This window comes from Vanacampus margaritifer, chromosome 2 (assembly GCF_051991255.1).
Source record: "Vanacampus margaritifer isolate UIUO_Vmar chromosome 2, RoL_Vmar_1.0, whole genome shotgun sequence".
NCBI classification, from domain to species: Eukaryota; Metazoa; Chordata; class Actinopteri; order Syngnathiformes; family Syngnathidae; genus Vanacampus; species Vanacampus margaritifer.
The window spans coordinates 13,522,496-13,659,889 of NC_135433.1; the positions used below are offsets into that span (position 1 = coordinate 13,522,496).

The 137,394-nt window shown below is 40.5% G+C and overlaps 9 protein-coding genes across 22 annotated transcripts; 5 read left to right on the forward strand and 4 right to left on the reverse strand.

Moving 5' to 3' along the window:
* Nucleotides 1-682: 682 nt before the first annotated feature.
* Nucleotides 683-1,631, reverse strand: rln3a (relaxin 3a). The gene is made up of 2 exons (XM_077558593.1): nt 1,385-1,631; nt 683-1,238 (listed from the first exon to the last, which is right to left on the reverse strand). Exons 1-2 carry the CDS (start codon nt 1,542-1,544, stop codon nt 976-978), a joined length of 423 nt encoding a protein of 140 aa, XP_077414719.1. The 5' UTR covers nt 1,545-1,631; the 3' UTR covers nt 683-975.
* An 8,358-nt stretch (nt 1,632-9,989) lies between these two features.
* rfx1a (regulatory factor X, 1a (influences HLA class II expression)) lies at nt 9,990-23,349 on the forward strand. Of its 8 annotated transcripts, none has more exons than XM_077559230.1 (18): nt 9,990-10,121; nt 12,653-13,028; nt 14,026-14,138; nt 14,222-14,317; nt 15,653-15,750; nt 15,836-16,274; nt 17,055-17,236; nt 17,818-17,937; nt 18,057-18,190; nt 18,315-18,433; nt 18,548-18,654; nt 19,925-20,076; nt 20,291-20,388; nt 20,500-20,649; nt 20,745-20,953; nt 21,023-21,176; nt 21,250-21,295; nt 21,384-23,349. In XM_077559230.1, exons 2-18 carry the CDS (start codon nt 12,674-12,676, stop codon nt 21,542-21,544), a joined length of 2,733 nt encoding a protein of 910 aa, XP_077415356.1. In that variant the 5' UTR covers nt 9,990-10,121; nt 12,653-12,673; the 3' UTR covers nt 21,545-23,349. The 8 variants fall into 8 exon arrangements, with proteins under 8 accessions (XP_077415356.1, XP_077415360.1, XP_077415361.1 ...); XM_077559234.1 differs by having other exon boundaries at nt 17,061-17,236; XM_077559235.1 differs by having other exon boundaries at nt 15,836-16,223; nt 17,025-17,236.
* A 1,328-nt stretch (nt 23,350-24,677) lies between these two features.
* Nucleotides 24,678-34,805, forward strand: atad5a (ATPase family AAA domain containing 5a). 2 transcript variants are annotated; one of them, XM_077559670.1, is made up of 22 exons: nt 24,678-25,009; nt 25,492-25,555; nt 25,657-27,308; nt 27,418-27,484; nt 27,588-27,746; nt 28,027-28,153; nt 28,239-28,502; nt 28,586-28,734; nt 28,909-29,050; nt 29,239-29,505; nt 29,677-29,773; nt 29,851-29,933; nt 30,010-30,146; nt 30,224-30,395; nt 30,858-31,013; nt 31,107-31,340; nt 31,664-31,728; nt 31,802-31,991; nt 32,077-32,231; nt 32,947-33,782; nt 33,866-34,024; nt 34,148-34,805. In XM_077559670.1, the coding sequence occupies exons 2-22, from the start codon at nt 25,505-25,507 to the stop codon at nt 34,224-34,226; spliced, it is 5,241 nt and encodes a 1,746-aa protein (XP_077415796.1). In that variant the 5' UTR covers nt 24,678-25,009; nt 25,492-25,504; the 3' UTR covers nt 34,227-34,805. The 2 variants fall into 2 exon arrangements, with proteins under 2 accessions (XP_077415796.1, XP_077415797.1); XM_077559671.1 differs by having other exon boundaries at nt 25,666-27,308.
* A 127-nt stretch (nt 34,806-34,932) lies between these two features.
* Nucleotides 34,933-37,952, forward strand: adap2 (ArfGAP with dual PH domains 2). Of its 2 annotated transcripts, none has more exons than XM_077557991.1 (11): nt 34,933-35,153; nt 35,250-35,374; nt 35,511-35,602; nt 36,114-36,202; nt 36,280-36,392; nt 36,459-36,608; nt 36,685-36,768; nt 36,915-36,977; nt 37,232-37,309; nt 37,405-37,633; nt 37,709-37,952. In XM_077557991.1, the coding sequence occupies exons 1-11, from the start codon at nt 35,066-35,068 to the stop codon at nt 37,747-37,749; spliced, it is 1,152 nt and encodes a 383-aa protein (XP_077414117.1). In that variant the 5' UTR covers nt 34,933-35,065; the 3' UTR covers nt 37,750-37,952. The 2 variants fall into 2 exon arrangements, with proteins under 2 accessions (XP_077414117.1, XP_077414118.1); XM_077557992.1 differs by having other exon boundaries at nt 35,132-35,153; nt 35,250-35,399.
* Nucleotides 37,953-38,993: 1,041 nt separating this feature from the next.
* On the forward strand, nt 38,994-52,093 carry rhot1a (ras homolog family member T1a). 2 transcript variants are annotated; one of them, XM_077557199.1, is made up of 20 exons: nt 38,994-39,378; nt 39,720-39,778; nt 39,859-39,940; nt 40,023-40,066; nt 40,166-40,219; nt 40,484-40,536; nt 41,238-41,346; nt 44,438-44,539; nt 44,623-44,721; nt 44,848-44,956; nt 45,033-45,153; nt 45,238-45,322; nt 46,424-46,569; nt 46,650-46,750; nt 47,483-47,613; nt 47,738-47,821; nt 49,163-49,285; nt 49,562-49,764; nt 50,738-50,860; nt 51,265-52,093. In XM_077557199.1, the coding sequence occupies exons 1-20, from the start codon at nt 39,342-39,344 to the stop codon at nt 51,380-51,382; spliced, it is 1,983 nt and encodes a 660-aa protein (XP_077413325.1). In that variant the 5' UTR covers nt 38,994-39,341; the 3' UTR covers nt 51,383-52,093. The 2 variants fall into 2 exon arrangements, with proteins under 2 accessions (XP_077413325.1, XP_077413326.1); XM_077557200.1 differs by lacking the exon at nt 50,738-50,860.
* A 38-nt stretch (nt 52,094-52,131) lies between these two features.
* c2h17orf75 (chromosome 2 C17orf75 homolog) lies at nt 52,132-58,844 on the reverse strand. 2 transcript variants are annotated; one of them, XM_077557201.1, is made up of 10 exons: nt 58,500-58,844; nt 58,268-58,342; nt 57,603-57,728; nt 55,914-56,042; nt 55,789-55,849; nt 55,602-55,721; nt 55,466-55,530; nt 55,266-55,405; nt 53,297-53,400; nt 52,132-53,205 (listed from the first exon to the last, which is right to left on the reverse strand). In XM_077557201.1, exons 1-10 carry the CDS (start codon nt 58,640-58,642, stop codon nt 52,996-52,998), a joined length of 1,173 nt encoding a protein of 390 aa, XP_077413327.1. In that variant the 5' UTR covers nt 58,643-58,844; the 3' UTR covers nt 52,132-52,995. The 2 variants fall into 2 exon arrangements, with proteins under 2 accessions (XP_077413327.1, XP_077413328.1); XM_077557202.1 differs by lacking the exon at nt 58,268-58,342.
* Nucleotides 58,845-60,084: 1,240 nt separating this feature from the next.
* Nucleotides 60,085-70,208, reverse strand: zp3e (zona pellucida glycoprotein 3e). The gene is made up of 18 exons (XM_077555600.1): nt 69,803-70,208; nt 68,598-68,713; nt 68,432-68,535; nt 68,191-68,365; nt 67,846-67,963; nt 67,686-67,768; nt 67,160-67,308; nt 66,923-67,078; nt 66,759-66,851; nt 66,533-66,693; nt 62,826-63,236; nt 61,470-61,585; nt 61,126-61,217; nt 60,856-61,033; nt 60,668-60,785; nt 60,503-60,588; nt 60,251-60,339; nt 60,085-60,178 (listed from the first exon to the last, which is right to left on the reverse strand). Exons 1-18 carry the CDS (start codon nt 70,145-70,147, stop codon nt 60,120-60,122), a joined length of 2,649 nt encoding a protein of 882 aa, XP_077411726.1. The 5' UTR covers nt 70,148-70,208; the 3' UTR covers nt 60,085-60,119.
* A 1,348-nt stretch (nt 70,209-71,556) lies between these two features.
* Nucleotides 71,557-73,858, forward strand: LOC144044319 (uncharacterized). The gene is made up of 4 exons (XM_077558650.1): nt 71,557-71,649; nt 71,721-72,068; nt 72,998-73,104; nt 73,196-73,858. The coding sequence occupies exons 1-4, from the start codon at nt 71,601-71,603 to the stop codon at nt 73,403-73,405; spliced, it is 714 nt and encodes a 237-aa protein (XP_077414776.1). The 5' UTR covers nt 71,557-71,600; the 3' UTR covers nt 73,406-73,858.
* A 3,103-nt stretch (nt 73,859-76,961) lies between these two features.
* tnrc6c1 (trinucleotide repeat containing adaptor 6C1) lies at nt 76,962-114,764 on the reverse strand. Of its 3 annotated transcripts, XM_077557146.1 has the most exons (21): nt 114,622-114,693; nt 108,772-108,876; nt 108,305-108,326; nt 100,142-100,471; nt 88,113-90,623; nt 86,774-86,968; nt 86,352-86,518; nt 86,189-86,266; nt 85,526-85,741; nt 85,072-85,212; nt 84,815-84,934; nt 84,580-84,663; nt 84,210-84,453; nt 83,974-84,135; nt 83,683-83,859; nt 83,418-83,567; nt 83,020-83,130; nt 82,253-82,471; nt 81,130-81,203; nt 80,899-81,038; nt 76,962-80,814 (listed from the first exon to the last, which is right to left on the reverse strand). In XM_077557146.1, the coding sequence occupies exons 2-21, from the start codon at nt 108,829-108,831 to the stop codon at nt 80,439-80,441; spliced, it is 5,577 nt and encodes a 1,858-aa protein (XP_077413272.1). In that variant the 5' UTR covers nt 108,832-108,876; nt 114,622-114,693; the 3' UTR covers nt 76,962-80,438. The 3 variants fall into 3 exon arrangements, with proteins under 3 accessions (XP_077413272.1, XP_077413270.1, XP_077413271.1); XM_077557144.1 differs by lacking the exon at nt 83,020-83,130 and having other exon boundaries at nt 114,622-114,764; XM_077557145.1 differs by lacking the exons at nt 100,142-100,471; nt 108,305-108,326; nt 108,772-108,876; nt 114,622-114,693 and adding an exon at nt 92,154-92,299.
* Between the last annotated feature and the right edge of the window lie 22,630 nt (nt 114,765-137,394).

Consider the following 137,394-nt stretch of genomic DNA (forward strand, 5'->3'; position numbering starts at 1 on the left):
AACCAGAAAACGGTGTACCCCGCCAACTCAAATGAAAACAAACTATAGAAAAGGGTGGATTGATACTTTGTTCAAATAATATTGCTTGACATTAAAACAACCGTCCATTCATTTTCTTTACCGCTTGGCCAAATTAGGATTGTGGGTGATCTTATCCCAGCTGACTTTTGTGCGAAAGGTAGCCTACTCTGTGGACTAGTTGACATTATATTGCAGCGTGTGGATAGTGTATATAAAAATAAAGAACTATTAACACTCACATTCACACATAGAATAGTTTCAATGTTTCAATATTATGCACTAAATATCTGCAACATTGCAAATACCAACCGCAAAAAATAATCCATCCATCCATTTTCTGTACTGCTTTTTCTCACCAGTCAAATTCATGCTATTGACTTTGTGTGTGATTTTTAACTTTGTAAAGGCTTGATATAAATACCAGTATTCAATTTCATTAGATTGTGTATAAAGGTACCCATTTTGCCATACTAGAGTTTATGTCAGTGCTTTGGCAATGCACATACTTGTTATAGTTTTACAAAAGAATGACACAAAGTTAAGTTAAAGTTGATCAGATTTGATTGAAATTAAAACGACTACAGTAAATCAATGATGACAATGCTTTGTGCTGCCACGCACAAATGATCTTTGGCTTCATTAAACATCTTGGACCAGCTGGTAACACAAACAAGGTATTTATTACTTGTTTTGGAACACAATAGTGAGAAAATGTGCTAACCAAAGCATTGAATGCCACGTGAAACAAACATGTAACATGACATACATAATTCTGACACATATCATGCATCCATCTGACAAACAAAAATAGCCGTTTTAATGCTTTTACATTGTTATAAAGTGACCAAAGGTTGATAACCAAAACTGAGTGCATACATTCACTTGTGTGTTTAATTTTAATATACAATAACATACAGTTAGTATGCCTGTGTATGCAATTGTTGTCTTCAGTTCTCAGCAAAGGGAACTGATCTCACTTTTGCTGCAGCCCCACTTGCAGCATGCATTGGAAAGACCCAACACCACTTCCCGGCCTTTGCGATCCGCCTTCCTCAGAGCTTCAAGAATCTCTTCGGTGATGAAAGAACGAGTGGGCCGGCTGAAGATTCTGTCTTTGTTTTCACTTGATATGAAATCCAGATCTCTGTTTCTCTGGAGTATATTCTCGTGAATCAATTCCTCCGAGGACTCTTGTTGGGAGCTGAATAGGTCTTCTGCTGCAGTAAAATGAGTAAAACTTGAGTTTCAGAAATTCTACAATTGTCATGTCACTAAAATTAAAAATAAGAAGTAATCTCATACATACAAAACAGATGTAAAACTCCAACAATTCCTTTACATATAGACAAGGTTAGTGTCTCACCTGAAGTTCTGAGGGATCGCCTCCATCGTGAGCCGCCACAAGTGAAGATGACAGCTCGAATGAACTCACGACCACAGAGCTTGACACCATAAATTGGGTTGTCCATAGGCTGAACTTCATTTGCCAGCAGACAAAGAGCCAGAAGCATCACTTTCCACATACTGTAGTACCCCAAGGAAATAAAAGCAGAGCTACTAGGGCAAACTTTTTGTGTTGTGCAGCAATTAGGTTTCTGTTTACCTGTCTGCTCTGCAATAGCTTTGACTATGTGAGTGACCCAAGCGAGGTTTATAAAGCATTCTGAAGCCCTGAAAGGGGGACAATGGGACATGAATATTGCGTGCGCAGGATCCTCTGAGAGAATAGAAGATGTGAACGGGAGATACAGTCCGAGACCTTTATGAAGAATAAAAAGCGGACCAAAGGTGCGAAGCACCTGAAGTGCTTTAGTCACCTGTATTGTCCTCCAGTTTCATATGTAAAACATGCCATAATCGTGAATTGTGAGTATGTTGAAAAGATCATGATGACACTAATCATTTGAACAAGTGAAATGATTTAAGCAGCATAATACACAAATGTGAACATGTTTTGCAATAATATAATTTTTGTTGTACTTTTTGACAAATCTCTCACACATACACTACACTCAGAAGGTTCTTTTGTGTTGAATTTTATTATATTGTGACTTAATGTTCTGGCAACTGAGTTTATGCTGTATCTTATACCCATCTCAATGCGTTGGATTGTTTTTTGAATTGAGTAAATATGACAAATCAACACAAATTTCTGTAATAAATATCAATATAAATATGTTCCTGAAAATCTAAATACACTCACCAACATCACTGCTGTTCATTAAAGCAATTTTACCTGAAATCACAATAAACAATGTATTGTATTTTTCATTTTAAAGCACTAATTAGAATTTACATGACTTCCACATTACAACCCTGATAATGACTTTTGCTGTCATTTCTTTAACGGAACGGTGAACAAAGAGAACGGAGCTATTACTGGTGACATTTTCAAAGTCCGATAACATAGAACACTAGTTATGAGTCACACAAAAATAAAACACCTTTTATCTGTGGAGCCACTAGTCAAAGGTCATTTATTTGGAAAACTACAATAGCATGATGAATATGTAATTAATATGACAATGGCAAGGAAACAAAATGGCATTTAAATATGACATTCATTACAATATAGTCATTAAAGTCACACACAGTCAACTCAGTTGTATTGCTGTGCATTACAGTTTTTCTACAAAGGCTAAAACACAAAAGCCAATCCTCTAAACCAAATGACCAGTTCTCTAAACACGTTTAATAAATGTAGCCCTCTTTTTCCAATATCAAAAACACATTCCACATCAAGACAGACACAAGCCACAAAACACAACGACAGAGGCACGTGGGGGATATTCAACAATATTGTCAATGTCTACTAAATAATTGATATCTTAGCTCCTGAAGCAGATAGAAGCATAATTCCAAAAACATTTCAGAGCTTACACTTGTGGTGTTCGCACAAACCTAAATGTTTTATTATAAACGTTCAATATAAAAAAATATTTTTAAAAATCGACAAAAAACTGGGCAGCACGGTGGCTGACTGGTTAGCACGTCCGCCTCCCAGTGCAGAGGACGTGAGATCGAGTCCAGGCTTCGGCCTTCCTGGGTGGAGTTTGCATGTTCTCCCCGTGCTTGCGTGGGTTTTCACCGGGTACTCCGGTTTCCTCCCACATTCCAAAAACATGCATGGCAGGTTAATTGAACACTCCAAATTGTCCCTAGGTGTGAATGTGAGTGTGGTTGTTCGTCTCTGTGTGCCCTGCGATTGGCTGGCAACCAGTTCAGGGTGTACCCCGCCTACTGCCCGAAGCCAGCTGGGATAGGCTCCAGCACCCCCGCGACCCTTGTGAGGAAAAAGTGGCCAAGAAAATGGATGGATGGATGGACAAAAAACTGTGTCACATTTGAAGGTGTGTTTTTAAGACACGGTTGTCATGTTGCCGATGTGAATGTGAGCCGATGTTAGTACTTTGTTAGTCCATGAAAAGGTATACTGGTAATTTACTAGTTTTTGTTTTTTATTTGTATGTTTAATGTTAAGCGTTTTGAGCAAATAAATGTGTGCAAAATTAGACACAAAAAGAAGAAATTTGGTGTATCAATCTTGTACAGTAGGAACAAGCTGATCTTTTTAAAGGATACAATAAAACAATTAATAAATAAGAACTACAGAAAACAATATAATAAAAACAAACCAAGGGTTCTTTTTATTCTGTATTTCTTGTACAAAATAGTCCATTCAGAGATTAGGATTGTATTCAATTATGAACTAAAAACACGTATAAAAAGCTGATACAATATCAAAAAATATGAAACAATGTGATCATCAAAAAGACATTTATTAATGTGTAAACTTTGACATCCAACAAGATGCCAAATTAAGTTCAGTCCTGTTTACTAACACAAAAATTACTACAGGTAATAGATTTTACCACAGGAAAAAAGTCATCTTTTGGTGAGGTAAGGCATCAACATCGTTATTTGTTTTTTTTTTAATACTTAGTTGTGAATTTTGTTGTTTGGTTTCCTTTTCTACTTATTGTATACAGGTCAGTAACTGACATTTGCCTTAATGCCGCCAAGTGGCAAAAAGCTCTATTGTAACTGAGCAACTCATTGACAACTGTAACAGCTCCAATGCATTAAATTCACAACATAATTTATGCAGCCCACTTGTCTGCGCTCGCAGCCCAAGGTCGGCATGCGAACGGTATGGCTGCATGGTTAAGAACCACTTATTTAGACATTTCAGCTATGAACTTATGGCTACCACTATATGAGTCATTGTTTCACCCTGGCTACCCCAATGAAAAATTTCTGGCTAAGCCCCTGACAAAACACAATTCTCCATTCTCATAAATCTAAAGAAGTTCAGTTTGCTGGACGTTACAAACAAACACTATGGAAGAAGGCAGAGTCGTGGGAAGGGGAGTTCGAATCAGAGGAGGAAGAGGAGCAGATCAATGAAGAAGAGGAGAAGGTCCAGGCGGGAGAGGAAGACAACCTTACATCATCATTACGGACCAGTCTATGGGCATGCTGTCCTTTGGTCTTACAACACCCTCTCGCCTCCTCACCTTCCTAGAGGAGCTAAGAGACATCCTCCTGGAGCACCAACAACATCATCCTGGGCCTGAGCATCCCGTTTATGTGATCATTTGGGACATTGTCCGCTTCCACAAACCAAACCAAATCAGAGAGTGGTTGACCACCAACAGTAGCCAGTTTCTAAACGTCTGTCTGCCACCACACCCCCCTTTCCTGAACCCTATAGAGGAGTTCTTCTCATCCTGGCGATGGAAGGCTTACAACCATACACCCGAGAGAGCCTCCCAAGGGCAATGGAGTTGGCCTGTGTTGATATCCCAGTTGAGGCCTTCCAAGGATGGAGTCACCATTCAAGGGCGTTCTTCCCGCAGTGGCTGGCAAGAGATAATTTAGTCTGTGTGATGTGGCCCAATGCAGCTCAGCGACATGATGCCGCACAGTGATCGTAGTGCGTGTGTGATGTGAATAAAGTAATAATAATAATAATCATCATAATAATAACAATAATAATAAAACACCCTCAACGTGTTTTCAATGAGGACTGTTGTGTGCAATAGAGTCTCAGTTTTTGCAGTGAGTTATGTAACTTGTTACAGTACAGTTATGTACATACAGTATTATTTATAGATTAAACTTACAAAATCTAAATGCCCAATCCTCTACACAAGGATCTATTCTAAGAATATCCATTAAATATTCTAAAAATATGCATTGGCAGTTATGAAACAAAGAAACTTCTCACAAATTGAACATTGTATTTTCAATTGTTTAGCTGTAGTGTGTAATGTGTATAGTCACAGTGTTTACGTTTTTGAAAGGTTTGAGCTGCTCTTTTGGTGTGAAAGTTTGAGTTTTGAAGTGAGAAGGTGTTACGTATACGCAGCGGGTCGCAAAAATGCAGACACCAAGTAGGAACACAAACATTTATTCTACACAAAGAGCACACAATAAACAAAGTACTACTGAAATCGCTCCCTCTGTACCGCTGCGTTTTGGCCCACTTAAAACACTAGACAAATGTTCAAAACCAGTGTCTGTGCCTGTTGGATTTAGTGATCACAATATTATTACAATAACAATCAAAACAAAAGTTCCCAAATCTGAATTTAAATTAATATTTAAAAGAATTTATTAAACAGACTTCATGAATGATGTACAAAAAGTGAATTGGCAAAATGTTATGGATTCCATGCATGCAGAACCTGCCTTAGTTGCTTTTATGACATTATTTATTGAGATCTGTGATAAACATGCTCCAATTAAAAAGTTGTCCATTCGATCAGTTAGAGCCCCCTGGATAGATAATGAGCTGAGATGCATTATGAAATGGAAAGATTTTCTGGGGGTGGGGGAGGGGGACTGCTATTGTATCAAGTAATGCAGGGGATTGGCAAGCTTAAAGGTTATGGAGGAACAAAGTCACTAAAATGAATAGACAAAAGAAAAAATGTACTATCAATCCAAAATCATAGATTGCAAAAATTATAGTAAAAAATTATGGAAAACACTGAAAGAAGTTATAGGTATGGGTAAATTAAATAAAACACCTGGGTTTCTGGAAATTGATAGTGAATATATTACTAAACCGTTTGAAATTGCAAACTATTTTAATAATTATTTCTTCAACAAAGTAAATAACATAAGAATGCATATGACGACTGGGCCCAGTAATCTTTCAGATTATATCATTAAAAAACACATTTTTGGTGGATAAGGATTGTTGCTTTGAATTCAACGTGATTGCCGGTAATATGGATGACCTTGAAAAACTGATTTTATCATTGAAATGTCATAAACCCTGTGGTATTGATAACTTAAATGAAAGATTATTACAACTTGCTGGTGGAGCCAGTTTTCCATATATTTACATTATGTTTTCATGAACGTGTGTTTCTGCACTTACGGAAGACAGCAAAGGTAATTCCTCTACTTAAAAACAATAGAGAGCAGTTTTCAGGACCTAACAGTGGACCAATAAGTACTCGACCCGTTTTGAGTAAAATCTTCGAGGGAATATTATTTAAGCAGATTCAGCAATATTTCAAAAACAACAGAATTAATTCAGATTTCCAACATGCTTATTAAGACGGATCTTCGACATGTACTGCTCTGACATCTCTCACTGATGACTGGTTAAGATATATTGTGAATAAATTAATAGTAGGCACTGCACTGTTAGATTTTAGTGCAGCTTTTGATATTATTGATCATGAATTATTATTGATCATGAATTATTATTGATCATGAATTATTATTGATGACGCTTCGAGCTTACAGGTTTAATTATACAGTGGTAAACCTTATCGAACGTTATTTGGCAAACAGAAAACAATGTGTATTGTTTAATGGCACACTATCAAACATTGTCACACTTGAAACTGGTATTCCACTGGTAGTTGCCTTGGGCCTCTCCTTTATTCCATCTTTGTCAATGATATGCCATTCATACAAAAAAAATGCAGGTGTAATGATGTATACAGATAATACCACCATGTATGTCGCTGCAGAAAATATTGGTACTGTAAATGGCTTGCTTCAAGATGAAGCGGTGCAAGTTTCTAATTGGGTCAATGAAAATAAGTTAAAAGTTAATGTTTTGAAGACAAAGTGTATTGTTTTTGGTACCAAACATGCCATAAGACTGAATCCTAAACTATGACTGTCTATGAATGGGGCTGTCACAGAACAGATGAGAAAATCCAAACTGTTGGGAGTAACTGTTGATGAAACTTTATCTTGGTCTTCTCACATCAATGACATTGTGCCTAAAATGAGCAGAAATATTTCAAATATTAGGAGGAGTACCAATTTATTAAATGAAACTATAGTTAAATTGTTAATTAAATCTTTAGTCCTGCCTCATTTGGACTACTGCCCAACAGTTTGGCCTAGTGCATCAAAACAAGATCTTACAAAGCTTCAAATAATTTAGAATAGAGCGGCTCGTTTAGCCCTCCATTGTTCAATTCAATGCAGTGTTAACAGCATGCATTTTCAGACTGTCTTAGATGATAGACTGGCATGTCGACTTATTTTGTTTTTAAGAAATATCTACATTTTGGGTAAACCTTGCTTCTTGTTTTCACAACTGCTATTAGTCATTGAAAGGCATAGCCATGACAGACCCTGGGTTATAACTTAACCTCGCCTATTCCCAGAACTAACGCACTTAAAAGAACAGTTATAGAGCAATTTCATACTGGAACCATCTTCCCCCATACCTGCTTGTTACGGTTAAAACGCTAATATTTAAAAGCAAATTTAAAAGGGCAATACTTGGGAAATAAATTATGAATGATGTTATATAACTTTGTATATAAATGAATTATGTGATAAAATGTGAAAATTAGTATAGTGTGATTCTAGGACGTTAGCTGCAGGCTCCTTTCCGTTTCTGTTTATTTTATTTTATGTTTGCACTTGTGAATGTTTAGGTAAATTATGTTATGTTGATTCTGATTTTGTAAAGAATTATGGTTTTTTTGTGGTTTCTGTAAGGGACCCCAGGAAGAATAGTTTTCACTAGGGGTGTTAAAAATATATTTTCGGCGATATTACCGTGCACAATTCTCGAATTGATTAAATATGCAGCCAAATCGATTTTTAAACATAAATTTTTGATGAAAATATTCAACAAAACATCTTACTTGAGGTTAGCTTTTAGACCAAGAGTGCCATTTAGAGGAGTCAAAAAATATCACAGATGCTTCATAAAGCTTCATTTGTCTATCACTTTTTATTAGTATTTTCAAAATTTGGAATAAAAAAAATTCGCAATAATCCACTTATAGAATTTTAGTTCCACACTGTCTATAACATGATAAATTTAACATTTTAAAATGATAATTTTCACGTTTTAATGTGAAAGTTTCCACGTTACAATGTAATGTTATTACGCTAAAGGGGAAGTCAACCCAAACAATGTCTTTACAATAACATGTTCTATGCAGCCCTACCAGTCTAAACACAGCATTCGGATCAATATTACATTTGTGGAATATTAATTACACAGCAAAATCCACCCCTTTTAACCAAAACAAGTGGCAGCTGTTTAATTCATCTTCCACAAACGCAATATCAATCAGATGGCCGTGTTTAGACTAGTCGGGGTACATACAATATTGCCCCAAAAAAAAAAGAATTAAAAAAAAAAATCATATCATGATTAATTGGTATCTAATTGAATCGTGACCTATGAATCGTGATACGGATCGAATCGCCAGGTACGAGGCAATTCACACCCCTAGTTTTCACCATGGTGAAAACTAATGGGGATCCCATTTAAAAAAATAAACAAAAAGCTAGGTTAGGCTATATATATATATATATATATATATATATATATATATATATATATATATATATGTATATCTACATGTGTTGCCGCAGGCTGCAAAACCAAATTAATTGAAAGAGATAATGAACAAAACTGACACGATGATCATAAAGACAAACTGTAAGTCATTTTTGATAAATTTAACGTTATAATGTGATAAATATAAAGTTTTAACGTGATAAGTCATCAAGTTACAATGTGATAAGTTTAACGTCTACATTTGGCAAAACAAACAAAGCAATTCCTTCCGGTTCAGGTGACTGGCGTGGGTATGTGTGTCTTCTTTTTGTGTTTTATTAATCACGGTTACAATCCCTGTCACCATGCTGCTCTTAAAAAAATTAAAAAGTGCTTAAAAACAGAATCAATACCCTGTGCCAGTGACATGAACCAGAAGGAATTGCTTCATTTTGTTTGGTTGAATGCAGAAGTCCAATTTATCACGTTATTTTTTCTTAAAAATTCTTTGCAATATTGTATGTACCCCGACTAGTCTAAACATGGCCATCTGATTGATATTGCGTTTGTAGAAGATGAATTAAACAGCTGCCACCTGTTTTGGTTAAAAGGGGTGGATTTTGCTGTGTAATTTATTATTCCACAAATGTAATATTGATCAGAATGCTGTATTTAGACTGGTAGGGCTGCATAGAACATGTTATTGTAAAGACATTGTTTGGGTTGACTTCCCCTTTAGCGTAATAACATTACATTGTAACGTGGAAACTTTCACATTAAAACGTGAAAATTATCATTTTAAAATGTTAAATGTATCATGTTATAGACAGTGTGAAACCAAACTTCTGCTTTTTTGGTGTGACAGTTCCCTTCCAGAAAATCAAATGTGCTTCCTAAGTCAAAGTTTTGTTTTTTTCTTTATGTATGTGTTAAGTCTCAGTCATTCAGATCATGGTAATCCGCAAAGGCAACCAATCTTTTAATGTTTAGAAAAATGGAGAAATGGGCGTGTAGGGCTTTGTCGTTTAAAAATAATAAGAATTATAATAATAAAAATGTTTTTAAAAAAGTGCCTGTACTGTCACTTTAAGAAAATTTGGTTGTAGCCAGCCAATCAGACGCACGCATGGAGGGGGGGGGGGGGGGGGTGGATCGGGGTGGGTAGCAACAGTTGCCCTGGTGAGGACGAAGCGCCATAGCCACGGTAGCCCTGGCGACAAGAACCCGGCAACGAGAATCAACAACAACAACGACTGAATCGGCCATAAATTTAAAAGAAGAGCTTTTAACGCCGGGAAATACACACGTGGAATCACAGGTGAAGCCCGTGCCGTATATGGAATATTTTACGTCCGTTAGCTACAGGATCAAATGTAGGGCTTTTTTTTTTTTTAACCCTTATTTATGTCAGGCATCTGGATTCTAATATTACACTGCAAACTAGCTTTAGTGGCGATAATGTGTCGTGTGGCTTTCCGGAGTGTGGCCATTTGCGCACACACGTCTTTGGCTTGTCAGTCTGCCTGCCGTGACAACGCAGCCACGGATGCTGCGGGCCGTTGTTATGGCGATGTCAAAAGCGAAAGGTAACATTTACAAAATGGCGGTTGTTGAGGCGCTCGGGAACACAGTTGGGGGGGATATTTGGCGTCAGTCGAGTCACGCCACATCTGGCTCTTGTTTTATCCCCTCTACAGCGTAGTTCGATTTCCTAGTTAGCCGTGCAGTGTGTCGCTGTTATATTCCTTTTCGTACAACGCGGATTCAACAGCGTCTCAACACAAAAGTCAATCGTCATGTAGCGTTAGGTACACAAAGAGATGCAGATTTAGGATGACCAAGAATCGAAGAACGTGTGAACAATTAATACGATAGTGTTGAAATTGGGTAACGACCGCGTTGTCTTTCGTACAGATACTCAAATAGCCAAGAAGCAGCCAGCTAGGGCATGTGGCGGACATTGACGATTGAAGAGGCGTGGCAAAAGAAAGCGGCAATGTGGGTGTATTGTATGCTTAATTATAAGATATAGGCTCGCAGTGTGGGATCGTTTTTGCTTCATAACATTTGACGTAAGAGGCAATGCAATCGTTTGCTTGAAATTCTAAGGTTGTGATTCTCTATTAATCTTGTTAAATTAAACGGTGGCCTGTTAAGGAGTTTCAAATCCACTTTTGGGCCCAGTCATCTCTTTACTAAGTCGATGTTTTCTATCCCTTACTGAGCCAAGGAAGATTTTTTTTTAAAGATTGATTAGAAAAATCTCATGACACACCACCAAACAAAAATGTATCAAAAAGTAGGCTACATTTGCACATAAATGATGATCTTTTCATATGTATTTTGTTTGGAGTGAACATAGACAGGCAAAAATATTAACCCATATTTATCAACAATGCTGACAATTGTGTCATTATTTAAAAACAACATAGCCAACTTTCATCTTTGTCTTCAGTACTGTGCATACATAGATTTTCCTCCCTGTTCCATTTGAATGCGCACAAACCTTTCTAGAGCGAGGAATAGCTCAAACAGGTCTGGATTGGTTGGAGGACAAACTATAACTTGCATTATGGCGACCTGCTGGTTATATTTCACAGAGCATTCCATTTTTCAAACACCAAATGACGCTGGAATGTTTCTCAAGTTCTAAGTGAAGCTCTTGCAGACTGAAAAGCTGATATTTGACACAGACACAGAGAACAGAAATTAGTTGATCATTTTTGTAGTCCATACATCCATTTTCTATCATGCTTATCCTCAAGCAGGTGCATAAGCTAAAACCTATTTGTAAGATATATTTTCCCCATGTTTCACATGAATGAGTCACTTTGAAAACTTTGCTTCTATGTGAACCAGTGGAGGCTGTGTATGGTCATGTGCCTGTGATGAAATGATCAGTATTGTTTTCGTTGGATTGGTGAAATAAATAGTCATGTGACCAAAGTGTGTTTCTTCTAAACAAAAATACTCAAGTAACAGTAAAAGTATGTTGCATTAAACGTACTCTGACAATGAAAACCTATTCAAAAATTAACCTAAGTAAATGTAACAGAATAAATGTAACTTCTGTTTTCAAACCAATCAAGTAGAAATGGATACTTTCCCGTGGCACACCTGATTAGCTCTCCATCATAGTGACATAAAGCAGACATGGTACCTGTTTAAAGCAATAGGTTGACCCACACAAACTAATGAGATCCAATGCCAGAGATATATTTAAGTTTCTGCCTTTACAAAGATAATCATGCTTAAAGTGCACTCACATTAATTAATGTAAAATCCACACCTCAGGCTCATAGTGTCAATTAAAACTAAGCTTTATGGTTTAGTTTTTCGATTAGTTTTTTTTTCTTACAAAATAGCACAGTATTTAGCATCATATTTCTTTGCTACCTTGTAACACAGTTAAGAGGCAATGTGATCCCATTACAGGTAATAAGACACTACTGACTCTCTACCTCGCTGGTAGCTTCCACATTAGCTGTATCAGTAAATGGCAGGCAGTATTTCACAACCATAATTGCATCCAGGGAACAAATGGTGAAACTACTCCGACTGCCTCCAACTTTTATTTTGAATGGCTGATTTCAAGGGACTTGATGTGGAAAGGTAATAACATGACATCATATTCATAATAGCTTGACATTGCCTATGTGTTCCCTATTGTATTTGAGAACTTGCACTCTAGCCTAAATTATTGATTGCTTTATGCCACTAAAAGGAAAAGAGGCTTCAAGTTGTCTGTGTTCAGCATACAACAACATACTGTCTTGTTCTTGCAAAACATAACTTCCACACAGACCGTACACAACCCTAAGATATTATTCACTTGTTTCCTGCTTCCAGGGTGATTACCCAGCCAGTGTAATGGCCACCTCGGGCTATGTTGGCGAGATCCCGCCAGCAGCCCCATCTCAAGGGACTGTTGTCACATCTGGACAGCCTGATGCCAACTCCACACCTTCAACTGCCACTCAGTTCCTGGCTGAGATTCAGACCACTGTGGTCACCCCTACCGTTGTCATCCCAACAGCCCAGGCTGCACCCACTGACCAAGTCACTTCCATCAGCACACAGAAGCCTAGTACTGGCAGTCAAACCCAGCCCGCAGCTCAGACACAGCCGGCACAGACACATTACGTAACAGCAGAAATTCAAGGCTCCCCCACACAGTCTGGAAATGGCCAAAGTGCCCCTCAGTACATTGTTGTTACCGTTACAGGTAATGCGCCACACCTTTTAGCTCTGTACCTCAACATCAATAGATGTCTGTGTTCACAAGTTAACATAATGTATACTTTTATTTAACTCATTCACTGCCATTCATGGCTATAGACGTCAAAAATTCATTTGAACTATTTCTATTAGTTTAAATTGTTTCCCCACTTTTGTTAACAAGAGTATGAAAACCTAGAATTTTTTTATTGTACATTTAGAACAGATATAAAATTTGTGATTACTGTAATCGTGAGTGAACTAGTGAAGTCATGCAATTATTACAATAAGAAAATGTAATCGTTTGACTCCCCTCATTTTTTATAATCTTTTTTTTTTAGTCGTGTCAGGCGATTAAATGTTTTAAATTGTAATTAATCGCATGACTTCAATAGTTAACTCACGATTAATTGCAAATTTTATATCTGTTCTAAATGTACAAAAAATAATAATTCTAGGTTTTGATACTTTTGTTAACAAAAGTGGGAAAAATGTTAAATAGAAATAGTTCAAATACATTTTTGACGTCTATAGCCGTCAATGGCAGCGAATGAGTTAATAATAAGTATAAGTATAACCTTTCATCATTCTGAGACAAGACGCAAATGGCAACAAAAAAAAACACACAGAAAATCATCATCAAAATGATCTAAATACGTCATAGCTTAAAGCAGGCTTTCCCAAGCTATTTCAGTCCAAAAGCAACATTTTAAATCCAGGTCATCCAGACCTACTGAAGTACATCATCTAAACATCCACGTGCAGTATATGGAAAGTAATGATAAAAAAACACAACATACATTAATGTAGTTAACAAACATGAATCAAATTGTGTACTTGCTTGATTATTAAAAATAGCTTACAGTATTGAGAATCAGGCACTGCCCCCCCAAAAAAACAGAACAAGGAATGCAGGAATGGTGAAGAGCTCTTGTGGTTCAAAGGCACTTGCAACTGCATTTGAACACCGTCTCATTGCCAACTTATCCGTGTTATTTGTCTAGCAGAGGGCTCCCTTCACTCAAGCGACAGTGTATCCGACTCCAGTTCCCCTCCAGCTGTCGTGCAGACTGGAGTTCCCACGCAGGTCGTTCAGCAGGTCCAAACAGCCCAGCAGGTAAACAGCCCATTTGTGCAAAACACTTTTGTGTGTTGTCCCTTGCACCCCCCCTAAAGTTCCTCACATCTTTGTTTGCACAGAGGTCGGTGGTCCAAGCTACCTCGCAGATAGCCAAGACTGAGCCCGGCACACAACTCAATGTCACCAGTCTGCAGCCAGTTCATATAAGCCCAGAGGTAAGGCCAACATAATGACTTCTGAAACGTGATATACAATTGAAAGCTATCATCAGCTGTGACTGTGAGTGGTTTGTTTGTATTGTCACTTATCAGCACATCACCCACGTGGTGACATTTAGCTCCTTTTTAGCAGTGGAGTGACAGCATTAGTCAGAGAGCAGAATCTATGGAAGAAATGCATCGCGCAGTTTAGGACAGCGCTTAGGCCCCAGAGCAGACTGCAAACTCATCTAGATACCAGTGGACAACATTCATTATAAGCAGCCATTCGACTGGTTCTCTATGCACATGGAGAAAGACTCAACAGCTGCCTGCTGCTACCAGCTACAATCAAGTAGGTCAGAGACACAAGGGAGATAGCAGCTATGGATGTGAAGGTGTTAATAAGTTAGTGGCTATTTTAAATTACAGTGGTGCCTTGAGATATTAGTTGAATTTGTTCTATGATCGTACTCATAACTTAAAACACTCATATGTCAATTCTTCTTTCCCTATTGAAATAAATCGAAATGCACAGACTTATATGATCGGGGTGGTAGGCTTTCTCCAAATCAGTCGTCTCCCTGATCACCTTTACCTCATCTACCCATGGAGGTCTCCTTGCAGTTCCTTATAAACGCACACTTCTGCATAGACTCCAGCAAATCCCTTCCCTCTTTCGACATGTCAAGTACGGTGCGCCTCTCTCGTACCGATTTAAAGGGATGAGGAGCCACTTCAATTGACGGCAAATCACAAGTCCATGCCCACAACGGTGCAAAATGCATGTTTTTAAATGTGCCCAGCTGTGTGTATCTGTGAAAATACCAAAATGAAATCCAGCCCACGCTTGTGAAGATTTAGACCGCGCCTCTCTCTAGACTTGTACTGACCATGAAAACAGAGCCCTAAACTTCAACTGGGAGGAGCATTCAACAGCTTGAACCCTCTTTTATGATAAATTGTTCACTATTTGCCAAACAGCTGCTTACTGTATTGTGAAGTGTGCTCAATTGAATTCACTGTTATCATACAGCGCTTGCGTCTCAGTTTTCCACTCGCAATCAATTTGCTGAATGGCAGCTCATATCTAAAAAAAAAACTTGTAAGTCAAGTTACCTGCATCTCAAGGCATTACTGTATATAAAATATAAAAACTAGGGCCTGAAAGATGTGATTTATTTTTTTAGGCTGATGCGGATTCTTATATTTGGCAGCATCAAATTTTGATAGCTGATTAGCCGGTCAATCAATTAAAAAATATATAGCGAATAAAAATTGGCCAGCTGTTTGATTGGTCGGGCCCCCTATAAAACATCTCGAGATGTAATAAGCATTGTTGTGTTCCCATAGGTCCAACAGCAGCTCACACCAGTGCAGGTGCAACATGTGTACACCAATCAGGTGCAGTATGTGGAAGGAGGAGATGCCAACTACGCCACCAGCACTATGTTAGAATCATTTCCTCAAACCAAATCTATACGTTATCAATTTCACTTCTCGACCATCTAACATTTGTTTTTATCTCCCATCCAGTCGTTCCGGCGCCTTCCCTTATACTGACACAGCCCTGTACACCCAGACCACTGCTGGCCAGTATTATGAAGGCCAGCCGACCTCAGGCACTCAGGCCTCCGCCCCTGGTACACCTTTAACTGTCTCTGTGACCACTGGCACAACAGGAGCCGTGTCCATGTTTGTGGCTCAGCCTAGCAATGCGACAGGGGGAGGGACCACGGTGGTATCCGCAGGTGGTACCACAAATGGGTCAGGGGATGGGACAGGCACTAACGGTGGTGCCACCGGAAGTTATGTGATCCAGGGGGGTTACATGTTGGGCAGCAGCAGCAGCAGCAGTAGCAGCGGCGGGTCAGCCGGCAACAGTCAGAGCTACTCCCACACCGCCCGCGCCTCCCCAGCCACTGTGAGTATAACAGAGGGCGAGGAGAGTAGCGTGCCGTCGGCAGACAAGAAGGTATGCAGAGGCTCCAAGTGAAGGAATTTCTTTTCATTCTGTGTTCATTTGCACAACCCTTTGGTGCTGTGCACTGACGTCGACAAGTGGAAAGCACAATTAAAAATGCGGCGATTACGAACGCAACAGAATTGTAATACAACCCTGTACAATGCAATTGAACCTATTTTCAGGCTATTGAAGCATATCATATTTTTAACTGTGATTTCCAGCTCAAAGAAAACCAAATCATGACCTCATTGCTTTCATACCATTGCAGTGCATGTAAGGGGCACCTTTGACTTGCCTGTAATACTCCAAAGCTCTATTTGCATTCCCAACCATATACAGTAGAATCCCATATGATAATGGTGACTGACTTGTCAGGCAGACATCCCATCAGTATTCCAGGTCATTAATTCATTGCATACCAATGTTGTAAGCCACGGCACGCACACAAAGGTATTTGTGTTTTCATTTCAAAATGATTTGCAAGCTTAAGATGTTTTGTGTCTGTGTATTCAATAGAAAATACATGAGCATGCCGTGTATATTGGAAATCATGCATATGTACGCTACTCACCAAAGGCGAAGAGATATTGTGCTTTTGGGTGATTTCAGGATGTACCTTGAACCTTCGAAGGGGAACGTAATTTGTCCTTCACCCAAAAGCCCAAACTAAGTTGTATTTTTTTTTTTTAAATAGTGTATAGCATGATTGCATGCATGATTTTGAATGTTTGAATGCTTCATCTTTGCTAATTGCACCAGTCTCCTGCATTTCCCTTGCCTGCCGGTCAGGTACAGTGGTTGCTGGACAACTACGAAACTGCCGAAGGAGTCAGTCTGCCACGCTCGACCCTCTACTGCCATTATCTGCTGCATTGCCAGGAGCAGAAACTCGAGCCTGTTAATGCTGCCTCTTTCGGGAAACTCATTCGATCTGTTTTCATGGGACTACGTACACGACGCCTTGGCACGCGGTAAGATGTGTCATTGAATTTACAAAGCACATTTCGAGTCATTCCTAACCTTTTCACACGCAGCAGACGACTCGCAACAGGCTGCCTTATTTTATATGCAAAAACACTATCTGAGACATTGGCAGAGACTCCCTCTCTCGATAACACTGATGAACATCAGTGAAGAGCCGTGTGACACGCAATTCATCACGCTAGACTGCTTGTTTGCATTAAATGTATATGCAGAAAGATCCTAAATTGTTTTTTTTTAATACTGTGGCATCCATCTCGAGGAGGTATATGTGTGCAATATCTTAAAGCCCTGGAAAATGTTCTTAGTGTGGGCGGGAACGTAGGCTGTGATGAAAACACAGCATGTGTGAGGATTTGTGAGTTTGGCAGCAGAGGAGAGACTGAATGTTCATTTTGTTGAGCCACTATGAAATTTACATTTGAAATTAAACAAGGTTCTGTGTAGTCATTTTAATCTGGGTGACTTGTGATTATTGTTTCTTTTGTTTTGACAGTTAATTTCTCCTGGTCAACTTTTTCCCATTACAGATTCAATTTGTGAAATAAATGACTTTTTCTGTACCTGGCAGGGGCAATTCAAAATACCACTACTATGGTCTAAGAATCAAGGCAGGCTCTTCTCTTCTCCGTCTAATGGAAGATCAGCAACATCTGGCTATGAGGCAGCAGCCATTCTCTCAAAAACAGAGGTACACACGTCACATTGCTGTAGGCATTTCGGTGACATTTATTTCCAGTGTTTCGAGATGGAGTGTTTTGTTTTAGACAGTCAACATGTGTCTCATATACATTCTTCTTGTCCAATCAGGTTGAAGCCTGTGCATAAAGTGGAAGGAATGACCAATGGGACAGTTTCGGGAGCAGGACAGCAACAACTTCAGCAGCAGGGTTCTGGACAGGTGGACATCAGCACCCAGGTTCAGCAGTACCAGCAGTTCCTTGGTGAGTTATTTTCTTTGGGTGTAAATTAAACAGAAGCTTATCATAAAATCGTGATGGCTAATCACCCTTCCTTTCTTTAATGACTTTCCTAATTGAGTTTTGGTGTCACGTGTCCTTTGGTCAGATGCAACCAGAACACTTCCCGAGTTCCCAGATATTGACCTCCAGGGAAAGTCCCTGCCCGAGGGTATTGAACTGGATCACATAAAGAACTTTCAGCTGCTCTACAGAGAACACTGTGAGGTAATGCAGTGATCTGCAATTGGACAAATACATTTCAGCACTAAGGTAATGTCAAAAGATCGATTACTTAGTATACTACTAAGCTGTGCTATGATTCCTTTTTTTCTCTGTCAGGCCATACTGGACGTGATGGTCAATCTTCAATTTACCCTCGTGGAGACCCTTTGGAAAAGCTTCTGGAGGTTCAGTCAGAGTCAGGCTGGAGATGCCACACTGGCTGTGTGAGTTCTCCAGATTTCTCCCAAACCAATCCCCATTTTATGTGAGGCCATCAGCGTTTGACAGTGCAGGTTTAGCAAGCTTTTATAAGCATATCAGTGCAGCCCTCCAGATAGACTTTCCCTGGCTTTGCGTGTACGCCTCCTCTAAGAGCTTGGTGTTTTCATCATCGGTGGTAGCAGCAGGATTTCCGCTGTGTGGTTTGTCAAGAACAGGTGCTGTTCTGAGAAACTTATGTATAAATTATGCTACGTGAAAAATCAGTGTAAAAGCCATAAAACTTCTCAAACTGGTGCCTAATGTCAGTGGGGAACGGAGAATTTCCTTGTCAATTGGCTATCGTGGGCAAAGGAATGATATGCTTGTAAAACTGCAATACCTAAGATGGCAATTGCTGATGGGCTCACATCGGTCTGAATCATTTTACAGAATAGAGAAAAAAAAGAAGTGTATAGTGACTTCAGTGGCTCAGGGTGTAGAGAACAACAGTTCAGTAACCAGAAGATCGGCTGTTCGATCCCCGCTCTCCCCAAGTCATGTGTCGTAGTGTCCTTGGGCAAGGCACTTCACACACATTGCCTCCAGTGCTACTCACACTGGTGTATGGAAGGTGCGAATGTTTGGTGGTGGTCGGAGGGGCCGTAGGCGCACGCTGGCAGTCACGCTTCCGTCATCCAGCCCCAGGGCAGCTGTGGCTACTTAAATAGCTTACCGCCACCACAGTGTGAATGTGTCAGTGCATGAATAATGTATCCGTTCCATTGTAAAGCGTCTTTATAAGTATCTGATTAGATAGAAAAGCGCTATATAAATCTGATGCATTATTATTAGTTATTATTAATAATAATTATGCAAATCAACCACTGTTTGTAACTCAGAATAAGGTGTATGTAGGGCTGCTCGATTATGAAGAAAATATTAATCACAACTATTTTGGTAATGATTGAAATCACGATTAGGACGAGAATTTATTTGTTTGGTACATAACAAGAAAATGTTCAAACGTAAAAAAAAATCTTTGAAACACTATAATTATGCAAGTTCCTTTTTGGATGAAACAAAATGTATTACATTAATTATTTTAAAATATGTATACATTTAAACAACTCAAAGAACTCAAAAAATTGTATTAATAATCTTTTTTTTTTTAATTATTATGCTGATTTTGTAATTGTGGAGTGTGATAATTGCACAGCCCTAGGTGTATGTACAAACATTTTGAAATGCTTTTTGCTCCAGAAATAAATGAATGAGAGCTCTGTATGTTACCAGTCACGATGAATCAGAAAAGCGTCTCCCAAAGTCCTGCCTGGTGCTGCTGTGCAAATACGACCCGGTGCTGCGCTGGAGCCGAGACTGTGACAACAGCTTGTATCAGGCTCTGGTGGAGATCCTCATCCCTGACGTCCTCAGGCCAATCCCCAGTAAGACATCGAAAGAGTGGCTGTGTAGTCTATTATGTCTGTTAAAATAAGGTGTGGAAAGGTTTAATTGAATTTTTCCCACATTTATAAGACATTGAAATGCATAAAAACGTAATTTCTGACTAAGACATTTGTTTAATCTTTAAATTAAACAGTCCACTTCACTGATTACTTTATGGCTTTTACATGAATGCCATTTTCCTTCTGTCCTCAGGTGCCTTAACTCAAGCCATCCGGAACTTCGCCAAAAGCCTGGAAAGCTGGCTGACCAGCGCAATGATGAACATTCCTGAGGAAATGGTCCGCATCAAGGTACACCACTGCTCTATTTGTTCTGACAGTGAGCCCAAATTGAAAATGATTAGTCGCGTTTTATCCAGTAGTGTACATACTTTTTCCTCTCTATTTTTCTTGTTGTGTCAGGTAACTTCAGCCAACGCATTTGCCCAGACCCTGCGACGCTACACCAGTCTGAACCACCTGGCCCAGGCGGCTCGAGCTGTCCTCCAAAACACAGCACAGATCAACCAAATGCTCTCTGACCTCAACCGTGTTGACTTTGCGAATGTTCAGGTGAACGCACTTTCTTAATGCTGTGAGTGTCGCACTGGGTCAGACCATCTAATATCGTACTGACAGATTGCCCTCACCCTGTTTACCCCGTGCAGGAGCAGGCCTCGTGGGTGTGCCGTTGTGAAGACCGTGTCGTGCAACGACTGGAGCAGGACTTTAAGCTGACCCTCCAGCAGCAGAATTCTTTGGAGCAGTGGGCTGCCTGGCTGGATGGTGTGGTTTCCCAGGTGTTAAAACCCCACCAACACAGCCCTACCTTCCCTAAGGCTGCCAAATTGTTCCTGCTCAAGTGGTCCTTTTACAGGTCTGGCACAGTAGCATCGACACGTTTTAAAGTTGAATAGTAGCTGAATTAGTCTCATCTGTTCTCCAGTTCCATGGTGATTCGGGACCTTACCCTGCGGAGTGCTGCCAGTTTTGGCTCCTTTCACCTCATTCGCCTTCTGTATGACGAGTACATGTACTACCTGATAGAGCATAGAGTAGCCCAGGCTAAAGGAGAGACCCCTATTGCCGTCATGGGAGAGGTAACGTCACACACGACAAATAATGATCATCATGTTTACAATCACAATAACGAATCCTTCATCTTGCGCTCAGTTTGCCAGTTTAGGACGAGGTATAAACATGCTGGATGGTGACAAAGGTAATCGCGCTCAAATACTGCAGCATCTCATTCCAGCGGCGTTTCAAACATGTCCTAAAAAAAAACATTTTAATTGCGTGTGGTACAGAAGAAGAAGAGGAAGAGGAGGAAGAAAGCGATGAGGAAAGTCAGGAGCTGTCCCTGCCGTCAGATGCTGTGGTGTTAGGAGACGAATCTCTGGAGCCTCCCGCCAAGCTGGCCAGAACAGACCAGAGGATCCTCTTCACTACAGGACCAGCTGACAACTAATCAGCGTTAGACCACTGAAAGGAAGAACTGACCATGCAAAAAGAAGACACGTGTATATACAGCAGCTATTGTAAATGTTGTGCACAGTTTTGCTGCGGTCTGTCCTGCTTACTGTTTGTCGTATGCCTGTTAATGCACACACACACTTGTTTGATGGATTCAATTAACACATAAGTGGATTGGAAAAAAAAGATCCCCAATACAAAAACATACAATGTGCGTTTTGACCTTCACTTCACTGTAGATCTGTAAGAAAAAAATGTGCTCAGTCGCTGCAATGGCACTTAGGGCGTGGCTGTCTCCTGCCTGTAAAACTAGATAGACATTTTTGTCAAAATGTCACTGCTTTATCAATGATGAATCAGTGAACCACTGTGCTTTGTATATCTGCAAAGTTAGCTTGAGGAGAAGCAACGTGTATAACTGGACCTTGAGCCCTTAATGTCTGCCATTTTTTCCCCTTTTCTTTTCTTTTTTACAGGAAATTCACATTTGTGATTAATAGTGTGTTTCTCATGTGTGTGAGTGAGCCCACTGTGTATTCTTAGCGTGCTTGAATGAACATGGAGATAACGTCAAATTGTGTAGGTCTGATTGTGTGCATGAGTCATGGCACATTTTTCACCCACAGGCGATTTCTAAGACTTCAGTTTTACATGGGACATGCCTGTACTTTACTGCCTGTAAAGAGACATTGGTGTTTTCTAGGAGTCACAGCTGTTACACACCTGTACAGGTAAAGCCACAGCTGTGAAATAAGGACTCTCATGTGTTGCTGCAAAGAATCTAGAGTGTGTGTCACATGTTTATGTTTTAAATGTTTCATCCCTGTTTTAATTTAAAACATTATTGTGTCCTCATTTTCTTATGGAAAATAATTTTGTCCTGTCATTTGACGATATTTTTTCTGTCTGTGCCAAGCCTGTTTTCTTTTGACCTTGTTTGAAATTATTTCTGTGCCTGAGTAAGAACAGTGAAATATCCCTGTTTAATTTTCCATTCTTTTGAGTTTTATTGTCACTAAGTGAACCTGTTGTGCAGTGTAAGGTGCTGTGATGTCACACATTGTAGACAACTCTTGATTGTTTTTTTGTTTTTTGTGGTTGTATTTTCTGTTATCAATCCTCCTGTCTTATCTGAAGACTTACCCACACAGGCTATGACCCAACCTCTTTGCACATATTGTCTTAACCATGCATCAAGTCTGACACAATATTGATATCTTTCTCATCTTTTTTGAAGTATGGTGTGTTAAATTGTGTGGTGCAAGTGTCACATTTTAAATGACCATCACAACCCTGCGGTTTTGATGTGCTTGGTGACGCTTCGTCTGCTCTGTATTCCACCGCATCAATGAATTACTGCCAATGGCTTTGTTTTGCTCATAAACCCATCTTCGGAAACACTGTCAGTAACCATTGGTTAATACTGACATACCAGTGTTGGATTTACTTTGACTTTTTAGTCGCCACAACGTAGGCCTACTTGTTTTTAAGGGCCATTTGAAGCCTCAAACCAGCACATCAATTATTTTAGGGAGTCCAAATCTATACCACAGCTGATTACATATTACGTCAGTCTTTAACTGCTTAAAAATAAAAACAAGTAATTGTTGAGTAAAATTTTTAGCCTTTTTTTTTTAAGTACATTGGTTGTTATGAACAATACAAGGTAAACTAAAGCTGTTCTGTGGCATAGTTTTATGGATTTGGTCTACTCTAAGTATGACTGTGCCTTTGGAGGTGGTAGAATACAACTCAGATGTTTAATTTTGAATATATTAATTAAAAACTTTTAAAAAATTGCATTCATTCTCCAATTTTCTCAAAAGTTCACCTTTGTGAACATATTCTGAATTTGCAGTAAGATCAATAGAATTCAGCAGGAGCCTACAGTATATACTCAGTATTCTTGAAAATCTGTGCGTGTCAGACTTGCAGATGGGACTTCCTGAGTTACTTTTTTCTGCAGCATAGAGTATATATATATATATATATTGACATTTAGTGCAACAGAAACCACAGATTAAAAAAAATCTGTTATTACAACTTTAAAGTTTATGTAATTTGAGAAACTGTTATTATTGTGCGAAGGAGAAAAGATAAATGCAAGAAAATTTAAATGTTACTGTACAGTACCCGCTTACTCAAAACATCTCATTACTAGAATTTCCCCACTAAGGATCAATAAATAACACTTTGTCAATACTTAAAAAAATTTTTTTTAAATCTGAAATAGTGAATAAATAGATGAATATTCAGTACATTATTTGATCTGAAAGAATGATATAATGGTCCACAATGTAGGTAAGGTTATTGTTAGGTCTCATACTATACACATGTATACTGTATTGTACCACGTCAGTGATTCTCCAAGTGTAGTACTAGTGCCACTAGTAGTAAGATGGCTCCCTCTAGTAGTAAATAAACACATAGTACAATTCAGTTGTATTTAACTTTTAGTACCACATATTTTTGCACTTAAGCTTAAAGAATTGTTTGTTTATAAACATTTTACACATTTTATTGAACTTGTATGTGAAATGCATTTAAATTGATTTACTATTCAAGTGTTTAAAATGTGTATATATATATATATATATATATATATATATATATATATATATGCAGTGTTAATATTCAAACTGTGCATAATGTTACATTGGCTTACAACAATGTTGAGACCTGAGCCTGGATAAGGTAAAGAAAATGGATGAACAATATTTAATATATGTTTGAGACATAAAACCTCTGTCTCTCTTTTATGAGTACTTGGGTTTAGTACGGTACTTAATTATTTTACTTACTGTATTGTTTACTGATGACCTATAGTATTTTTTAGTCGGTGTATTTATTATTATTATTATTATTATTAATATTATTATTATTATTATTATTAAAAAGTATTGAGCACACAGTACCGTCAACTTGGAATATGATGTACCTGTGCCTTTGCAGACAGTAGAAGTCGCTGTCATTTTACTAATATACAAGTAAGTCACTGGTCGGGCGCCATCTTTAGTTTGGTCAAGAGACGGCGAGAAGTGACGACGGTGTTCACTCTCCTCTGATTGGTGGAATTTGTCGACGCAAAAGGTCACGTATATTTGGCGCTCTTCCTTCTACAACTACTCTGGCGCGTTTTTGAAACGCTCTTCCCGAGTAATGTTTTTTTCGACTTAAAATGTCGACGTTTTAGAAAACATACATTTGGCACTTACACCTTACGTTCCTACTTCAAGAGGCGACGCTAGCAGGATGTGTGGACCCATTTTTGTAACTGTTGAGCGGCAAAGTTTCTTGGAGCGACTTAAAGCCGCCTTATTTTGCTAGCTTGTTGTTTTCTATCATAGATTATGTTCATGCCAGAAACAAATAGATGTCCACCCTTGACTGTGGACGTTAAATTTGCTGTCGACACGGAAACGTAAACGGGAAACGAGGTCTGAAGTGTTAACTGTTTTTGGTAAGTGTTTTTGCAATACCAATACTTCAGCTTGGGCAAGAGCCGCAAGTGTTACCCTCCATATCGGCAATAATAATGTGTTGTTACTAGGTGTTTATTTACCTGTAGTGTTTCACACTGACGTCACGTTAGTACTTTCCTTTGTTGATACGATGTGAAGCTTTATTATTTCACATACCTGTTGTCTTTCAGGTGTCTCTGATATGACACTAATATGCAATATTTACAATGGCCACGAACGAGTAACCTTGCATTTTATGTCAATTTGGCATTGTTTATTCTGAATATTGATTGAGTGAACTTGAGCTGTATGTCTCATTTGACAGCGTCCACTGTCCAGAGACACCGAATGCTGTCAAATTGATTCTCTAGCTAATTGCTTGCTCACATGCCATTTGTACAGGGTGCAAACTGACAGATAATATGTACTTTTAGTTGAAGGAATTTTGTCATCTTATCATGATTGTTACTTTTTGCCTCAGGTCCCTATAAAGTATGGCTGGTGTTGTGGCAATGGCGTCTGTCATAGAGGATTTTGACACACAGGTATTTTCACATTTAAGCACATTTTAATAGCCATTACATTGTAAGTGTGTCATATACAGTACTTTATATGAATTAATTTTCTTACTCCATTGTGTTTACAGCCTTGCAAGAAATCGAGCAAAGATGGTGGCAGTGCTGTTGTCAAGACAATCACCAGCTACTTCTCTCCTGTGGCCAAAGCTGTGGAGAAACCGTTCTCACCTCCTCGCTCCAATAACATCATGGACTATTTTAGCCGTGGTCCTCTGACCTCCAAAGTAAAGTCCAGCCCATCAGAACACCTTAAAGGGATTGGTCAGAGGTCTTCAGAAGAGCACACCAACCCAGAGGTTACTGTGAAGCAGCCGTCACTTAAACGGAGGAGAAAGACAACTAAAGCTAAAACTGAACTTGTGGATTTTGAAGCTGCTATTTCAGATGATGAGGACTCAAACTTGCCGGCAAGTTCCCAAAGTGTCTGTGCTGTCGTTGGCAGTGATACAGCTGCTCTGCTGGCCCAGATTAGCGCCGATGCTTCGAACTCTAATCGTTCAATAGAGAGCAACACTTGTCAGTCTGATAAGAAGGCTCAGAAAAATGAATATGACAAAAATGCCTCTAAATATGGAAAAGATGGCCAACCTGAACAAGATGTGTCAATCAATAGCACTTCATCTCCAGTTGGTAATGTAAAGGAAAAGGGGAAACCAGTTAAAACAAATGCTACACACAGTTCCAAGAAGAATAAACAAAAGGAGGAAAATCATTCTAAATCCGAGCAGAAAGGTGCAGAAAGTTCTTGTGCTGTCCACACGGAGGTTGAGGTCAACGAGGGCTCTGAGTTGAAGAGGAACACGGTCATGATCTCTTTTGAGGATTTTGTCCGCAGTCAGTCCGAGGTCAAGGGTGAAGAAAAGAGTACTGATGTGCAGTGTGAAGGAAATAAGATATCTCAAGAGGGTGATAAAATGGATACTCACCAGTTGGACACCTCTAAATCTAAAGAAAATGTAGCATCTACAGAGGTCTCTGTCCAAGTCTCACCTCGAACCATCACCATTCAGGCTCAAATGCACACCATCTCACCAAAGCAGGAAACAGGAAAGCCTGAGATAAGGGGAGCATTGCTAACGAACAGGAGAAAGGGTGCGAGAAATCTTGCAACGGAAGCACCACCTCTTCACACGGCGCTTGTGACAGCCAAACGGAAATCCAATGTTGTTCTTGAAGAAGAGGATCTTGACCTGATTGTGCTTGAGAGTGAATCTAGCCCCAAGTGCTCTGATGCAGAGAGAAGACAGTTCATGGCGGCCTTCAAACAACCTAGCCTGGATGGGTCCAAGGCAAAGCTGTGCCAGAACCAGGCCAAGCAAAATCAACCTGCAGAGAAAGATGTTGAGGAAAATGACTTTCAGGAAGAGAAAATGGTTACAAAAACAGAACCACAAAGAAAATGTAGAAAAGCAGCAGAAAAAGTCACAGCTTCATCAAAGGTTGCAGATGAAACCTTGCCTGCTAAATCTGATGACATCCAAGAGGAGCCAGAGGCTTCCATAAATCTCTCTATTCCAGTTGTGAGGAGGTCTCGAAGAGAGGCTGTTCTTAGGCAAGCCCCTGAAACTCCAGAAACATTTCCTGTTAGGAAACGGAATAGATTGAAGGATTTTGCAGAGACCCCTGTTAAATTCTCATCCCGTAAAACACGAAAGTTCAAGCATGGAGTCTACATAGCAGAGATGGTCTCCCCACCTGATGCCAAAGAGACTCCAATCAGGTAACATAATAATAATAATGGTTTTAGTATTTATGAACATCTGATAATCTGCATGATGACTCCTTGAATCCTTATGATGGTCCATTGATTCATAAATATGTTCCATCAGGATACAATTCAGGAGAGTTCATCCGAATGCATCTGGAAATGGCAAAAATCCTCTTTTGGACTGTAATGTGAGTAAGATATTTGCCATATATTCGGTGATATTTCAGTTATGTTAAATAAACTAAATGGTGCTCAAAAGATGTGTGGTCATGCTCTTTTGTTTGTTTCAAGGTATCTGATAACTCCAAAAAACAGAAGAAGGCAAAAAAAATGGTTGCGAAAGCTAAAGCCATTCAACAGATTAAGAAAGATGCTGTTGAGAATAAGAGGACCGTAAGACGTTCAACAAGGACGGAGGCTTCCATCGCAAAGAGTTATTGTGAAGATGAGGTACGATTTATCATTCATGAGATGAAATACACACCTAGCCATTCATGATTTGTTTGCAAAAGCCAAATAACTAATTCAATGTATTAAGAAACAAGGTGAAGTCATGAGCCATGCGTCATATGGTTGTGTTGGTTTTCTCCACTTTTGTTACCAATTCCCACATTACAAAAATATGCATGTTAGATTAATTGAGGACTCTAAATTGTTCAATGGTGTCACACAAAGGATGAAGTTTACATTGTAAATCTCTATTATACTGAAACTTGGATCTTGATTTCAGAATGTTGTCATCTCCCTGGAGGATGACCAGCCTGCTTCACCTCAGAAGGGACCACAAAAAAGTCAAACTAAGACCTCTCTACGCAATCTAAATGACGTGCTGGGTAAAGCCACCAAAGCTGCCCCAGGTAGTGTTTCACTCTTTCAGTAGCATTTTATTTCCAGCATTGTGCTTATAAGTCCCTGAATGGTTCTGTATTGTGTTTCCAAAAGCCTCCAAGGGCGCCTTGACGGAGGGCCAGGACAAGAACGCTCGCAAGGTATCTTCTGTGATTTCCATCTTTGATGAGAGCAGCCGCGAGGGCTCTGAAAACTCCCAAGATGACGAGCAGTTCAGGGCTCGCCGAGAGTTTCTCAAGAGCGGCTTGCCTGAGTCCTTCAAGAAGCAGATGGCCAAGGCTTCTGTCACCAAAGAGACATACACACTTTCCTGTGCCTCTTTCCAACCAGTTGTACACATGATGCAAATACCAAATGGTAAAATCAACATCTTCATTTTTTTCTCTAATACTCTTGTGGATGTGTTCTGTCAAATTGATCTGTACTTTGTACAATGACAGATTGTCCTCTATGGCGTCTACCCTGGCCAGAGTCTCCTCAACTGTGCTGTCTCAATGAGCTTTCCATAGACGTGTCTGAGCCCAGTCCACCTCTAAATGGCTCCTTGGGTATGAAGACAAAACCGGAGCGTGGAGTGTTTTGTGAACGAGTAAGTTAAACATAAAACAATCTATTTTTCATTCTATATCTTTGTAATGATTGCTGCTCAATTGCTGCCATTACAAAATTCTAACAGATTTAAAGATAAAGAGACCTGCCCATTGTGGCTGTTTAGTGTTCAACTCCAATTTTTTGTAAATTGTGCTTTTCCCCACCACTCCAGGGTTCAGGTTGGAGGCTTGAGATGTCTGAAAAAGTTCGTCAGCTTCTGATTGAGGAGGTCAGCGCCTCAAACCCTCTCTTCCCCGCTAAGACATTTCTGCCTCGCTTCTTGGCCAGTCGTGCTGATCACCAACAACACTCAGGTAAGTCGGGCATGTAGACAGTTTATGCACATGACACCAAAGCAATAATAGAGGGGAAGTTATTTAAGAATCTAGAACTAACTATGAATTAATTGCTTGCTAATAGAAATTGTATAATGGCCAAAATAAATAAATACAGATCATATTTGAATACAATAAAACCTTGGTGTTTTACTGACCTCACACAGAGGCTGCAAGCACTCGGTCTTCACCTGAGGCATTAGGAGGAAAGAGGAAGAGGATGGATGACAAGTTGGCCAAAGTAGCTAAGAAACAGCGAGCTGCCGATCATGAAGAAAACATTTGCACCCTGGAGCCAGAACCGTCAAAGAGGGTAGGCCGCACAAGACGAGTCCAGAGAGCCAGACTGGATAAGGCGAAGGACAAGCCTTTGTCTGGAACAGATGATGCTGTCATCGTGCTTGATGACGTGTGTGAGGACACTGAGAAGAAAGGCGAGTTATTATGATTGTCCTTCAATCAGCACATAATTCCATCTGTCAATCTTATCCTCAGTTGGCCCCCTTTCGTTTTGTTGATTATTCTTCCCACAGCTTGTCTGAATGTCATTGGCTATTGTAAACCAGAACAAAATAAAAGGGCAACTGTCTGTTGTTTTCCCACAGTTGAGGCAAAGGAGGATGTGTTATGGACAGAAAAATATCAGCCGCAGCACTCCAGTGACATCATTGGCAACACAGCCTCAGTGCAGAGGCTGCACTGGTGAGCACCAAAATGCCTTGTTTGTTTTTCCTGTTGAAAAATCCATCTTACTTATTCAATTATTTTCTTTTGTGCAGTTGGCTGAAGGAATGGAAGCATCGTGCAGACAGGGAAGAGAGGAATAAGCAGAAAGAAAAGAAACAAGAGGAAGACCGCAACAGTGTGTCATTTAAAACAATGTTCTTTTTTTTTCATTTCACTGGAGTGTCTGTCTGAATGTTTGTCTTTTGTTAAAGACTCTGATTGGGACTGTGGAGATGAGGAACCCCTGTTTGCAGAGGACTCGTTGTGCAATACAGTCCTAATTACAGGACCCACGGGAATAGGAAAGACTGCCTCAGTCTATGCTTGTGCTCAGGAGTTGGGTTTTAAGGTGAAGTTCGAACATGATTACACACCAGTTAGCATGTCCGGTTAAATGTTTGTCTATGTCCCTCCTGGTCTTCCAAGGTGTTTGAGGTGAACGCTTCATCTCAACGGAGTGGCCGTCTGATTCTTTCCCAGCTGAAGGAGGCCACTCAGTCGCATCAGGTTGACATTCAAGGAGTCAATGCAAACAAGCCCGCATTCTTTAACAGCTACAACACGAGCAGTGGCACTGGCAAGCTTGGATCCTCTCCAAGTATGTACAAACGTGGCAGACCCTGCTAGGAAAGTCTGTTTTATACAGGGGTATCTGCGCATCCTTAAGTCTTGAATTAGCCATTCTCGATAGTTAAACATTAATTATCCTGAAAAATGACTTTTGACAAAACTCTTAAAAACTGCCACATAGTCATCCATTTGTGTGGAACCCGCTGACAAGAAAAATAATAAATTTAAGTCCATTGTCATTGTTTTGTTAAATGCTGCAAGCTGCAATAAATGTGTAATAGGTTATTTGCTATCTTTAAATATGTAAATTCTACATTTAACTACTTAATATAATATTGAACCTTGTGGGGGTTATTGGTCACATTAATTGAATGAGAGGTCTTAAATTTGGCCTGAAAAAGGTGCACAACGTTTACATTTCACTTCCTTTAACTTGTAGATAAAGATACTGGAAAGCCAGCTCAACTCAATTCATTGTTTTATCATCCAGGGAAGCCGAACTCTCCTCGCAGGATTGTTTCATCTCCCAGGAAACCTCCCAACTCTCCAAGAGGCACTAAACGAGGAGGCCTCGCTCCAACCTCTTTAGCAAATTTCTTCAAAATGGGCCGACCCAACAACAAGGAACCATCGAGCACTAAGCAGGGTAACCAAAAGGATGAATACTTCAACTGTGTCCTGATTTAAAAAACAAACAAAAAAAAACATTTATGAGTAGCGTTTGTTTTTCACCTTACAGCCCCTTCCAAGAAGATGACACCACAGGAGGACACGAGAAAACAAAAGGACTCCACAGTCAAATCAGCCGTGGCTTCCACGCCTAAGGACAATGAGGAGCCGAGTAAGAGGACGGCCACCTCGCTCATCCTGTTTGAAGAGGTGGATGTTATTTTTGACGAAGATGCTGGCTTTCTTGCTGCCATCAAGACCTTCATGAGCACTACAAAGAGACCAGTCATCCTCACCACCAGTGGTTAGTAGAAGCATGGAGGCCACAACATTAAGTATATCTGGACATTCTAATGAGAGACGAGATGTATTTTGTCCCTTTAGTATCATGACTTGGGGTAAACACAAATTAGAAACACCTCCCACTATGATGTTGCAGTTTTACTTTGTGCTAACTAAGCATATTATTAAATTAATTTCACAAGTTTCAGTCAAAAGAGCAATAATTTTGGCTGAATTTACAAAAGCTCTTGTACTTGCTGTCACTAGATTGTGTTGGTGAGCAAACTTGTGCAAATATGAGCATTCCATCCTGTTTGATTTGTATTCACATTTGGTGATTTGCAGATCCTGCATTCAGCACCATGTTTGACGGCAACTTTGAAGAGATCCATTTCAAAACGCCCTCTTTGGTGAGTGGCGGCCCCGTTCAGGGTTCATTTACCACATCCTTAAGTTGGTCCTTACAATCGATTCCCGTCCTAGTTGGACGTGAGCAGCTACCTGCGCCTGTTGTGTCTGGCTGAGGACACGAGGACAGATCAGCGTGATATCAGCACACTGCTCAAAATCAACGGCTGTGACATCCGGCAGAGCCTGTTGCAGCTGCAATGCTGGACTCGAAGTGCAGGGGGGCGCCACGTTCCATCACCTTCAGATGACACAAATCCAAATGGTAAGTGAAGTATTGATCTTATTCATAATTCCAGTCAAGTTATGGACTTAGTTGAGCAATTACACTTATGTGTTTTTGAAATTAGGAAATGAACTGAAGCGACAGACTAGTGGTGGAGCAGCAGGCGAATGTGCACTGACTGTAACGTCACCTCAACCTCCATGTGAAAGCGGCTGTGCGCAGAGTCGGCTGGGCCTACTGAATATCGAACCTGAGAGAGATGTTTGGGAGCTGCTACAGGTAAACTACAGACGCATGACATGCACTGCTAGCTACAGACTTGAAGCAGGAAATTTGCCTTTGCAGCTTTTGACCCAAATAGCAATTTCCTTCAAATCATATTTGTTAGATACTCTTATATTGGAATTATGATATGATAATTGTTTGTTTTAAAATTACTGCAAGACTGTACACAAACCAAATGCATGCTGATGAAGACAATGTCTGTGCTGGATCCTTTTACATGACAGCTTAAACATTTCCGTTCATTGAACGGGGCAATATGTCCTTAAAATATATATTTTTTTCTTCACAAAAATAAGATTTTCGCTTTTAATCTTTTTTTCCCCACTCTGCTGAGGCAATATTCAAAACAAGTTTCGCTTTTTGTGTGTGCGTGTGTGAGTTCTTTCCAGGATTTACTGTTCCTCCTGATACCAAACAAGTTTTGAAATAAATTTTCCCTCTGACCATTAACATGTATCAACTTCCACAGAATTAATGTTAATTAAAAAAAACATTTATTTATGGATAATGTGAAAATAAGTGCTCCCATTTGTCAAAATATATATGTGAACACTAAATTTAGTTATTTATACATTTACATAGTTCAAACAATGAATAGTACATTTTGTACCTATTAATGGTTAAAAATAATAATAATTTGTAGCAATACACATTTTACATATTACATGCATTGAGTAAGCTGAGTATTGAGTATATTTTGCATCAACAGATTCACACACATGAACTGGCTTGCTGGGAGCTACTCATGGAAAGCACTCGACAAGGAGTTAACTTGCTCTACTCCAATATGGAGAGCCTCTTACCTTTACCACGCTTGCAGTTGATCTCCACCTACAAACCAGAGCCCACCTCTGAGTTTGTACCTGCCTGCCGTCAGTCTGACGAGCCGCCTTCCCATGCGAGGCTGCTACACTCATCTGAGGCAGCAGATTGCTCAGATGATGGGAGTCCAATTAAAGTGTCACATAGAATGAAGAAGAACAAGAGGCGACATTACCTCCCTGACCAGGATGGACTGCACTCAGACTCTGACTCAGAGGAGAGTTTCCTCTCTCTCTGCAAGCAGCAAGAAGGACCTCAGGCCAAAGAGGAACCCACCGAAAGACTAGTTCCACAAATGGAAGAAAGGAAACCACTGACTCCTGCAGAGCGTCTGAAAAGCGTTCCTGTCTCCAAGTGTCTAGAATCACTAAGTGACTTTTTCAACAATATGTCTGACATAGACTCCCTACTTGTTCATCAGGGGGGTGATGCTCACAGGGGACCCCTTCAAGTCAGTGCAGCTCTGAAGGACGGAATGACTGATGAGTCCAGATATGAGCTGGACACCTTGAGCTGGGTGTTGGGTGAGCGTACACTGGAGATCCAGACTGCGGTGGAGGCGCTGAGCTTCCACAAGTGTCGGCTCTCTGTAGCAGAGGCCTGGGACCGAGCCCGGCAGCTGGAGGGGCAGTTGGCAGAGGACACTGCGGCAGAACTCACCCTCCCTGTGGCCTCTCATTGCAATTGTTACAGCTTCACTCAGAGCAGCCTCTGTCCGCCCCAGTGAGTCCAACATCCAGATATTATTTTGTTTGTCTTTGTGTAAACTTCCTCCATTAAGAAAATGAGCGCATTGTTTTTTCCAGGGTTGTGGAGCAAAGGAGAGACGTTATGGAGGGGCTGGTGTGCAGCGGAACACTTGGTACTCTGGCCAACAGATCTGCAGTTGCTGTGGACTACTTGCCAGCCCTGCGCACCATCTGCAGGTCGGAGCAGATTAAGGAGCAAGGCAAGGTGAAACGACGGTGAGCAGGCACTAGGCCCGGATGCGGTTAAGCACTTGTTTCTTCACTTAATTAGGGCTATAAATAAAAGTGTGAAACTGTTTGTTTCGTGCACGCAGTAAGGGCGTCCTCTTCTTCCACCAGGTTTCTACACTACCTGGACTCCATCCATCTGGGTCTCCACAAGAATACTCTCCAGTACCTTTCCAAAGACTTCCCATAATCTTAGAGAAGACCCTACACATACTTGTGATGACAGACTTAATTTTCACAATTGAAATAGTGCACGGGTGCAGTATGTGATGTCTGCTGGGGTTTAGAACACCAACTACATTGGTAACTCACTTGTATTGACTCACTTAAATGCTTGAGCATTTAACCACCACAACACTCACATGCATTATTGCACTCAGCACATCTTCGGGTACTTTGAAAGATAGCACTAAATTGATCACATTCATCTGTATTTTTGTACATTTGTGTTTTATACTCAGTAGCGATTATATATTCTTTGCTTTGCTTTTTGAAGTGTTGATAAACATATAAGAATTGCTTCTTAGAGCAAGTGTGAACCTTTAATCACATGTAAAAGTTGAATGTGAAAAATAGTGAGAAATTTGTGTGTAAAGGCTGCGTATAAATGATAACTGTCTGGTCTTAATTGCTCTCTTTTAAGCCCTAAATGTCACATTCACGTAATCCCTTTTTTTTAACACATATTTTTTCCTACCTTATATTTGTACACTTTCACTTTGGAGTTTTGTTTTGAGTAAACAAAGTTTTATTAAAGGTGTACAAAGTGTCCTGACTTGATTCAAACTGTGAAATTGGGAGGCGTATTCGTATGTGTGAAAAGAAAAGCCCTTGGCGCTTGAAACTTGTCACTGCAGTAGAAATGAGGTTAAGAGGAAGGACTGACTTGTGTTGTGACATAAACCAAACATTGCAAGTTCCACTTTTCATCTTAAACCTTGCATTTATTGCATTTTGCCACATATGAAACTATGTAGGCACCATGGTTCTTTTCGAGGGTCTCGCGCGTAAGCCTTACTGTGGAGCGTCATGGCAAACTGGGAACGAAACAAAAGGATCTTACTGGAGCTGATGAAGCTGCCAGAGAACAGATTGTGTGCAGACTGCGGCGCGCCCGGTGAGGCCTGTGTGTCTTGTTCTTCACATGTTCTCTTTGTGATTGTCCTGACTATGATTACCAACTAACTTCCTAATCTTGTCTTGTTCCCATCAGATCCGGACTGGGCTTCGTACAAGTTGGGTTTGTTTGTGTGTCTGAATTGTTCTGGTATCCACCGTAACCTGTCCAGCCGAGTAAAGTCCATAAAACTTGACCACTGGGAAGATGAGCTTGTGGAGGTATGGACACATACATAATAAATAGGTATAATATGATAGTTTTTTTTTTAACAATGTTATTATTTAAACAAACAAAAAAAATGAGTTGCTGTAATTAACATTTTTCTTAATGTTTTGTGGCGCCTGGGGGGGGAAGTGGATGAAATCCAGCGGCAATGAAAGAGCCAGTGCTTTGTATGAAAAAGCACTTCCTCCTTACTACTACCGACCACAGCAAACTGACTGTGCGTAAGTATTTTTTTTCAGTGCGGTATCTTAAAACCAATCAGAAAACGGAATCATCAGGGGCACATTAAGAGATGTGCAACTATCAGCAAGCAGAAGCAAAAATTTATTTTGAGACGTAATAGGTGTTAGAGATAGATTACAGAACTGATTTAGATTGAAAATGTTGAAATCAAAATGTACACAGTATCTACTGATCCTGGACTAAAATAAAATAAAAAGACTGAATTAACCTTATATTATCCTTAACAAATTACACTTACAGTATCCTTAAATCTGCTGTTCAAAAGTTTTAACAAATTGCCCTTTATTGTTGTCATTACATTTTTAACACCAAAAATCTACCGCAAATAAGTTATAATAGAATAATGATGGTACTGTACTAGCAAACCACAATCTCTGGGCAAAAGTAATATATCAAAAATATTAAGTTTCTTAAAATTTTGTAATTTAATACTGAGCCCGCATCATCCATTCAGAGTGGTCACTATAGTGTTTTTGTTTGAACCCCCAGAGTGTTAAGAGAGCAGTGGATTCGAGCCAAATATGAAAGGTTGGAATTCACAGGAGAGACCAAGTATCCACCTCCGCCTTATACCACAGGTGATGTTTTGCCCTCTCACCCGTCCCGCCGTTAACTATCCTTGTTAGGAGTAGTCTCCATTTTGATTTCATTCCAGGCTTCTATGAAGGGATGCTGTGGAAGAAAGGCAAGGAGAACGCACAGTTCCTGAAGAGGAAGTTTGTTTTGTCTGAGAGGGAATTCACTCTGGCTTACTACAACAAGGAAAATGTGAGTTAGCTTACAAATAGCATTCAAATATCAAAACTGATGTGTACATGTGTTGCTTTTATTTAGGAGTCCAAAGGTCCAAAAGCCCTCATCCCTATCAAGCATTTAAATGTAACATTTCAGCCAGAGAAGATTGGTCATCCCCATGGGATGCAGATCACCTACCTGGATAAAGACCGCACCAGGAGCCTTTACGTGTATCATGAAAGTCCTGAGGTGGGAGTGCGCGATCATTCGAATAACTAATTGACTTTTCCCTGTTCGGAGTTGATGGGTTTCTTTTGTATTCTAGGAAATAGTCACATGGTACAATGCCCTACGTGCTGCTCGCTATGCATACCTCAAAACTGTGTACCCAACCGGAACAGCCGCTGATGTAAGCACCCAAAATATTATTTTCAAACATGAATGAATATGTAAACATTTTCATATAAACTGAGAAGTGCCATAGAAATAACTTGAGTGATAAGAACCTGTATTTTATTTGGATATGATTTAAGTGAACTTATAACTCTTTGTCAGCTGATCCCGAATATAACACCAAACTACCTTAAAGAGGGATACATGGAAAAAACAGGGCCATCGGTAAGTTCTTCCACGCCAAACGACAGTAACTCATTTACATGTTCGCATGTGTCAGTGCTGACTACTTCCTGTATGCTGTTGAAATGATGTCCTTTTCACGCAGTGTGCAGATTCTCTATATCTATTGGATGTATAGAAAGCTGTGTTGAATTATTGGTGTGAATATGTGGGGGGGAAAGTTGCTGTATTTGTCATTTTATATTATTTACTTTTATAGTTTTAATACATGTGTATTATCATACTATATTTACCAGCAAAGGGAACCATTCAAAAAGAGGTGGTTCATTTTGGACTCCCAAAATAGGAAGTTGCTGTACTTCAAAGGCTGTTTGGTGAGAACAAACCCTTGTATTTCAAGTATTTTACTGTCAAGTACCTCACTGTGCACAAGTGTGTGGCAATAACGCTACTGTTGGTCCGAATGTAGGATGCTGAGGAGTTGGGGGTCATCTTCCTTGGCACAGAAAGCAACAATTATTCTGTTAGGGACTGTGTCCCAAAGCACACCCGTGGAAACAAGTGGAAGTTCGGAATCATGATGGAAACACCTGAGCGGCAATTTGTCTTTATGTGTGAGCACGAGCGCGAGCAAAGAGAGTGGCTGGACTCCCTCAGACAGGTCATGTCCAGGCCTATGACACCACAGGATTATATCAGTAAGCATGGCAAAGAGAACTTGGGAATTATGCTCAGAAAATGCACTTACTTATTTATTTATGTTGTCTTTGCAGCTGAGCCAACATCAGGAACAAGTGATGAAAACAGGATTTGAATTATACAGCAGCAACATCTGAATGGTAACCTGCACTGTGCCATGACACATGTCCATAAAATTACTGTTACTGTAAATTACTGTTGAAAAGACCATTTTAATAGTCTTCATTAAAAATACACTGTATTGAATTGAACTTTTTTTGTATCATATGCATAGTTCTGACAACCATGTTTTCCATTAAACTGTTTCCTTATGCTGTAGCAATCTACTTCGAGTCCTTTTGTTATCAACAATTGGTTAACTGTTATTTCCTACGTTATTATTTTTCTTACAAATCTAATTAACATCTTACTCATTTCCCATTCTAACAAAGATAGATTCCTTATAAACCCTAAAGAGACAAATAAGGCCCATTGGAGAACCCATGGGGGAGACATCACCAAATTCAACAAGACTTCAGCTCAGGGAGAATCTAAAGCAGGGGTGGGCAAAGTATGGCTCAAGGGGCACATACGGCTGCTTCCATTCTTTAATCCAGTACACCAAACATTTACATACATGATCAGGAGTTAAATTGCTATCTCTATCGCGAGTGGTTAGCATATCCACCACAGTTCTGAAGTTGTGGGGTTAAATCCAGGCTGTGGCCACCCTGTGCTGAGTTTGCATGTGTGGGATATGTCCTAGCTTCTTTGCACATTGCCCTTAGATGTGAATGGTTTTGTCTTTGTGCCCTGTGACGACTGGCGACCAGCTGTCTCCAAGATCAGCTGCAGTACACCCAAGACCCTGATGAGTATAAGCGGTATAGAAAATGGATGGATAATTGACTGATTGGTCAACTATTGGTAAAATTAAAAAGAAATACATTAATTCATTAATTAATATTTGACTCAACTGTTTTGTTTTTGGTTAAATAAATAATTGTCTAATTACAATTAAGTTTTAGAGTACAGCATAAAAAAACGAGATTATTATTCATTAGCAAAGAAACTATTTTGTTTTAAATGTATTCCATTTATTTTGTTTTCATAATCAAATAATGATTGTAAATCAAATGCAATATGCTAAAATAATTTTACATAATCGAATGGCCTGACGCATCTGTCCGTTTTGAAAGTCTGTGGCTTTTAAATATCTTTTCCATTTTGTGAAATACTGTACCTGTACAATGCAGTACTGTACAGCACTGTACTGTTGACCATTTGCTTTGTGAGGGAGCTGCAGTTCCCCCTTTTGACACATGAGGGCGGCATTCGTTCTTTTATAATACCACAAATGAAGTTTGTCCACTCACTACTCGCCGTAGTTGCCGGGTAGTGGAGGTCAGGCGTGCTCATGAAACAACTGCGAAATGCTCTGGAACCGCCGAAAACGTGAATTCCATTCAAAAGTCGTGGCGTATAACAGTCGGCTATTTTTAAAATGCAGTAGCACTGAGCTAGGAAAGTGCTCGCTGTGAGTTAACGCGCGAAGAACGTGAAGAGCGACACCAAAAAGAGACCGTCCGTTTTGTCCTACAAAGCGCCGTCCTAGTTTGACAGTAGCTGGGCCTGACGTAAGAGAAACTGCCGAAGGAGTGACAGCCAACGAGGAGGCTTCATGAAGCAATAGACTGTCCCTAATTCTGGAGAAAATCTTGTTTAAACATGAGGAAGGACGTGAGGATACTGCTTGTTGGGGAACGTAAGTTGCGAGTGTGTTCAATGTGGCTCGGCTGCAAAGCGCCTTATCCGCTTATACTTTGTGTGTGCTAGCGAGGAGGCTAATAGCTAGCACTTCAGTCGCTCAGTATGTGGTGCCCCTATAAAAATCTCTAAAAATGTGTATTCCGCATCATTCCACTATTAAACTCTAGAAGATCACTGTTATTGCAGTAAAGTGTGGGATAGGCTTGGCTCCTACAACATTCCGTTTGTAAACAAATTAGGAAGCTCAGACTAAAGTGCTGAGATCAAGTGTTTGTTCTAAATAACATGTAAAAGACCTGTGATACATACATTTGGATGTTTTTCTCATCTGTACAGCAAAGGTGGGCAAGACGTCATTGATTATGTCTCTGGTCAGTGAGGAGTTCCCCGATGAGGTGATGGTTATACATGCAAACGTTGGCTATAAAAAAAAAAATTGTTGCTTATTGATGCCAATGGTGGTTTTCAATGTCAGGTTCCTCTGCGAGCTGAGGAGATCACAATCCCAGCAGACGTCACCCCAGAGAGGGTCCCCACACACATCGTGGATTACTCAGGTACTATGATGTTTATAGTGACAGGTGAAAGAGTGCACATGTACCTCACAGCCCCATTTGTTTGTTTGTCTACATCTTGCAGAGGCAGAGCAGTCAGACGAGCAACTGTTTCAAGAAATATCTAAAGTTGGTTGAATTTATTTTCTCCCATTTTGATGTGTCAATGAATTGTAATATTTTCCCTCTATAAATGAGAAGCTGATTTGGACTATTTCCCCCTTACAGGCAAATGTTATCTGCATAGTGTACTCGGTCAACAACAAGAAGTCAATTGAAAAGGTGAGCAAGGATCCTGCTTCGGCTACTGTTGATTTTGCTTGGGTGTGTCTCGAACAATGGAATTGCATTATATAAGGTACACCTGCACAATCCAATGAGCGTCAAAACAAGAACATTTATTAATGTTAAATCTGACATCCTAAAAGTAAGCATTATCTGTGTTAATGTGTAATTTGTGATACATATTGGATTCCGTTATGCAGGGGATACAAGTGAGTGTATTTGTTTTTAGTGAGTGTTCAATGTTATGCGCTCTCCTCCCAGGTGACAAGTCATTGGATTCCTCTCATCAATGACAGAATAGACAAAGACAGCAGGTGTGTGTTGCATTTAACCTGACGGTTGCCTAATTTAGGCTGCTTATGTTGTGTTTAAGTTTATGGTGCAAAAGTCATTCTCACTTTGAAGTCGGTATTCTGATTTTATTCACAGAATTCAGAATGTGTGACCTATACATTTTCTTCTTATTTTTTCAAACATTCCTTTTTTTTTCTTTTTTGCTGACAAACTTCTGCTCCACACTTCCGCCCATTTAACAGTAATATAGTGAAAATGAGGTGAAATGTAATATTTACTTTCCAATTCATTTTGCTGTTCATGTGTGTCCCTAAATATTCTACTTACACCCCTCATGAAATATTCAACTTAAAACTAAAAGAAATGTTAGTCTGAAGTCCTGGTCATGTTTTCTGGATACTTTTGAGCTCCTGAAAATTCAGGTTTTTGTTCAACTTCTTTAAACTAAAAGGCCACACTTCAATCACACAAATTTTTTTTTTAAACTTCTGTGATAGTATATAATTGTAAACTCTAATATACTTTCATTGTTTTAGCATTCATATACTATCATTGTCCTGTAACTATTGAAAAATTGCTGATAATTTTCACTTGCGTCTTATGCTCTATCCTAATTTTCATCAGTATGGTGTATGATATGTCAATTAGTTAAATAGAGCTGCTATTATTGTAATAGTGGCCACTGCTGTACAATGCATATGATTTTTTTTTTCTTCCGTAGGGTGCCATTGATCCTTGTGGGCAACAAGTCTGACCTGGTGGAGCACAGCAGTATGGAGACCATCCTGCCTATCATGAATCAATACCAGGACATTGAGACGTGTGTGGAGGTAAGATAGCATTACCATCTGCTGATGTAGCTGAAGACCTACGCACTTAAATTTGATGTACAGGAGGCTCCTCAGTTTACGACGGAGGTCCATTTGTAATTTGTAAATCGGAACATACTGGTCGATGGCTAACCTGTGTAGTAGTCAAGTCATAATTACAATACAAATTTGAATGGAAAAACACTACTAGGCTACAAATATTAACTTGTGTAAGTTCAGTGGCGATTGAGCATGCCTTCTTATGCCGCATGACGACTAGTTTGTTGCGTGACGTAACATTGATAATGTGTATTTCGAGACTCTTATAAACTAAGAGCCACCCGTGCTTGAGAAAGCTACGAATATGCGAGTTAGATCCCATCAGCTGCCCGCAGGCTGCTGACCTCTTTTGCACCCCAGCAGTTAATGGATTTATATCAGTGAGTGACCAGTAATATTGTCAGACTTGGGAATGAGTTGTTGTCATGGAGGAATTTGTTTTTTGTCAGGCGGTGTTGACATTTATGAGATCATGAGACTGTCATGCTGGCCTGCTGTTAGATTTAGCTGCAAATCCAAAGTAGAGCGGAGTGTGGACACATAGAAGTGGAAACAGTTTGGGCACTCCATCATGTGGCATTTAGTTACACAGGCATGCCAATGAGCAGCATTGGTTGGCCATGTTCTGCCCCTTTTCATCATCAATTGCAGTATAGTTAGCTGGATGTCAAAATTATCACGATCATTTCTTGATATATTTTAACTCATTCATTGCCATTGACGGCTAATGACGTAAAAAATTCATTTGAACTATTTCTATTAGTTTAACATATTTTCCACTTTTGTTAACAAGAGAATGAAAGTATATACTTTTTTTTATTTTATTGTGCAATTAGAACAGATTTAAAATTTATGATTAATCGTGAGTTAATTAATTACATTTAAACATTTTAATCACCCGACGCGACTTCAAAAAAAAAAGAAGAAAAGATGATTTAAGAATTAGGAGAGTCAGGCGATTAAATTTTTTAATCGTAATTAATTGCATGACTTCACGAGTTAACTCACAATTAATCACAAGTTGTATATCTAAATGTACAATAAAAAAATTCTAGGTTTCCATACTCTTGTGAACAAAAGTGGGAAAAAATGTTAAACTAATAGAAATAGCTAAAATGAACATTTGACGTCTATAACCGTCAATGGCAGTAAATGAGTTAAAACGGAAAGGAAAAAAAACTAGATTATAGAATTGTTATTGATATAATATTTATTGATCACCTATCCTGTTGCTTTTAAATACAGTGTGGGTGAAGTGAGTGTGAAACTTCAATCCCTAGTCTTGGCATTGTGGATAATAAGCTTGCACACGGACAGCCCTAACACAGCCGTGGTATTCTCTCACAAGGTCATTAACTCTTTGACTGCCAGACGTTTTCAGAAACGGGTTGTCCCCACTGCCAGCCGATTTAAGCATTTTGAGTGATCTTTCAAGGTCCACAGAAAATGTTGTGTTTGGACTATGGAAACACACATACTACCAAATGAAAGATTGGACTCTCAGCTTTCATCAGAAAAAAAAGTTTGTTTCTACCTTATTCCGTTCTTCAGTAATCAACAATAGAAAATGGTTACTTTCACCGAAATTCTCTGTTTTGAAACAAAAAATGGAGAAAAAGAGCTTTTTGTGAAACGATGTTATTTCATGCACTCTAGTGAATTGTACACTTCTTTTTGTCCATGAATGATGCCACAAACACCTAAATAGTGCTTTACTTCTGTAAAACGCTTTCACCAACAATGAAAAAGTGTTTTTTGATTGCAAAATACGTTTATTTCCATTCAACAGTGTAACAATTTGACAAAACAATTTCGCAAACTATTTACAAATGTGTGCAACTGTGGTACTACTTACAATTATGTGGATGTTTCAAATACAGTTTTTCCTTTTGTAACGCTCTCCTGCGTGCAAGGAGACGCCAGGACTCGCACAACAGTTTACTTTCACTTTCACTTTGTCCGTTTAGCGTGCAAACGTTACACTTTCTTGACGGCCTTTTTTTCCGGGGAATAAAAAGCAAGTAGCAGACTGTACACACTTCCTCCGATGAATATGCATTGGACTCGGGGCACTCTCCGTCGTCCGATCGAACGTCCGCCTGTGCGTGCTCGGTTGCGCTCCGCGTTACGACACCGTCATAGCCGCCGCATCAGCGGTTCCAATTTCGCCGTCAAGCTCGGATTCACCTTCATCATCATCGATGATGATCATCGTCGTCATCAATGTACTATTTTAGCGTTGGTCGATGCCTTTCGTCTTGTAAGTGTAGAGCTGCTTGCAAACGCTCGCCATTGCCCGTTCCCTCCTCCATCTAGCTCCATCTAACGTCTTCTACTGCCGCGTCAATGCTTCCCAACCACGGAGTCACCACCCTCCTCTTCATCATCGATGATGATCATCGTCGTCAACAATGTGCTCTTTCAGCGATGCTTTTGGTCTTTGAAAAAAACGGCTCGGGCGTGAGCTCCTCGCGACCGGCCGCCATTTTTCCTTTGTCTTCCATTCTCATCTCCTGCTCGACGCTCTAGCTCCGCCTCTACTGACGCCCACCCGATCTTGTCAAAAGAGAGTCATCGCTGCCCTCTAGGGGCCAAAAATAGTCATTAGGCACAACAGACAGGCTGGAAACTTTCACTAGACATGCGGAAGGGTTTCCTCTACCCGTTTCAAAAAAAAAAAATCATTGGATGACGTCTTTTGACGTCATTGGCAGTGCTCCGTAGGTTTTTACTTGACGTCTTTAAACGTCAGTGGCAGTGAAAGAGATAATCGACTTCAACCCTCTGGAGGAAAAAAGACAAACTATTTTGCTTTTACCGGAAGATAAGTAGAGTTATCATTCACAGCAAACAACCTTGCATTCCAATCAGAATCTTCTTGTGATGCTGCCAAAGATTCTACTGTATTTCTCAGTAAATAATACTTATCGTAATAACAACAATCTAGAATATTGAGATCAATCTACCGAGCGTCATAATGGTGTGGTTTGGTTTGAAGGTCCCAATTTAAAATGGCCGTGTAAGCCACATGTATGATTTTACATCCTCATAGTGCTCTGCCAAAAATCTGAAGAACATCTCAGAGCTGTTCTACTACGCTCAGAAGGCAGTTCTCCACCCGACAGGACCTCTCTACTGTCCAGAAGAAAAAGAGGTGAGACTGTTGAAATTGGCTGATGGGGATATTTTGCTCCCTACATGTATATAGACTAAGATGCAATTTCATCTGTCTTGCAGCTGAAGCCTTCTTGCATTAAGGCTTTAACTAGAATCTTTAAAGTGTCCGACCTGGACAACGACGGCATCCTGAATGACAACGAGCTCAACTTCTTTCAGGTAATACTTTTATCATCATATTATATTTGTGGTCTAATAATACAATTCTGTGCATCATCAATGGGCATTTTATGGCGAGTTCCAAATTGCTACATCATTTAGTGTTTTGTTTTTCATGTACTGTAGAAAACTTGTTTCAACACACCACTGGCGTCCCAGGCCTTAGAGGATGTTAAAAACGTAGTCAGAAGAAACATGGCCGATGGCGTCAAGGATAACGGGCTCACACTAAAAGGTTCAAGATCATCTCAGTCTATTGTGAGAATACAATTTGATATTTGTTTGCTGTCCTCATCTTCTCCTCAATTTAGGCTTCTTGTTCCTGCACACCCTCTTCATACAACGAGGTCGACACGAGACCACCTGGACTGTGCTCAGGAGGTTTGGGTACGACGACGACTTGGAGCTCACGCAGGAATATCTTTTCCCTGTGTAAGTGCCGGGAAATGTTCAACTTGTAATTCCTTTGACGCAACGCTTTTGGTGATTTGGTTAGTGTTTTTTTCTCTCTTCCAGAGTCAAGATTCCTCCCGACTGCACCACAGAGCTAAACCACAACGCTTACCTCTTCCTTCAGAGCGTTTTTGACAAGCACGACAAAGTGAGTTGTGCAATTGACCGAACTTCATCACGAAGATGTCATTTTAAATACTGGCGCATGATAGATGAGGCTTGTAGCTTTCTTCACCAAAAATAATGAAACTAAAATGTAATACACAATATCATATGATAAATAACACAGAAAATACAATAATATTATATTTTATATTACAATGTTAACATTTAGTGTTAACATTAAACTCATTCACTGCGGTTAATGTCAAAAATTCAATATTAATACTACTTCTATTAGTTTCAGATTTTTTTCCACTTTTGTTAACAAGAGTATGAAAACCTAGAATTTTTTTACTGTGCATTTAGAACAGATATAAAATTTGATTTAATCACATGACTTAACTAGTTAACTCACGATTAATCACAAATTTTATATCTGTTCTAAATGTACAATAAAAAATTCTAGGTTTTCATGCTCTTATTAACAAAAGTGAAACTAATAGAAATCTTTAGCCGTCAAGGGCAGTGAATGAGTTACATTAATGATTCGAAACTCAATCACTGTGGATTTTTTTTTATAGCAGGGTTCATAGAGCCAGAACAATGCCATTAAGTATTGACATTTAAAATAAATTTGAGCATTGTTGAAAAGGTACATTGCCACTAAAAAGAAAATACATTAAAAACCTAAAATACAAAAATAAAGAGAGAGAAAATTGAATGTGAAAACCAGGAATTAAAAATTTAAAAACACTGATGGACTTGGAAGAGAAAACTGAAGGTTGAAATTGGGAAGAAAAAACAAACACTTTTTTTCCCCGTAATGTCTTTTTTCAGCCCAATGGAATAAAACAATTTTTTTAGATTTGAAACCTCAAGTGAGTCACTCACTGTGGCAAGCCCTGGCTGATGTCATACAACCACAACAATAACTACACAAGATCAAAAACTATGTTAAATATTGCAGTAGTATATATCATATTTCCAACAATGTCTTAACATGTTATTCTCAGATTACTCATAATAATGCTCAATCGTTTGTGCCAATTATTTTTTTTCAATACCTCAATGACAATCTCGGCTTTGCATGAGGCTGCCATGTTCGATAAACCCTGAAGTAGAGCCACGTATGTGTGTGCGTGTTCAGGACCGAGACTGTGCGCTGTCGCCAGAAGAGGTGAAGGACCTGTTCAAAGTGTTTCCGTACATGCCGTGGGGTCCAGACGTCAACCACACAGTGTGCACGAATGAACAGGGATGGATCACATACCAGGGATACCTCTCCCAGTGGACGTGAGTTTTTCTCTTCACTTGTATTTAAAAAAGAAAAGAAAAGAAACAAGAAAGAAAACTCTCGTCCAATTGCCACGCAGGTTAACGACGTACCTGGATGTCCAGCGGAGTTTGGAGTATTTGGGTTACTTGGGATACTCCATCATCAGTGAGCAGGAGTCGCAAGCAGCCGCTATCACAGGTAGCCTATGCAGAAAGTTATGCGTGCTTGCACGCTACCTTGTTATAACAACTTTCTTTTTTTAAATTCACTGCCATTGACGGCTATAGACGTCAAAAATTGTTGTACATTTAGACCAGATATACAATTTGTTATTAATCATGAGTTAACTGGTGAAGTCATGTGATTAATTACAATTAAAAAAAATGTAATCGCCTGATGCTCCTAATTAAAAAAAAAAGAAGAAAAGATTCTTAAAAATTAGGGGCGTCAGACGATTAAAATTTTTAATTGTAATTAATCGCATGACTTCAATAGTTAACTCACGATTGATTAATCACAAATTGTATATCTGTTCTAAATGTACAATAAAAAAATTATAGGTTTTCATGTAGTACTGCGATTAATTACAATTTAAAAAAAAATAATCGCCTGATGCCCTCATTTTTAATGATCTTTTCTTTAAAAAATAAAAACCATTATTAAAAATTAGGTCGTCAGGCGATTAAAATTTTTAATTGTAATTAATCACTTGACTTCAATAGTTAACTCGCGATTAATCACAAATTTTATATCTGTTCTAAATGTACAATAAAAACTTTTTTTTTTTTAGGTTTTCATACTCTTGTTAACAAAAGTGGAAAAAATGTTAAACTAATAGAAATAGTTCAAATGAATTTTTGACGTCTAAAGCTGTCAATGGCAGTAAATGAGTTAAGTGAATATCAACAAATACAAAATCTTGGTTTTCAGTGACACGAAACAAACGCATCGATCTGCAGAAGAAACAAACCCAGCGCAGCGTCTTCCGCTGCAACGTCATCGGGGCCCGAGCCAGCGGGAAGAGTGGCTTCTTGCAGGCATTCCTAGGAAAGAACCTTCAGGTCCGTTGATGAATGGGGGACAAGATGACGCAGAACAAATGGATTAAGCCGTCTTAAATGCCAGCAGCTGGCTATCAGGTTTTCTGTCATTTGATTCTCATGGGCTTTGTTTTTGTCACCATAGCGGCAGACGCGCATTAGGGAAGACCACAAGTCCCTGTACGCCATCAGCACAACTTATGTGTATGGTCAAGAGAAATACCTGCTGGTAGGTGCTTCTAACTTCTGATTTAACCCCTTCAGACCTGCATTTTTTCTGCTGGGCAATTTTTTTTATTTTTTATTTTTATTTTTTACTGATTTTGACTTAGTAACATTTTTAACATGAACATCATGCAAATCAACTTGCGATTGTGATTGGTTAGCTAGGATCCAATCATGAACCAGAAGGGTTGACTTCATCCAAATAATGCGTTTTTATGGGTTCAGATATGCAAATATGTCATGTCCACTGCACGGGTTAAATAGCAAAAAAGGGAGAATTTCACGAGAAGGCCTCCTGTAGGAAAATTGCTGAATCTGCAAGAAAATTGAAAAAAAAAAAAAAAAGAAGTCAAATATCACTACTATTCTTGTAAATAAAAATGTCATGATAGAATAGAATGGCTGAGATTACAAACTGGTTTTAATGGCAGTCAACGAGGCCTTTTTCAATTGTATTGCTTTGTTACTTTCATTTTGTTTACATTTTTTCATTTATTTCATGCAGCGGTCAGCATAAACAAAACAACCAAAACACCATTTTCCAATAAGTACTTGATTTAAGATGGCCTAAATAGGAGTGGGAGGAAGAAAACTTTTGTCACACTCTAATTCTCATTAATATTAAGATCAGAAAAAAATAGCTACTATCTGCAAGCTCTGCTGCAAAAAAAACCCATCAATTTTCATTATACATAACAGAATAATATATTTTTAACTCATTCACTGACATTGACGGCTATAGACGTCAAAAAATCATTTTAACTATTTCTATTAGTTTAAAAAAAAAATCCACTTCTGCTAAGAGTGTGAAAACCTGGAAAAAAAATATTGTAAATTTAGAACAGAAATAAAATTTGTGATTAATTGTTAGTTAACAAATGAAGTCATGTGATTAATTACAATAAAAATTTTGAATCGCCTGACGGGCCTAATTAAAAAAAATAATACATTAAAAATAAGGGGCGTTAGACGATTTAATTGTAATTAATCGCATGATAATTTTATATCTGTTGTAAATGTGTAATAAAATAATTATAAGTTTTCATAAAAAATGTTAAACTAATAGAAATGGTTCACATAAATTTTTGACGTCTATAGTCGTCAATGGCAGTGAATGAATTAAATGGGGGGAGCACTTTGTTTAACAACTGTAACAAAATACCATACAAGCAGTGGTAATAATAAAAAAAATTGTGTCCACAATTCATGTATTACAGGGTTTATGTTGGGTTTTACCTCGCTATTTTGCAGGTTTTTCAGAGATTATAGGTGTCCTGCATATATTTAAGAAGAGCTGAAGATTGAAGTTGACCACATTTATTGTTTCACAAAATCTTCCTTCCAGCTCCATGAGATGATGCCAGATTTGGACTTCATGTCAGAGGCGGACCTCGCTTGTGATGTGGTCTGCCTGGTCTATGACGTCAACAATCCGCATTCTTTTGAATACTGCGCCAAAATGTTCAAGGTATGTACGCTTGTTTTTTTGTTTTGTTTTTTGCAACACCTAGAAAGTGTACCTGTTGTTACTGAGGCTTTGCGAACGTACCTTTCTGTTCATCATGGAGAATATGTTTCAAAATGGCTGAAAATCTGCCATACCGAAAAAGACCTTATAATTGTTTATTTTTTAATGTCATAGTCACATTCCGCCCAAAAACAATCTGTGATGTAGCATAGCCACGATTTAGCAGGGGGAACATTATACAATTGAGTGAATCTATTTTGTGTTCGTTTGCGGCAGCAATACTTGATGGACAGCAAGACTCCGTGCGTGGTGATCGCCGCCAAATCGGACCTGCACGAAGTGCGGCAGCAGTACAGCCTCTCGCCGCACGACTTTTGCCGCAAACACAAGCTCCACCCGCCCCAGCCGTTCACGTGCAACGCGCCCGACGCCCCCAGCAAAGACCTCTACACGAGGATCACCACCATGGCCATGTACCCGTGAGTATCGAACCTCAGGTTGTCTCTTTGGCCCCTCATTTTCATCCACAACTCTTCCCCTCTCCCAATTGTCCGTACAACACTATACAAGTTTAGACCAGGCTAAAATAAGTTGTAATTTCGCAAAAGGATTAAAGGAACGTACATTGACAACATTGAAATCATTAAATAGTAAAGAAATAAAAGCAGGTTTCTAAAATAACTTAAAAAATTGAAATTAAATTAAAAAAAATTTTTTTTAAATGATAATAGGTATTGAAGTTTTTATTTTATTTTTTATTTTTTTTGTTATCATTTACACCTGAGGCTGATTTCACATCTGTTGGCAGCTCACCCATTTGCATGCAGCATAACAGCTAAATGCTCCTTCACCATGTTTGCTTTGACCTGTGGGCTCCACTTTTTAGCACATGAAAAATGGTCAAATCAGCGATTAGTTGCGTCGACCTCACTGGAAATGCATGAAAGTTATCATTTAACACCACCAGCCACGAGTTCAACTTGAAGTCCATGTGCTGTTTTTCTTGATGTCGATTTAAACGCCAGATGTGGAGTTGCGAACCTCAAGTTTTCAATAGACTTTGCAGATCTTACAGGGTGTCTTAACTCCTTCAAAGTGCTCTGATCCGATTGGCTTCTCGAGTAGATTAGCCGGCCAAGCCCTCCAAATCTCATTTGGCCTCTGCAAATGGTGTCGTCTGAACTCTGGCGCAATTAAAACCACTTTGCTCAGCAGAGCTTGAAAAGCAGTGCAGTGGACTAAAGGGCTTACACACCTACAGGCAATCTGATTGACTCAATGTTATTTAGGAGGCAATTATTTAAAAAAAAAAAAAAGAAGACAAAACTATGGTCTCATCCATCCCGCCTCCACGTGCCTCCAGGTTTTGTGTGTGTTGTGTGTTTTTTTGCATGCGCATCCACACATTGTGGTGTGTGTTCTCCCCCCCCCCCCGCCCCTTCCCCTCCACAGCCACGTCCGTCTCCGCTGCATGTGCGCCTGCAACAAGTGCACCTATTGCCTGTGTCAGAACCTCCTCAAGATGGAGTTGCTGCGCAGCATTAAGGCCCAACTGCGCAGGGTGGTTCACAACAGGTTGATATGTGGCGCGCTATCCTGTGTTTCATCCTAGTCGTAGTGCGTGCTTGTGCTCAAGTCTACGCTGGTTTCCCATAGAATGGAATGAGTCTTTATTAGTCGTGCAAGTGGGGAAATTCCCTTTTAAACTGCAAATGATGGGTTTGATAGGTTTGGATTTGAATGTAAAGGTCCAGATCAATAAATTACAGTATCGTCCATAAGTTCATTTTTTCCCCAGTAGTTTACTCCTGTTATAGAAATTCATATAGGAAAATACTTAAGGCCAATTCAAAACCAGTTTTGATTGATTCTTATGTAAAATTCCAAACATGTTATCCATTTCTGCCAAAGTTTCAGTATGAATTAAAAGCTTTCCTCTATCGCCATATCTCACCTGGCCTGTTGTTGCGTTCCGCCAGGCACATGGCGCAAGCGGACCTGAAGAACTCGACGTTCTGGCTGCGGGCCAGCGTGGGCGCCACCGTGTTCGCCGTGCTGGGCTTCGCCATGTACAGAGCGCTTCTCAAACAACGGTGATGGTACGGCGGGAGACGCCGGCATCCTCGTCCCTTCCCGTGCTCCTTTTCCCGTCTTGTCGCCTGAAAGACTGGCCGACCGATCGGGTTACCGCCTGCTGCGCCTCATTCAGCCCCTTACAGCAAGACAACATTTTATATGCATTGAATCATGAAGTGTCAATCCTCTTTTTGTTTGGGGGGTGAAGTAAATTGCAACTTGTGAATGCCTACCTGTTTTTCTCCAATGCTGACATTGTGTCAGTGTTTGTGTTTAGTTTCTTCTCAGGTCTAGTAAAGGCAGCCACAAAGGGACTTTTGTGTTCATAGATGTGTATATGCAGTATATTCTGGATGTCGTCCTGAAGGGTTTTAACAATGACCACCAGGTGGCCTCTTTGCCCCACCTAGTGACGTCCAAGCAAACTTTATTTTAACACTCACTGGATGTCATGCAGCCGTTTATTTTCATTTAATTTATTAACGCGTCAACTTATTTGAGTGGTTCACATGCTACAAATATATTTTTCATGTATTTTTGTATTTAGCGCGGTCAAAGCTATTTCTTTGCTGTTTTTAACTTAGTATAGCTTTACTTTACTCATTTGTTCGATTAATTATTACACCGTTACATATTTTTGCCACAAATTTGTGTGTTATTGGGTCAATTGGCGGCTAATTTCACAAGTCAAAGGAATGATTTTAAATATCTAATAAATCACATTTACACCCATTGATGTTTGTGTTGTCTTGGAAGGAACAGTACAAAAATGGATCACATGACATGTTTATTACATTTACATACATAAATGTACATTTCATAGTTTACATTCACAGTACACATTTTTCACAATTAAATTGGTGCTACAAGCTTTTGCTTACTGGTTTAGTTTGTATTCAATATGCATAATTACGAGTTGTATTTTTCAAACATGACATTGAAATCACAGCATTTCTAACTTAAACAGATATTGCATGCAAGTTTTTAAAATAGCAGGGTGACTCCAAAGCATAAGCATTTATGTAATGTAATTAATTATTGAACTGTGGCTCATTTGCATGAGACGCCCCCCACAAAACCCACCAGGTTTCCTCAGCTAAAAATCTTGATCCTTGATGAATCTTGACAAAATCATGTCACAGAAACTGGGAACTGTTTTAAATGAAAACAAATAAATTTAATTAAATGCACAAATTGAGTCCTTTAGTCACATTTGGTTAAAATTCAAGATGATTTGAGCCAAACTTGATGTTGTCATTCAACTATGAGATGCCAATTTTTTTGAGACACCCTGCATATTAGTAGTGTGTTTAATAATCTGCACAATTAAATCCACACAAAAAATATATATATAAATACAATTATGTAAAATTATATATTAAAAAAACTTCATGATTTGAATATTTATCAGTTATCTCATAGTGTTTTGCCATACAGTATATACAATCCTAAAGAAAAAAAATATTATGCACATCCTACTTTACAACCATATTTAGAGATTCCCTTTTTTTTTTTTTTTTTACTTCACATTCACAATTGGATTAAAGGATCATGTATACAATAAAAACATTTTTTTCCCTGTTGCCAAAATGTACGTAAAACGTCAGGAAACAACTCAAGTGTCAGAATGCTATTCAGGCCTGCGACTGCTCCCTGAGGAACTCCTCCAGGACGGCGATGATGCGGCAGGCCTCGGGCAGGTCGCTGTGCTCGGCCCGGGCGTTCTGCAGGAGCACGTCGCCGTTGCCGCAGCCCTGCAGGAACTGGCAGCAGCGGAACAGAGCGTAGTGGCTCATCTCGGCCTGGCGAACGAAGCGCTTCAGGCTGTTCATGTCCTGGATGGCCTGCCAAGATACCGACATGCATGTGATGTGAATGGGCATGACTTGCATCCATCCGGTGTGTGTGTGAGTGTGTGTGTGTGTGTTCGCCCACCTTCAGTTTGAAGTTCTCCAGGATCTGTCTGAGGAGGAAGGGGTTGGCCCGTTCCGCGGCGTTCAAAAAGGCCTGACTCCAGTCCTCACAGAAGCGGTTGCCGACTGCGGCACAAAAACATACACGTGGTTTTAACTCCTGGGCGTTATTTGTCCATTTTCTGGCTTTTTTCTGTTTTTCATCAAAGAAAAAGCATTTGAAAAAAATACACTAGGGACCTGACATTTTACCAGGATTGTTTAAAAATGTAGAAGTTCAAATTGGCGCCATGCTGTAATTTATAATTATTACCAAACAGGAGGGAGAGATTCACACGAAGTTGTTGTAATAGTGCCCGATTTTGGCTCATTGGCTCCCATTATAAATCACAGTTTTTGATATGCTGTAAACCTGATGTTTTATAATGTATTTTCCGTGATTACTGATGCAATCGCTTCTTTGACGAGTCATAAACATGAAAATAGAGGAATTTGTGTGTTTAGAGTGTTAACACAAAAATCCACTAGGTGGCGCCAAAGGCTAATAAATGAATACAAAATGCATGCATAAAAAAATTCTATTGTTATGACTTATGGACTTGTTTGAGCCTCTAACTATGTCATATGAAATATATAAATTATTATTTTATTTTATATATATATATATATATACACCATAGTTAGTCTTGCTATTAGCATAATACAGTACTGCTATTGTTGTCCATAGGGGGCATTAAAAAAAAAAAAACTATATATGTGTAGATAGGGCTGATGCCACTGAACATTTTGAGTGGTTGAAAGTGAAAAAAATATTCATAAATGACTAAGTTATCTCACTTCAAAGGATATGCCTGATTTTGGCAAAATTACAAGAGTTTTGTGCTATTCAGAAAAATGCCATTGTGAAAAACTGGGCATGCATAAAAAAATTATATTGTTATGACTTATGGACTTGTTTGAGCCTCTAACTATGTCATATGAAATATATGAATTATTATTTTATTTTATATATATATATATACACCATAGTTAGTCTTGCTATTAGCATAATACTGCTATTGTTGTCCATAGGGGGCATTAAAAAAATAAATAAAAATAAAAACTATATATGTGTAGATAGGTCTGATGCCACTGAACATTCTGAGTGGTTGAAAGTGAAAAAAATATTCATAAATGACTAAGTTATCTCACTTCAAAGGAAATGCCTGATTTTGGCAAAATTACAAGAGTTTTGTGCTATTCAGAAAAATGCCATTGTGAAAAACTGGGCATGCATAAAAAAATTATATTGTTATGACTTATGACCTTGTTTGAGCCTCTAACTATGCCATATGAAATATTCAAATTAGTCTTTTATTTTATATATATATACAGCATAGTTAGTCTTGCTATTAGCATAATACTGCTATTATTGTCCATAGGGGGCATTAAAAAAAATAATTAAATAAAAACTATATATGTATAGATAGGTCTGATGCCAGTGAACATTTTGAGTGGTTGAAAGTGAAAAAAATATTCATAAATGACTAAGTTATCTCACTTCAAAGGAAATGCCTGATTTTGGCAAAATTACAAGAGTTTTGTGCTATTCAGAAAAATGCCATTGTGAAAAACTGGGCATGCATAAAAAAATTATATTGTTATGACTTATGACCTTGTTTGAGCCTCTAACTATGCCATATGAAATATTCAAATTAGTCTTTTATTTTATATATATATACAGCATAGTTAGTCTTGCTATTAGCATAATACTGCTATTATTGTCCATAGGGGGCATTAAAAAAATTAATTAAATAAAAACTATATATGTATAGATAGGTCTGATGCCAGTGAACATTTTGAGTGGGTGAAAGTGAAAAAAATATTCATAAATGACTAAGTTATCACACTTCAAAGGAAATGCCAGATTTTGGCAAAAATTACAAGAATTTAATCAAACTATAATAACGCCCAGGGGTTAAAGCCTCCAATGACGCGTCGGGACGACTTACTGCTGTTGGTGAGTGAGGGCGGCGTGTCGGAGCAGTCGACGGTCAGGTGGGAGGACGCGTCCTCCGACATGGCCTTGCACAGGGAGGCTGTCGTGGTGTCTTGCTGCGACAGGCCCTGCAAGCTGGCCGCTTTGATGAACCTGTGCGGTAACAAAGCAGTCAATAACAACGCAGAAACCCCAAAAAGAGACTCCTCTCACCGAGACACGTCCGTCTTCGTCCTGTCGTCCGCGTTGGTGACCTCCACGTGATTGTGACTCAAAGCCTGGATCAATGCGAGTGCGTTTAGGGACAGCAATTCATGAAATGTATGAATTGGCGTGGAATGTCTCTTACGGCGTGCAGCAGGAAGCTGACGTTGCTCTGGACCAGTTGCACCACTCGGTAAATGTGCATGACGGACTCTTCGTACCAGCGGCTCAGGTAGGGACGCAGCTCCGTCTCCAGGTTTTGCACCTGGCATACAAAGTAACTAATAAGTCATTTATGACACTGGATGAAATGACTGAGCTGGTTTCTGTACCTCGGCCGTTTGCAGGCTGCTGCGCAAGCCTTGAACGTACTTATCAAGTTCCAGCCTATACGTGCGAGCGGTCAAGGAAGACGGCAGCATGAGTCCCGATGTGACATTTGCACATGAAAGGATATAAGTTGAGGCCTTTTTCGGAGCCCCCCAAGAAGCAGATGACGTGTCCGTTGCCGTCGGCGTCGGGTTGCTCGGGAGATCGTTCCTGCTCCAGGAGGCAGCAGTAGCAGCCCACTGCCTGCTCGGGAAGGCTGCGCACGAGACACACGCCATCAACTAACTCAACCGCAGGAATCAACGGTGGCAAAAGGGAAAAAGTGTTTGAAAAAGTACTAGGCAGAATCATAATTGGGAAGAATTGAGTAGAAATTGATTGATTCACTGCCATTGACGACTACAGATGTCAAAAATTCATTCATTTCGATTAGTTTAACATTTTTTTCATTTCATTTCCTAGAATTTTTTTATTGCGCATTTATAACAGATATAAAATTCTCATGCGATTAATTACGATTAAACGCCCCTTATTTTTTTATTAGGCCCATCAGGCGATTCAAAATTTTAATTGTAATTAATCACATGACTAGTTAACTAACGATTAATCACAATTTTTATATCTGTTCTAAATTTACAATAATTTTTTTCCCTAAGTTTTCATACTCTTGTTAGCAAAAGTGGATTTTTTTTTAGAAATAGTTCAAATGAATTTTTGACGTCTATAGCCGTCAATGGCAGTGAATGAGTTAATCATGTCTTGAAGCAATTGAGATGAAACCGAGTACACGACTTGCTTGACTCTTGATTCCTTGTTTGCTACCTAGAGAAGAAAGAAAGAAATCTATGCTATGCCGAAAACACTTATATCCATTTAAAATATGCTAGCTTCTGATTGGTTAGTGTTAGTCAGCTGATCGGGGATCAGGAAGTGTTGTCGCTCTGGCTGCCGTGTATGACGAGTAAATTTTAAATTAAAAATGAATCCATCCTGCCTTTTCATTTTATAAACAGTGTCCAATTAACCACCAACAAATCATCACGTTTCGACTATAGCTACGCATATTTCTCGTGAATTTCTGGGATTTTTCTTACAAACAACATGTGGCCCTAATACACCGTCGTACATTAGAAATATTGAATTCTTAACTCTTTGACTGCCAGACGTTTTCAGAAAAGGGATGCCATGGGTGCCAGCCGATTTAAGCATTTTTGACTGATCTTTCAAGGTCCACAGAAAATTATGTGTTTGGACTATGGAAACACACATACTACCAAATGAAAGATTGGACTCTCATCTTTCATCAGAAAAAAAAGTTTGTTTCTACCTTATTCCGTTTTTCAGTAATCAACAATAGAAAATGGTTAGTTTCACCTGTTTTGAAAAAAACGTATTTTAACGTCTTTGGCACTCCTCCATAGGATTTTACTAAACGTTATTTAACGTTTTTGGCAGTCAAAGAGTTAAAACATAAAAAAAAACAAGCAAATGTTTTTGCCATTTATAATTAATTTTAAAATATTCGGATTCGGATAATCTGCCACTGTTTGTGACGATCTTTTGAAACCTTTCACGAACCCTGACAAAACCCCAAATTTGCAACCTTTGTAAGCATTCGTTAGTGATGGCGAGATGAAGCTTGTGTCTCCAGGCTTCAAGAAGTGCTGTGGTACATTTCCTTGAGTGACTATATGGAAATTAATGAATTGATAATCACATGTATTATTTATACAGATAATATAGAATTAAAATGTATGACTTTTTGCTTTCGTTGTTTCCTCCCACAAATCAATACAAATAAATCGATGCAGACAACCTGAGCTCCACGGTGGCGATGTTGCCCATGCCTCCCAGCAGGGCACCTTTGCTCAGCCTCCTGGAGATGTACGTACGCAGCTCGGGTTCCGCCTCCACCGGCAGGCTGCTGTCAATCAGAGTCAAGCTGGAAGGCGGAAGGCACAGTAGTCAGTATGGATAGTACGCAGCCGTGCGCCGTCAACACGTGGGGAGCCACTCAACAGGAAGCGGATGGACAAAGCTACACAAACACACACAGCGTAATATAGCAGAAAGTATGAACGTATTCCAAGGGGCATATTATTGAAAAATATGATGAAATGATCCCACAAGTGTTTATTATTATCCGTGTGATAACTCATTCGCTGCCTTTGTTTGAGTAATAGTTAAACATCAGGCAGTGAATCTCAACTAGAAAAAAAAATACTCTTTGTTTTGAGAAGTTTGGACTGCATATAACTCATATACAGTATTTCCTAAATTGCCCACCCCTGGTCGTTTCCCATGGAACATCACATCTAGCAGGCGACACCGGAAAACGATGATGGTCGCTGAGGAAGTGACAATGAAATGAAAATAGAAGCAATGTTGCTCCCCATGGCAGCCTGCGAATGTGCACAAAAAGTGAGAGAAGAAAGCGAGAAGGCGGCGGCCGGCGCGGTTGCACACAGCTCCTGGTGTTACCTAAAGTCCTCCTGACTGGTTGTGGAGTCTGCGCGTCTCTGGTTCCAAGCCACATTTTCCTCGGTAGCCTCCGATCTACGACAACATGCACTTTCATCATCAGCTGCTTAGTGTACCAATGCACACGTGGTGCTTGCAGACGAGGGAGGAAAACATTAGATTGGTGCTTGCAGACGAGGGAGGAAAATATTAGATAGATAGATAGATAGATAGATAGATAGACAGTAGTTACCTAGTGCCTTCGTACAGATAAATGGCATAATAGCAGTTGAACTGAGTCTTCTGGCCGTACGCAGCAATTTCCTCACTGTCGAAGTCATCTTTCTCCTCCACGTCAATGGAATCTTGAAATGACGACGTCTGCGATGTAAACATGGTCCTAAATTTGCAGCTAGCAGGCGGCTACAGTGGCGCTAGCCAATGGTTTACGGTATTTTGTAGCCAAGTATCGTTGATGCCTGGCTTTGCAGTTGCACTCTTGAAGCAAAAATGAGATTGGATAGCCCTTATGCAATTTAAAATGTTAGGAGCAGATGAACACTTGCTATTGAGTATGCGCATGCGTGACCAACGTAGGTTCTCAAATAAGTCCGACGGCAACAAATTGTAACAATTTTCAAACGTTCCTACGAGGAAGGGAGCGTGTTTACAAATAAGATAACTATTCATGTTACTTAAATTTGTTTAGCGTTGGTATACAGTGATTTAGCTTCATAATTCATCAAAAAATGATCAGATTGTAGATCAGTACAATATGTAGAAACAAAAGTCAGAACAGGTGTGGCACAGGAAATTAAGTTTTATTTAATTGGTTCAAAAATGTACTAAAAATGTTTAAGTAATAAGTATAATTTATCTGTCTGTCTATTCATACAACAGACGAGAAAATAGAATTAGTTATACTGTACTTTTATTTTTGTACAGTGCAGTGTGATTTTTTTCTTCAACACACACCGGAAATCTGCGTAATGCAAGACCGGTGACTCCAGTCACTGAAGCTCAACCTGCTGGATTTGTTTGGTCATTGCACTATTTGGCCCCAATGCAAGTGGACTGAAACAATCCAAACTGAGTCAGAACCACAGGCTCACATATGGACTGTCAATACCGCTTAGCGCGCCGCTTACTGTTGGGAGAAGTGTAGCCACCGGCAGCCATCTTACATTGCCATTCACGAAGGCTACCTAACTTGAATACATTGATTTGTCTGCGGCATTTTCTGCCTCTACGGCAAAAATGCCATGTATGACATACAGCTGTACCAATTACAGTAGTCTGGGAGAAGCGCTACATATACCTTTTATTGCAAAAAAGACACTTAATTTGCTCTTATAAGTTAGATTTGTCTGCATCATGTTGTCATAGCCATCAAGTAAAGTCCATCATTTAAAAAAAAAAAAAAAAAAAAAAAAAATGTGTGAATCACAATTGCCGATATAATCTTGAATGGTTTATAACAATTAAGTTTGCCCCCTTGTGAGGCTCCCATTATTCCATATAGGAATCCTAGCATAAAACACAGATATTGTAGTGTCTTCAAAGAAAAAAAAAAAAGAAAAAAAGTCAGTAAAAGTGTACGCAAGATGGTTGCCCTCTGGCTTCATATATGCAATAAGTCCATGGTCAGAATCTATCCAACCGGTTAAAGACACTTGCAGGTAACAGACAACCATTCACACCAAATTGGAGTCTTCAATGAACCCAACTTGTGTTTTTGGAATGCAGACGACGCTTCAAACCACCAAAAATTCGAACCTCAGAAATGTAGCGCTCCACCATGCGTCCATAGATTATGACAAAAATAAAATAAAACCAAATAGAATGTTGCAAAATGATTTATTGGCCACCTTGTCTACATTTTGGACAGAATCACAAGAGGGCCTAGAACAACAACGTCGCACGTCTTGGTACCTGAAACGGAGTGAAATCGTGTAAATGCATTATTTGTAGCACTCGACTACACCAACTCTGTTTGCAGTTTACCATCAGGCATCAGCTGTTTGTAGGAATATTGCTTGCAGGTTCCATCACAGCAACGGCACACCTCAGGGCTCCCGTCTACATTTTCCCATCTGATGGAGAAAGGGTGGAGTTCAAAACTAAAATCATGGAGGAATGCGATTAAAACGCATTTACAGCATTCAGCAAGTTCACTTCCATTCATTTGAGAGGATGACAACAAAACAGGGTACGTCATCCATTATAGAGAAAATAAAGTCATATTTAAATTGTTACCTTGAATTCACATAAGTGCAGGCCTTGTTGAAAGGGCTGCTCCTCCACATGTCAGAGGTGGCTTTTAGCCGGCACGTTAGAAAGAGCTGAAGGAAAAAAGAAAAAGAAAAAAAACAACTGTTGGAAGCATCTATGGTGAAACTGCAATCAGTAAACAACTCTCACAGTGTTCCTTTCATCCCGGTTAAACAGGAAAGCGTCCAGCTGCAGCAGGAGAACATCCGCCCGCGTTCTGGCCAGGAAGCGTGTTCTTGAGCCACGCTGTCTTGAATCTGTGAGACACCTGAGTGGAAAGACAAGCACGACTTCAGTGGCCCTTCGTGGGACGCTAAGGGACACTCTTTGCGTCGCACCCATGGTTTTCAATGAGGAAGTATCGGGGCACGGATGCTGCATCTGGGCTCAGAGTTGCTACACAGCTGTCAAGGAAGAGCCGTCTTGGTTCTGGACCGGGATTGGTGTAGGACGCCTCCACGTTCAACACGTCTTCCAGGTAGAAGACATTGGACAGCCTCGGCCTTGTCCAGTCATCTACAATACATACAAACTTAATATAAACACCGAAACTAAATAGTGGACACGTCGACAAACTAAAACACAAAACTGCCGATGTTCTCACTCACCGGACATGAGCCTCAGGGAGAAGGCCGAGGTCTCGGCAGACGTGGCGGGAATCGGAGGTGGCACCAGAGGCTGACTGCTCACAACTTGTGTCCTGTACAAACAGTACTTCAACTAATAAAGTACGCAATTGTTTTTGTTCTACAAATGACAACATTACGTTGTGGAACTTTTGGAGAGACTCTTGAGTGGGGAGGTGAAAATTTGCCCGATTTTACTTGCCAAGCAAAAATGTGACTTTGGTTAACAATTCCTCCTATGGCATCGTATTAGTGTTAATCCATTTAAGGATAGAAAAAGACTACAGGCACTACACTTTAGGTGACGGTGTTGTCCGTATTGTTACTTTTGGTAGTGACAGGACACAGGAACAGTACTGTGGGTCTTCCTTGCGATGCCATGACGATGGGGAGCGGGCGAGAAGGCCAGCTGGTTCGAGTAGATCATAGAGTCGTCAGATACCTGCAGATGGAAAACGTTTGCATTACAAAAATACAGGACCAGTCACAGGTTTTGTTGAAAGGAGCTCTGATTATAGCACAGTGTCAAGATTTAATTGACATTTTTTGTGGCTATATTTAGGCTACATGTAGCTAAAGAAACCTTAAACATTTCTTGGCAATATTATGTTATGTGCGACTAGCTGGATTCTGAAGTATTCGGTTTAGGCGAACGGTATGGGATTTTTAAATAGGTTTTAGGTGAATTAATGAGTAAGTCAACATGAAAAAAAAAAGCAATCATGATGACATGTCAAATCGGTAAGATTACCAAATGAACAATACAGAGCTCTCTCTCTATAATGATTTTTTTTTCAGGGGGGGGGGACTTCCCTTTTAAGGATCTCTGTTACAAGTACGCCAAAAGGGTTAGCTTTTATGGTGTATTATACCAAAAACAGGAGGAGGACGTTTTCACCTCAGGGGTTACTGTAAAAATAAACTGCAGGAACAATTACGGTCCTGCAAATATAAATAGACCCTCAAGTCACAGAGGAAACACATTACTAGCCATATTTAGGTGAAGTGAGTAGTTACATTAAACCAGAAAAAGGCACCAAATTGTGTCCTTTAATTTGCCTCCAAGTATCATTCTTTGCTCTCTGTTGCTTTATTCATAAGACTGTAAAAACTATCAAATAAAATCCTGCTATATCATGTCTATAAATGCCCCCTTCAAGCTAGCAGAGGCTACATCAGAGGTGGGAAATCTCGGTCCTCGAGGGCCGGAGTCCTGCTGGTTTTGGAAGTTTCTCGCTTCCAACACAAGCTGATTCCAATCAACAGGATTGTTATCAGGCTTATGCAGAGCTTCCTGATGAGCTGATCATATATCAGCTGTGTTGGAGAAGGGCAACATGCAAAACCTGCAGGACTTCGGCCCTCGATGCCCACCTCTGGGCTACATGGTTGTTTTAAATAGACAATGTGAAATTCTTGTTAGCAGCTGCTAGCTGAGTGGCAATAAACAGCCTGAAACCTTTTAAAGAATGTTCCGTTTTCATACATGACTAGCAGCAAGAACTGGAAAAAAAGGCTGAATTTTGTTTAAGAGTTAGATTTAACAAAGATGTTCAAAAAAGGTGACAGAAAGTCTTAAAAAGAAAATCACACTCAGTTAGAAATGAGAAGGGGGGGGGGGGGACAGCACAAAAATAATTTACTTAAGCTTACCCCACCTAGCCCCCCAGTGGGATACTTACCGATAGCGTGGTGCCACACTGCTCGAGTCCAGCCTTGATGACCAGCTCAGAATCGCCAGCAGGGAAGGCCTGGCACTGTCTAAGGCCTAAATACTCAACACCCCCCAGGAAAATCTCCCCAGGAGACACCATCTGTCCATACATGTCAGCCTTCACCTGTATGATCATTGACGTCGACGTGCATGTCACATGCACAGAAGGCGAGAACACATTGGATTGGATCCCACTTGGGTCATCGGCGTCAATGATGACAGGGGACTTCTTGTACTGCCTTCCTTCTTTGTCAATCATGGGTCCATCCTTTAACGTCCGAATGGCGATGGAAGATCCCAGGAGCAGCGTGAGACAGAAGTACGGCAGCATTGTGTTCCTCGCTAACATGTTAGGACAAACACAGACAAATAAATACTCCTGTTAGCTGAGCTAGCATGCAAGTTTGACCAATCAGGTCACCTGGGAAAGACAGCTGCAAGCAATTAAATACTGATGAGTTCGCACTGGATTGGCTGGTGACCAGTCCAGGGTGTACCCATTTCTGGACCAATTCTACTCAAACTCAGCTGTGATTGGCTGCGTGAGGACTGTCCAAAGCTAGCCAAATCTTTATATGGAATAAATGTAGGCCTATTTAATTGAAATCAAAGTTTCTAACTTTTAAAACCAAACGTCCCAGATATCCCTTTTTTTTTTTTTTTTTTTTTACAATGTTAGCCAATAATTGTGAGTCACCTATTTCTGATGTGACATTTTGGTGCCAAATAAATATATATACATATAATCACTTAATTCTGAGGAAAAAATGATAGAATAATGAAAACAAAAGAACACTTCAGCAGAACACTAGTACTTTCTTAAACCACCGCTGGCTTTTATGAAAACTGGCAGTCTCCAAGGCATTGACTTAACGACTGATAAACAGTCCTCGTCATCAGTCTAGCTACAACTTTCTGATTGCATTTTCCAGATTGGAAGCTTGTCACGGACCATTTTCTTCAACTTCCAATGATTTTCAATGGACTATATGCCACTTCCGCGTTTTCACCCATCAACTTTGTTTCCGTTTCGCGACGCGTGGGCCGCGTCCCAGTACTTGCACTTCCGCCTTTGTGCCCCTCGGTTGCACGTTCCCGTCGACGGGTGCGAGTGTGTAGTGTCTGTCTCAGTGTCCGAAGCATTTCAGATAGCCGAGACGCCCTCCCGCCGATGAGCGGGAGCGCACGGTTGGGCCGTGTGTTGGAACGCGGCCAGCAGTTGCGCTGAAGTGTATAACCCATCTACCCCATTGGATCGAGATCCAGACTATTTGTAGGCCAGGACATTGACCTCATGTCTTTCAAGGAATGTTTTCAGTTTTTGCGTAGTGCAGTATCATCTTCAAAATGATTTCACCCCCAAACAGCCTATCAATTGACAGCTTAAGTGCCCAAAATCAATGTAGATGTGTGTTTCTTGAAAATTCAATAACCATCTCAATGCCTTTCCTGAGATGCAGACGGCTATCAAAGACTGGAAATTTGCATGTTTTCTTCAGGCAGTCATGTGAGGTAGTAAAGTATTTTTACTTTGTTACTTGACATCTGATCATAATTACCTCATAACCCAAAGAAAAAGTAGAATTCATCACTCAACCATAACTTCAAAAATGTCCAATGAAATGTGACACTGAAAAGGGAAGTCAACACAAAAATGTTTACAATACAATTTTATGTAGCCTCACTAGGCTAAACACTCAATTCTGATTATCGCGTTTGTGGAGTATGAATCCTTCAGAGGCAACGAGTACGTCACTTGATGTTGACTGAAAATGACATAACTGTTGCTCAGGAACCAACCAATCAGGGCTCACCAGTTTTCTGAAGCAGTACAGTGATTTGTTCATTACCTGGGCAACTGTCATTTTCAGCAAGTGGCAAAATGGCCACCCCGAGATGGATTAAAAACTGGTGTCTTAACCTTCGTCTTGTGTTAACTTTCTGTTAACCATCTCTTATGTTAACGGGTCGGTTTCGACCCGTGTCTTAAATCAGCTGTAAAATACACTAAAAACAAGTAGATATCATCCAATTTATTTCTCATCTCTTGGTTGGCTTGTTAGGCTTCCTTATCCATGAAAATATTAGTTTTAATGTTTTTGGTGTGGGCCTTCTTTGTCAGTATACCCCTCAATTTCAATTTTAAAAAAATGGTAAAATAAACACCAAGAGAATAATATAAATAAATAAAAGGTTGTTGTGTTACCTGACTATTACTGGGGGCTATTAGAACACATCTCTTAAATGAATTTTTATGCCGTACTTCCCTGGCTTACTGGGTATGTATTGCCGGAAGGGGCATTTTCCTCGGAAAGGGACAAGACGTTCATCGACTGTCCCCTCTGGCCCCGGGTTGAACATCAGTGGAAGGAGTTGCGTCCATCTCTCCCAGACATCCCTGATGGGGGCAAGCTTGTCAGATCTTGCTCTGCTATTTCGGTTGTCAAATCTGAGGACTCTTGATATCATTCGAAAGGTCTGAAGTGACATTGTTGCCCGGAAAATATTTCTGCCTGTCGATGCGTCCCAGAGACTATCAGTGGCCTCATTGCAGGATCTGTACACTCCAGCAAGAAGAAGAACACCAATGTAAGCATCCAGTTATTCCTCATCAATGTCTTTCCACATGTCATCATGGACTTTTTTACCTTCAAGATTTGTCAAAGCCATGATGACTCTTTTTAGTGACAATGGCATGAATAGCTCGAAACATGTTTCGATGTCACTGACTCTTGTCACAGCAAACCTTGTGATTCTAGGGGTCATTTTTATTACAGTTGCAGCAGCTGTCCTGCCATGTACATCATGAGGTACTGAGCTCCAAAAGATCTTACCATTTTTGGACTTGAATCTTTCAGTGGGAGGAGCTTTACCACCAGTGACCTCATCAGACTCATCAGATATGTCTGTGTCTTCCTCCTCATCCACATCGCTATGCTGCTCTGTGTCCTCTTCCTCATTTTCATCAAAGAGATTATCCAGAACTTGGGTCGCTGAAAATCTTGTTTGTATGCTGCAAATTGGAAATGTGCACTCTGCAAGTCAAATGACCCTTCAAATGAATGAATTGACCTTACATGTCAGGACATGCCCATCTCTGTTTTGTTTTTGTGCAGGTGTGCTGGAAAAGACTGCAAAATGAGAATCCCCTACAGCTCACAGGATTGGGAGAGGAGCTGGCTGTCAGTGCAATTAGGAATCCAGTTTTGGCTCTAATTATTGCTTTATAATCTTATTTTTATAACTGGGTCAAAACCGACCCTAACACAAATGTAATAATTTCAACCAGAGCATTTTAGAATTTAATGAAAACCTTTTTTTTGTTGAAATCGAGGTTACTGACAAAGTCAAAAAGCCTTGATGCAATAAACTAATTAACTAACATGGTTCTTTTATGCATGTTAAACCTAAAAACGGGTCGCTGCCGACAGTAACACAAGACGAAGGTTAACTCATTTGTCCACAAATGCAGTATTAATCAGAATACTGCGTTTGAAATTTTGTAAAGAAAATGTTGTGGACAACTTCCCCTTTAACAGAATTTATATGTTGGAGGCTTTGCTAGCCAGAATTCATAGGGCTAATCGTAACTGCCCCATAGACCAAAAAAATAAAAAGCATGCCTTTTAGATACCATTAAAAACAGATCAACTTTAATTACACATTGTTTTATTATCTCTTTGAGTCCTTTAGAGTTGAGTTGTCAGCTTGAGCATTGGTCAAGTTGGAGACTAGGGTGGCATCCGCCTCAGACCAAAGCTCAACTAGTTCAGTGGAGTTGTCATCTCGTTCATCTGGCATGGTGGGCGTCGGTTCAGGAAGGTCACTTTTGTCATCTGCGTCAGAAAAGAGATTGAAGACTACTTCTTGCATTACAAGGCCTCTGGCGAACCTTTCTGACCCATTTCACTTGTGGAGTCAACGTAGTCTTCAGCTGTCAGATCGTCGTCCAGGTCCTCAGTGAACAGACCAGGAATTAGCCCCTTCTCTGGTTCTATCGCACACACACACGTGAAACTTTAGCAGAGAAGCTCACATTGTGGCGTTCATGCGAGCAAAACTCACCATTCAAGTAGTTGAGGCCGCTCATCCACTGGCTGCCATACAGATTCGACCTGCTGATCTTTTGGAGCATTGGAGGCAGCGTTTCGTCAGGAACAGTCCAACTATTCTGCTTTGGCAGAACCAACACAGGACCCACTTTGGCTTGCTGTTCCCACCCTGGGGGGGGAAAAAAAAAAGAAAAAAAAAAAGAAAGACATTTTAAGTCACGCAAATTGCTGTTGGGTCGTTGACACGTACCACTAGGAAGTCTGCTCTTGGAATGAAATTCTGGTTCAGTTGGCTTGCTGAAACCACGAGGACCCAACTTGGCAGGCTTGCTGTGATGTTGTCCAGCGTCGCTTTGACAATACCCACACAGGTAGTCGTTACCGTCAGCTGAACGCCACCTGATAAATACAACTTTCACCAGGTGTTGGCAAAGCACAGCCCACATAGAGTAAGCCAATTGTTGCTTTAATTGAGCAATATACAATTTTACCCATAATTTTTTTGAAATACTCATTTTACCTTCGATTGTTTAAATAGTAAATTTAACATTGATCTATTTATTGTAAATAATGTTCTTATCAATCAAACATTTGATTACATGTAGAAAATAAACCAAATTTAAATTAAGTTATGACTACAATTTCAAAATGCAGATACATTTTACTTTGATGACCTCATGAATTTGGCCTTTCTGAAAATTTAAATGTACCTCCAAAAGGTTTACCCAGCTTAAACACTCACCAGCCGTAGCTACAAAATTAAAGCAAACACTTGCCTCCCATTGACAAACGTGCAGGCTTTGTTGGGCGCTTCCGTGTCATGGACGGGCACTGCGTTCATGAGGCACGTGATGTAAAGCTGCAGAAAGGAAGCGGCCATTTTAAAGCATCAACTATTGCACATGGATATGTCAACACGAGGCAAATAACACTCACCTCTCCTCGGTCGTCATCATGGAACCTGAAGGCATCGATGACCAACTGCAGTTTGTCATCTTGTGTCCTCACTAGGAAGCGAGACTTTGAAGGCTGAAGCTTGGAATCCAACAAGCACCTTTTTTTGGAATGGGGGGGGCATTTATGTGTCAATGAAACAATTAGCCTATTGCAGATTTTAAAAATAAATTATCTTTGAACCAGGAACTGGCTAGCCAACAGTCATTTCCTCTTTAAAACTTGTTAACAGTTTAACCACAAGCGCAAAGACCTTCTTGATCTTTATCAAGACTCCAATTTTAGCGACACTGAAAAAAATTGCCAGAAATGAGTTCTGGCACGTACCCGCTCTCAATGAAGACGTATCTGGGCACAGAGTTGATGTCCGGCTGCAGTGTGGCCACGCAGCTGCTCAGGAACACTCGCAGGCCCACGTGATGGCCTACCCTGACCGAGGCCTCGATGAAAATTGGCTCGCCCAGGTAGTAAACGTTCGCACCCCTTTCATACTGCCAGTCGTCTGCAAAGAAATGATCCAAGCATATAAGGATGACGTCAAACTCGAAGCGATAACTAAAACGCATACTCGTCATGATTCTCAGCTTAAAGTCCAGAGTTTCCACTGCAGCTTGCGTGGACATGAAGGGGATCCAGGTGGGCGCAAGGGAAGAACTGGACAGACTATAGCGCCTAAACACAGCCACAACATTAGTACCGCTTCATAACATGTTGCCACACCACAATAGGCTCACCTCGCATAGTGACACTCTATTGGAACGACCGCCCCATCCATTCGGATCAGGCCATCAGGAGAAGGTGCGGGAGTGTAGATGAGCAGGTTGGTGTAGACCAGGGACACGTCAGTCATCTGGTGACACAACATTGGTCAACCAATCAGACATGTCAAAAAAGGTTCATTAGAGCCAAAATAACAAACGGTGCAAAGGCCCTCTTGGAGTCATTAATTGGTCTCTTTTCGAACATTAACACGGCCGCCAACTCAATTTTCACAAAGTAGTGTATCCTAGTGAAAAAGTGAAGTATTTTGGTGGTCCTAAACAATACCAAAGTCCCACTCAGTAGTACTCCATGGTCACTGTCCTGACAAAACAATTTAATTAAATTCAGTCCTTTTTAGCAGCTTTTGCTTGGTGCCTCAAACAGAAATCTTATAAATAAATCAAGGAATTTTGTTTTAGATTAACAAAAATCATGCTAGATTAATAGCATTTAATTTTTTATTGGAAAAAAAAAACCCACTGCTTGTCTTTCATTTTGTATTTTTGATGCAAGACCAACATTTGGATAGAGATCAGGACCCATAATCTGGATTAAGGGATATTGAATGAGTTTATATTGACTGTTAAGTAACCTAGTTGAAGAGCATTTAGTTTTTCTGGTCACCATCACTGGCACTGTAGAGCCAGTAGATAAACAGGTATAAATATTAGGGATGGGGGAGTACCAGGTATCAAAATTGGGCCAATACCAGGCATTGTATTGGCAATGGCTGCTGATACTAGTAGCAGCCATTTTACAATTAAAAACTAGTAATTGGAATAGAAAGTTGCTAAACGCTACATTGGGACACAAACTGCTCTTTAAAAAAAGAAAACTCATTGTTTTTATCCCCAGGGGAGAAATTTTACATATCAAAAAGTACTTTATGTTGTACTTTGTATCAGTGGCTGGAACAGTTTAGTACTTTTACTGGACTCAATCTGGAATCAAATATCCAGAGTAAATAACTTCCATAACAGAGTGTTCCAAAAAAAAAAAATTGTAAAGGATATTTCCAATAGTTGTTGGTAATCAAACTCTTTGGCAAATTAACCATTATGTCATTTAAGAGTAAATTAAGAGAGATTTCAGTCTTCATGGAACATTTGTTTGGTGGCGTGCTGCGGGATATTTGGAATTGAAAATGGCTGCCTTGGCTCACCAGTATGAGTCTTACCCAGTATTTGGTGCCACAGTCCAGCAGCCCAACGAGTATTCTGTACTCGTGATCGGTGGACGGCACGGCGCTGCAGTGGACGTCGTCGCGCTCCAACCCGAGGCGCACCTCGTAACTGTGGACCGGCGCCCCCACGCCAAACAGGTCGGCTTGGACCAGGATCTCCAGAGAGTCCGGGTGGCAGGTCACCCGGACCGTGTTGAGGGGCCGCCGCTGATCCGCTGGAAGCCGCTTGGGGTCTTTGTGGCGGTAATCTGCGTGACTCTTTTTAGGGAACAGACGTTCACGGCCAGCCAGCGAGGAGGTCACACTTGACAAGAAGAGAACGAGGAGTAACGCCGCCATTACTGAGGGCCTCTGGACTGAAACGCCACGAAACGAGCACCTGCCAGCTTGAACAACAATCATATGGGAAACATTTTTATTGGGTGGCCAGTCAGGTGATCTCGAATTGCACACCTGAGTCCTATTACCCACTAATGGCACTCACGTGCGCACGCACACGACCACTTCACTCGATAGCTAGATAGCTAGCCTAGGAGGTGATAGATAAATGGATAGATGGATAGATGGATGGATGGATGGATGGGTAGATAGATAGATAGATAGATAGATAGATAGATAGATAGATAGATAGAAAGATAGCTAGATAGATAGATAGATAGATAGATAGATAGATAGATAGATAGATAGATAGATAGATAGATAGATAGATAGATAGATAGATAGATAGATAGATAGATATGAACGAACAACTTTATTTCCTATGGAAATACGTGTGCATCAAAACTTAAGAACCGAAAGATATATTTCACTTTTCACTTTAAATTAAACCAATTATACAATATTTGGGAGACTTGCATTTTATTGTTTTACTGTCTATTTTGTTTATTTAATTGTTAGTGCAATTTTTAATTTCTAGTTTTTTTAATAGTGATGTTTACTGCATTTTGAATGTATGTTAGCTGACCTGAATATCTCCTTTTTATTGTTTTAATTTGTACTCTTTGTTCCATTGTTTTTTTAAATCATAGTTTTTGTTTTTTTTAATATGTGCTTTGGGCAGCGTTACTGTATTTTGAATATGCTATATAAATAAACCTTAACCTTTTTTCATTTCCATTTTTCACATAAGAATTCTAACTCTAAAATGTCTCCCCAACATCTGCCCATTTTGTGTGCTGGATTGAAGCAAGATATGTTTGACAGCCCTGGTATATAAGGAAATACACACACTGAAAATAGTTGGGTCAAAAATAACAAACCAATCCTAAAGGATCTGACTAATATTTATGAGTTGGTTTACACTAAAAGACCAATTTCTTGACTCAAAGTTGGGTCAAAATCACCCATAAAGTGAATTGGTCATTTTTTGATCCATAATTGGGTTACTTTTGACTCAACTGTTTTTAGAGTGCAGTATATATGAATATGAATAGACAGACAGAAAATAAAATACCGGCGGCCTACTAATCTTACAGTACTACTTCACTAATCCTTGAAAATGATGACAAATTATAGCATTCTTCAAAGTAAAATGTTATTGAACCGGACGGACCAGAAACACTCCACTGTTACTGTTTAAAAAGTCCACACAATTCGCCACAAAATTGTCTTGAAAAGTGCTTCATACAACCCAGTCAAAATATTGAAGGTGCACAATAATAAGAAGAAACAGTTGCTTGCGGCGGTGATGTTTCTTCCTGCTCTGCGGCAAAGACCAACAAATAAAGTGAGCACAGGAAATGGTAGGAGGCTCATTGTGGCTGAGCTTCAGTGCAAAACGCTGAAGACCAACATGAAGACCAGCATCGTGCTCGTTCTTGTCGCTGTTCGGCTCTTGAAGGGTAATAACGACGCTCATCTTAAATCCAATATCATGAGTTTTGCTCATTTAAATGTTTTTGTCTGTGTGCAGTCAATACAGATGTGACCTTCATCCAGCTGGCAGAGAAGCAATCTCTGGAGCTCTCGTGCCCGCCTCAGCAGGACCACGCTGGCCTGACAAGTCTCCACCTGTACCACCGACGAGGCCCCGCTCAGACCACCCTACTGTCCCTGGCTCGGGGGGACGAGGACCAGCTAAGGCTGGACCCTGACTTCAAGGCACGCTTGCGGCTGTCCGGAGGGCGCAACTCCTCTCGGGTCAAGGTGATCCTGTCGCACTTGGAGCGAGTGGACTCGGGGCTGTATGTGTGTGAGCACAGAGAAAACAGGTCACAGCGTGTCTTCACCTCTCAGGTCTTCTTGCTGGTTGAACCCTCAGGTAGGAAAACAACTTCCGTACAGAAGATGAGAGGAGAGTCTAAAACGCTTAACAAAAGTGTGAGAAAAAAAAAGATGAACACACATCTTTGCCTTCTGCTAGCTCAATGCGAACACACCATGCAAAATACAATTGATGGGCTAACAAATCGCATCGATAGTCGCAGTGTTTATAACCCACTAAGCAACGATATATGGGTCGCAAGTTTGTCTGATGATGCTCGTTTGATGAATTATCATGTGGTGCGACCGCAAAGAAATAACCAATTTGGGACTTTTACTTTGAAATAGCCAGTCAAGAACCCATGGGAGCAGCTAGCAGGTCTCATATCTATGTAAAAAAAAAAAAAAGTTAGCAATTAGTATGTAGTAGTCATATATGACCTAAAAAAATATATATATTTTTTCCCCCCAACAAATATATGATTCCATGATATTTTTCCTGTGTGGCTAGCAAATGCTAGCTAGCTTGTTTTGCTTAGATGACTAATTGTTAGCCACATAACTGATTGATTTAAGATGAATATATTATGTGGTGCGATTAACCATCATCTAGTGCAACAATTGTAGAAAGTTTTCCATGATAAGATGTATGTCCTAAATTATATATATATTGCACTGCCCCCTGGTGGCCAAGGCACGTATACCAGAAGGAGCTGCACAGTTTAATTCTAGTATATTCATTTAATTATGTTATTACTACAGTATGTTTTAATAAAGTACAATTTTATAGAGTGCTATTTTTATCAAAGTTTGGGCAAGATTGCAATATGAAATATCAATTTTTTATTATGAACTCCACTTGATCACATTTATTTGATTAAACATTATGCTTAGGCTGGCTATGAACATGTTTTATTTTTATGGGCAATTAAATTCCTATTCGATTGTGGCATTTGTCACCGAGTGTGTTGGCGTTGTGTTGTGCAGGGAGGCCATGCCAGTGCTCTTCCAGCTACCCGCCTCTGCTCGTGACCATTTTTTCAGCGACGGGCCTCCTTCTGATCATGCTCTTGTGGCTTGCCGCGGGAGATTGTGTGAGTAGGCACAAAGAACTCAAACAAAAAAAGTCAAAAGTGACTCCTTTAGTTGATGTTATAGTGGAACATCAAGTGAAATGTGTTTTAGGTGAAGACGAGGCGGCGTCCTCCTCTCAAAGGGCCAGCTGCTGTTCCCATTTATGAGGAAATGACCAGGAAGGAGCAAAGCTCCGGCGTGGCCCCGAACAAGCAGGAAACCCTGGAGGAAGTCACCTCTCCATTGTATGCAAACACTCTCGTGAGACAAACACAAGACAACTATTACGCCTGCCCCAGACACATCACCCTCAGAGCCTGAATGGACATCACACAATTTAGTAAGGATTTAAAGGTAAAGTTGATAGATTATTATGGATAACTACATATTTAGTAATTAAATGTGGTATTGTGACGAGAATGTGCATTGCATATTGGCATACAGTATAGTATATTATGTGTAGTAAGAAATATTCCTAAATACTGTTTATATATTAATAATGAAATAGAGATAAGAGGGAAGAATGAGACGAGTTTACAAGTTCTTCTTACTCCTTTTTAAACATGTCGATGATCAGGTAGACTATATGTAAGCAGGTTTAGTACCTGCTGTATGTTTGTGTCGATTTCCATTCTTAACTCTTTTTTTTTTCATTTTTTTTTTTTTAAATCTTCAGGAGTTCCTATAGTAGACTTTTCTAAGTATTGTGCTTTATTTTTTAGACATGTTGAAAATAAATATTTTTGGGAAAAGCACAACGGTTTTCCAAATGAAGCTCCCACTTCTCAATTCACTTCGAAATAGTAATTCCTTTTATTGCTTTGGTCAATACATGAGTTTTTTTTTTTTTATATACCCTGAATAACAAAGGATGAAGGTTTTTTTTTTTTAAGAGAAAAACTAAAGCTAAAAAAAACAACTAAAAAAACTTAGAGCTGAGAGCAGCTATGAAGGGTTCTCGCAGCCTGGGCCACTTTAGGGTACTGACGTATTTGAAATTAGATGTTATTTTTTTGAAAATAGCACAATAACATTTACATGTTTAGTTTTTTTGCCAGGCCTATAATCTGTGTTGACAATTGTTTTGCCTTTACTTTTCATTTTTAACCTTTTTACATTAACCACCCAGTTTCAACAATTCGATATAATCTATAGTAAGCGTTAAAGTAGCACTGACTGTCACATAAAACGTGACCTCTATAATCAGCTATGTGTGGGGCCAAATTTGAAAGAAATTTAAAAATGTCGTATTTCTGCTTACATTTAGCTTTTTTTGTGTGTGCGTGTAAGTCTTGGGCCGTTGCATATACTGCAAACTTCTAGTATAAAATAATCTATTCTCATAGAAAATACAACTTGAGCTGCTTTGTTAAAATGTTCTATTGATCTAATGATCAATTATTTTTGCCACCCCAAAAAAATCTCAATTATTTTGCCGAGTGTGCAAACGTTTTGTGATTTCCTGGGTATGTTGGGCAAGTAATAATTTTTTGAAAATGTAGTCTTAAATAAGCCTAACATGCCTGTTTTTGGAAGCCACCCAGAACCGGAAGAACAGACAACCCCCACAAAGAAAGTCGGCAGCCTGGATTCCAACCACCAAACCTTCAGAATCATGAGGCAGACATGCTGAATTGAAATACCACCCACACACAAAAACAATGAGCAAATTTTTTTTTCTTAAACAGCCGAGAAAAAAATTGCTATTTTATTAATATCTGAAAGAAGCTCCATAGTTCATGAAAACATTTGTTTTTCGGCATGTCATTTGAACAATCACATTCTATGAGGAGAAAGATATACACAGAGAAAAATCAAAATAAAATAATACAAGCCACTGACTTTGTAAATCATGAAATCTCAGTACAGACATTTTTTTCCCCCTTAATATTCCCCCCCAAAAAAGCAGCCCTAATTCCAAACACCCGATGATACCATGCCCACCCCGGGAAGGAAAGAAAGAAAACCCCGTAAAAACCTTGAGGGTGACAGGCTGGAATCCCACAGTGCTAAAGAGTGAGACGCTCATTGGTTTTTAGGAATACACAGCATGGCGATGTAACGCTAGGTCGATCGGAATCAGGGGACAAACACATCAAAATAAACAATACAGATACTGGACCCCCCCCCCCACCCCAAATAAAACCCCTGCAATAAATCAGCCACGCCAGTGTAGGCCATGAAAATCGCCATCCTCTGCTCCTCCGACACTTGTGCATAGTTTCGTGTTCCTTTACAACCAGCTCCTCGTTTTCACAAACATCCTCGCCGTGCCAACAAATGTTCCGCAAATGTACTCATCTTTTCATGAGCCACACACACACACACAGAGAAAAAAGAAGAGAATGCACGACACTCCTGATTCAGTCAGGATGGGACCTCAACTACACAGCATTTTGCATCTTATTCACTTTTTTTTCTATTTTTTTTTTAAACAATCCACATTTTTTCTTTTGAAATGTAAAGCAATTTTAATATATAGATTTTATATATATATATATGTATATATATATAAAGCACTCCATATTCATTTTAAGTCCATTATTTGGTTATTACGTAACTGCTACGGATTTAGAAACGACATGTATTATTTGCTCCTCCTTCTCCAATCCATAACTTTCAGTGCTCGGATGATTCGTAATAATATTCGTCATCAAAATGTACATTTAAAATGATGTGGAGTTGGTACTCTGGAACCCTGGCCTTCCTGAGACGAGATCCACTTTTTCATGTGTGCAAGATAGTGAGCAATTGTCTTTTTTTTGTTTTTTTCTGTTTCGTATAAAGTAAAAAAAAAAAAAAAAAAATCTATAGTCAACATAAAACAAACAAGCTTTCAGTTAGCTCAACAGAAAGACAGAACGAAACAACACTGTTCGATCCCAGAGTTCTTAAAGTAACACGAGAAATCGTCATTCTGTGTTGCACTTTGAAAAATGGAAGCATTTGTCCTCTTTTTTTGTTGACATTTTTATCTTTTTTTTTATTTTTATTTTTTAAACCCCGTTCCCCCTGACATCTCCATCATTAAATTCTTTTGGAACTCCAGAAGGAAACAAAAGTGTTTTGTAAACTGTCAGTGGCCTGGCGGGTACAATGAAATGGGTGCGAGAGAAAGAGAAACAAAACAAAACAGGTAGGCACCTCAGACAGCATAAGTCCTTCTACCCCAAAACATTGATGGCCACAGGTCTGTCAAATACTTTTTTTTTGTCTTTTTTCTTTTTATACATGTCTTTTTTTTTTTCTCTTTTAAGTTTATACGAGGTGTTTCAGGAATGGTGCCACAAAATATATTCTTGTATGTCTGGAAGTGTCAGATGCTCAGACCTCTTCTCACACACTGAACAAAGCAAACGCTGCAAGATCTTTTCAAACCAAATATTTTTTGTTACACGAATCCTGGAACTTTTCAGACACCTCGCAGTCTGAAAAATGGTGCAATACTCAAATACGATCCATACTCTCCTTGAATTATTGTCCACAATGAAAGCCACTAAAGGTAGATAAACATTAAAAACAAAACACGTATTCTTTTAGTCCTTGAGTAAACACGTACACGTGAACTGTCCCCCTTCGGTACTTGTGTCATGTGGTTGGGTTTAGCTGGATGAGGACACTCAGTGCAATGCTATAGAGGCTAGAAGTCACAACAATACTGATTTTGACAAGAAACTAACTCGATGGCCGACACGCTCGCACTCACGTACAGTACAAGCAGCCCTGTGCAAACACACACACACACACACACACACACACACACGTTTGTTTTGCCTTTTCAAAGTCGATCCTTTTCAACATTTCTTGAATTGGAAACAAAAAAATAACTAGAAAAAGTGTTCACATTACATTAATGGCGCTTCTTTTGATTCAAGTATTTGTTTTCATTATTTTTGTATTTGTCTGATATGTTTATGATCTCATCAATATTAGGGAGGGTACAAGGGGCCACATACACAGATGCCCGTGATGTGTATGAACTAGCATGTGCATATAATCAACCCGGGCATTTGTTTAAAGTAGGGGTAGGGAACCCTGTGAGAATTTTTTTTCAGCCATGTCATTTTATAAACAAATAAAACCTAGAAAAGTCCCCAAAATGTTCCTAACACACAACAACAAACATTTGTTCAATCATATTTTTTTTTTCTTTAACCTCATGACCACTTGGAGGACTTTTATCAAAACTTGCAAAGGTCGCCCACCCGCTTTGCTTATTCAGCTCTTCTTTTTTGGGACACCCACAAATGATTGAGACGCATTCGGTTTTTGTTCCAGTCGCCACTGAGTCTGTGCAACTTTTCATCATTAAAAAAAAAAAAAGTGGTGAGGGTTTAATAAGAAAATCAGAGGTGCTTATTTGACCTTTGACACAAGCAGGCGGTTTGTTGTGGGGGTGCACTCAGTGCTGCGCTGCGCTGAGAATTACAGGGCACATTTGCGAACAGAGTCCCGGTCACCTGGTTCGACCGTCCCACTATCCAGTTCCTTGAATCAAGTCCAGTGTGGAGTAAACGCGCGTGCAAACACATGAACCAACCAAACAAATGAACAACACAGGCATTAGTGATTGTTTTGTTGGATGGCAAATCTAAAAAGTGACTCTGGAAGAGAGGGAGGGGGGAAAAAAAACACACATTACAAAACAAAATTAAATCATATTTAAGACTTGGTACCGAACTTGAGACGTGTCCCTGTTCCAAGCTGGCGCCACCTTCAGGCCGGAGGCCCAAATTGCTCCAACATAAGCTTTGAGAAGGAGACAGCTTGCAGAAAAGCGAGAAACGCCTCAGATTTGGAGTGCACAACTCAAACATTTTTTTTTTGTAGTTTTCTTTTGAGTTTATGAAAAAAAAGTTGATAAAGATCCTGTTTTTTGGTTTTTATAAGAGATGTACCCGATGTGACCCATAAACAGTGCACAGACACATAACCGCCTCCTCCTCTTCCAAATGGTGATAAAAAGCAGCATGGCCGCCTCCTCCTCCTCACCCCAGCATTCAGCGAGGAGGCGTGGTCACATGATCGTGATATTTGGATGTCAGTTGGCACGAGACTGAAGAAAGCCCGCAAGCGCGAGTGGGCATCCAGGTGGTCTTTTTGACGGGAAGCTGCCTTGGTAGTAAAGGTGGCAAGTGGAGTGGTGACGTTTGGCAGATGGGGAGTGGGGGTGTGGTGTGGTGATGGCTGCGAGTTGACACCTCCTTGTCCTTTGCATAGAAATGGAAGGCTGCGTCTCAGTGGAGGTGGCTCCGAGTGGAACTGAGTGCTCCCAGAGGTGAAACATAAAGCACCAGTGTGTGTCGTATGCTGAGGGAGGCGCCCCCCACCCCCTCCACATCCTCACTGGACGGACACAGGAAGCGGGCTCACGTGTTTACAAGTCGTCCGTTTTGAAGGGGGGAGGGGTGAACACTGCATAAAGCAATGATAATAGAATCAGCAATGATAAAAACAATAACAGCAAACATCAACAGTAACAGAAAGTGAATAAAAAACTAAATAAAATGCCTCCATCTCAGAGTGGAAGTGGAGGTTGCTGAGGGCAGCAGTAGTAGTAATAGTATTAGTAGTAGAATAGTAGTAGTACACTAAATACAGGTGGAGGTGAAGAGGGGAGTTGGGTGCGCTGGCGGGGGCACGATGGGGCCGGGGGGATTTGAGGTCTGCTTGCAGAGCACGGCGCCCCGCAAGCAGGCAGGCACTCAGTGGCCACGCCAGGACGCCGGCTGGCCTCCAATGACGCGGGTACGACACGCCTCTCCAGGAAACAAGGCTTAAAAAAAAAACAAAAAAAAAAAAACAAGGAGCGAGGAAGTTGAGTTGGGGGGTCTCCCTGCCGCCCCCTCCCACCATCATTACCCTTTCACGTTGCTACCATGTTCATTCTGGGCCCCCGCGGAGTGAAGTAAATCACAACCATGTCAAGTTTGAAGCCACTTAGCAAGTCAGTCACTTTCCATGCCAGAGTAGCTTCTCCGTTTTGCGATCTCGGCGTTGAAGGGTGCGGGCGGGGTGGGCGGGGCACAGTGGGCGTGGAACGCTTCTGTTAAGTGCTATGACAGACCAGGCCTTTCACATGGACTTCATTCATTTGGGCAAAATGAGACAAAAAAAAATAAAAAATACAGGCTCCTTTCATTTTGGTTTGATGCCTTCTCTCTATACACACACGGCGCACGCACGCACACACACACACAGTCACACCTGTCGCCTGCTGAGAAGTGCTTTAAGTGAATGTCCTTGAATATCAGACAGACAAGCTTGCTACTCTCCTGAGCTCACACACACACAAACGTACTCGCAACCAGATGTTTTTTTTTAGTGGCAGTTCTAGTCCGGGTGATGCAGGTTGTGGTTCTGCTGTCAGTCAGTGGGGAGCGTGGACGGTACAGTCTGTGCTGGCTTATATTGCACGTCGCTTGAAATGGTTGCTTTGTGACAGGGGGGCACCAATTTTCTTCTTCCTGTCTTGAGGTGCAGCAAAAAGGCCAAAGACCAAACTGCCGGTTGAAGTGCATCCAAGTGTTTTTGTTTCTTCCACACTAATAGCAGTGGTTCATTTTGTTAGGCCGTCACATCCACCACAAACACCCCCCGTGAACACGTCTGAATAAAAGCATTTTTGAAATTTGTTTGCAATGGTTCAAGAAAGAAAAGAAGACGCACTAGAAAAATAAATGGCTTGAACAAGGCGAAGAGAGTTGCATCATTCCCTTTGCGAGCGTTTGTTTGTCGACGTGAGCTGTGGTTGCTTATGTTGGGCCGCAGCAGCATGTACTCTCCGCTCCGCTTTGACTGGCTCAGAGATGAGGGGTGTGCAAGGGTCCGTATGCTTCTTCACCGAGTTCCAGAGTGAGTAAGGGAAGCAGGGCGGGTACGAGGTTAAGGCCAATATTAGTGCTGAGAGTCCAGAACAGCCGAAGAGTACAACCAGCGCCTCTGATTGACGTTGTTTTTTTGTTTTTGTTTTTTACTTTGGGAATGACGCCTTCTCGCGGGTCTCTGAGGTGCAGTATGATTGCCTCGGAGAGGCAGAGGGGGATTAAACAGAGTTCAAGATGGCAGCTGGTCAGCGCGCCGGTACACGAACACGTTTGACTCGGCGAGTTCACACGTGTAAAAAGTGTTTTTCGTAAAATGGATGAAAGACATCTTCCTGTGTCTCCAAGTGTAAAAACTCACCGCTGCGACTTTTCACTTCGCAGAACTGCAACTTCAAACAAAACAAAAAAACAAGGAGCGGACGAAGGTGAGGAGGTGAAGCGTGGAGGTTGTGGATTCCTCCCACCTCCTTCACCGTCATTGGTTGCTCCGTGCTGATTATCTCCGTATTGATTTTGCGCCGTTGTCCTTACATGGACTCCCCGCTCAGCAGGTCTCCAGGCAGCAGCGTATTGATGGGGCTGGGACTCCCCATGACCCGAGCCTCCTCTCCACTAGGGGGCCCCCACAGGCTGGAATATTGCTGCACGCCACCCCAGAGCAGCTCGCCGCCCGCCTTTGTGCCGCCGGAGCCTCCGCCGCCGTTGTTGTTGTTGTTCCAGTGGGGCGCGTGGCCGATGGGATGGGACGCTCCGGACCCGGTCCCGCCCATCCTGGTCTGATTGGCGCCCGGAGTGGCTTGCCAGCTGGTGGTTCCGCCCAGCGACTGGCCCTGTGCAAAGAAGCGATTCACTTCCTCTTCTCCGGCAAACTCTGCCAGAATGGTGGTGTTCCCGAGCACGCACCTGGACGCAGACACAAGGACGGACAGCAATGAAAAGACTGGCATCTCCTGAGGACTCACCGCCTTGGAGTGGACTAAAACATACATGTGCAGGGACTTCTGAGCCTTGGCAGCTTCGTCCTTGGAGCTGTAGCGTACCACAGCGTTGCCCTGTGTCAGGTTGAGGTGGAATGTGATGAGCGGGCCGTGCTGCATGCACAGTGTACGCAGAGTTGAACCGTCAATCTGCCGCAGAGAGGGTGAGGTCAACGGTGCACCATAAATGCAAGCGTGTGTCAAGTGCTCACAGGCTCAGGTCATGCAGGAGTCCACTTACCTGTGGAGTGAGATTCCTCAGCACCAACCAGCTGCTGGTCCTGGTAGAGCTGTCTGTACTCCACGTGGTGCCAGCTGCAGAAACAAAGTAGTAGATGTGTTATTCAAACATCAACACAGGTGGCCGACGGTACAGTAATGTGTTTCCATGGTTAAAATACTCCTTGTGGGTTTGGTTTCATGAGATGATCATAGTTAACACAGTAAACCTCTTCTATTTGCAGGGAATTGGGACCAGACCCAGCCACAAATGGAAAAAAAAAAACTTGATACTCCCCTATAAAAAAAAAGTTTACAACTGCCCCATCACTTTAAACCCATAACTATATAACAAACAAAAATCTCAAAACTGTTTAAAGGGGAGTGAAGTGTGAAAATAGTGAAAAAAATGGACACGTGCTGAAAATTTACCATAACTTTCTAAAATAACCAGGGCAAAACTTAGCTCAATTACTACTTTTCTATTACGCAAGGCTTGGGCAGCATCTTGTCGCATATAAAAAAAAAAAAAGTTTTTCAGTAAGATATTCCACAGCAATAAACACAAACAGGAAAAATATTGTGAATTGCAAACCACACATAAGAGTTTCACTGTAATAATATATATATATATTTTTTGTAGACATGTTTCAGGGCACTCAAGGTCCCCTTCAAACATGACAATAATAAATAGACAATCAAGAATCCCATGAAAATAAAGTCAGATGGAATATGCAGATCCCCCCCCCCCCTTACCACAAAAAAAAAAAAAGATTCGTTTTTAGACAGGACTTAAAATTCTGGATTGTCAGTAACTCAAGAGTGATTGTGGATGTGAGTCAAAATACTTGAAGCTAAATAGCTGAAAACTCTGGACCAAAAAGATAAATAGGCTGAAAGAGTGCAGAGTACGGGATGGAACGTAGGGATGGATGTGGGCAGAGAACTGAGATGCCAGGTTATGGAGAGACTTTAAGGTGGGGAGCAAGATCTTAGATTCAATTCTCTGCTTGAGCAATAGCCAGTTCCAGGTTGTTGCAAATCTTGCAATGAAATTCAATTATTATGAAATCTTTTATATTTTATTATTACAATTTTTTGTATTCATTAACTATTTGTCCGGCCTTCCGTAATGTGTGACCTACCCGTGGTGTAAGAGCTGCTCCAGCCTTGGGACAGACCCAGAGAGTTGCCCCCCCAAGTTGAGGACGGCTTGGTGTTTGTGAGGCCAGGCGGAGGGCGGGAGGGGGCTGTGGAGCTGCTTCGGGGTCCCTGTGAAACCTTCCACATGTCATGGGAAAGAGAGGCCTGACTGTGGGAGATGGGACCCGGGGACCAGGTGGATTTCATCTCTGACAGTTTACCTGGATGGACAGAAAAGAGTTGTTTGACAGAGCCAAAGGAATACGCCAAGGAAAAGCTATTCAGAATCACAGGAGCACAAACATTACACTTCTGAGTTCCTTAATTTATTTACAGAAAGTTTTCATGTTATCAGCTGTAAAAAAGGTATAAAGGTTAGTCCTGCATTAACTATGCCTGGTACTAGATTTAGATATTCAAGCTGCTTATTCATCTTTCATGCAAATGAAAATCTTACAACAGTGCCTTCATCAGTCAAACAGAGCAGCAGGTTAAACGTCAGGGTAAAAACAAGTTATGCTGTCCCGTTTTCCCATGCACAAGTAGAAGGGAGGGTCACCGACACCACAGGGGGTTGTGCACTGCAGGAGAGGCAAGCTGTCAGAATGGAAGCGCTAATGAGTCCTATTTAAGCAGGTGCAATGACTCGACAGGCAGGCTGGGGGTGCTCTCCAGTGAATGGTGGGGCTCATGGGTTACAGTACAGGGAGGGAAAGGATAGTATTGGTTGGCAGTTGTTTATCAACTGCAATTTGTTATCGCCATGTACCTGTTTCGTCTGCCTCCGGGGACGACAGACTGAACGAGCTAGTGTAGGCACTGACTGACCAATCAGAGGAGGGAGGCAGAGCCTCGTTCTGAGATGAAGTGGGAGAAGAGCCTGAGCCGATGGCAGCGCACAAACAAATACACAAAAACAAATAAGGGAAAGGAGCAGAGAGAAAATGGAATCAAAGAAAAATGTGCAAGAAATGATGAGATTCAGAACAGAAGAATTAAAGAGTATAAAAAAAAATGACTGGTGAAGCAGTTTTGAACAGAACATGGACAGCAAAAGAGTAAAGAAGCAGACTCGCTGGTGGCAGCGCTTGCAATATTTGAATGAAAATGTAACATTAAAAAAAACATATATATAATAATTCTCTCTTCACTAAATATGACTCTCACCTGCACTTCTGTCTCGCAGCAAGTAGCGGTTGACATCTTGGATGTTAGTGTTGATTGTGGGACCACTCGGGACACTACCCGGCGTCATGTTGGGGTCCGTCTCCGGATCGATATTCTGGAGACCCTTCCAGGGTACGCCTGGGCAGAACTCTGCAAAATGTCAAGCAAAAGTGTTTGCAAATGATTTTTATTTCACAACAGTGAAAAGCAGGCATAATATACTTGTGATAGTAATGCACATTTACAGGAAGAATACGTATGATACCTGGTGGCCAGTTGATGTTTGTTCCATTGGTCATCTTGTCACTGCTACCCTTCCCCTGCCCCCAGCTGTCTGGAGGCACAAGGGGGCTGGTGGGAGACTCCGAGCTGGACATCTGGTTATAAGGGCTGTAAGAGTCATCCAGCTGAGGAGGCTTGCCAGGGGGGCCCAGGTTGGTACCTAAAATGTGGAACTGTGGGTTACCCTATAGTAGCAGTTTGCCAATGTAGCTTTTTTTAACAATAGTACAAGTCTTGTCAACGTAAAAGCGTCTCCTTATAAACTGTTCCTCACCATGTTTGCTCAGGTTGGGTTCTAAGGGGGAGGAGTTGCCAGAGAGGCTTTCCATCGAGTTGGGGTGCGTCCACTGTGACAGGCGCGATTGGGGCTGGGGTGGATCCTTCATAGACATGCCCACCTCCATGCAGTTTACATTCATGTTTGGATTCAGTCCGGCTGGGGAGAATGACACAATTGATTCCAATTCATTTCAAGGATTAGTGCAACCTCGTGCAAGTCCCATCACTCACAGAGAGAATAGGGGCTGTAAGTGTTTTGAGAAGACTGCGGCTCTTTGGTCTGTAGGTCAGGGAGGCCCGGAGCCTGGGTGTGGCCTGGAAATGAATCAAGGGTGGATTTGGTCCCGCCATGATGGAGGCCCGTGTGGGAGTGGGGAGGCTGCTGTTGTTGCTGCTGCTTCATTAGCAGAGCCTGGGCCAGCTGGCGTTGGTGCTGTTGGATCTGCTGCTGCATGTTATTGATTGTACGTGCAACCTGGAATGATCACAGTGGGAACTTTTAAAGAATGCTTTTCTCTCCCCCACCTGGGCTGTTCGCGTAGATAGCGTGAAAACATTTTAGGAATGAAGAGAGAAAAGTGAGAGTAAAGTGTGAACTTACTTGCTGCTCTTGTTGTCGAATGGGTCCAGAAACATTGCGCTGCGCCTGTAACATCTGCTGCTGAATTTGTAAACGCTGGTAAGCCTGCAAGTCAACCATATGCCCACTTTTAGTCTCATAGGGGAAAGAAAGAAAATGCACACTGGTAGAACGTGTAACATTAAATTAATATTGGTGAGTATAAAACCCACTTTAAAGGACACATGAAAAATTGAGATGATTCAGAATGACTCACCAGTTGCAGCTGGTAGAGTTGATTCAGAAGTGTCATATGTTGAGGGTTTATTGGCGAGGTTAAAAGTGCAGGATTCAGACCAATGTTTTTTGCTGCAAACTGTAAGAGCTGTGCTTGAACCTGTGGATCAATACCATCACATTAAAAAAAGAAGATTTGAAGGCATTGTGCTAATGTGTCAATGACGGTTGTGATCTTGTTACTTGAAGTCCATTGTACCCTGCTCAGTTTGTTTTCAAGCGTTTCTATGCATCTACCTGAGGGGAGAGAAACTGAGGCACTTGAGCGCGTAGACTAGGCTGAGAGGAGCCGAGAGGCGGCACTGGTGGCTGAGGAGGCGGCTGAGGCATGGCCCGGGCTTGTGCTGCTCCACCACCAAACATTCCACTCTGCATTTGCTGAACAAACAACACGTTTAACACTAACAGTTTTTTTCAAAATTCTGCTTCACTTACACCACAAGCCCGACAATGGGGTTGTAAAATTAGGCCCATATACAATTACATAGGGATAATACATTCTTATCTGAAAAAAATTAAGGAATAATCACATTTTTAACCGCAACAGGCTTCTCGTAAAACAAATGACAAGCAGTTTGTAACAGATATGTAAACACACACTACAGTGAAATATTCCAAGACAATAGAAAAAAAAATGTCAGCGGGTGGTATTTGTATTAAAAGCAAGCAGTTTTGTGGTCGACTGACTCACTTTATCCATGAAGGGCGAACGGGGATCCGTGGAGGGTTCTTTGGAGAGAAGTGGAGGTCGAGGGCAGCTCATGGGTTTGTTGATGAGCCCGTTGTAGTCGTGGCCAGCCATCCCCATCCCCCGCTTGTCCAGTTCCGTCTTCTTCTCCAGCAGGGCACTCATGGCCTGGTCCAGGTTCATGTTGTTGCTCTTTAAAGCCTCCTCTGCCGGATCCCGCTGAGGAACACATCACAAGTCAGGGAAAAATATCATACACACACACAATATTAAGGGAGATTTTTCAAATGTATACTCGACTGATAAAGGTTAAAAGGTTAAAGTAACACTGATTGTTACAGGATCCCCCACAGAAGATTGATGATTTATCAAATAAATTTTTCACAAGGTGCTTTTTATTTTGGTATATACTGTATAAATGGTTCTAACTTCTAAGTACACACAGCAGAAAATGAGGCAGGTATTTCTATACCAGACTTAAAAATTGTACTTTTGTGTCGAAAAAAAATATTGGTAATTTCTATAAACTACAAATTAAATTAATTAAAATGTAAGTTTTCTTCTTTTTATTTTATTTGACATTTTTGTATCGAAAAAATATTGAACCGTGACGCTAACGTATGAAATAGAACCGTGAATTTTGTGTATCGTTGCACCATTACTCACCGGGAAGCCCATGTCTGTCAGCTGTTTGATAAGACGATTCATGATCCAGGTATCTTCTGGCTTCCCTGGAACTTTTACCTGCAATGACAGAGCATCACAGTCAATCAATAAAACTAACAAGTACACAATTTCAGTTAGCTTGTTTCTAAATAGGTCCTCATGCCTTTTGTGGGATCTTTTTGGGCGCATTTCCCCAAGAGTTAGTGGAGGAGTTGCTCTCCTGGGAAGCCGTGCTGTTCCACATGTCTCCGTCGTCTGTATCCCACTGACCTCCGGAGAGGATCAACTCCTCACCTCCGCCTCCCCATCCATCTTGCATAGCTTTGGGGGCTGGGGATGAAGAATGAGCATTTAAAAAAAAGGCAAATGCCCTCGCTGCAGTTGGCACATTTAACGCGTCACAGTATTTGTCGGCCACTAGGGGTCAGGATAGGTTGGTGAACAATATTGTGTCCTGCTTTGCTAGAAAATACTGATGACCTTGACTCATCTTGAGAGAACTCTCCAGCAAGAACAATAACACGCAGTACACTATTTCTTTATTCTTCATGTCATTAAAAAAGTCACATTTGGTGAACAATTTACCGGGTTTGCAAGACGCAGCTGTCATAGCTGGGTTCCCTCTACTGTAGTTGTCTGGGTTGCCATCTCCCCAGCCCGTGGGGCCCTTAGTTAGTTTTCCCCAGGCAGATGTACCGTTGTCCACGTTGACTGCTGGATGTGTACTTTCCCCCCAAGAGCTTTCTGGTTTAGTGTGGGAGCTGGGTAGTTCTCCCCAGCCTGGTGTACACAGAAAGATTATAGATAGAACAGATTTTTCGTCAGGACCAAAGTGGTTGATTTTATTCCATATTCCTATTTTTTGTGTTCTGAGACACAAAAAGTCACTTAACGCCTAGTTGACACAACAAATCAATTGATCTTTTATTAATTTAGCCATGCGGGGAGCATTAAACCAGTGTTAGGCTTAACAGGATGGTTGACAAGAGGTAAGGATGGCCACTCAAGTATTGGCACAGCCTGGTCAGTCTTGGCATGATAGATGCCGTATCGCCTGCGTGGCTGTAGCAGTGCCAGGCAGAGTTTAGTGCAGGAAGAGAGCGTGACCTGAAGGCTGTTTAATTTTCAATTTGACAGACCCAAGAACCATATTGATTCAAAAAATCATTTCTTCCCTCCAATCCTTGGTAGTTTAAAACAATGATGAGCTACACATTTTAAAAACACACAGCTGGCTCAGATCGTCATGAAGTGGTTTTACATTTAGCTATTGAGAGAGCATGCAGAATAAAGAGCAAAACGGCAGGGGGCATCTGTTCCAACAGGGTTGATCTCGGGACTTTCTTCAACTACTGACAAATGGCAGCCACATATAATCACACACTTCCGATATCACTCTCAACCTGTTTGTGGCGATTTTCATTTTTCACAGGGCACCATTCTTGTACTTTCTTTGGTTACCCTTAAGGTTAGCGAGGCAGACATGCCAAACAGATATGCCTGATATTGTGTAATGTGATGAGCCTCAATGAGAGATTGGACTGCACTGCTTATCTCATTTGGATAGTTAATTAGATGTAAATCCAAAAAGGGCAAGCGAGGTCAAGATATTACCTTTAAGTACATCAACAGCTTGGAGCTTAACAGTGGACTGCCCTAACTAACTGACCAGCTTCTGCAGTTGACACATCTACTTTAAATAGATAATTAAAAGAGCATCTGGGAAAAATTATAACAAATAAATCAATGTTTGATCAGTAATATGTGTATTGATGGAGAATAGTAATGTTATGTTTTTATTATTTGTCTGTGCTTCATTGTTCTTTAAAAGTTTTTGAACCATACATTTGGTTAGGAAAACAGAATGGGAGTTATTTCGACAAACTTCACCTATCTATACACTAAATCATTAATGCCATCTTACCTTGAGCCATCATGGGGCCCCTGTTGTGCGATGTCCCCGACTGGTGCTGCGAAACAGGATCCAAGGGTCCGCTGGTGGGTCCTGGGTTTTGGGAATTTTGGACATGATTCTGTAAAGGTGCATGTGGTCCTTGATAAGGGTGATTGTGAGAGTGGGGATGACTGCTGTTTGGGCCTATGGGGTTATTGCCTCCAGTAGTAGCTTTAGCTTGGGACATTCCTGGATTGTTTCTGTCCCACAGGTTGACAGATTTATTATAGGTACCTGGATCACCCCAGGCGGATGTCCCATCATCTATCTCCATCTTGCGTCGGATTGAGGGTGGAGACGGCTCTTGCCACCCTGTAGGTTCAGCAGAGGATTCCTGCTTACTGCCAGTCCAGCCCTGCTTGACAGAACCTGAGCCACTCCAAGAGCCGATACCTCCTCCAATGTTACCACTGGGTCCATCCTGAGATTTGCCTACCCAGCCCTGGGGAGGGCCACTGGGCCGCGGACTAGCAGGCTCTCCCCAGTTCGCTTTGCCTCCAGTACCTGACATCCCTTGCCCCGATGAAGACATTCCCCAGCCTCGAGGAGTTTCCTTCCAGCCCCCTGCCTCTCCCTCCCAGGCAGAGTTGGGAAGATTCTTTTTTCTCTCTTCAGGTTCTCCCCAGTCATTTGCGGAGTTGCTCACTCCACTATTGGCCCAGCTGTGGGATGCTTTAGGTTGCTCTCCCCAGTTCTGGCTTGTTGGCTTGCTGTGAGAATCCTCCCACCCTGTTGACCTCTCTTCTCCCCAAGACTGACCACTATTCTTCGGGAGAGTGGAGGTGGGAACTCCTTTTGATAGATTTCCCCAGCCACCTGGACCACTTGGGGGCTTAATGGTGTTGGGTTGATCTCCCCAGCCAGAGCTGGGCTGTTTGCTAGCAGCTATATTTCCTCCCCAACTTGAAGCTCCCTGAGAAGCAGGCACCTCGTTTTTGCTCCCAGTGTCAGTTCTTTGCGGGAGACCCATGTTAGTATTGGAAGGCCCCTGGGAATCACTAGGACCAGTTTGAGAGTCCCAGGATTCAGTGGCAATGTCATTCTTGGTTTTAGTATTGTCCATGTCCCACGACGTATGCTGTCGAACAGGGGTCTGTCCCCATCCTGTATTACATAACACCCTGGGGTCAAGATCCTGGGCAGGCAACGGAGGAGCAGGGGTATCTCTGGATGAATGATGTTTGGAGCTGGGATGTCCTTCCATGCTGTCACTGCTTCCTTCACTGGCAGCAGTTGTGTTCACAGCTCTGTTCCAAGAACTAGTTTGTGTGTCCTGGGAAGGAGAGCTGGGGCGATCCCAGCCTCCCTGGGCATCTTCGGTTTGCTTCTTGCCCCAGTCTCCGCTGGACTGTTCACCCCAGCCTCCAGGATTTCCTGACCCACTTCCACTCTGGCCCCAGCCAGATTCCCAGCCAGACAACTCTTTAGATGACGGTGCCTTGGAGTCGCCATCAATTCCCCATGCAGAAGTATTCTCTTCTCCATTGACCTGCTTGGCCCCGGACGACTGCTGACCCATTGCACCCAGGCCTGCAGATGCATTGCCCCAACTAGGCAAGTGGTGGGTGGGACTAGGTTGTTCCTGCTTATTAATGTGATTTGGTCCATCAGTTTTAAGGTTCTGAGGTTCTGAACTGAAAGACACATTCGTGGATGGGGAAGGGTGTGACTCTGATGCATCAGAAGTCATTATGCTACCCCAGGCACTGCCAATACCCGAGGAGTTACTGTTAGTGTTGGCTCCAGTATAGGTGCTGGTCTGGGAGGAGGGGGGGCCAGTAGGATTACAGAAGTTTGGTGTAGATTGAGGGGGTGAAATAATGTTGGCTCCCCCTGAGCTGCCTGCCCCTGCTGCACACGCATCATGGCCCAACACAGGCCACGCGGATGGATTAGCATTAGGGTTCAAGTTCAAGTTACAGTTGGTGCTGGAGGATGATGAAGAGCCCCAACCTCTGCTGCTCCCCCCTCCCACTGGACTGTCAGTTTTCCCTTCATTGCCCACGGAGGACTGAGACGGTCCAGACCCAGAGCCCCAGCGATTGGATGCAACCTGGCTTGAGTGCATGTTGGTTCCAGTATGATTGGCAGGGCTGAGTCCAGTGTTCGTCTTACTGCTTAGGTGGTTGACAGGGAAGTGGCCTGTCTGGCTATTGGCCCCTGTGGCCATACTTGTATTACAACACCAACCAGTATTATTACTAGTAATACTACTACCGTTACTACTGGTACTACAAGTGCTACTGCTGCTGCTGGTCAAGTGACCAGGGTCAGTCTCCAAAGAGCATCTTCCTTGAGGGGCCTTGTTCTGGCTAAGAGTAATAGAAGGCCAAGCCTCTGTGTCCTTCTGGTCAATGATCAGTTGATCACTGCAACTTGTATTAGTGGAAGTTGTAGCACTTGTGGCACTCCTGTCTCCTGGCAGGTGTCCCCAAAGGGGATTATCATACTGGGCTCCCTGGCTGCTCTGTGGGGGCAGTTCTGTATAGAAGGAAATAAACAGAACACAAAAAAAATGTGCATCAGAAAGCTGGCTGAGAAGGGGTTTCAAATTACGTACGTCATCACACCCACATATAACCTGTAATACCATGGCAACGCAACGAGCCCACTTCTATTCTTTATCACAAGTCCTTCGACAGAAAAACACGAACCATTATACAGAAGCATTGACAGCTAAACTCATATTCCCTATTGTTCACATATTGCTTGCATCACACACAGCTTTCAAATGTTTTGAAACAAATTGAAGAATGTCAATGTTCTGTAATATACAATATACGTTTAACCAAATCACATTAAAACATCTGATTAATTGGCTGTTTTTCTTTTTTTGTCAATTCCAGCTGCAATTATGTTTCCCCCAAACCGACGCAGTTTTTTGTTTAATTTTTAAAACATGACTGTTTTGTTTTGGCAAACTCAAGATGAGTTAATGGTTGTCTATGAAACAGAAATGTCAATAAAAAACAGCTTCATGGTGCTTTACACAATGTTTCAATGTATTTGTACGTTAGACTTATAGTACGACTTGAAAGTATATTTGCATTTAAGTTCATTTTGCAAACACTTATCGGCTTACTTATCGGCTTACTTATCGATTATCGACATTGGCAATTTCTTAATTACTGGTATTGGTTTATTCGTATTGGTTGAAAATAGCATTATCATGCATTCCTAATAGATGGTAAATAGTTTCTGTATTATGATTATCACAGAAATGATCAGCAGCACTAGCCAGAAAACTGTGACATCTTTAACCTGTTTTCACCAGCAAAGCAGTCACAGTTATGACCTCAGATTGGCATAACATGACTTGTCTGTATGCTCACACGCACACAAGCGCCTCCATTTGCCTGTACAAGTGCTCTGACAACTCTAAGTAATACCTGTACAGTATGATTTTCTCTTGGAGCGCTTCCATTACACATTGATACAAAAATAAATCTGGTCTGTGCATTGGTCACCCTGATGCCACATCATCATTCATTTCTTCTGTGGCTGTTGCAACTGTTTACATGTGCCCTGTAAGAGTTAAGCTTGCATGCAAAGACTAGCTTCCATGGCAATACGTATGAAGCAATCGCATTGCACTGCGCATTTGCCTTTAATACCATTCTTACTTTTTAACGCTTGCAAACTTAAGTAGGGGGAGAGAAAGCAGCATGTGAGCGAGGGGAAAAGAGGGCACTGTGTTTCTGACACACACAGCGCACAGTATTTCTGTAGCGTCACTCCACTGAGAGGAGCAGGACCGCCATTTTCTCAGTCCTGAATTTGAGCCAAAAAGGGCTCTGAGCTACCGTCTCTGTCTGCACTGTGTAAAAGCATGCATGCCTCACTCGCTATAACATCCGCAAAGCACAACTCTCTCGCACGTGCCCACAATGCACTGCCGCTGCAGCTGCAGCTTTAAAGTACGTATACATGAGCCACAAAAATAACTACACAGAAGGAGCATTTAGGAAGGAAAAGGAAAAGCGAGGGATCCGCCACGACGCGACAAAATACCTGTGGAGAGGTGCCTCCCGACCATCGTGCAAGGGACTAGGTTTTGTGCGACACAGGGACCATCCTTGTCTCAATATGTCTGCTTGCCTCACCAAGCCTCTGAGGCTCCTCTCTGAAATGCTGCCAAGAAGTTGCACTGCTCTTGCGAGGCATGAGACAACCCCCCTCTCCCTTCTCCCTCCCTACCTACTGCTTCTCTCCCTTCCTTCCTCACCCCCACATGCTCCGTCCCTCCCACCAACATTGCTTTGGCTGGGTCTCGCCGCATCTATCTATTGCCCCCCCCCCCCCCCCCCGGCTTTATTTATATCATGCTCTATTCCTATCCCGACGACGGATACGCTCCCTCGCTGGAAATGTAAGCCCTAAAAGAAGGCAGGCTGGGGGAGGGGACGGCACAGCTGAAGTAATGTGGAACAGTATTGTTGGTAGGTGGCGGATAGACCACTAAGAGCGAGGCACTTATACACGCAAATGGCATGAGGTAAAACAAAAAGCGGGCTCTTCTCGACACAGCCTTGGATCTTTTAACCTTTCACTAAATGGCCCCAAATATTTAGCTAAGAGCACTCTCTCCATGTGCAATTAGCACAGCAACACACAATTGAAAACCTCTTAGCAGAATCAAGCAAAAAGAATGCAGCATCCAAGACAGGGCATTACGTCATGATGACAAATGTCTGTTCTGAATTAATGTAGGCCAGCCAATGTTGCAGTTATAGCAACTCCAAAGACATGAAATGAGCAAATTCATAAGGATCTGGATTGAAATTTGGCCCTGGAAACATGTCAAGGGACAGCAGAGCAACACAACAGAGGATGACGTGCTTGTCAATTAATAGACAGTATGGAGGCAACAGGAGAAGCAGGGGCTGAAGGCTTGGCAACAGAAAAAAAATGGCAGCAGCTCCCCGGATCAAGGCTGGCATTGTGCACTAGTGATACCAGTGCCCACGCACCACAACACAATACGTCAATGTTTGGTGGAAAACAGGGCTGCTATGCTGGAGGTTCTGCCCACTGAACCTCATGATTGTGAGGATGTAACACATGGGAGAGTCCGTGCTGTGAGTAACATTCAGTAAACGCACTGCAAGTACTGTGAATCTACAGTTTGCATGTATACAAACACCGTAGCTCAGATCAGCAGGAATGACTGTTTACATTTAAATAGGCAATCTTTGACGTAATCTGTTTTTCTATTATTTAAAAAATGGTCAATGGTAGGGGTTTATGTTCATAAATAATCAAATTTGAATCTTGATTTTGGCTGACACGATTAAATTAACCTGATTGTCAATGTTGACTTACATTAAAAATGTGGGCTGTACTGAATATCTAATCATGCACTCTCAACCGGTTGTCAACCAACCACCAGGGGGCAAACACATGGTTAAGGCTTGATTAAGCTGCCTAAATAACAAACCAGCACACCCTGCAGCAAGAGCATAAAATCACTGTGAACCGATGAGAGCGAGTCATGTCAAGAAAAAGTATAGCTAAAATTGGAGACGAGGAAGTGTGTGCCTCGAAAGCGCTCAACATCTGCTGTCTGGACTTTGTAATTGCATTTCATGTAGTTCGCACTGTACATTAAAAATCCTTGGGTAAAGTTTAGAAATGATTCCTTTTTCAAGTTTAATTTTGAAAACTTGACAATTTGTTAAACAGTAGTGCAATAAATAAATAAATCATGTTTTCCCTAACATGAATAATTGTGATTATAATTACAATATTGATCAAAGTAAACATGACTATCATTTTGGCCATAATGGTGCAGCCCAAGTCTGTGGTGTCTGGTGGAATCAGATCAATAGCAAAGACAGAAAATGAAGTCTGGGAGATGCTTTAATGTTGAGTGATGGAAGAAGGAAGTAATCTAGCAGGGATGTGTGGGCCTCAGCTGGACTGATCCCGGCTTAATGAAGTCCCCCAGGGGCACACAGAGCGAATGGTTTGGAGCTGACCGTGCACGTTGTGTGTATGTGCCAGTAGAATGAGACATCAGACAAATACAAACGCACCTTTGCAAAAAAAAATGTTTTCAAATGGTTTCAATCTTATTATAATTATTATAACTTGTCGAAGGAAATCCCCAAGAATTCAAGAGTCTGCTTGCTTAATTCCGGTTGGATTATGTATGAATACAGTGGTAGAACTCACTTCAAACAAAATGTTCTGGAAAAATCTCCCAAAAGTCAAACAAAACAGTCCAAACCATCATGCGTTTAAATGCTCTCATAAATAGACCTATCAGACATGACACCAATTCCAGCAATACCTACTACTGTATAAGGCTCTGCAAAACCTTCAGGTTCTATATGATTATGTGTGTGTCTGGTGTCGCCAAAGGGTAAGTAATACAATATTGATGTTTTATCCGTGTTGAACTTCTCTTAATACTTGTATGACAATTAAAATGTTAGACAGACCTTAGTCAGCGTCACTGAATGAAATGTATTGTTCATCTTTGTGATGTTTGATCACAAATTCAACATAATTGCATGTTATGCTTTAGCAGTAGTGTCATTATTGACCCTAACGGTGCACTTAGTTTGGCAAGTGCAATAATGAGCGTCTGCAAAGATTTTAACTTGTAAACTGCTACAGTACCCAATGACATTAACTGTAAATTACGGATTACATTAATTAATGCAAGGCAACACATCTAGCATTTGTTAAATAAAAACAACTTGCAGCTATTTTGACCTTGGTAAAGAATATTATGTATGTGATTTTTATAGTGTGGATTGCAGGGTGAAAGGTATATTAACTTTTCTGTAGTTCTTCTATTGCATACTTAAATAAACTATTAGATAAATGAGATCAGTGAAATGTAGGTGAATGTATTCACGTTATAACCATTTTTGTATCTATAAACTAACTAACTCTAATGGAATAATTAAATAACATTTTATGGAAGGTGACTAATCTTAAGCAGAAGCAAAGAACATTATTTGTGTTACAAACGTTAAACCTCGGTGAAATCTGAATCTGCTGTGTGAGGTAACGATCCAAGCAGGCTCTGTGGCTGCTATGTCAAAACATTATGACCACACAACATATCACACTTGCCTAGCTGTTTTTTGTCTAACAGCAGTACAGGCATTTTGTTCTCTGAAATGTAATTCATGCAAAAATGAATAGCTCAATGACAAATTATTGGGGGAGGGTCGGGGAGAGGCTTGCATTTTTCCAAAGTTCACATGCATGTTGTCATGTTTTCCGCTTTTCCCCTCCTCCCCTGAAAGGATAAACCAGGTCAAGGGCTTCCTCCAACATGCCAGTCTTAAAATAGCTCACTCTCACACGCCTCCTCTTCTTGAAAGAGCCTTGGGATACAGAGTGCAAGCCAAGCGAATGGCAACACAGCGAGACCGTTAGAATAATGGGAAAGCTGACAGACATACATGTAGTGCGGACTAATCCTGTCTGCCCCGGGCCAGCTACATGCTATGTGTTGTGACGATGTTTGTTAAGGCGGAGGCGCCTGAACACATGCAACGCTCTGTAACAAATTGTGGCTAACCAAACTGATACAAAACATGAAGCACCAGAGATTTGTCTTTAATGCAGAGTCGATGCTTAATCACATTAGAAGAACCCTAAAAGGGAATCCCCAAAGCTCTAACGTCATCAGTAAAGCATATCAACTCAATCCTTCATGCACACACTCTTCTTCATTTGAGAAAGCTATTTTGGTTTATGTCAACCTCTATTATGCGCAGCAAAAGCATAGCTTGTTATTTTAACAAGCGTGGTCAGAAATACACGGAAGCGCGGCCCATTTATAGTCAAGACCGTAGCTGACAATATGTGGACACATGGACATACCAGCCAAGATACTCAGTCTTTCCTTCTTTTTTTTGTTTTGTTTTAAAAAGAGTCAGCATATGACTTGAAAATGTAAAAAGGGGTGAGGTGTGGTTGAGTGAGGGTAAAAAAAAGGATAAACAAGAGTGAATGAGCCTTGAGTGCATAACAAAATATGAATAAATAAAAGCAAGGAATACGCTGCTAGGTTAGGCCATCTTGCAAAAATAGAGTAGGACAAAGTATATTGCCGGTGACAATAATCCAAGGAATAATTTTATATTCTATAATTTTACACAAAACTGAAGATAAATTGTGGATTTACACACACAAGATAATAGATATCCCCAAATGAAATGTAAAGGGCAATAACCGTACTGATGTATAGCCTGAAAAAATTTAACATTTTCAGGGCGAAAGATTGACTTCTAGACATACGAACATAAGCACACCTTAGAGGTGTACTCTTTAGTGATGCACCGAATATTCGGCCATCAAAAATTTTCGGCCTAAATGTAATTAAAGCCGAAAGAATACGGCCGAATATAAAAACCGCTGCGAGCAAGCGTCTGTTTGAATAAAACAGCGAACGCGGGTGTGAGTGTCCGCCTTTTCACCGGTCGGTCGCAGCAGCTCCCGGGATCATTGCGCACACCGGAGTAGCACCACCATTTAAGTGGGTCAAAAAAAAAGACAGAACTGCCGTGTACTGTAGTACAGGTGAGCCACTCTTTCTCCCGCAGCACCTTCCTCCCCTTTTTTTCTTATAAGAGCCCCTCGAACGCTTCCACTTTTTCACCGACATCCTGGTGGCTGTGCTAAATACTTTAGCTAATACTAGCACTATTGCTATCAACAGTCTTTAACACAAAAACACTTACCGCTATCTCTGGGTGGCGGCAGACCTGTAGAGGACGCTGTGTGTGACTTTGCAGTCCGTTCCCGAAGTCGATTGGCTGGTGCGAACAAATGTATCTATTTATTTTTAAACGTTGGCGAATATGTGAATGTGCCGATTTTAAGTGCGTCGCACCTTGTCCCGCCGCACGCATCCGTCCCCGCCTGTGCGAACTACATTGACAATAAGGTGCAATTGCACCGCCAGAAAATGCTCAACCCTCGTTTGGTGTTTAATGTACCATTAGCCAACATGTCTGCAGTGTGGGCACATTTAAATTTATATTATGCTTAGTTAAAATGCCAGTGCTAAATATTTTTTTTTATAATAATATAATAATTTTAATTAACTCTTTGACTGCCAAAAACGTTAAATAACGTTTAGTAAAATCCTATGGAGGAGTGCCAAAGACGTTAAAAGACGTTTGTTTCAAAACAGAGGTGAAACTAACCATTTTCTATTGTTGATTACTGAAAAACGGAATAAGGTAGAAACAAACTATTTTTTTTCTGATGAAAGATGAGAGTCCAATCTTTCATTTGGTAGTATGTGTGTTTCCATAGTCCAAACACATAATTTTCTGTGGACCTTGAAAGATCAGTCAAAAATGCTTAAATCGGCTGGCACCCACGGCATCCCTTTTCTGAAAATGTCTGGCAGTCAAAGAGTTAATTATAATAAATGCAATGATAGTAGAAATTGGCATAATTTTTTTCCGGCGTAAACCACGTTCTATGGTTATAACTAGGCATATTCCAATTACCGACTGGGCCAATTATGGGCGCAGATAATTAAAACTCAGTTTTGTGTTCTGTGATTAGATAAGTGACCAGTTTAGGGTGTACTAGGGCTGGGTATTGCAAACAGCCAAATGATACAATACGTATCACAATACAGGGGTCACGACGATACACGTGTACCCTAAACGAGGCACGGCAGTTAATGTGGCTCCCCTCCCCAGTTAGATCTCAAAAGACTTCGTTTTCAACTCCGCTATATGGACTGCAGTGATAAAAAAATAAATTCCAGCCTTTGGAGATGTTCCCAAACCTTTAGTCATACTTGATCCTTTTACTGTTGCGCTACTACTAACATTCCCTGCTAGTGGCACATCGGCGTGATGTTAGGTTATGTGAAAATGACTTGCAGTGTTTGCCTTTCATTCAGCAATGTTTGCATACAGCATGACACGTTCTACTGTTAGCAGTGCTACAAGTAAACCGTCAGCGCTGGGCCTGGTCAAAATGTGTGCGTACTGCACAGCAAGGAGCAGTTTTCAGAGACGCTCCAGGAAACATTATTAATAAACGTGCATTATCGATTCTGGTACCTCCATATCGATATGTGTATTATAAAGAGGCCCACAACACTATATTGCCGTATCAATTTTTTGAACACACCCCAAGGATGTACTCTGAAATCTTATCCAATGGCAGCGGGGATAGGCTCCAGCCCACCCGTGATCCTAGTGAGGATAAGCAGTTTGGAGAGTGAATGAATGACCTTTCAAGAGATGCTGCTGAGCCTGGAAACTCCCTGCACTTTTTTGTTTGAAATTAAAAGCTAAGTGAAACATTAACATTTGAGTTCAATTGAAATGTTGTTAACTGCATAAAGCTTTCGGGAGCTGATTATTTATTTAAGCTTTCATTTAACTTTCTAAGACGTGCTGTTTGCCTGGCAGAGCCCTGCACTTTTGTTATAAATTTAAAAATGAAGCCTATTGCACAAGATAAGACAAAAAAAACTTTGTGTACACATTTCTTAAATCAAATTTTCAAAACAGCAAATATCACATTACCTAAAATTGTGGCCACTGGATGAATACACTTCATGCTCCATTCCATCTGTAAAGCTCAGGTTTAAGCTGGAGTTTAAGAGAAAGAGCTGCTCTCTATAGTGTGGTGCACTGGATCTACTAGATAATTTGAACACTGACCCGAAAAGAATTAGGGGAAAAAAACAAAAACAAAAACAAAATAATGATCTGATAACCGCTCTGGCATGAAGAGTGTTCTTGCTGGACAACAAGTCAAAATTTTTACGCAGCCAGGCTATGCATGTGCATTCTGGGTTGCATTAAGGAAGTAAAACAGAACAATCTGAATGAAAGATGAGGAGGTACGTTCAAAGACAGACCAGAGGACCATATTCTGCGTTGATTTTCTTCCTTTCACGCAACAGTGATCTGACCAGTTAGCAGAATAAACGCTCTCAAATGGTTTGGAGCAACACATTTTGCTTCACTTGGATTTTTCCTCCCCCCCATCTCGTTGAAACAGGACATCAGTATGCACTCAACTCTTAATCATTCAATTGAATGCTGTACCAAAACATTGAGGACTCCATGTTAACCGGTTCATCAACTCATTATGGAACACAAACTATAAAGAACATGACTAGAATGTTTCCATACGGTATATACAAATGAATTACTGGCTGCATCTTCAGTGAGGCGAGGCATTCCTCTGTCTTCATTTCCACATGTAATCAGCCACTCCACACTGACACAGAGAGTGAAAGGAGAACCGGGGAGGCCTATCGAAGAGGGGAGGAGAGAAGCAGTAGCTTTTACCGTAAGCCATGAGTCACTCCAGCCCACAGCACTGGACCTCTGCCACGCTCATTCGCTCGCTCCACCAATCTTTCGCTTCCTTTGGCTTTCTAGTGATGCCAAGCCAGGCCCACTGAGGTGTCCAGCCAACTAGCTAGCTCCGTATAACTCCTTCCCCCCAAAACAGGAAATAGTCAGCAAAGCTCAGCAAAGTGTAGGAGGAGGATGAGGAGGAGGGGATCGAAAGATGTGGGATAACCGTCTCATTGCCATGGAGATGGAGCTGCATTCAAATCATGCTCTTTAAAGCCTTGACAGAAAATGCTTGCAAATCCGCTTCATTGGGATATGCAGACACTCCGGAAGGAAAACACACAAACACGTACTGTTACGCCAGCTGTGTTTACTCTGCCTTCTCTTCCTCTGGATTCCTTGATTCCCATTTCTAATTCCCAGCCAGACAGACTGAAAACAAACAGCAGTCGGACACTTCACTTCACATTGTACTACTCACCGCTCATACGGCCAGCTCGTGTATTGGAGCTCAATACAGTGAAAGCTCCACTACACCGAAAGTAGTCAAATTTGGAACTTGTACTTGTTCTAAGTGGACCCTTTTACAGCTATTACATCTGTGTTACTGTGAATGCACAATTACTTTCAACTTGCCTGAAACACCATGAGTGTGCAATAAGAACTTGCCAAAAGAGCGTCTCTACTGACCTGCAGGCAGGTTTGTTGAGGAGGAATCAGGCTGGCTGGCTACTGCTGCAGGCTCAGTGGCGGTGGGACGTCCCTTGGCGGTGAGCGTTAGGGTCCCAAAGGGGAGTGGCTGGCCCCTCTTCAGCAGCTGCTTGTGCTCCTGCTGACGGAAGCGCGGCGGCACCTCTCTGGCTAGGTGGCGCTGCTGGAGCGGCGTGTGTGAGGTGGTCTGAGGCTGGCCTCCGCTGGGGGCATGCTTGCCATCGCCACTGCTCGGGGGTACGGACGGGGTGATGCCAGGGTTGGCAGGGGGGAGAGGAGGGATGGGGTCAAACTTGGCAGAGTCTGGCACTGTTCATGAAATGGTAGGAGAGAAAAATCAGAAATGCAGGAGTTAGGCCCATGAAGAATAGACAGGAACTGTTGGTGACCACTATTGAGCATCCATTTCCAGTTTGTGGGTGAGCTGTAAACTAGTACCCCAGAGCAAGAGACGGAATATACCCTGCACTAGTCATAGTCAAGCTCAGGGCTCAACACACATTCATACCTTGGAAAATTTGGTCTTCAATTAACCTAATATGCATGTTATTGGAATGTGTGAGGAAACGGAATAATGCCGGAGAGAACATACAATATCCACAAAAAGAGCACCTGAGGAGGGATTCAAACCCAGTCAGAATCTCTTTATTGTGAGGCAGACGTGCTAACCACCACTGACAAGTTATACTGTCTATTATATTATATCTGTTTAAATCTTTCATCATATTGTACTGTAGATGTAATCCAAAAACTATACCACAAACCCCTAATACACAACAATTCCACCACCACTGTTTAGCTTACAACAGCTTTTATCTTCTACTGCCGTTTATAAAAGTCATGGTCACTTTAAGATGAGAGCGCCATGTCGTTGAATAACTAGTAATTTCAGAGATGGCTACAAGTGCACAAGAATCAGTCACCGCAGGATGCAGTCCCTCTAAACACATGGCTGCTTTTGGAGAAGCCAGAGGACTGTAATAATGTTGCAGTACTTCTGTCATAGTCATTCAAATTGAGGCATCACTTTTTCGAGAAGAACCATTTTGCTTAGTTAGAGATCAGACAAGATGAAGCAGTTTCAAGATTCTTAAAATGAACTAGAAAGCTCTGCTTAGTTTGAGGCAGGTTATGTCCCCTCTTTGATTATTAACTGCTGCTGAAGTCCAACTAACTTGAGTTACTGTACCGAAGCAACAGAGCACATGTAAATTACCCCCCCCCCCAAAAAAAAAGTCTTTGAAATGTGGCATGTATCATTCAGAAAGCAGACCTGCCGAGGCTTCCTATTTATTTATTTATTTTAAATCAACAGGCTACTTCTTGATTTATGGAATATGACAGACCAACAATGCCGTTACGATTCTGGAGGTGGAAAGTGTCTTGATACCAGAATGCCTCAAACATTGAAATTCAATTCCTGGATCCGGCTTATCCAGATAATCAATTAGGCTTGGGCCGATATTACATTCTGACAGTACATAACCATGAGCTAAAATATTGCGCTATCATGGTAATAAAATTTCAGCTCTAAAATGACTTTTCGAAAGATTTGGATGAATAAAAACAATTTTCAATAAATAAATTAATGTTAACATTTTTTGTCTGTTTTAATTCTTTAGTCACAATGGCCCATCAATCATCAGCTACTTTTTGAACAGACCAGTGGGCTATTCATTGTGTCCTGGGGCTAACTAGCACCCGCAGGCACCGACTTTCTTTCTTTCTTTTTTTTCCCCTTAGGACAATGAACAGTAATCAGAGCAACACACAGTGTTTACAGTGTCTGTTTCACTCCCTCCTCCATGCAAAACTGCTCTTTGCTCGTCAAAATTAGGGAAAAACAGTTAATTGGGGCAATTAAAAGAGGGGTCTTATTTACTCAACTCTGCAAACAGCCCAGTATATTGTGCCCTGCTTAGTTAGCCATTCCCTCAAAAAAGAGAAGAGGGCGCTTATTAAATCCTTGACTTTTTTAAAGCCACGGTAAACCATCAAATCAGGAATTGTCCCATACTATACGTAACAAAATCTAAAAGCATCATCCATGGTCTGCATAGTTTTTTACTGTATTATTTAACTGCTGTCAAATAGGTCATTGAAACAACATAACTACTTTTGCACTGAACTATGCAGACTAAACACAAACTACGAAGCGTGTGTGTGTTTGTGTGTGAGGTGTTAACATTCTGTGCATTATGTGGGACTCCTGTTTTATCATTGCAACAATTAAACAGTTAAGTGTTAAGTTCTTCTGAGTAGAGGTAGAAGGTCAGGAGGTCCCCCCCCCACCCCGAGGTCAAATAGGATTATCTTCTCACGGGTCACAGAGTGGCTGCTGGGTCAGATGCATTATGGGCATTGAGCACAGTGGATAATCGCCTCTGAGCATGTATCATTACATAATGTGGACACTGGTAAACTAGAATGTAAACAGGAAGTAATAAACAAGCCTGTAGCGTCCACATACTGCACAAGGAGATTACTGGATGTAAACTGAGCCAACGGGACGCTAACCCCCCACCCCCCCAGCTTTCTTCGTAGTGATAAACAACAGGAGTAAAATAAACGCTTTGAAATGAGCAAGGAAGAGCGACGCTCTGCCATTGGCTCAGCTTCCAAGTGTGCGCATTGAAGCAATGAATAACTCACACACACACATCCACCCAGGCCAGCCCCAACGCACACACAAAAACAAAGCGTTATGCAACGCTGAGGCCCACACTGAGGGGAGGACAGGATGCCGTCGTAGAGCCTACAGCCAGCCGCTAGTTAATACAGTCGGACGTGTTTGCGCACATACGCCATCCAGTCTTGCATTTTGTTCGACGCATGTGCATTTCTGTCATGTCAGTTGGTGCCCTCCCCCTGTGGGCTATAACCTGGGAATGATCTGGTTTCCTCTGCATCTGTCTGCTCAGAGATCAGAGGCTGAAGCTTCTAATCAGATGTCATTGCTTGCACTGCCTTGCCTCTTTGTGCCTCATCCCACCTGACCGCCTGCACCCCTCTCCTTCATTCACTATTTACAGGCTCTCGTCACTATTATTGTAACTGTACAGAATGCGAGACGGGTTACTGACTTTAAAGAGGCAATTCCTCGTAAAAGCTCTGTTTAATAACAGTTATGGAGGCAATTTTTACACCGTTGGGACTCTGACGTGTGACGTCGTTTCTTCTGGGAGCTTTGGGGGAAGGGGAAAGTGGGGCCAGCTGCTCTCTCAGCCAATCAGAGAGGAGAGATAAATCGAGTGAAAGCAAGAGGGTGGGAGTAAGTGCGAAAGAGAGAGCAGATCCACAGGAATGGAGAGAACGAGGTACAGCAAGCGATGAAGAGAATGGTTTGTGTTCAAGACTCCACCCCTTTGCGAACGCCACTGTGAGCTCCAGTCTCGCTGCCGGAAACCAGCTTAGGTTGAAAATCCGCTTACAATTAGAACATGACTTGCCTACAGAATGCCACGTTGCTGGAGAGTCTTGTTTTAAAATCAGCAAACGAGTGTGTCAAAGTAAATGTAAATACATGTAGGATTGCATCAAACAAAGTAAATGCAGAAGAAAAGGCTCCAAGCGCAGCACTCTGCTTTGTAGAGCTAGAGTCAAAAGAGATCAGTCACCTTCTCCGACAGCCTATTTGCAAAACACCGTCCTCAGCTGTGCGGGCGCACAAGAGAATTCCCGGTTCATCAAAAATGCACATCAAGCCGCCGCCTGCAGGCTGTGCGCCTCACACGGAGGAGGCTACCTCATTTCCCACTTTAAAAGGGATTTGAATATTTCTGATAGGAACGATGATAGCATGCTTGGCAGGGAGTTGAAGACCTCAATGTTGAAGGGGAGGGAGAAGGTTGTTTGGGGAGATATCACAGCGACCAAGGTGGGTGGAAGAACGGAAGAGGGTTCCTAGCATTTTTAAGTGATCTTCTGGCTGGATGGCAGCACAAAAACATGACCTTGAAGAAAAGGACAATCTGTGTGTTTTACAGGATGGAGGTGCAAAAACAACATCTAATCATGACTCGCAGCAGAAGATATGTTGACAATAACATCTTTGTAATACACACTGTAAGTTACTTCGACCTGTTGTGATGTTGAGTTACAATTGACTGCTTGTACAACTACTGTAAAAGCTTTTGTTTGATCAGCAGCTGTAACATTATTTCACCACTTATGTCAAATTATCTTGTCATTACAGTGAACTAGCAATTTGCTTAGTCAGTATTGATCCTGCCTCAGCTTCAAACGAAGTGTACTTAACGCGCGGATTGATCACGTGTCCGACTACATGTACACTTCCATCTAAAGCTTTATGAAACGTCCATTTGTCAACGCGTGGAGACTCGCCATCGAGGGGAGCGTGCGCGCACATTTAAACATTCAAAACTTTGGTTAGTGAGTGATTAGGAGCTTTCCAAAGATGGGCTTTTAATCTGCAAAGTGAAGAAGGCCTGAAGAACATTTTGTTACTACGCCTTTATATTATTGGGGTCTGGCAAGTAGGTTCAGTTGGGGTTCAGTGGCGTTATGGAACTAATGTTACTCTTCTACATTCAAATGAGTTGGCAATAATAGTGCAGATTTGACTGGCTTTGCTGGTTAACATGTTTTTAATGCTGTGCATTTTAAAATATCCAACATTAAGGGGGGAAGTGAAAACACCTAAATATGCGGAAAAGTGCACTAGATGTGAATAGAAGTACAGTGTGCACAGAGTGGTTTGATGAGACAATCTAAATGTCTTTGGGGTGGAGCATCGCTTTGCGCCTGTGGGCTTCAAAATGAGAGCACCGTGTCTCACAAGAGAGACGATTAAAATGCTTAATTAGAAATGAATGAATATAACACTGTAGTTAAGAACGAAGGCTTTCTCTCTGTGCAAGAGCTTGCCCACAGACAATAAAATGCTATTTAGAAGAACATATGGTCAGAGCCAGGGTATTTATCATATAGCATCTACATCAGTGGTTCTGAACCTGGGTTCGATTGGACACCGAGGGTTCGGGGAGTCAATCTCAGGGGTTCGGAGGTGTTCAAGACCCACAACCGACTCAAAGGATTTGTGATGATACGCCCCACATGGCCATCATTGGCTGCAGGTGATAACGCTACATTGCTTGACCTATCTGTGCTGCTGGGAATTTGGTGTGCTCAGTAATCGACATCTGGCTGTTGGGATGGTACGTTGTATGATTTTGTTACTTTGTTGAGCGAAAAAAGAATGTGATTAGACGAATATGTTCAAGATGTATAATGGAATGTATGGTGTTCCACAGGGTTCAATTCTGGGGCCTCCGCTATTTACATTGTATCAGCTGCCCCTGGCAAAAAAACAGTGGAGGTTGTTTTAAAGTGCTTTATAAATATAGAGTTAAGTAATGGGTGGCAGCATCCTAACTGCATGATTGTCAATGCCAAGATGAGCAATTCTAGTCCAGCACAACTATTTATGTGGCAAAATTGAAGGACCATTTGCTTGAGCTCCATGGCGATGAGGAATACAAGAAAACTTCCCTTTCTAAATTCAAGGTGAGGAGAACCAGATGCGATGAAAAGTCTACAATCTCTTTTCATTTTGTTCACCAGTAAACCCTATGTCATGAATTTGAAAAAGAAAAAGAAGGGTCTGATGAAATAGCATAGGAACCTGATGGGGTTCCAAGGTGAAGAATCACTGATCTGCACCAATAACTGTAACATCATTAAATATAGAATTACAAGCAGCGATTCCAAATACTCACAAGTTCAAAACAACCACAATTTAATCCAAAAAAGACTGATCTGTTTATCAGCTATTTATTGCAAACATGATATACAGGAACTGTGTGCCGTATTATCCTTCAATTCATAATAAAAAACAATCACAAACCCAAAGATGGATTTAGATTAAAGCCACTAAAACAGTAATTTAAAATAGGGCTCCTTAGAAGATGACTTGAGATGTGGTGATGATGACAAGAGGCAAGCCCTCTCTGATCGCATGGCAATTTATGACTATCCAACACAAAGCACTGGGTGTAATTAAGGCAATGTGGACCGGAAAATTAATTTGTTGCGAAATTACCGCCGCGACACAACTTTGTAATAACGTTATCGTTTATTGCACTATAAATGCAAGCTGTGACGTGTACAGTATGCACTTCACACACCACCTTGGATGAAAATGCACAGCGGGAGCGGAGACACAATGACTCATTAACCTGCTCGCTTATTGGTGGCAGACGGCATTTGCTATTCTGGGGCATTATGTTGATTACGCTCATCACTCCGCCACTCCCTGCCCATCGAGCCATTGGCCTTTAACCTCTTGAGGTTGAGGACTGGTCACCGTAATGCAATACAAAGAAATGCTCCTTCACAGGTGCTATGAACCAACTTGTCTTCTTCACACTTTATTAAGGGATACTTTTGACTAACCTGCATGGCAGACCAAAAAATAAATAAATTCATTATGGCTTGGTAAAACTCATTTTATGTGTGTGAGTGTGAAGGGTGTTGGCCTATCAGATGGGGACAAGCAGACTGACTGGGTGTCAGTTGTCACATACACGGGGGCCAGTGGATCCCACAATGGGCCCCCTCAGCCACGCAGGCAAACAGGAAACCAGAGTGTGTTCTCCGTCTGTTTCTTTTCCTTTCGCATGCTTGTTTTTTTGTCGCCGTATTCAACCAGAGCCATCGTTCTTTGGCCGCCCCTTCCACCCTGCTTCTTGCAACTATAACCACAACAATTTATTCCATCTTGCTCCTTATAGCCGAGCTCTTTCCTTCAGCTCCTTCCTGCTAGGTCCCAGGGTGAACCTCCTGGCTAAACCAGGTACGAGCTGGTGTTCTGTTACTATGGTGCTCAGTCTCCTGCACGTGAAGGGCTGTTTATTCAGACTCGTCAACATCCCTCGTCTCCTAATTAGCTCCTTGTATGCTGTGGGCCAACGTCCTAGACACAAAGCCTCATTTGGTCACAGAGGGATTTTTCTGTCTGTTAGTTTTTGTGCCCTTACATTGCGCTCTTCCGTTGCTATGAAGTAACCACATCACATTAGTAAATGGATATGCGCTCCAGATATTGATCTCAGCTCAAACTTAATTGATCTCCAGTAAAACCTACAAACAGCTTTTCAATCATATCAGCTGTAGGTTTGTCTGTAATTTGGAATATATAGGGGTGCTTGAACTCATGTTGCCCCACACGTCAACTGATTTCCATGAGCATAAAAGTCACATCAGAAATTCCCATTGCAGAATGTTGTAAACCAGGGGATAGAATTTAGGTCAATTTGAAAATGAAACAAAACAAAAGCAGATTATGATACTAACAAATCAAACCCAGATAACACCAGAAAGGGGATGTATTGTATTGGCTCTGCCGGTTTGGGGTGGTCCATTTTCCACTTCAAAATACTGACAAAAACCATCACATTGAACACATCAAACAGAATGAGACACTAACAGATAACAATGGCGGAGAACAAGCATCTCTTTTATTTCCTTCTCGGCATGTGGCTGTTGGCCGAAGACACACAAATGTCATTGCAGAGGCTGAAGGCAACAAGAAAACAGAATGCCACAGAAAAGTAGCAAGAAGTGATTTTTCAAAAAGTCAAAGTAAAATTACTTTCCCTCATTGAGGTTTACAGCTTGAAGTTGACCCGGCGCTAATAACATGGTCATGGCCCCTAATAACAACAACTACATTCAACGTAATGGTGACTTGCCGTTTTAATTCCGTGGTAATATGAGTCTATGTGAAACCCGTCCATGGTACAAAAAACAAAAAAAAGTTAGGGAAAATGCAGCCTGTAACCAAAGCATATCAGAGTAGATTACTCTGATTAACAGATTGTTTTCTTCTGCCTCTATTTGAGACAAACTATATCTACTCATAATAAATATGCTTAGTTACTTAAGTAGTAGGGTCACAACATAACTAAGCCTTAATTTTTCTCTCTGTAAACTTTCTACAGACGCGTCCTTTACCTCAGCATGATTCACTTTTGTTTTAATGCATTTTGTTTTCATTTATATTCATTCCTATGGTTGTCATCCCCACCCTCCTTTGCAGCGTCTAAGGAATCCACCAGGACGTCAGAGAAGCAACTGCACTACCAATATATCAGCGCAAGTAAAAGCAAAAAAACAACTCACCTTTGGTTATCTGTTCTGTGTCCTGAAAAGCAGGAGGGGAAAAAACATTAGAATAATCATCAGCAGCACAGGAGTGTGTGCGATTGGAACAGAACACGCTCGTGTATTAAAATACTTAAGGGCTCATATCGTAACCCTAATAGCATAAATGCCGCATTCATTTCTGAAAGTTTTCAGAAAACGAGAAAAACAAAAATAATTCAACAGAGTCCAGTTGCTTCAATTCAATCTTTGCAAATTAGCATGACCTGAATGACTGAATATAAACGAAGACAATGTAAGTTAAAAATGACTAGGGCAATTATACTATTAGGTTATCGATTTACCCAATGAAAACAGCTCATGGGGTTGATTGTATCTCAATAGGATGCATACAGTCAGAAAGAAAAGACATTTTCAAATGTGACATATATTGATTGACAGCTGTCTGTCTGATTGACAGCTGTATAGCAAAAGAGAGGCTTCACCTTCGGAGCAGCTTCTTTCTTTTTCTTCTCTTCTTGCCTTTTCTTTTTCTTATCTTCCATCAAACAGTTCTCGACTTTTTTTGTAATTGCCGTTTCTTCTCTCAGCTGAAAAAACAAAAGATGTTGGAATCATTAAGATGCCATCACCATTACACATTTGTACGTATATGATAACTCCACTTAGATTAATAGAGGACAAACTGATGTGATATTTCTATCATATTAGATCAATTTAAACTCAAATGACTCAACTGTTGGTCAATTTGGGACTGGGCCAAAATTATCTCCAAGGTCAAAACACCATCATTCATAACATTATACAAGCTCATCCCATTTTGTAAGAGTTTGCCTTTTGTAGATGATTAGTTATTCCACCAGAAAATATTTTTTGGGGGTAGCCTATTTACATGTACATTTAAAGCGACACACATCGGACATGATTGCAGTTTTACATTGACCAGAAAAAAATAACAAGCCGATATCAATACGCAAGTAAACCATAATCATACAAAAAGGAACCAACTAAATACTTTAAAATCAATATTGAATATTTAATTAGCCTGGATGCACTCTTCGCCCCCATTGGTTTGAATCTGTCTGTGTGTTTAGATGACGTTAAGCTCACATTGATGGGGTATTTCCCATCAGTCTGTTTACACTGTAGTTGCATTGGCAGCTGGTTTGTAGAGTACGTCACATTTTTATCCACATTTGCAAGGGGCATGATTACGAATCGGATTCCATACATTTTTATCATGACATTGCCGCCACTCTTAGCTGAATTGTGTGACAAATCCAGTATTTTATGAATGTGATACAAGGGTGTCCTTGGTGCTCAGTACAACATGGGTATCAGAAATATAAGTCATCATCAATAACAAATGAAAAAAGGAAAATAAAAATGTGTTGCATTTAAGAGACTCATCTCGCAAGGTCATGTTACACTTGTGTAACCATAAAGGTTACAATTTAAGGTATTTTTATGACAACATTTTGACCCTGGATTTTTTCGCGTGCTAAATATGAACAAAGGACCCCAGACTCCAGAGATTTTACTGTACATTTGGAGTCAAATGTGTCCTTTTAATTCAAACAAAACATGGCCCATACTCTCAAGAGGAGGACCCGATAATTGAGTTTGGTATGTGCGTGAGCAGCCGTTAGCAGAGAGGAGGCGCGGCAGTAAAAAACGTTGGCCAATGAGCTCAGCATTGTAGTGGAATTACACCCTCCCGTCAGAACAACAGGATTACAGCCGGGCGTCCCTCTTAAAACCAGACACTCGCTGTGACGCCAAAGGCAGGCAGAATGAAAACAGAAAGATGCAGCAGCGCGCGCACCCGCTATGGGCGGCCTCATGACAGCAGGTGGAGGATCGGCAGGAAATGGAATGGCAAGGGAGGGGGGAGAGGGAGGGTTCCACATGCACAAGGTGAAATGTGCGTCTGTTGACATGTTTCATTCCTGCAAAGACGGGAAGGCTTCTGTCTTTTGTGCGTTTAATAGGGTTGCATCCGTTACGCGTGTGGGGGAGATGGGGGAGGGGTGTGAGATGGCAGGCAACGGGTACAGCGCCAGGAATGCCAACGCTGCAGACCAAACAAGAACGTGGCCAACCTTTAACGCCACTAATTTTTTTTAACGCCCTTTACTTGGAAAGCCTGTACTGGGGGAATTCCAGTCGCAACGCAGCAGACACGTCCACGTCAAAATTTTGCCGCAATAAATGTAATAATAATGCATATATTTGTGGAGACTAGGATCAAGTTGTATTTTACAATTTTAAAAATGTGCAGAATTTCACAAATTACTTGATGTTAACCCGTAACGTTCCGAAAACCTTATTTGAATAACACCAGTTAGACTTAATTCAAACTCTAATTTGAATACCATAAAGGTAGTTGCATTTATTTTGAAGTTGTTAATTATTGTATATTTTCCATTTGTTCTCTATCTGCATTATCAATTAGTAATAAAGATGTTAAAAAAAATAAAAAAAACATTTATTCTTTTTTTATACACAGTACAATGGCAATAGAGGCGGATGCTGAGATTCATATTTGTTGATACTATCAATACTGTACCATAAGCAAAATCAGTACAATTCTATCATAGTGTCGACATTTTGTCCCACTGATGAGCTACAGTCTTGCTGCAAGACTGAAGTGAGCTATAGGTGCGAAAGCCCGCGAGGATGATACATTGATTGTAAAAATATTGTTACGTTATTACATTGCTCATTTAGTGGTCTGTCCAAGTTAGTCTTGAGGCTTCAGTTTGGAGTGCGCCATTGCATTCTCCTTTTTTTCTTGTTGTCAGAAAGCATTAACATGGTCCGCCCTGAGAATAGCTTCAAGTACTTTAGCCCAATCCTCTTTGCAGAGAACGCATGGCCTGCTTGCCTCGCGGTTTGGTTTTAGCAGCCACTGTGGTTTTCGTCTTCTGCGTCATGGTGACTTCAAGATGTTGCATCAAGTTGAAACAAGGTGACCGTAAGCCACTTCCAACTTCAAGCAAATGGTTATTCGTAGTTTGGCTCGGTAGGGGTTTGGATTGTTGTCAACCACAGTGTTTATGTATAAATTGACTTCAATAATTATGTCACGATTAATCGCAAATTTTATATCTGTTCTAAATGTACAATAAAATATTTCTTCCCAAGTTTTCATACTCTTAACAAAAGTGGGGGCGAGGGGAGTTCAATAGAAATATGGCTGCATCTTTTAGTCATTGATACAGTAATTTCATAATTCATAAAATTTAGTTCAAACTAAAAAGATGTAATGTACTGTAAAAACGAGTGTGACATTGATTTGTTTTGAGGTCATTTGTATGCCACTAGATGGCATAAGTAAGTAAGACGGTGACAGCTCAGGGAATTTTTCTTTTCATATTAAGAGCTATCTAATCTTTAAGGTGTAAGACTCTTTAAAACTAAACATGCATTTTCTTCATCAGTTACATGATGCTGGGAAGCATTGTATATGGTTTTCTTCCAAGACAGCGGTGTCTTGACTTAAGAGTTTAAATGGTTCCATGACCATTGACCACATTGTAACTTAGCACACTTTAATAAGAAAAATAGCACTCTGCAGTATTGTAGAATCAACAATTGTGCTATCGACTCCCACCTCCGCAGAAAACACATACAAACAACACGGAGAAAAACGTACAGATAAAAAAAAAAAAAACACACACACGTGTTGCTATCTGACAAAAAAGATGCTTCTCCTGGGTTTACACACTTCATGTAGTCGCATCAGCATTGTGAGAGTTCTGGCAGGCCTAGAACTCGACTGGATTGCTTTTGCCACCACAACCCAACTGTGCCATTTTGATTACCCGAACCAAGTACCACCAGTTGTGTGAAAGGACCCTTTTTTTATGAGAGGGGGACAAAGTAGACTTTGTAATCTTGTATTGGCTTTCAATAATGTGAGTTACAGTAGCTAGCAAGTGGTTATGACTACGGCTTGCAATTGATCGGCTCCACGTTTGGTTAACCCAGACCTGTATAGGGACACGCACCTCCCACATTGACAAACAGAAGGGAAAAAAAGCAAATTTGTTCCAAAAGGGAAGTAGCTTTGATTTTGAAGTTTCAAGACAGCAATAGTCTGTTTTTGACAGCATGTTAGGTCATCCAGACCACTGAGGACTCAACCAACCATCTGACCGCTGACACCAAGACTGGCAGGATGCCCCTCAGCCTTGCGCTATAGGCCTGACATAAGCTCCAGAGTATTTAGAGGTCTGTTTGTGTTATCGAGCCCCCCTCGGCGCCTCTCCGTGAATACACACTACCGCTTTCACAGGCTCGGGGGTCTGACCGGGGCCCCGTGACCTGGCCTCCCCATGCCAACCCGCTCTAAACTCTCCCTTTCTCTCTTGCTGCCACCATTCTCTGCCAGGCCTGAAACCCCAAATTAGGAACGGCAGCACATGAGCAAAGCAGCGGGGTCTGGCCATCCGGGTGCTGCTGGAGACACACTGGGAATGCCACGAGGAGTGTGTGTGCTGCAGAATGATGATAGCCACACTGAAGGCAATGTGTGTCACATCCCCTTGCAAGAACAATTTATTAAATATGCTAGATTTGGGGTAAAAAAATAAAAATAAAATAAATAGTGACGAGTTGCTGTTTTGAGGTTCAGAGTTCAGCTTTGACATTCCCGCGTAGAGTTTGCATGTTCTTCCCGTGCTTGTGTGCGGGTTTCCCCCCATGACTGTTGCGTTAACAGAAGACGAATAATTAGGGCCCAACCGACTAATTGGTTGGCTGATATTGGTTTATTTAAAAAGCCCCCGACAAAAAAAAAAAAAAAGTATACTTTTTTTGCTTGTTTTTTTAGACATGAACACACTACAACATAAGACAAAGACAGTGAGAATCCCCCCCCCCCCCCCCAAAGAATAGGCAGAAAATCTGCAGATTTTTCTCTGTGTAAAATTATACAAACACAAAGTATTGTAAAACAGTCAAATGTTATGCCTGTATGTCATTTTTACTGGGACAAATTGATGTATTTGCATTATTTGATTCATTCTATATATTTTAAACTCAATCGGCCCTTTAATCGGTTATCGGAATTTTATGGTGCTAAATATCAGAATCTGCCTCAAAAATCCATATCAGGTGGGCCGCACTCTACATTTTTCATAGGTGTGAATAGGAGCATGAATGGTTGTTTGTCTATGGGTGCCTTGAGACTGACTGGCAACCAGTCCAGGATGCAACCCCTTCTTCTCCAATGTACCAACCGACCTTCCTTAGATGCTACCTTTACCATCAACAAAACCAGACTATTATGGAGAAAACCACAGGAACTACAAGGACACTGTGGCTTAAATGGTTAAAGCACCTGTGTACAGTAGTAAACAACAGAACCTAGGTTAAAACCGAAGCAGTGCCTTTCATTCATTTCCATCATGATCTTAATAAAGTATAGCTCCTATTCAGAGAACCCTTTCTGGAATGTGGCCAGAACATGCAAACTCCACACAGGAGGGCCTGAGGCAGAATTTGAACCCAAGGCCTCATGCCCGTGAGGTAAAGAAGTGTCATCCACAAGTCTTCTGTGTTACCAGTTTTCCAATTATCAATAGTGAATAGCAGGGCTATTACAAATATAAGAAAAGCAAAATTACAAGGATGTGACATTAATTGTTTAAAACGCCTGCCTAGTAACCATAGAACCTTTTTGAAAGTTCAATATTACATTCTATCGTGGTGTTTTTAAGACTGTCTGGGGTACTTGCAGAAGATGCAAAACTCCAAACAGAAGGGCCTAAGATTTGAATTTGGAGTCTCTTGACTGTGAGGACATCCACTAGTACACAGTGCTGCCAGTTATCAAAATATTTATGGTGTGAGTGAAACTGGAGCCAACCGGGGGGGGGGGGGGGGGAACATGGAGACCTCAGCGGTCAGAGGACTCGAACACAGAACCTCATAACTGTGAAGCAGACGTGCTAATCACTTGTATCTACTATTTGCATAGCATAAGGGGGAGAAGGGGTGTCGAAACAGAGTGTCAATACATGTAAACATACGTTGTCCTTGAATGATGTTAAGTGTGCAAGTTGTTAGTCCCGGATAGCCAGGAGCTAAAATCATCCGACCAAGAAGCTATAAGAGCGAGAAATAGCTTAAAAAAAAAATCATTCCCCAATTTGCCTCTTAAAAGGGCGCTCATTTTGTTTTGGTGTCAGAAAAGTGTGCTGCATTGGAAACATTCTTCCATGATTCGCGGGCTAGCTGACGTATTCGCCCTGGGAATTCCGCATTTTGGCCGAGCGAAAAGCGTCGTATGGAGAGAAGCTAGAGTCGGAAGGGAGGAAACGTCCTACCGTCGAAGCTTTCAGTCGTCTTTTCTTGTTCTCGACGTCGGCGTCGTCGGCAGCGGCGGCGTTGGAGCCTGTGCAGCCATTTTGTAGTAAATGACCGACCGAAGCAGCTCCACACTTGAAGCTGTGTGGGGGGGGAGGGAAGGAGGGGGCGGAGCTTTGCCTCGCACGTGACCTTCAATAACAAAACAAACTCCCTGGTCCCACTTGCCAAGGCTCCACCCCCACCACCCAGGCGTTGCCATGACAACTGCAGCCCCTTCATCACTCTCTTCTCCAGGGGGATGCGCGTGTAGCCAGCGTATCCTTGTCGCCCCCCACCCTCTTTTTTTTTTTTTACACTACCAGGAGAGGGAGAGCGCATGCGCGTAAAACGCGCGGAAGCAACTTGAGCTGGTGAGATAAACACTGGCGCGTGTCACCTGCGCAACATGAGATATGCACTGGGAGCTTTCACCAATAGAGGGCACGATTTCTATGGAGATTTTTGGGGTTGGGTGGGGGAAATGGCTGGTAATAAAACAAGGTTACTTGACAAAATTCTAATTTGGTTTTATCATACTACATTGTTCCACTGAATTTCAAAATGCTATTTTACTTGATTGTTTCTATTCTATTGGGACCTTATTCAACATGGAGGGAATTATGAACAGTTCCAAATACAGGCTTCTGTAGAAAAGTTAGGGGGAAAAAACTTCTACAACATCTAAAGTTTATTTGGGGTTAATCAGGCACACTTTCAATTGTGGCAGGTATGTCCCATTTAACATGAATGTAATTGGTTAATCTCCAATTCTAAGAGAGTGATTGATTTGCTCTGGGCAACAGTAGGTCATGTGGAAAAAGTTAAGAAATTATTGTCGACTTTTTAAATCACAAAAAACTGCCATTTTGAACAAGGGTGCGTAGACTTTTAAAATCCACTGTACAGTATATAACATGAAATAAAGATTGAGAGATTTTTGTGGTTCTAATTATGTTTCAAGTGATTAAAAAATAAAACTCAGTAATTCAATGATTCAATTTAAAAAGAAATAGTATTTACACAAAAATAGAATAATAATTCTAAGATTTCCGTGTTTTGAATCCTCTTGCTGTATCTCAGAGACACATTTTCCAACTATACTTATTACTTAAGGATATGCAATGATTTGACCGGAAAACACGAGAGACATTTCTCACAGATGAATGCAAATGTATGCAGGAACTTTCTTCATGCCCCATTAATCACCCAACACCCGAGATTTATCTTTAGATACTGTGTGGAAAGGGTTTGTGCACTGTACAGAAAAACATTGATGTACAGTACAGTAACGCAATATCCCATGCTGGAACATCAGTATGAGTGACTTGTCTCATATGTTCTTCAAGGTCCGATCCATTTGGCTGATTTTGTTGTTGTTGTTTGCTTTGACTTGCGAGCACAAACTTGAGATACTGTATGGTGGCAGTGAACTCAACTCAACTCACTTCCCAATAGACTACACAAATCTTCCAAAAAAGAGGCTTCAAACTTTTTATTGCCACTACCAGTTGAAATCTACTGTCAAACTTTTTTTTTATTTTTTTAAAGAATTACACTTTGTGTATTTAAAGTAACCACATAGCTTATCCTTTCAGGATTTTAGTGCTAACACTAAATAGCACCTGTGTTGCGGGGCTATAACACAAGCAAGAAATTAAAGACAAACTTTGCAACATCAAATGTAGACAGACAATGTAAAAGTACTCACAGTCATGTATTATTTATCCTCTGCATAGAACGGCTAATAATAGTGGCATACTGATGCGCTGTCTTCATTTTGTGATTTCATGTTAAGACAGTATACAGTAGACGGCTCAAATATGACACTTGACATATGCTTCCCAAAAAGTGGCCTCGATTCTAATAGACACAGCGATTCAAATAAATGTAAATAAATGTCCTTTTTTAAGCAATGGTCACATGACCTTAATCTGCTAACGTGAGGCCGGACAATGACATGTTTTGCATCGGCCATTTTTACAGATAAAGATCTTCTTCTCTTAAGTGGAGGCCTTACTCAACTAAATGCCAGTTACTTTTTGCAGTTGAGTAAGTATCAAACACGCTGTACACTATCAAAGGAAATGCCGTAACTCAGACAGAGAACGCTCCATACCTCTAATGTCTTGCTTTTACCTTTTCCTTTGGGAGTTTGTCTTTGATCCTGGCCTTCGAGCCATGATTCATTGCCAAACGAATTACAGTACTTATTAATACATCAACCATGCCCTGAAGCGGAATGAATGTATGACTTAAAAAAAAAAAGGTTACACATGAGACTGAGAATATTGACTTGTAAGTACGTTACGCACTATTTATAGCAGTGGAGCACTTAGAGTAAGCTAGTAAGTTAGCTAGCTGGCTAGCTACTTACAGCCATAAAATATACATAAATAAATCATTTCAATGGCAATCATTTTCACTTGTAAACATTTTGACCATCAAGCCAAACATAAAAACATTACAAAACATACATAAAAAGAACATCAACATGTTATTAGATAGCACATGGCTTCCTGTGAGAGGATATGTATCTGGTAGAGCATCAAGTGGCGAGCACCCGCCAGAAGAAGAAGAAGAAAAAACCCCGAATGTGATTAAAAAGCAGAGCGATCCTCATTGTGTTCCAGCAATTATCAGGCCATCTGTACATACAGTATGTGCCACGGCCATACGGAAGATGGTGTCACCGACATCTGGATAATCACTGAGATCTCAGGATGGTGACTAAACACAATTATTCTGCCTACAAGATGATAGAGTGTGAGCAGGGAAGTGAGAAGAGAGGAGGGGAGACACTAATCAGGCGGCGAGGCCATGCATCTCCAGCGAGACTGTTATAAATAACCTACTGCGTGAAATCTTGCAGTTTTATGCCGACTCCATATGGGGGAGCCTCTTGTAACTTGTGTTACCATCTAGCTACCCTAGAAAAAGCTGACCCGGACAAAAATTCTATTCACGATTATTAACAGTCCAATGTTAATTTGTTCTCCAGTTTAAACATCACTTCATAGCTACCAAATGATAAAATCCTCTGTGATGTACTTTAATTGTGAACACTCATTTGTAGTTGATGGGCATAATTTTTAAGGGGGAAGTCAACCTAAAAAAAATATTTACAAGAATATGTTGTATGCACCCTCACTAGTCTTAACACGGCATTCTCATTAACACTGCGTTTGTAGAATATGAATTAAGCAGCAAAATCCACCTGTTTTTATGCATCTCAGTCGGTGGCCATTTTGCCACTTTGTGTTAACTGATGTTGACAGGTGCTCAGGGCTCAGGTAACGACCAATCACAGCTCAGCTTGCAAATGTCACATGAACAGTTGACAGCAAGTGGCAAAATGGCCACCCCCTGTGATGGATAAAAACAAGTGGATGTTACTGCTTAATTAATATTCCACAAAAGCAATATTTATTAGAATACAATGTTTAGACTAGTGGGGCTGCAGAGAACGCAGTACTGTAAAAAACACATTTTGGGTGCACTGTCCCTTTAAGAAGGGGTAATTAAGTGCACTACTGGTTGTGACCAGCAGATGCTCCGTTGAGTCAGTCTCGAATCAAAACAAAACAACATGATGCCATCCATGGGAAGTTGACCTCCAAGTATGTCAATTCGCACCAATCAACTAGAGTTGGGGGGAATCAAGGAGCACCATATTTATGTTAGTTCGCAATCTATCTCCTGGTTCATGCAAAACTATAGTTTTGTTGTGACATTAAACGGAGAGTATATAACACAAAATTTGGTGGAAATTGGGTGTATAATTTGTGTGTAACTAACAAATGGTGATTAAACAAACCCATTGACATACTGAGAGCTGTTTCTAGTGTTTTTTGTGTGTGTTTATATGAAATAGCTCAATAGAAAGTGTTGTGTACATTTAAATGACTAGCTAGCTAGCTAGATGTGTACTGCGCAGTACATCCATGGCAACAATTTCGGTTAGGCTGATCATTTTCACAATGGCAATAAGGCTGTTACAATATATCATCTACAGCAACACATACACACACGGTGGTTATTAAGTCAAGTGTCACGTCCCAAACATGCCAAGCTGACCTCGCTGTCTCCCGCGTGGACATGTGCTACATTGACGAGCGAGTGCAATCAGTGTTTGGCCGAGACATTCAATTAGGAGCTCGCCGAGCTGACCCGCCGGCCTGGGGGTGAAGTTCAAAGGTCGACATGCTGCTCTGCCATCCTATCCACTGTGTGTGTGGGTTGGGGAGGTCAATGAAGTGTCATTGCATACCAAGTGGGAGGATAGATATTTACAGTGAATTTTTAAGTGTTACACTTTTAACTGCTGGGTTAAAAGTAACCCAAATTGGGAGAAATAGCCAACCCAGTGCTGGGTTACCAGGCTATCAGTGTAGCAGGGGTCAAAAGTCGAATAGATGATCAACACTACTCTATTTTGATCTCTTAGATTAGTTAAGGGAGCTTAGCATCATAGTTAGTTGCCATGCATGAATCACTAGTATATCTCCAAATGAATAATAGCGGTGTCTCAAAGAGCACACCAAATGATTGCTATTTCTCTTTCAACATTAACAACAAAAAAGCGACTGCCCATTTACTGACACACCAGCATGCGTCACTTGATGATTGCAGGCTAATCGAAAGAGTGCTAAGTGATGGCGCTTTGCGGCTAATCAGACGTGAGAAGCGTGAGTGAGCCTTTAGCCCGCTTTGAGAGGCACTCAAAGCTAATCAGATTTATAACGCACACAAACATAATTGTTTGCATTATAGATTCAAATGATGCTGGTGAAACAATCAAACTGGGCTTAATATCTACTTGAATGTATTCATTTGGACAAGCACAGAAACAAACAGGTCCCTGGCCACTTGATTAGGGACACCTGTAAAGTCTACTGCGCGGTTTCCTCACTGTAACACAAAATTGCAGAACTCCCTCTAGAGGTAGGTGAAAGAATCACATCCTGAGTACAGTTCAGTTGGATTAATGTCCTAGGGGGGCAGATATATCTATCCAGGACATAATGAGTCTTTTCTAGTGAGCAAATAGACATTCAGCCCAACAATTGCTCCCGCTCCATATTTGCCCGCCCGTCTTGATTACATGCACAGAAACAGGTGAGCAGCGACGACAGAGACATTTTACTTATCATAAAAAAATTGAGTACACGTTCATAAATATCAGCGCTAAAGCGAGAGCATTAATCCTACAGGGCACACAAACATGTTTGGCGGATTAACACTATAATAACGTTGTTATTGTAGCACCACTGTGCAGCATCCATGTGTCAGAGTGATGAATGCCTCCATCCTGTTAGTGACCTCCAAAGTGGCATCGGTGGAGAACGCCGCCTGGATGCCTCATTTGTCCGCCGGCTACGCTACGCGGGGAAAGTGCTCAGGCAGAACTGGCCTCCGTGGCGCTAATCACAAATGCAATCACACTGGCTGGGCTGCTGCAGGCTGGACTCGAGGAGATTCTGTTGTGGAAAAACACACATTCAAGCAGATATAGACTCGTTGGAGTCAATGCTAATTGCTAAATTAAGCTAAGATTGACTAGGCTAGCGCATTAACACTGGAATTAAGTGTATGGGTCATCGAGCCCACTTTTCACAGACGTCGTATCTCATTTTGAAGAAAAAAATAGGAGGCAAATTAATAAGTGTCTACTCACTAAACAGAACTGGGACCGGAAGTGATTTACTGTACGTCAGCCATGCAGGAGGAGAGGACTACTGACAGTTCTGAACTTACGTCACAAGTCAAAATGGCGGTCAATTCTGTGAAAGGAAGCTCTCTATTCATTGAAAAGCATCGGACTTTGGCTCGTTGTAATTTGATTTGTGAGGATGATTTTCATTTCAAAATATGACAAAATGTCATTTGACTATTATAACAATCAACCTGGTTTGTATGCTAGTCACAGGCAAAAGCAATACAATACGCCGTTTGTTTTCACCTCATAAAGCAAGCATTACATTGCGTTGCATTGGGGGAAATGTCAGAAATGCTCGGATGCTCTCAATAGAAAAGAAAACAGAAAAAAAATGCTTGGATATTTGGAATTGCCACTGGGATTCAATGTATATTATTTAATACAGTATAAAATATTCATAATATCATATATATATATTTTCACAACAGAGGTCTGCACAATGAGTTTTCTCAATATTAAAAAAAAATACATTTCAGTAAACCATAAAAATTATTTTTTTTAGCTTTGATTCTAGGCACAAAAAAAAAAAACCTATACCTACAGTCCAGTGGTGTCAAAGTCCGGTCCTCGAGGGCCTGAGTCATGCATGTTTTAGAGATTACCAATATTCAACACAACTGATTCATATTTAAGCTCATCAGCAAACTCTGATAATGTTCCTGATCATTCAATCAGGTGTGTTTGAGTAGAGAGGACCGGACTCTGACACCTGTGCTATAAACAATATAAATATAAAAAGAAAAACAATTGTTAATTTGTTAGATTGGCATATATATATATATATATTTTTTTTTTAAATAAAATACTTCAATCAGACCCCTGAGATTGACCTGCAAATAAATAAATAATATTTACTCCACAAAATTAGAAAGTTGCGCCCCAAATGAAGTCATTGATTCATTTTGACTTTTGTTTTTTAAAATCAAGTGGTGATAATTACATTTAGACCAGGTTTTTATTTTTGGGGAAAATGATTCATTTTACAGTACTTTACTTTTTTATTAGCATTATTTTTTTGTTTACATGGAGTATTTGGTAGCTCACGAATTAGCAGCTATTTGGGACTTAGCGTGTGGGTGAATGGTTAGCCCGCGAGCTAACCGTTAGCTCTCGAATTAGCGGCTATTAGCCCACGAGCTAATCGGCTAGCTCGCGAATTAACGGCTATTAGGTTAGCCCGTGTGCTATTTGGGACTTAGCGTGTGGGTGAATGGTTAGCCCGCGAGCTAACCGTTAGCTCTCGAATTAGCGGCTATTAGCCCACGAGCTAATCGGCTAGCTCGCGAATTATCGGCTATTAGGTTAGCCCGTGTGCTAACCTAATAGCCGTTTTTTAGCGGCTATTTGGGAGTTATCCCGGGGTTAGCGTGTGGGTGAATGGTTAGCGCAGTTGCTATTTGGGAGTTGGTATTATAGTTGGTGCAAAAGCTGATGGCAAACAAAAAAAAACTTTAACATGTTGCAAATCACAAAAGCTGTTTAATACACATGTGCTTGAAGGAATTTAAGCAGTCAAGTGCTGAAGTTTTTATTATTTAAAATTTTTACACCAACTTTTTTTTTTTTCCTGAATGTATATCGGCTTCAAATATCAATTATTGGCTTCCCTGACTACTGATAATCGGTAGCGACCCTGAAAAAAGCATTTCGGTCTATCTCTACTCTTGTGGCCGCCAAGTAGAAATGAGAAATTAGAGGAATACAAAATTGCCATTAATTTCAATTATTTTGTTAAAAGAAAAATACTATATTGGAATATGTAGGTCTCTCTTTAAAATTATCTGTCATTGGGGGGGGGTATTTAGTTGTGGTATCGGTATTTGGCACCGTCGTTATTGGTGACTACTCGAACTGAGTATCGGTATCGGTCTGAAAAAAATGGCATCGAACATGTCTAATAATAATAATAATAATAAAACAACAACAATCTTGGCACAGTAGTAATTTGACATACGAGTGACCCATAGAGTGAGCTAAGCTCTTATCGCAAGGCATCACCTTAGTTGGCTTGTTAGCTTGATGTAAAAAGTTTGAGAAACCAAAAAGCTGCATACTATAAGCAGTTACATTATACAGTATGAACAATGAAAGTAAGCACTTAAATTCGACTGCCTTTCTTCCTTTTGTGCCACCTCTGCTACCGGCACGTGCGTGTAAATTATACATAAACGCACTATTATGCACACAAATCCGCCACGAGTGTGCAGATGATCCCGAGCGTCTTGCCAGTCAGCGGCGAGCCCACTGGAGAGACATGGAGAGCCTCGTATCTAGGCCGCCGCATCAATCTTCCTGTCAGCGCCGACGCAACCGCCTGGCCCATCATAAACACATTTATTATTCATGAATTACCATTTTTGTCCACTTAATTATTCATCAGGTCTTAATTATCCCCGCAGATAATCTATTCCAGGGTCGTTGGAAATGAGACGAGGTAAGAGAATGATGTTGTTTCAAGGTCCTCGCATGGGGATGTATGTGTCACGAGAGAGAAAGGAGGCGTGTGCTCCAACGAGAAAGACAACTGCAGATCTATTTAGATTAATGGGACAATATGAGGGGAGCGTGATGAATTACAATAAGCACCGTGGAGGTAAGAACAAGCAAGAGCAGGCTCCAAGATGATCCTCTTCATCTGACACCTCCAGGTTCCTGCTCCACCTCAGGCGTTTTCGCTACCTCCTGCCACGTTCTAAACTCATGATCCTGCCACACTTTTCCTATAGTCGGCGCATGCGCACGCAGCACGGAGGGAGGATGAATGATTCATGGCGGCACGTAATGCCCACAGCCATGTCCACAGAGAGCCGAGCTGCAGACAGAAGCCGATAGAAGGAGAGGCATGATTGAAAAGGTGCAGAACGTGCTAAAATATTCAATTAAAGCCATCCAGCTAATGGATCGCTAGTTAGGAGACGTTTTTAACCATTTAATACAGGACTGGCCTCATATTAGCTGATGAAAATGGTCCAAGTCAAGGAATTACACTTTTGATAGATGTTTTTTTCTTTTTTTCTTCAAGCTTTTAAGCGCATATTCAAATAGTGAGTCTCAAAGCTGAGCTTGCCAAGCCACCGGAATGTGAACCATTACAATGATAGGTGGATTGATGCAGTTAGTTATTTTATTTTTAATCAATCAAATCAGGCAGGCCATCCAAGCAGGAAGTAAAGCATGCACAGACAGTCTGGCAGCTCATCAGGCGACAGTTCTTAAAATTTGGGTATTGAATTGTTGAAATATTAGGACTTTTACTTAAGTTATTTTAAAAAGTCATAAATGTACAACTTTTTTTTTTTATTGCACTGAAAGCAATTATGTGAGGCAGTAAAAACTCATTTCCACTCTAAACGAAGCAAAAACTGTGCCAAATGTTGCCAAACATTTGTCAATGCACATAAGTCAACAATTGAACTGTACTTAAACGCATTGTGCTAGATTAAACAGTAACAATATTCAGTTTGAACATTTAATTCAGAGATTATTTGGAGTAGCACTCTGAGAATAACTGCCTTTAGGGCACATCTCCGAAAAACCTCTTGTAAGGAATCAGATCAGATTGTGTAGGTGGTTCAAGTGTTCCTCTCTTTTACTGACTGTGATGATTTAATGATTGTCGATTGGTAAAGACATATGCGCGGACGGGGGCGGTCCTGGTTAACTTTCTCTTATAATCCAACATATTGATCCATTCGCCTGGCTGGAGGCGTGATCAATACGGGCAATAAAAGTAAAGCCGGCAGACTCTCTGGGGAGGCGGCCCGAGGAACCGGAGGCGAAGATGCAGGAGTGTGCGCGCGCAACTCAGTGTGTGCGTGTGTGTGTGTGTGTGTGTGTGCGTGTGTTTGCCTCACGCACATCAGTCAAATGGACAGCTAGTGTGTGTTTGTTTCAACACGAGTCAACATATATGGTCAGAGAACTAGAGAATGGTCATATCACTATATCTGCACAAGCACTGTTTAAATTACAACACGTAAAGATAGAGATCTAGATACAAAAGCATTGGGAATAACAGTGCCCCCTGCAGGTCACTTTGGATGACTGCATGGAATGTGTCATTCACTCATCCTTTCCTTTTACTTGCCCTCATTAGGGTAGAAGGTGAACTGGAGCCAATCGCAGCTGACTTTGGGTGGGTACACCCTGAATTTGCCACCAGCCAATCACAGGGACAAACAACCATTCACACTTAAACCATACAGTAGTGGTGGGCAAAATGCAGACTGCGGGCCACATACGGCCCACGCGGGTCCTGTAATATGTTGCATTCATTTGGATGCTTTTTCTTCTTCTTTGATAATGTTTTTATTTATCTCATTTAATAATGAGGTAATTGATTTTCAGTAAGTAAAGAACAAAAAGACATATATATTTAATTTCTTGTCCAAATTTGACATTTTCCCATCTATTTCATAATTTTTATTTTCCATGTTTATTTGTCTCATTAGTAACTTGTTAACGCTGCTCTATGGAGGATTTTACCCCCTAAAACATCTTTACAATAGGCTATTTATTTGATCATTAATGGCTCAAACATATTCCAATTAGCAGGTTAACACCTTAGCTGTTTACAAAGGGTACGGCAAGCCTCGGGCCGATTGAAAGTTTTCAGATTGTATTCGTGTTCGAATTTCCTGCCTTCTGTCCGCTGATGCGCAGTGTGTACGGGAAGAAGTGTGTGTGCAGTTTAATTTTTTGGCCACATGTGGCAGTAGCGATTCAAAATTCAATTTACCGCACTGAGCAGCTTTAATTGATTTATCGTACTATACTATTTGTATAGAACATTTTTAATTTATCCATCCATCATTGGCTAATTCATCAAAAAAAAAAAATCATTTTATGAAAAATAAACATTTCACATACTTTTTGCCTGACCAACAAATGACGTTGCATATCTCTGTCAGCTTGAAAAAAATCCAATGCAGCCCTTTAGCACAAAAGTTTGACTACCTCCGATTTAGGGTCCCGAGGAATCTAACATGCATGTTTTTGGAAAGTGGGAAGAAGCTGTGTTTTGTGGAGAAACATGAAACTCCACACAAGATGGCTGAATTGAACCAATTTACATTTAAAACCAGTTGTATTCAAATATATAGGCTTTCTATATGTTTTTTGTTAGAATGTTTCAGTGGAAACAAAATGAGGCCTGAGAATGAAAACGAAGAAGTGATTCCCCCTCAATCGGAAGTAGGGACTGGCACGACATGAGAAGCCGTCACGTTAAAGCCCGGTAGAGTGATGGAGCAAAAGCCCGAGTTAACGTGACAAATGCGGCGCAATGGCGCTCAGGAGAGGATTGCGCTTCATTAAGCGATAAAGAAAGGAGGGGGAGAAGGAGAAGGAGTCTCTTCATGATGTGACCTTTAAGTTGCTGGGGCATCAACTGACAGTGAGCCAGAGTTTTAAACGGCAACGCTCCCCCCCCACTGGGATGCTCTCCCGAGACAGTGATGAGGGAAAGCCGTCTGCAAACCTCCGCCAAGGCTGAACAGTAACATTAATTGCACAAAGCTTTGTGGCTCATGTCATACAACTCGGAAAAAGTTAGGGATATTGGACTGCAGCCACGTACATTTTTAGGACTCGTGACCTAAAATGCACTATAACTTTAACAGGTGACTATAATTTGAATGCACCACGAGTGTTCAATATTTCAGTAGTTTGTGCACAACTTGCTCTTCTTGGATAAGAAACTGGATAGCAAAATGAACAGGTATATATTTTTTTCGTTTATGGACTTGTTTGCATTAACTCCCAGCTGAAGGTTGCTACGAAACAAAAAATAAAAACAAAGAATTGCATGTGGTGCTGAAAACTACGGAAGAAGATTAGGGCTAGAGTAGAGCAGGATTCCGACCTTATTCTCAGCATTTTGACTTTAAAGTGAGAATTCTCACTTTATTCTCAGAATTCTGACTTTCCCCCACAATTCATAGCTCTACCTCATAAAGTCAGAATGCTGAGAAAAAAAAGTCAGAATCCTGTCAACCCTTCCCCCCCCACCTCTTCATTGGCCCTAATCCTCTTCCGTATAAAACAACTACATAGACTCTGCTAGTTAATGCTAACATACAGTGGGAAACGCCATAAGCAAGGAGACCAACAATTAGCATTGCATTGGCATATATTCTTTATCCTTTAGGAAAGAACATCTACTATTACTGCTGTATCGAGAACTTGTGCCATGAACGGAGCCATCATCTTTAATTCTGTAATTACTGCTCGTTTCAAATCTAATTGTGGCCCAAAATCTTTGCACTGTACTGTGCATAAATGCTACTACACTAGCTGAACAGGATACATTTTTTTCTCCACTACTAAAGCTGTAAATGCGTGAGAGTTCAAAAGGTCAAGACCTCAGACAGACCAACCCAGACATGACCTTTATAACAAATATGGCTTTTTCATTCAATCATCAGTGACTGGTCTATGCTTGTATGGGGGGAAAAAAAATAAATCCATTACTTATTTAAGAGCTAATGTAGCGCGAATGGAGGGAAAAAGAGTGAGAGGATGATAAACAAGGAGGTTATTTATAAAGCACCAATCAATAGCCATTACCATTTTTTATTTGGTTTGCAATGGGGCTTGGCACATGTGTTGCAAATTGAGATGGAGGGGAGGGAGAGCAAATATAGAAGCTATTATTCCTTGGGGTCATTTAACAACACAAGCACGCATGTAAGCACGCACGGAAAAAAGGAAGCCGGGAGGTTCTATTCAGTCGGTTCTGTCTGGTGGTGATTGATTTGGATTGCTAGCGCTTCTCTTGTTAGGAGAGTTCAACTCAACATAACAATGGCAAAACTAATACCGCACCACTATTTCCAGAAGCTGACTCTTGAGGATTTTTTAGGTGACCTTATGTGGAAGCACGAGGGGCAAACATACCATAAGATTTTAAATTAATATCTGCGACAGTATCAATTATTGGACTATTTGGTACAAATGTCAGTGTGAGTGTTTGGAAAGCACCGAACGGTCCGACTCATGAATAAGGAAGTTACAAAAAGTAATCTGGGCGAGTCATGCTTCTTGAGGCCTTTGACATTTTAGGAAGGGGGATCCCACAAGTGACATTCACAAAGTTGTTGTGTATACTCTGGAGACAACTTGAACGCCTTGACATTTAGTCAACTGCTGTGGCTAACTAGTAAAAGTGTTATCAGGTTATTTATATGCTAGCTCGTTTTCATCAACTGTGACAAGCAACTAAGTTTCCTACATCTCAATCGCGCTTACTTGCCATGACGATAAGGAGTCATTCTAGCAGATGAGTGCCATTTGTGTCTACAATGTTGAACTCATTCACTGCCCATTGACGGCTATAGACGTAAAAGAAATTGTTGAACTATTTCTATTAATTACATTTTTTTCACACTTTTGTTAACAAGAGTATGAAAACCTAGAATTTTTTTTTGTTACATTTAGAACAGATATAAAATTTGTGATTATTCTTGAGTTAACTAGTGAAGTCATGAGATTAATTACAGAAAAATTTAATCCTATGACGCTCCTAATTCTTAATAATCTTTTCTTCTTTCTTTTTTATTTTATTTTAATTTTTAATAATCTTTTTTTTTTTTTTTAAAGAAAAGATTATAAAAAATTAGGGGCGTCAGACGACTATTTTTTAAAATCATAATTAATTGCATTACTTCACTAGTTAACTCAATCAATCCATTTTTTTATATTTATTTTGAAAACAAAAAAGACAATAAAAAGCAAAATTCTAATTCCAAGTCAAGCAAAAGAATGAAAGGGGACAGAAAGAAGTAAAACTTGTTTTGTCTGCCCCTGATCAACTAAAAAAACAAAAACCTCACGATTAATCACAAATGTTATATCTGTTCTAAATGGACAATAAAAAAAAATATATATTTTCTAGGTTTTCATACTCTTGTTAACCAAAGTGGGAAAAAATGTTAAACTAATAGAAATAGTTCAAATGAATTGTTGACGTCTATAGCTGTCAATGGCAGTGAATGAGTTGCTAAAGTGTTTAAGGCACACACAAAAAATGTGCCAAAGTGTGTTAACATGTCAAGCTTCAAGGTCTTAATTTTAATTATGCGTAAATAAGTGACATATTATTCTTAATCACTTCCAGTGTACATGGCCATTTTCACATGTCCGTATTGACCAATCAAACCTTTATTATTTCCACGAGTATGTGTGTCACTGATTCCATAAAACATATCAAAAATAAACATTTTTTAATAAAATTTATTATTATTTATGTACGTCCTACCGTTTATTTTACCAGCCGTCACACTTACTAGTTTTGTCTCTAAATTACTGACTGTGAAAAATAAATTTTAACTATTTCCATTAGTTTAACATTTTCCCCATTTTTTCCCCGAAAACCTAGATTTTTTTATTGTATTATAACAGATATAAATTAATTGTGAGTTAACTAGTGAAGTCATGAGATTAATTCCGATGAAAAATTTTTTTTATCACCTGACGCTCCTAATTTTTAATAATCTTCTTTTCAAAAAAGATTATTAAAAATTAGAAAAATAACAATAATCATAATTATTTATTCAAAAAAAGGAAAACATTCTTAAAAATTAGGTGCGTCAGGTGAGTTAAAAATAATAATAATTAATCGCATGACTTCACTAGCTAACTCACGATTAATCACAAATTTTATATTTGTTCTAAATAAACAAAAAAATTCTAGGTTTCATACTCTTGTTAACAAAAGTAGAAACAAATGTTAAACTAATAGAAATAGTTTAACTCATTCACTGCCATTGACGGCTATAGACGTCAAAAATTCATTTGAACTATTTCTATTATTTTAAAGGTTTTCCCATTTTTGTTGAGTATGAAAACCTAGAATGTTTTTATTGTTCATTTAGAACAGATATCAAATTTGTGATTAATTGTGAGTTAACTCGTGAAGTCATGCGATTAATTATGATTAAAAAATGTAATCGCCTGATGCCCCTAATTTTTAATAATCTTTTTTTTTTAAAAAAAGAAGAAGAAAATATATAAAATTACTTTAAAAAAAGAAGAAAAGATTATTAAAAATTAGGGGCGTCAGGCGATTAAATTTTTTCGTAATTTATTGCATAACTTCACTAGTTAAATTTTATATCTGTTCTAAATGTTTCTAGGTTTTCATACTCTTGTTAACAAAAGTGGGAAAAAATGTTAAACTAATAAAAATAGTTCGAATGAATTTTTGGCGTCTATAGCCGTCAATGGCAGTGATTGAGTTAAATGCATTTTTGACGCCTATAGTCGTCAATGGCAGTGAATGAGTAAAAAAAAAAAGAAAAAAAAAGAAGAATAAAAAGAAGGAAAATAGAGTGAAATCCTTCCTGAATTAGTGCTCAATAATGTCCTTGTTTTGTGGACTAATTAAAGGCCCAAAAAAGTTTCATTTCAAATTTTTTAAATATATAATCCATGTAATCCATATATTTTTCTAGTAAAAACAATGACACCGATGACATGAAATTCATATTTCATGGCTAATGAGCCTAAAAGTGAAAAAAAAAAAAAAACCCGGAATAAATGAATACTGTCTACTGATGGTTTCAAAAAAGGAAATTTTACTAGTAGCAAAACATTAGATTAAAAAAATATATTATTATTACTATTTTATATAAATAGTGTACATATTGTCCGTTACGGTACAAAATGGCTACAAGGTCTAAATTAAAAATATATATTATTAAAGATTTTAGGCCTGAGGTGGGAAAATGTTTGTTTGGATGATTAACATGTCTTACATGTTTTGGATTTTGAACAAAAAAAGTTTGCTCTGCATGAAAATGTTCTAGATTGCAAGGTGGAAATGGCATGCGTTTCAGAGAATGACTCGGGTACTATTAGCTATGGTAGAGATCTAGTTAGCTTTAAGATACAACTCTTGTAGATATCTATAAGCCTGCTTAAAAAAAAAAAGAAGAAGAAAAAAAGTTCAAAAAAGAAAAAGAAAAAAGAAGCTACTAGACTACTAAGTGACCTACATTGCAAGTAAGAGTATAGGATAAGTATTTGCTCAAGTTGCAAGCCAGCTGTTAGCGAGAATACTTCACACTTCATAGCTACATTTCATGATAGGGAAAAATAGTCTCAAAATGGATGCCATGACCACGGATGGATACATAATTGGTTTCAAAAACCTTGTTGGCTAGTTAGCTTCGGCAACTTAGCTTACCAGGCTAACGTGTGTACAATTAAAGTTCCAGGAGTCAACATACAACATGAAAACCTGTGTGTCTGTGCATAGCTGCTGTGGAATATCCTCAAATATAAAATGTCACCAAGATGGTCACCAAGATGGTCAACAAGATGGTCCTCCTTGCCCTGAGATTGGATTCTGCTCTTTAAAAAAACAACAAAAAAACAGTACATTAGTGCTGTGTGTGTGCGTACCATGCTCCCTTTTACTGCATAAACCAAGTGATTTACAAGCACAAACACACATGCATTTTTTCATGTAATAAGGTGACCAGCTCACTGAACATCACTTTCGAAAGGTCTCTCTCACACACACATACACACACGCTGCCAACGAGCCCCCATCCGATCTGTTCAACATTCCCGTCTCGTAGCATCCAGCCCAGCGCCAGCGGGCTCATCCATCTCCATTTCACTCCCTCTGTCGTCACGTCCGCAACACCAGCTCAGCCTCCGTCAAAGTAATTACAAAGAGCACAATCATCTACTTGTCTGATAGGCTACACCTTGAAGACAGACAGACAGACAGACAGGCAGGCAGGCCGACCATCCGCACCTGCTCCAAGCACATCCACCCTGCTATAATCTGATCATATTAAAATACTAATTCAATTTTTAAACAAAGGGAATTGCTGAAAATGAAAAACACACTAAATTAGAATGCAGATCGTTGCCAAGGCCAAACAGGCATACTTACGCAGATTCTGCTTAGACCTAAATTATGTAGTGAAATATGAATCCATAATAAATTAGGAAAATTAACAGATTAAAAAAATTAACAAGAAAATAAATATGAACTGGTTTTAATGCTCAATGAAATACTACGCATTATACTTTTAAAATTTTAATATATATATAAAAAAATATTACATTAATCTTTTATTTATTATTTAATAAATGGCACCAATTGAAATAATTTTAGGTCCAACACAATAACAAAACTGTAATCATGATGTTCAATAAGTAATGACTTATTATTATTTTTCCATTTACAAATTACCCTCTTTAATATCTTGTTCTTTTAGGACATTTTTATTATTAATGGCACCAATTGAAAAATTCAACTGAAATACATGGATTATTTTGATAATATAATCCTAATCAAAAGTAACCGCAAGTAAATGAAATTTATTCACTGCCATTGACGGCTATAGACGTCAAAAAATCATTTAAACTATTTCTATTAGTTTAACATATTTTTCACTTTTGTTAACAAGAGCATGACAACCTAGAAAAAAAAATATTATACATTTAGAACAGATATAAAAGTTGTGATTAATCGTGAGTTAACTAGTGAAGTCATGCGATTAATTACGCAAAAATTTAATCGCCTGACGCCCCAAATTTTTTATAATCTTTTCTTCTTCTTTAAAAAAAAAAAGCTATTTCATTTTTAATAATCTTTTCTTTTTCTTTCTTTCTTTCTTAAAAAAAAAAGAAAATAAAAGATTATTAAAAATTTGGGGCTTCAGGCGATTAATTTTTTTAATCATAATCGCATGACACTAGTTAACTCATGATTAATCCCAAATTTTATATTTGTTCTAAATGTACAATAAATAAAATTCTAGGTTTTCATACTCTTGTTAACAAAAATGGGAAAAAATGGTCAACTAATAGTTAAAATGATTGTCTATAGCCGTCAATGGCAGTGAATGAGTTAAATTACAAAAACCCTAAAGCAATAAATTTGACATACAATGTCAAGAATAAAATACACTTGATTTAGAGTTTTCCCTTTTTTTTTTTTTACTGACCAGCTCCAGCTATTCCTGATACAATTTGCTATACATTATCAATGTAAAAATCGACATTACGATAAACAAAGGCGCAATTAAATTTTAACACTTGTCACTTAGTTCATTCGCCAGATAAGCGTATAGGCGCTGTATTTTCAATTTAAATTCAATCGTGTCCCTAGCAGGCCTTCCTCATGTGAGAGAATGCGGCCGAGCGAAGGGAGGAAAATTATGAGTTGATTTTGCTCTCATTGGCTTGCCCTCGCTGACAATAGGCGGATAATTAAAACGCCGCCATTTCAAATTCATGACTAATTAGGTAAGCGAGATGGCAGCTCCAAAGTGGGCTGCTCTTAATTAAGTCGCAGAGTTTAGACTTACACCTTGACTAAGTGAGACTCTGTGTGTGTGTGTGTGTGTGTGTGTGTGTGTGTGTGTGTGTGTGTGTGTGTGTGTGTGTGTGTGTGTGTGTGTGTGTGCGTGTGTGTGTGTGTGTGTTGTTCATCAGGTCAAGTGCCCTGGTATTTTCCAAGACTATAACCTCCGCCTAGATGGTGAACAGGTGTGTGGGTCATTCAATACAGAGAGCATCCAAGTCATGTTGAATAACTGGTTAATTATCACAATGTCTTTTATATGCAAAGTTATAAGGTAAAATCTGACTTTAACACACCTACAGATAATAATAATAATAATAATAATAAAAACTCTCCAGTCACAAGAGGTACACTCAGATGATTGAATAAATGAAGAAAAGGTGCAAGCAAGTTGTAGTCCTCAACCTATAGTAAGGTTTTAGTACGATTATCTTTGACTTTCGTGTTTTTGTTGTCTGATGCCACCACAGAAAGTGTACAAAAGATGGAATATCGCGATATTAAAACTGGCATAATATTGTCATTGTCATCTCACGATATTAAAAGCAGCACATCTGTTAAAAAAATCGGGTTGATTTACATTTTTGCAGTTCTAGCACCCTCTGGTGGCTAGTTTTTTTTAATTTTTTAGTGCCGTTTAATTTTCACAAGGCATTTTTTGGCCATCCTAAGTTTAAAATCCCTGTTAATGGTCAGATGAAGGGGAATGTAATATGCTTGTGAACCGAGTCAATATGTGGAGGATCTCATGCGTGCATTAGCAAGTAAGTGCCTCAATATTAAGTGTTATTAGAGATTGTAGCTTGTTTATATGCATTGCTGTTATGTACAAAAGCACAAGTTTGTGTGTGTTTTTTAGTCTGAGCTATTTAAAAATAATAATATTGTGAACTTTTTTTATATCGCCAACTTTCCCACAATATCACGATAACATTGCATCGTGATGTTTGGATATCATTACATCCCTATTTGTAATTGCAAATTCTCACGTGTGGTCAACACCAAATTGGCATTGTGATGTGAAATGAAACAATAGCCAAGAAGAAACCTTACTAAAGGTCACGCTGTTGCTGGACACAAAAAGAGGCACAGCTGGTTGTGTTGAATATTTTGTATAGCATCTCTTCCAAGTCATTCATCACAATCAAAATGCCTCAAAATGTTTGAAATGGCAATGTAGTTACCAGACAACTGATCAAAGTTAGCCTAGCGTCCTCTACTTTGCATTTTCCATCCGTCTAGATGCCCTTTGGCACAATGCTGCCTCTCACAGGTCTGTCTTGGTACTACACACCTGATTTATTAGGCATGTCTTACAAAAAGGAGAACAAGATTTGTTTTCCTACATTAAATGTTTTTATGAATACTTTTTTTAAATGTATATTTTACAGACATGCTCATATTAGAATATATGTTGAATGAGGTGTAGTAATGTTGAGTGACGCATCAGATGAGTCCATCGGCAGACTGCACTTGTGTTCATCGTATTTAGTTGCTGTTAATAAAGTGATTGAATATGCACTATTTTTGACTATCTGTTCTAATTAGTGACAATGAGCTTAAATTAAATTAGTTAATGATGTTGGCCTTATTATAGATATGCAGCTGTGTGACTTTTAAGCAAGTTAGTAGGCCCATGACATGTCTTTAAGTGTACGATGAAATTAATGCCGCTCTGAAAACGCTATTTCCAGGGTTTCCCCCATCCTCAATGAATCAGTCCGGCTGATGGTGGATTGCAGGTTCGACTGACTTTGAAAAGGCAGATTTTTCTCGCATTGCATCTCATTAGACTGTGCAGGTGTCCCTAATGAAGTGCATACTCCCAAGCGGTGCGTTATATGAGAATGCCGCTGATTTACAGTACTTTTGCCATTAACGAGCACCAGAGGCGAGGTGGGCGGTCTCCCTATAGAATTAGCGTGTGCAGCCCTGTACTATATACGAGTGCGAATGGCCACTGGATCCAATTGTGCAGCCATGGGGAAAATTAAATTCTTATTACGTGACCCTCCTCCCTGACCTGCTCCTCCATCCGCGCCTCCCCCCTCCACAATCTCCTCCCTACATTTTTTCTACTTACAGTATATCACCTCTATTACCGTAAACCTGCAGTACCACAAGGTGTCGGCTTTGTATGTTCTCTTTCTCTCTCGGTTACAGTTTATGATGGCCTGTCAGCAGCAAGAAAGTCAAACTGCAATCTGGAAACTGTGTCTTTCCTCCCTAGCATATACGGGATTTTCCCCCAGGCACATACATGCTGATTGGATTTTTCGCTGTATACTCAATACAGCAAGCAAATAATGTACAAAGACACACAACAGAATTTAACATTCTCTACTACTATTTAACTTGGCAAATTAATATCTAGAGTTAAACACGGATCTGCTTTAATGTTGTTAAATTGGACCCATTGATCATTTGTCGTCTGTGCCTCGTACCATGACAATTCCAATAAGGACAATTGTGGCTTTACTCATTTTCTGCCACCTTGAGCAATGAATTTAGCATAACTGTAGGAAAAATATTACAAAGTATTAAACGAACGGCAACATATTTTGGGTTACCGTTGATCGTTAAGCAGTACAGTTTGGGATTCAACCAAAAGATTTAGTGAAATCTCATAGTGCAATTTAGGAGTAACTCTAGGTGACGAAAATAAAGAGCAATTTTACTCGACTATGTTTTCCTTGAGCATACATTTCAACTGTTATACAGAAATTTATAAAATGCCTACTTGTAACTGTAGTTTAACACGCAAGACACGTTTAACAACGCTGTCTTGATTAAACTTTGTTTCAATGAAACATGTTGAATTGACAATAATATGCTGTCTTAAAACTTAAGTTGAATTGCCTGAGATTAATTTTACATCTGCACAATGAATGTAAACATGTTTAAACGTTAAATAAAGTGCAGTGAACAGTTTCCGAGTGGTTCTTTTCTCCCACCCGCGTTTCATTCCTTCTTCTGATTGGATTTTGTGAATTTTCGTCACTGTGTTGTTTTTGTTTAGTCATTGCCAAAATTGTCAATTTAGTTATCGTCATCGTCTCAAAGGATGGCTTCTATTTTAGTTTTCGTCCCAAATTTTTGGGGGGTGATGAAAATTTTCCGTTGACAAAATGATCACTGCTCTAGGCGCAGTCTGCTTTACACCCAAAGTTCTGCAAGGTAAGCAGACTAGAGGTAAAATATGTTGTGGTTGACGATAATGTGATGAAAGTCAGGGTGGTTGATGACATCATTGATATTTTCCTCTGCAGTTTGGCGGTGCCCAACTGTTTTTGCCCCATGAACCAGTTGCACGTAAAGCCATAATTTGATAGACCACAATAAAAACCCAAATAACTTAATGTAAAAAAAATAATAAAAAGATGAGACCAGCTTGGGCTCATTCAAGAGAAAAACTTGCATTTGTACGAAACAATCAGTGCCGTGGTGAGTTGCATTGCTAAACATTTGCCAAACTGATGACAGGAAAAAGAAAAAGAAAAAAGGGATAGATTTAAAAAGCACCTTTCAAGAGACCGATGGATGCTTAATAATCCATGCAAATAAAGTCATGGTAATAAAGATAAACATCACATACAGCAATGGACACATGCCAGGATTATTTATTCACCTTAATCTGTCAACGACTGCAGCTATCTATAGTGTTTGTGCACAGCAAATCCAAAATTGTGACACAAAATTGAGACTGTATGACATTCCATAATAATAATAATAACGATTGTCACAGAATGCTGTGGTTGTAACCCTTGTTCACATTTACCCACATAGTCCCAATTACTCTCGCTTTTCTTGTTTAGCTGGATAATTGAATTTGCTGCCGACTTGTAATTAATAGCACGGCTAATTTGCATAAAGTTGAACAAATTGCATATGCCACTCCACCCCTTCCCTCCCCCACGTCGGCGCAGGCTGGCACAGTGCCGAGAGCGAGGGCGTAAAATGACATTGGTGCGGAATTGTGGCACGAAGAGAAAGAAGTTGGAAGTATTTGCAGACAGCAAAGGAGAGGGAGACGCACACACAGAGTCAGCGAGCGAGCGAGCGAGCGAGCGAGAGAGAGAGAGAGAGAGAGAGAGAGAGAGAGAGAGAGAGAGAGAGAGAGAGAGAGAGAGAGAGAGAGAGAGAGAGAGAGAGAGAGAGAGAGAGAGAGAGAGAGAGAGAGAGAGAGAGAGAGAGAGAGAGAGAGAGAGAGAGAGAGAGAGAGAGAGAGAGACAGAGCAGATGGTGCAAGGAGAAGACAAATGAGGGCCAAAACCTCCGTGCATGAAGATGAGCGTGTGCGCACACACACCACATTTATCGCCTCAGTCATGCATGTTGAATACTTGCACTGATGATACAAACGCTGGCTAATAGGCGGCACGCTCACAATGGGCACATAGACGCAAGGTGCAATAGCTAACAAAGTGAAGTGTCAGGAAAGGTACTACAGTATGAAAGGAGAGAGAGAACATGTACACATTCAGGCATCTACTGGTGACATATATACAATTGTTTCCAAGACACAGCAAATATACAAATGTTTATGGTCGCAACCTAAAACGTTTCGCTTAATAATGACCCTTTTTAGTTCAGTTTTTCCATTGTAATATTGCTGCCTAATTACAGACTTTGCACATAATCACACTTTATCCTCGTAGCAGTAGGACTTCCTTGAAATTATACAATTTGTATTGTACTTTCTGACCTTAC

Coding starts and splice junctions, on each gene's coding strand:
- atad5a (XM_077559670.1), top strand. CDS start 25,505: ATGGCTGGTGTTGTGGCAATGGCGTCTGTCATAGAGGATTTTGACACA. Junction 27,309..27,417: donor GCCAAAGAGACTCCAATCAG/GTAACATAATAA, acceptor ATGTTCCATCAG/GATACAATTCAGGAGAGTTC. Junction 29,051..29,238: donor TGATCACCAACAACACTCAG/GTAAGTCGGGCA, acceptor GACCTCACACAG/AGGCTGCAAGCACTCGGTCT.
- adap2 (XM_077557991.1), top strand. CDS start 35,066: ATGGCAAACTGGGAACGAAACAAAAGGATCTTACTGGAGCTGATGAAG. Junction 36,609..36,684: donor TGTATCATGAAAGTCCTGAG/GTGGGAGTGCGC, acceptor TTTGTATTCTAG/GAAATAGTCACATGGTACAA. Junction 37,310..37,404: donor TGTACTTCAAAGGCTGTTTG/GTGAGAACAAAC, acceptor GTCCGAATGTAG/GATGCTGAGGAGTTGGGGGT.
- rfx1a (XM_077559230.1), top strand. CDS start 12,674: ATGGCCACCTCGGGCTATGTTGGCGAGATCCCGCCAGCAGCCCCATCT. Junction 17,938..18,056: donor CCATTCTCTCAAAAACAGAG/GTACACACGTCA, acceptor TTGTCCAATCAG/GTTGAAGCCTGTGCATAAAG. Junction 20,389..20,499: donor AGGAAATGGTCCGCATCAAG/GTACACCACTGC, acceptor TTGTTGTGTCAG/GTAACTTCAGCCAACGCATT.
- LOC144044319 (XM_077558650.1), top strand. CDS start 71,601: ATGAAGACCAGCATCGTGCTCGTTCTTGTCGCTGTTCGGCTCTTGAAG. Junction 71,650..71,720: donor CGCTGTTCGGCTCTTGAAGG/GTAATAACGACG, acceptor GTCTGTGTGCAG/TCAATACAGATGTGACCTTC. Junction 73,105..73,195: donor GGCTTGCCGCGGGAGATTGT/GTGAGTAGGCAC, acceptor AATGTGTTTTAG/GTGAAGACGAGGCGGCGTCC.
- zp3e (XM_077555600.1), bottom strand. CDS start 70,147: ATGGCGGCGTTACTCCTCGTTCTCTTCTTGTCAAGTGTGACCTCCTCG. Junction 67,964..68,190: donor TACGTCTTCATTGAGAGCGG/GTACGTGCCAGA, acceptor TTCCAAAAAAAG/GTGCTTGTTGGATTCCAAGC. Junction 66,694..66,758: donor TGACTCCACAAGTGAAATGG/GTCAGAAAGGTT, acceptor TTTCTGACGCAG/ATGACAAAAGTGACCTTCCT.
- c2h17orf75 (XM_077557201.1), bottom strand. CDS start 58,642: ATGTTTACATCGCAGACGTCGTCATTTCAAGATTCCATTGACGTGGAG. Junction 55,850..55,913: donor TCCGAAAAAGGCCTCAACTT/ATATCCTTTCAT, acceptor GACCGCTCGCAC/GTATAGGCTGGAACTTGATA. Junction 55,531..55,601: donor TCAGCTTCCTGCTGCACGCC/GTAAGAGACATT, acceptor GCATTGATCCAG/GCTTTGAGTCACAATCACGT.
- tnrc6c1 (XM_077557146.1), bottom strand. CDS start 108,831: ATGGAAGATAAGAAAAAGAAAAGGCAAGAAGAGAAGAAAAAGAAAGAA. Junction 84,935..85,071: donor CTCAGTTTCTCTCCCCTCAG/GTAGATGCATAG, acceptor ATTGATCCACAG/GTTCAAGCACAGCTCTTACA. Junction 81,039..81,129: donor TGAGGAATCTCACTCCACAG/GTAAGTGGACTC, acceptor TCTCTGCGGCAG/ATTGACGGTTCAACTCTGCG.
- rhot1a (XM_077557199.1), top strand. CDS start 39,342: ATGAGGAAGGACGTGAGGATACTGCTTGTTGGGGAAC. Junction 44,722..44,847: donor ACGAGCTCAACTTCTTTCAG/GTAATACTTTTA, acceptor CATGTACTGTAG/AAAACTTGTTTCAACACACC. Junction 47,822..49,162: donor GTCAAGAGAAATACCTGCTG/GTAGGTGCTTCT, acceptor TCTTCCTTCCAG/CTCCATGAGATGATGCCAGA.
- rln3a (XM_077558593.1), bottom strand. CDS start 1,544: ATGTGGAAAGTGATGCTTCTGGCTCTTTGTCTGCTGGCAAATGAAGTT. Junction 1,239..1,384: donor GCGATCCCTCAGAACTTCAG/GTGAGACACTAA, acceptor ATTTTACTGCAG/CAGAAGACCTATTCAGCTCC.